Source organism: Eubalaena glacialis, chromosome 7 (genome assembly GCF_028564815.1).
Source record: "Eubalaena glacialis isolate mEubGla1 chromosome 7, mEubGla1.1.hap2.+ XY, whole genome shotgun sequence".
Classification (NCBI taxonomy): Eukaryota; Metazoa; Chordata; class Mammalia; order Artiodactyla; family Balaenidae; genus Eubalaena; species Eubalaena glacialis.
Window position 1 is genome coordinate 110,309,295 of NC_083722.1, and position 140,997 is coordinate 110,450,291.

General features: G+C 53.8%; 1 protein-coding gene across 1 annotated transcript; it reads left to right on the forward strand.

The window, feature by feature from the left end:
• The first annotated feature begins 10,709 nt into the window (after positions 1-10,709).
• On the forward strand, positions 10,710-116,187 carry NUP210 (nucleoporin 210). Its single transcript, XM_061197332.1, has 40 exons — positions 10,710-10,898; positions 27,804-27,940; positions 29,596-29,727; positions 36,431-36,527; positions 39,338-39,488; positions 42,715-42,847; positions 47,848-48,006; positions 48,569-48,637; positions 50,290-50,396; positions 51,364-51,504; positions 52,394-52,531; positions 53,495-53,650; positions 55,157-55,355; positions 65,214-65,359; positions 72,615-72,836; positions 73,701-73,874; positions 79,083-79,275; positions 79,779-79,885; positions 80,524-80,628; positions 80,714-80,815; positions 88,209-88,337; positions 89,605-89,732; positions 89,831-89,966; positions 91,264-91,326; positions 91,509-91,688; positions 94,233-94,313; positions 95,358-95,489; positions 96,648-96,806; positions 99,540-99,631; positions 101,217-101,391; positions 102,755-102,930; positions 104,881-105,101; positions 106,296-106,432; positions 108,891-109,014; positions 109,920-110,066; positions 111,692-111,942; positions 113,039-113,255; positions 113,465-113,560; positions 113,642-113,725; positions 114,908-116,187. Exons 1-40 carry the CDS (start codon positions 10,726-10,728, stop codon positions 115,006-115,008), a joined length of 5,670 nt encoding a protein of 1,889 aa, XP_061053315.1. The 5' UTR covers positions 10,710-10,725; the 3' UTR covers positions 115,009-116,187.
• The last annotated feature ends 24,810 nt before the right edge of the window (positions 116,188-140,997 follow it).

The window sequence follows — 140,997 nt, forward strand, 5'->3', positions numbered from 1 at the left end:
CAGTTCTGTGCCAGGCGAACGTCTCATCCCACCTCAGGGATGAAAATTGGCATTGGAAAACAACAGAGCACTTCGCAGCAGCTCCTTTTAAATCTCTTTTAATGACTAATATCCTTGTTTTGGGGTGTCCCTGAACTGACCTGAGCAAAATCAAACTGAGACTAATTAGTGTGGAAGAGATAACACAGATGGGTCCAGTTCCTGTTCTCATGGACACCTCACACTCAAAGTAAGAACGAAACAGGAAAAGAATTCTCAGTTTTAAAAAAACATGTCGGGACTTTCTTGGTGGTCCAGTGGTTAAGACTCCGTGCTCCCAATGCAGAGGGCCCGGGTTCAGTCCCTGGTCAGGGAACTAGATCCCACACGCCATAACTAAGAGCCCACATGCCACAGCTAAAGATCCCGCATGCCGCAATGAAGATCTCGCATGCCACAACTAAGACCCAGTGCAGCCAAAATAAATAAATAAATATTTTTCAAAAAACAACAAAAAAACCCCACATGTCATTAGAAATATCCTTAGCACTGGACTGGATGTCAGGAGAACTGGGTTTTTAGCGTTATTCTACCAACCAAGTGATCATGTGACCTTTTAGAAGCCACTGGCCTTGCTCAGTTTCCAGATCTGTGAAATGGGGTTGGTTTTACTTGCCTACTATGAAATAATAGGAAATGTGTAATTGGTCTCTGCCCCCAGTTCGTGGCATAGAGCTCCTAAAGCCTTTTTAATTTCCTAAATGATAAAAGTACTAGGAGCATCGTTTGTTCTAATATTTGATCCTTAACCCTGGATCCTTAAACAGAGCTCTTAAATCCCTTGGGATTCCCTGGCTGATAGGAGGGTCTTTTGTTCTAATGAAGTGAAGAGAAGTTGGATTTAGTGTCACAAACTTATCTTTTTTCCATGAGATAATAATGGTAGGAGAGAAAGTAAGAAATCTCAAATAAAGATGATTTCTGCTGTTGGGACCCAGGGCAGGCCACCCCCAAATATGCCTTAATGGCATAGTAACTATTTTGAATTAAAGTTACTTAAGAGATAGCTGATACAAGAGGGGCACTGTGACCCTCCTCTCTGTCTTCCTGAAAGCAGGAAATAAATCTCTCATGTGAAAGGTCCACTCTCTGCACTTGGAGGTAGAAGGACACCCTTATTGCCAGAAATAGGGAATTCAGGGCCACGAGTCTATACAAACAACCTGTTACTTCTTTAATTTTACCACCCCAAACCCAAACCCTGTTTAGAGTCTACCCTAATTAAGTACCCAAAGCCTAAGTTTCTTTTTCCTGTCAATTCCTCTCAAATTTATTGTTTCTTTGTCTAAAAAATATAAAAGCTGCTTGCTTTGGCCATTTCTTAGGTCCCTGTGAACCTAAGGGACCTAAGGTTCATGAATTTCTAGGTTTCATGAATTTCTATGAAACCTCTATGAGCACAAATTAAAATTTATTTCTTTTTCTCCTGTTCATGTGTCTTGTGTCAATTTTATTATTAGTTTCCCTCCGGACACTGCCTTTCTCAATCCTACAAGAAGCATTCAGGGCCCACAGGATAAAAATGGCAGGAAAGACACCCTTCCCCCAGTTAATTAAATCTTGAGCTCATTTAAGTTTCTTATGGGTGCAAAACCACAAAACCTAAATTATCCAGTCAAGTCAGGTTATGACTTAAGGACACTATAGTTCGTCACAGTCTAATGTGTACCTTTGTGATGCAAATGTTGTGGTATTGTCAACAGTTTAGCTAAACTTACCTGGCTGATCGGTTAAATGATTAAGTAAGCCTGCTCCGTGGGCAGGGAGACTGGAGCATCACACAGAAAGTCGCCCTCCCTCTGACAGGCGTCTCAGGTGGAGGGCAGACAATCTGAGGGCTGCTGCAAGGTTGACAGAATAACTGTGGCTCCCCCTTCAGTGAACATATGGGAAGTTATGGAAAAAACAAAATTCCTCTTGATCACTGCGTTGGCGAAGCTGTGCGTGAAATGAGTTTCCTAACGTGTATTGGTTTCTTGGGTGTGAATTTTTTTTTATGTATAATGTAAAGCTGGCTGGGGTGTACAAAAGGGAGTGGTGGGAACTGTGGCAAACAGGGGAGGTCACGAATCCTTCTTTTAAAAGTGGCTGCCACTCATCTCCAGCATGTCATTGCCATGTGGAAATATGAGCCCAGTGTTGCCAGCACTTCTGATGTTTTGAAAGAAGTTACAAATCTAGATTTTATATAAAATAGCCTGATTTTTAAATATTGGGAAACAATTCAAATTAAAGAAATCTGGGTAGTGTTTTTTGTCCGATGGTTAGTAGGGCCTCCTTGTGGAGTGAATACTTGACCACTTACTGTGCTAAGCACTGTCCTAATGCTACATGTGTTATTAATGGAATCTTTGTGCCTTAGATACCATGAGGAGCTCCATGTTATCAATGAAGGTGTAACTAACTAACTTCTCAGGGCCACGCAGCCAGTAGGGAGCAGAGCCAGCATCTGACCAGCATTTGCAAAGGCCTCAAAGCCAGCTGTGCCCAAGGTGGGCAGGGGGGCCGTCCGCAGCATGAGGGTGCATTGTCCACAGAGATTTTGAAAACAGTAACAAGATGGACTGAAGCTTGTCTGGTTTTTATGACCATCACACACAGGCAATATTAAATAATGTCAGTGATAAAATACATACTGTGTATTTATTATTTAGCACACAGGGATAAAATAACAAATCCCTGCAAACTTCTGTAGGTTTAAGTTCTAAAGAATTGCTGTGGCTACTGTTAAGGGGTTTTAAAAATTTTTTTTATTTTTTTAACTGTGGTAAAATTCACATAACATAAAGTTTACCATCTTAATCATTTTTAAGTGTTCAGTTCATTAGCATTAAGTATGTGTGTATATATATATTTAAATTGGAGTATAGTTGCTTTACAATGTTGTGTTAGTTTCTGCTGTACAGCAAAGTGAATCAGCCACACATATACATATATCCCCTCTTCCTTGGATTTCCTTCCCATTTAGGTCACCACAGAGCATTGAGTAGACTTCCCTGTCATTAGCGTTACATATCTTAACATTATTTTACAATCAATCTCCAGGCATTTCATCCTGCAAAACAGAAACCCCATACCCGTTAAATACCACCTCTCATTCCCCCTCCCCTAGCCCTTGGCAACTGTAGGGGAGGAATATTTTTCCTCTACCCTTCTAGGTTCTTTTGGCTGGTCTATTCATTAAATTGACATATGACAGGTTAACAGGAGAAAAACAAATTTATTGTCGTACTTATGGGAGCCTCACATAGACACGAGAGGTCCCAAGACAGTCAGGCAATGGAGGCTTGTGTGCCGGCTGAGCTAAGGTGAAGGGCTAGGGCTCTGGGGCTCCAGGGGGAGGACGACAGGTCACAGGAAGCTGGGAAGAGCAAGTGCTCGGTGAACACAGGTTTGTCAGGCCCTGCAGGAAGACAGGGTCAGGCCCTGCCAAACGCCCAGCTCACCACGCCAGCCCACACTCTGTGGTTATCTCTGGTGGCAGCTCTCTTCCCGGACCATGCCTTCTAGTTCTTTTAGGCAGTTAAGGGAGGTACACAGCTCTTCCTGAGTCTTTTGGGCCATGACTGTCTTCAGTTCAGAACGATCCACATGTGAGAGTGGCACGTTTTGGGGTGGCATATTCTGCTCCCCTTCCCAGCTACCGTCTGACTTTCTGTCTCTATGAATCTGACTGCTCTAGGGACCTCATATAAGTGGAATTTTTTTCCATTTGTCTTTTTGTGACTGGCTTATTTCACTGAGCATAATATCCTCAAGGTTCATGCATATCGTATCATGTGTCAGTACTCCCTTCTTCAAGGCTGAATAATATTCCATTGTGTGTATACATCACATTTTGTTTATCCATTCATCTGTTTTTTTGAGGAACCTTCATACTGTTTTCCATAGTGGCTGCACCATTTTACATTCCCACCAACAGTGCACAAGGGATCCTGTTTCTCCACATCTTCAAAACATGTTTTCTGGTTTTGCCGTTTTTTAAAAAAAAATAGTAGCCATCATGATGGGTGTGAGATGAGATGAAATCTCATGCAAAAATCATTTGTATTTCCCTAATGATTATGATGTTGAACATCTTTTCATGTACCTATTGGCCATTTGTATATCTTCTTTGGAGAAATCTATTCAAGTCCTTTGCCCATTTTTTTTTTAAAATCGGGTTATTTATATTGGTGTCGTGGAGTTGTAGGAGTTCTTTCTATATTTGGATATTAGCCCCTATCAGATATGTGACTTGCAAATGTTTTCTCCCGTTCCACAGGTGGCCTTCTAACTCTATTGATTGCATCCTTTGATGCATAGAAGTTTTGAAGTTTGATGTGGTACTATTTATCTATTTTTACTTTGGTTGCCTGGGCACTGTTGAATTTTAATAACATATAAACATTAAAATTACACACTTTAAAAATGTATGCTTTAACACACAATGTACTCTACATGGATGTTAATTCTGAAAACTCTTAGTTACACAGTCGGCCCCATACATATGGATTTGTGTTTGTTTCCAGAGTAACTTTTGGAATCCTGTGAATTTGCCTCAGACACAGTTCTTGTCTCCAGCCCCCACCACGGTACACATTTCTGTGCCTAAACAGTAGATTCGAAATGATCAATGATGGCACCGTGATTGTCAAGACAGAGAAAACAACTCGTGTTATTGTTATTCAGCCATCCTATGAACCCACTTATGATTCTTACCTGGTTTAAATTTTAAGACAGTGAAACAGAGTGCAAACTGTAAGGGGTAATATTTTTGTTGCTTAAGTGCAAATCTTACCTTCTACTTGAACTATTTTACTGAATTTTCATATTAGATTAAGAATAAAAATTTCTTTTTTGTTGCTATTCTCATTTATTAAATGGACCAGTACACTCTGATATCATTTATTATTGCAACAGGCCAATATGTCAGTATAAGTTTTTTTAAAAATACATTAATGTCATTAAAAATTATTAATCTATTACCTTTCCCTTTTTGGCTATTAAGTAATATTTATTTTATTTTTTTTATTAAAAACTTGCTTTTGCTGGCTTGCTTGTATATACAAAGCTCAATCAAACAAGTTTTAAAAAGTTATTTTTTCCCAGCCATTATTATGTTGCATTTAATGTTTTTTTTTTGTTTTTGTTTTTGTTTTTGCCACACCACATGGCTTGTGGGATCTTAGTTCCCCCACCAGGGATTGAACATTGAACCCAGGCCCATGGCAGTGAAAGCGCCCAGTCCTGACCACTGGACCGCCAGGGAACTCCCTCATTTAATGTTTATTACAGAAAATAATTTTTTCTTATAAAGGAGTATTAAAAGAAATCTTCCTCCCTAAGGGGTTTGATGAGCTAGAGGTATGAAATAGCCAGGTGTGTCCAGACTGGAGGAGAGGGCCTGGGAGGTAGAAGGAAGAGGTGATGCTGTGTGGGAAGTAGGGACACTGGGAAGGGCCTGAGGACCATGGAAGGAGTTTGGACTCTTCTGCCAAAGGCATCTGGGAGGCTCTGGAGGGTGGGCCAGGGGGGCGTGTGCTGCGTTGTGTGGACGCCTCTGGCACCAGTGTGAGCTACCTGGCGGGGAGGTGGGGGGGGCCCATTTGGGGAGCCAGGGGTAGGACGTACCCTCCTCCAGTTCTGGTGGCCTAGTGATGTCTGAGGACTCCTGTGTGTCCCTCCAGGGCTGCTGGTGTCAGGCTTAGCCGGCTGGGATAACACACGTGCCAGAACTTCTAAGGGAGCCTGACGGTATGAAGCTGCAATCAGCTTATCCTGCAGCCACCGTCCCATAGCGATGCCTTTGGGGACGAAGGGAGTAGGTGGGTGAGGATGAGGGGTTCAGTGGTCCAGAGGCAGCTAACTGGCCGAAGCAGTCCCTGACTCCGGCAGAGGATGGACGTGGCAAGTGGAAGAAAACCGTCTGAGTGAGAGTAAAAGCACAAATAGAAGCTAGATCCTGTGAGCAGGCAGCATGTCTGCGCATTGATAAAAAGCAGCGATTTTTATTATTAAATGGCGCCATTATCTTACACAAGATGAAGTTTTGGAAAGCATTCTGCCAAGGCTGAAACTGTTCCAATGCTCCCAGACTTTTTCTTATCTTTTATTTCCCCAAACGTCAAGGTTTCCAGCCCGGAGACAGTGCTGAAGGCCCACAGTGGGACCCCCTTTCCTCAGTCCCCAGGGACCGTGACCAGAAGGTAGCTGCAGCCTTGTGCAGCAGGGAAACCACTGCTGCTGGGCTGGGTCCTGCGTATGGGGGTTTGCTGGGTGTGAGTGAGGGTGCTCTAAAGAAAAACTTTTACTCCAGCAGAAAGGGGCAACACAGACAATGCCAGGAGGGAAAGAGCGCTGAAGGGGGAACCTGGACATTAAAAGCTCATTTCAAGCCATTGCAGTGTGTGAACCTTACGTGGATCCTGATTCTGAAAATACAAACTGTGAAAAAAAAGCTATGATGTTTATGAGACAGTTGGAAGTTTGAACTCTGGATATTTTATGACTGAGGAATTACTGTTCATATTTTAGATGCGATAATAGTATTGTGGTTAGAGTGTACATCTAAAACGGTCCTTATCTTTTAGAGATAGGATGTCTCAGATTTGTTGCAAAATGATACAGGTGAGGGCTGGGGTTGGCTGCAGGCGCATGGTCACGGGACTGGACGGTCATGCCTGGGGCTTCATTATACTATTCTATCAACTACTGTGAATGCTTGAGCTTCTCCACTGCACAATTTTAAAAATATATTTGTTGCAAAAAGATGGTAGATAGGTTCTAATATGACAACATGCCACTAGGAATAGTTCCTTGCCTTTGAAATTCCTTCTCAACCCTTATTCGCTCAAGAAGAAAGGCCCCTATCGTCCAGTGCTTGGTCCTCTCCCGCTGAATGGTGAGAACAGGCCTTGGGCTCTGAGCCTTTGGCAGGAAACAGTGTCTCCTTGTAACTTAATGGCATCCCTTTGTTTCGTTGTATTTATTTTATGGCTACTTCTATTTTGGCAACAGATACTGTTTTTCTACTTACCAGAGTGACAAAGTTTCCTTTTTAAATATATGTAAACACTTTGATTTAAAGACAAATAGGAAATAACAGCACAGATGGTACTCAGATACTGTAAGGTTTTTCCGAGTGGTAGGAAATGCCGAGCGTGGAAGTCACCGATAGAAGTCATTTTCCTATCTCATTTTATTTATCAGGTAGACAAATCTGGGGTCCCTTCATCCCCGAGGGTCTCTGTGCCTGGGGCAGCATGGCCTTCTCAGGCCATGCCCACTGTCTCCTTGAATCTCAGATAAAGCACTTGATACCCAGAGAAGGTGCCCAAAGGCAGGGAAGGAGGGTGCTGCATGGACCCGGGGGCCCTGACATGGTCCCTTACCAGGTTCACTGGCAAGTGAAAACGGGAGGGGGGACAGAGTTAAGGACAATATAAAGGGAAACATCTCAAATGGGAAAATGTTCTATCCATCATTTTGTTGCTTCCCATTCGTAGTTTTTTGCTAGGGAAATTTCCTGACTGCCTTAAATTAAGCATACAGGTGGTCAGCAAGCTGTGTCCACCAGGATTATTTTGTTAGGCCTGTTTGTATGTTTGCTTTTTTGTTTGTGTAATTAAACTTTTTTCTTTTTAGATAACTGTAGATTCACATGCAGTTTTAAGACATAGAGGGCTTCCCTGATGGCGCAGTGGTTGAGAATCCGCCTGCCAATGCAGGGGACACGGGTTCGAGCCCTGGTCCGGGAAGATCCCACGCAACTAAGCCCGTGCGCCACAACTACTGAGCCTGAGAAGCCCGCACACCGCAACGAAGAGTAGCCCCCGCTCTCCGCAACTAGAGAAAGCCGGTGCGCAGCAACGAAGACCTGACGCAGCCAAATACAAATAAATAAATAAAATTGATTCTTTAAAAAAAAAAAAAAAAAGACATAGAGACATATTTAAGACATACAGAGAGACTCATGCACCCTTTTCCCAGTTTCCCCCAATGGTGACTGCTTGCAAAACTATAGGACACACAGGGAACTATATTCAATATCTTGTAATAAGCTACAATGGAATAGAACCTGAAAAAATATATATATAAATGAACCACTTTGCTGGACACCTGAAATTAACACAACATTGTAAATCAACTATACTTCAATTAAACAACAAAAAAACCCATAGGACAACATTGCAACCAGGATTTACCATAGACACAGTCAAGACATAGAACATTTCCAGCTGCACAAAGATTTCACATGTTGTCCTTTTATAGCCACCCCCCACCCCTACCCCGTCTGGCCCTCACCCCCTGTCAATCACTCACCTGTTCTGCAGTTCTATAACGTTGCTTTTCAAGAACGTTGTATGAATGGAATTATGCCGTATGTAACCTTTTGCGATTGGCTTTTTTTCCACTCAGCATAATTTCCTGCAGATTTGAGTTGTCCAGTGTGTCAACAGTTCGTTCCTTTATTGCCGAGTAGCATTCCATGGTGTGGATGCACCCAGTCTGTTTAACCATCACCTGTGGAAGGACCTCTATGCTGTTTTCAGTTTTGGGTTATTATGAATAAAGCTGCTTTGAACATTTTATGTATGGGCTTTTGTGTAAACATACGTTTTCATTTTCCTGGGATAAATGGCCAAGAGTGTGGATGTTTGTTTTTAATAAATCAATTGCATTCATTTACAATTGAGCTGTTTCATCTACAAATCCACATTACTGAGTTCTTCTCAATAATCAGAAGATCTGGAATGATGGGGCCATAGGGACTCATGAGCCTAACAGGCCAGATGGGCCTAAGATCCCTGATACCCTGCCTAGTCCTTTGTATTTATTTACCTGCTGGGCAAGGCTCCTGGTTTGCCAATTTAAGTGGGCATAATTGGAACATGATAAGTTATATCATGAATTTTAACTGTATACACACAGGTATCTGCTTGTATATGCATAAAATCTGTCTGGAAGTATATACAAGCAGAAAACACTGGTTGCTCTGGGAAGGGTACTGGGTGAGGGGCAGTAAGGGGGTGTCACTTTTACTGTGAGCCCTTTTGAGCCTTTTTTAGCTTAAACCATCTGTTATTTACTTAAAAATGAATCAATAAAACATGCAAACAAGAACACTAAAAATTCCTCACAGATAACCTGCTCTGAGGCTGCTTTGTCCATACAACTCTTGTTTCTTTAGACAAGAGAACCCATTGGAATTTCCCCATCCAGGGAAGAGCCCAGGTCCAAGAGGTCTCTGGTTTGGGGCCTTTAGGCTTTGAGGGTGATCCCCAAACACCCCTGCTCACCATCCAAAAGCTGGATGACCGCTGAGGGGCACGCTCAGACCATCTGGGCCTCTCTGAAGCCTAGTGAGGTGTCTATGCCCAGCCTAGGGATCACCTCCTCCAAGAAGCCTTTCCCAGCCTGATTGAAATTCAGCTTCTCCCTCCCTCATCAGGCAGGGGCATCCATGTGCCTATCCGGTTACAATCCAGGGCACACTTCCTGGACCCTTCACACAGGCTGGGCCCCTGTGCACTTACCCCGCCTCTTCCTGACCTCCCACTAGGCTGGGCCCTCCCCGCAGCAGATTAACATCTTAAAGGCACTGGTGCACAGGGTACCTGCAGAGCTCACCCCCTCCTGTAATTCGTGACAAAGACTACTACAAACCTAGGGCACAACCTGTAAAGTGAATTTAAGATCTAAGATTTCTGCACGCACAATTCAGTGACGCTGAACGTTCTCTCTCTCTCTCTGTCTCGCTGGTGGGGGCGGTGGAGGGGTAGGATGTGCTCTGGCAGTGTTGGCGCCTTAAATCTGCCCTTTGGGTAACCTCCTCACGGCTTCCGGAAGACAGTGGGTGCAGCGCAGAGAAGAAGGGCTTTGGGATCTGAGAGCCTCAGTGTTGCCCTTCGTGGCTGCGTGGTCTTCAGGCCAACTCACCCTGTTTCCTCCTGGAGAACTGGGGATCATGATGCCTCCCTGGCAAGGCTTGGAGGAGGCTGAAGGGGGAGGGAGCACCCACAGGGCCCCCAGGGCTTCAGCAGGTCGCTTGCCCTTGCGGAACTGGGCCCCTCTTCTGGGTGCCTGGGCCAGGATGCGCTCCGCATTCCAGATTTCCTGGGGGCCTGTTCCTTTGTGTGTTGATGGTCTGAGCTCAAGGTCTCGGGAGCCTGGCGGACTTGTTTGTTGGGCCCTGGCCAGGGTCATTGGCCAGAGGCGCTGAACAGGGCCGAATGAATGGCTGCGGGACGGCTGAGAGGCTCCACATCCGCGTGCAGTGCCGCCCGAGAGTTTGAAACCAAGAGTTTGAAACCAGGGGTACGAGTGTGGAGGCCAGAAAACCGTGCAGGGCTTCCCGCGTGGTCGAGGGGCGCCACCGCCGCAGGGCGCCTCATCCCTTCTCCCCCGCCCACGGTGACTCGGGCGCGCGCCCCCATCCCACTCACCCAGGCCCGCGTGGCCCCGGGTGCGCTCCCCAGCCCCTCCCTCCGCCCCGCAGGGCCGGGGGCCGGGGGTGGGAGTCCGGCCCCCTCAGTTCCCGCGCTCAGGTCCCGCCGGGGCCCAAGAAGGGGGCCGAGGCCTCGGCCCTCGCCCCGCCCCCTCCCTCCCTCCCGCGCTTATCACCTGCCGGCCGGGCGCGAGGGGAGCGCGCGCGCGTGCGCGTGCGGCCGGGCTCCGGGTCGCGGGAGGTGAAGCGCGGCGAGGATGGCGGCACGGGGCCGGGGGCTGCGGACGCTGCTGCTCGCGCTCTCGGGGCTGCTGGCGCTGGGCCCCAGCGCGCTGGCGGCCAAGCTCAACATCCCCAAGGTGCTGCTGCCCTTCACGCGGGCCACGCGCGTGAACTTCACGCTGGAGGCCTCGGAGGGCTGCTACCGCTGGTGAGGCGCGGCCAGGCGCGGGGCCGGGGCGGGAGGCAAGCCTCGGGCGCGGGCGGCCGGGCTGGCGCGCTGCAGGTGCGCGGGCGCGGGGAGGAGGCCGCGGCCCCGTGCGGGTCCGGCGGGGCCTGCGGCGCGCGGCCTTCGGGCCAGGCCGGCGCCAGGAGGCCGGGAGCCGCGCGCCCCCAGCAGGCCCGCGCAGCAGGTGCGCCGGCGCGCGCTCCCAGGCGCCGGCTCGGCGGCCGGGCGGCCACTGGCCTGGCGGCTGGTCGCGCGTGACCCGGCGGCGTGCGCGTGGGTCGCCCCCACTGCGCATGGCGGCGCCCAGGCCTCCGCGCGCTCTGGCGGGAGGGGGCCCGCCGGGGAGGTGGTGCGGGCGGGAGCCCTGCTGTCGGCGGGACTCGCGGAGGGCGTGCGGCTGGCGCGGCGGAGGGCCCGCGAAGACCTGCCCGGCCCGGGGCTTCCGGAGGGACGTTCTGCCGGAGGGAGAGGGTCGCACCGGCGCTGCTGGTCCGGGATGCGCGTCCACGTGGTCGCACGCCTTTCTCGTCCAGGCTCCGGGAGAGGTGGTCAGGCCCCTGCAGAGCCCTAGGCTGGGGACGCCGCTTTCCGGAGCTTGGTGACCGGGGCTCATCCCTGGTGCCGGACTGGTGTGGGAATTGGGCTTGTGGAGAAGTGGGGAAGGTGTGTGTGGGAGTCGAATCAGTCGTTCCGCGTCTTCGGGAGGAACGTAAACCTTTGATGAAAGGTCTTTCGGAGGAAGCCCTAGGTGTTTAACAGATGATGCACCTGTTTTACAGATGAGAGATGCAAGGGAATGGTTGGTGGTTCACCCCAGGTTGCCCACAGAGCAGGGTTGCCTTGATCCCTAGCTTCCTGGGGTACTCAGGAGTTCTGCACCTTTTGTGGGGGATGTGATCTGGGAACCCCAGGAACTAATGAAAGTAGAGGTCCGCCCCACCTCACGGTAGCTGGGTGATGTGGTCCAGCCCTTCTTCCATCCTTCAGATGGAGAAGCAGCAGCCTGAAGCGGCCTCGGGGCTCCACCCAGAGCAGGTTCATTCCTAGCAGCCTAGCAGGGTGCAGGCGGTGCTGGGTGTGACCAAGGCCCTACCACACCTCCCCGCCACCTTGCTAGAGATGAAAAGGAACGGGTGCCCCCCCCACGCGCTACACCCTTGCTCCTCCCTTTGGTTCCCTGTTTCAAGGCTAGACAGTGTAACAGGGTGTGATCACAGTACAGAGAGTCCAACGTGTGTTAAGTCTGTTTGGATAGTCATCCGTGCACATCTGCGAGCCTGGTGCCGGAGCTCAGACTACTTTCTAGCTTATGTGCATGACTAGTACCTATTTGTGTTCTGAAGGTCACCTCCTGAAGTAAGGACAGGCCACATCAGACGAATGCATTTTGGCTTTAGCGCCTGCCTCCTCTGGAGGGTCGTATTTCTGGTTTGATATCACATCTTCTCTTTAACTTTTCTTCATCCCTGTCCAGGGCCCTGTCTGGTGTGGGGAGATCACCTGTTAGTCCACACTTTGCAGGTGATCGTGTTCCTTCTCTGGTTGAAGTTGTTCTCTTGATATGGGGGGCAAGAAAGAGGAAGCTGGCTATTAAAAACAGCTGGCTTCAAATGAATCCGTTTGGGTGTATTTGTATGCTACTTCCTCTGAGATTCTAGAGCTGTGTTTTTTGTTTCTGAAGTAACAACTTTTTTTTTTTTTCCTAACTGCATTTTCTTTTCTGAGAAGAGCTGGTGGATTTTAATTTATTTGTGTAGTTTCTGAGGAGGAAGGGAAAAAAACATTCCTGATCACTGATGCATCAGAGGGATGCTCAGTATCTTATAACTTGTTTTGAATCTGATCCATAGCTTTTATTGCAAATGTGTAACTGCTTACCTTAAGGGTCTTGGAGGTGTTTGGTGGCTGTGATTTTCCCCTTAACTTCACAGGAAAAGCTTCTGTCAGTCAAGCATTGGAAATGTTTTCCTTATTTTTAGTTTGCTCTTCCTAGTTCAGTCAGGTATTGCTTTAGTTTTTGAAGAGTCCCCTCTGGAGTTTCTTTTGTTTTTTTTTTTTAATTACTTATTTATTTTTGTCTGTGTTTGGGTCTTCGTTTCTGTGCGAGGGCTTTCTCTAGTTGCGGCAAGCGGGGGCCACTCTTCATCGCGGTGCACGGGCCTCTCACTATCGCGGCCTCTCTTGTTGCGGAGCACAGGCTCCAGACGCGCAGGCTCAGTAGTTGTGGCTCACGGGCCTAGTTGCTCCGTGGCATGTGGAATCTTCCCAGACCAGGGCTCGAACCCATGTCCCCTGCATTAGCAGGCAGATTCTCAACCACTGCGCCACCAGGGAAGCCCCCCTCTGGAGTTTTAAGAGTGGGCCTGAAGACAAGCTTTCTATCTGCATTCATCTATACCTGGGAGGAAAATAGCCCCTTCACCCAAGGAGTTCATTGTGAAGTCTGTGAGGTGAAGAACAGAGAAAATGAAAACCTTTCTGGACCTTGGGGGAATTTTTGCTCATCCTTTGACTTTTCGGCCAAGCTCCCACTTTACTGGAATCACTGCGTGCCTGAGCCCCAGGGGCTTTAAGTCTACTTTTCCTGTTCCTTGATTTTATAGCATCAAATAATCAGGCAATTTTAAGGTCAGGGGAACTGTAGAGAGCATCAGGTTAAAACTGTTCACATTTCAGTTGGAGCCTCAGAGAGGGCAGTGCTCTGGGGGACGCGTATAGGTAGTGACGGACTTGAGTTTGGGACCGTGCTCCCTGTTCCACCTCTTTCAGGGGTTTGCAGCCTCTGGCGAATTGGTCAGACCTGATTGAACCCCTCCAGTCACACCGAGGGATTGCTGGTTATGTGGCAAACTCCTGATTCTCTTTTGATGTTTCATGTTACTGAAAGGGCTCCAAAGCATCTTTCATTAGCTTCTTTTTAAGGCATCCTTTATATAAATGACACGAGAGAGAAAGTTGGGAAAAGGGAGAAAAAGAGAAGGATCCCATAATCCTTTTTCTATTTTTTTTTTTTTTGGCCGAGTGGCATGTGGGATCTTAGTTCCCCGACCAGGGATCACACCCACGCCCACTGCATTGGAAGCATAGAATCTTGGCCACTGGACCACCAGGGAAGTCTCCCATAATCCTTTGACTGTAACACAGTCAGTCACCATTTTGTTTTCCTTTTGATCACTTATTTCCCCCCTCGCCCCCGAAGCTCAAACCTGGTATTCAGGTCACTTGGGAACTTCCTTCTCTACCAACCACCAGCAAATGTTAAAGCCCCGCTGTCTTTCCACGTTGCTTCATGATCTTAAGTTTTCAGTGTCTGAGCACCATGCTGCTGGGTAGATGTTCCATCATCCGTTGATTCTTTTCCCTGCGGTTGAAGTTGGAAGTCCAGGGTGTTCTGGATTCTCCAGGGGGCTGCCCTGTCTTGGAGGAAGTCAGTGTCTTAGGTAGGCTTCCCGGAAGTAGAGCCCAAGGCAGGGTTTGGTTTACTGAGAGGGCACTCTGCTGGGAAGCGAGGTAGGGGAGGGGAGAGAGCGAGGATGTGGTCACAGGCAAAGTCCAGCCTTGTGCTGGTCCTTGTGACCCTCGAGTTGAATTGCGCTGCAGGTTGTCCTCCCTTGAGGCCAGCCGGAGACCAAGCTTTTGCATTTTTTCACCCATTGTAAGTCAGCCACTGGCTGCCCTGGGGAAGGGGGTGTGTGCAGCCTCCCAGGCCTCTGGGCAAAGCACCTATTGGCCAAGGGTGTTGGACTGAATAAGGTTGCAGGTGTAAAGTGTGAGCTGCGCAGCCCGCCTGCAGCTGGGGCGGGGGTGGGTGGACCTGCCTGGTAAAGAGCATCTGGCAGGGTGTCCACAGCGCCCACTGTACTGAGCTGGGCCCGGATGCCTCGCCCTCTCCTGAGCACCTGGGAGCTGCCTGATGTGTTGGCCAGGCTTGGTCCGAGCCAAGATGCACGCTCTCACCACGGTCCACGGCCCAGGCGCCCCTCAGCCGAGGGCGGAAGTATTCTCTGGGAGGCCAGAGGGAGCCCTCTCTGCTGCCTGGACCCCGTAGAGTGGGGCTCATCCGTGGAGCGTGCCGTGTGCCAGGCGGGTCAGGTGACCCTTGGAGAGTCAGTGGGCAGAGAGAGCCCCCAGCCGCTCTGTCCTTGCCCATCTGTGACTGTGGGAGGCCTGAGGCGGTGCACGTCCCAGGGTCTCCCCGCTCACCCCCAGCAGGAGGCAGCCGTGGGTCACCCTGCGGCCCTTTGCCGGGGCAGTCGGGGAGAGGGGTGTGGCCTCCGGAAACCCCTCTGCCCGCCCAGGGAGCCAGGTTGGAACAGCATCCAGCCCCGCTGGCTTCTGCTCAGAGCCTGCGGGGCAGAGGCGGGCAGGTGCTGGAGGCTGGGCAGGTGAGGCAGTAGCACCCGAGGGAGATTGGAGCGGCAGGCTCAGAAATGGACGTAAAAATTTTGCAGTGTGGAAGCCCTACTGAAAAAGTGGCTTTAATTTAACCAGAGGCCCATCATTTGGCCCTCCCTGACCCCGAAGCTGTCCTCTGTTCCTCTGGGTCTAGAGCGTTCGCCCTTTACAGCCTGTCTGTGGGCCCTGTGTCTCCTCACACACCAGGATCAAACCTCCCTCCTCTTTCCTCTGCGGGGGCCTTGGGACGGTAGACCTCTCAGCTGGGGCTCATATTTCTGGCGGTTTGAGGTTTGGGCAGAGATGCCAGAGCCACTGCAGTGCCCAGGACAGTGCTCACTGTGAAGGGCTGTCCCGCTGATGCCCGGGGATGAGCCCTGATCAGCAGGGGGGTGTCTCACAGGTAAGGGCTGGGGACTCACCAGCTAAGTGATGGATATCTGTGACTCTTGCGATGAGCCAGGTCCTGGGGCTTGGATGGTGAACAAGCAGGTGAGGCCCTGCTTTCATGGCATTTGTAGTTGACTGTGGGAGTTAAATAATAAACCAAGATGAAGTCAATGGCTGTGTTTTATATGATAGTAAGTCTGGGAGAATGGCCTGCTGCGATGACCTCAGGGGTGGAGTGCCTTTCTGGACAGGAGATGGAAAGGGGGTTGTAGGGTCAGGAGTTGGGCAGGGTGGCCTGGGCCTGTCTCTCCCTTCTGCACCAGACCCACGGGCTGTTGCAGCCCTGGTTCCCCCAGGGCTGGTCATGTCCCCCCACCCAGACCCACAGAGGGAGGTGACAGCAAGTGTGTTCACTCAGTGGCCCTGCTTCTGTTGGTGGTTTTCTTCCTGCTTCCCTTGTGGGCACCCCCCCCAACCCAAGCTTCCTCTGCCCCTTGAGGTGGCTTCCGCCCTGCAGGCCCTGCCTCCGTCATGGGGGGGCGGGGAAGGGTGGACCTGCTGGTGGGTGGAGGGAGGGCTGTGTCTTCCTCTGCTCCCACTCTCCCCTTCTTTGCACAACCGTCACTTCTCCTTTTTCCACTGTGGCTTTCTGGCCTGACCCTCCCTGTCCTCGGGTTCCCCTGTCCCACTAGACACCCTCAAGATAAAAATTCATTTCTGGTGCCAACATGTTGTTTCCATTTTTTCTTTTTAAAAAAAATTTGGTAAAATATACATATCATAAAATTAACCATTTTTAAGTGTCCAGTTCAGTGGCATCACGGCACTCACACTTATATAATAACCATTACCACCATCATCTCCAGAACGTTTTCAGCTTCCCAAACAAACTCTGTCCCCATTAAACGCTAACCCCTCCCCCTCCCCCGGCCCCTACATCCACCTTCTACTTTTCCTAATACCCTGTAATATCTGCCTGTTTCTTTTTTGGGGGTGACAGTGTCCCCCACCCCACCCCCCGAATGCAGTAGCATTGTTTCGATTCTTGTTTGTTTTTATGGTTACCTCAGATGGATGGCAAATGGTGTAGGCTTTCTATTTACACTAGTGATATAAAGTTTCCTTTTAAAGTATTGTTTCAGGACTTCCCTGGCGTTCAGTGGTTAAGACGGGGCACTTTCACTGCAGGGGACGCGGGTTCAATCCCTGGTCGGGGAACGAAGATCCCACATGCCACGGGGCACGGCCAATAAATAAATAAATAAATAAAGTACTTTTTCAATAAGGAAGAATCAATTTAAAAGAAAAATGTAATGGACTTCCCTGGTGGTCCAGTGGTTAAGACTTCACCTTCCAATGCAGGGGGTGCGGGTTTGATCCCTGGTCGGGGAGCTAGGATCCCACATGCCTAGGATCCCACATGCCTCGCAGCCAAAAAACCCAAACATAAAACAGAAGCAGTATTGTAACAAATTCAATAAAGACTTTAAAAAGGTCCACATAAAAAAAAAAATTAAAAAAACAAATAAAAGAAAAAAGTAAGAAAAAGATACGAGGGTTACTTGGATGTAACTGGACGGGGGGCCGGGAAGGGCGGAAGGTGCAGGTGTCCAGGCAGCTGCCCCGGTGGGTGGCCAGAGACCCAAGTCCAGAGGCAGGGACTTGGAATGTTGCAGGTGGGGATGGCAGAGGGAACCAAATAGCAGAACCAGTTTTTCTGCTAACTCCTTTGCATACTTTGCATGTTATTCCCCACTCAGTGCTAAAAACAAAACAAAACACCTGTCTGGCAAGAATGATCAGCCACTGGACAAATGGGGAACCGAGACCAGGAGCCTCAGAGCCGCTCACCGGCAGAACCACATTCAAAACCAGGTCACAGACTCAGCTCAGTCCTGGGATGCACAGGAAATGTGCCAGACCTTCTCATCAATGGCTGTTTTACCCAGTTTCAGTAGGATTTTAGGGAAGTTGATGACACATTAGGAAGCAGTATTAAGGATGCATGTGGGGTAGGGGGTGATTGAGGAGGAGATGGAGCCATTTCTCACTGAGGTCCGGCAGCCTGGGCCCTCCCACGGGCAGCCCCAGGTAGGTGGAGGCCTTTAGCTCTGATTTGAACAACCTGGGTGCATTCACCACAAGGGGTGGAGGTGGTGTCTGGACCAGGGGTCTAGAGCCAGGCCCGACTGAGGTGTTTTCCAGGAATGTAACCCTGGGCAGGTTACTTCACATCCATGCAGGGGTTTCCTTGTGTATCAAATGGGGGGTTTCAATAGGAGTGTTGGGAGGCAAATAAAACATTTGTGATATGTTTTATTCCGAGCCTGACACTTAGTAAGCACATAATAAATGACAATTTTTTTTTTTTCTTTTTTAAAAAATATAGTACCAGTAGTTTGAATGAAATAAGGCAACAAGTCTTGAAGAATTCAGTCAGGGGATTTCATTTGTCTCAACTCTCCTGACTTTCCTGCATGTGACAGGAAACTCAAACCAAAATAGTTTAAATAAAGCAGGGATGTTGTTTTGGCAGAGTTTGTTTCAGGCTGCACACAGGGCTCAGTGATGTCAGCAGGGCCTGGTCTCGGGCCTCAGCCGGGTGCCCCCTGGGGTAGCAAGAGGACGGGTCCAGCCCTGCAGCCCTTGTCAAGCCTTGCACGCTGGGTCTGAGCACCTCCATCCAGGGGGATGCACAGCCGATCGGCCAGGCCCCAGCCACCTGCCTCCCAGGGTCCAAGGAGCATGGGTGCCCTGGAGCCTCATGGTGTGAGGGTGGAGGAGAGCAGCCACCCCCAGAAAAGCTGGGTGCTGTTACTGAGGAGGGGGAATGGAGTCTGGGCAGCCAAAACCCAACACGGGTCCCCTGCAGGAATGACACCCATGTGTGCACGTTTGCCTTGCTTCCTGTTTGCCCAGCTCTGTGTGTGTGTGTGTGTGTGTGTGTGCGTGCGTGCGTGCGTGCGCGGCGCGTGGCAGTATATATACCCTGGGTTTGCTCACCTGGGGCCCTTGTCGGGAGCTGCTGTGATCTGGGAGGGGGTCTCGCTGGGATGTGGGTGAGCAATTCGAGAGGAGAGGAAGCAACATGCCCACCAGCCCTGAACCGCAGGCTCCCCACCTCCCGTGCAGGACTTGGGGAAGGGTTCCCAGGCATAGAGCCCTTGGTGCCTCTCGGTCCACTTAGGACATTTGGTAAAATTAAGTTTATAATTACAGACCTTCTCATAAAGAAAACTCCAAGCCCAGGCGGCCTCACTTGTAAATTCTATGAAACGTTTAAGGAGGAAATAGTACAAATCCTTCATAAACTCTTTCAGGAAAGGCAGGAAGAACAGTCATTTCCTAGCTCCTTTTTATGAGGCCAACATTACACTGATTGCAAACCAGGCTCAAACATTATAAGAAAAAGAAATTCACAGACGCAGAGTACAAAATTCCTTAACAAAATAGCAGCACATCAAATCCAGAAAAATATAAAAAGGGTATTGTATTATGACCAGCTGGGGTGGATCTCAGGAATGCAAGGTTGGTTTAACACGAACCAATCAATGTAATTGCTTGATCAACAATAAACAATTAATTCTTCTATCAACAAAATGAAGAAAAGCCATATAATTGTCTCAGTAGGTGCAGAGCATTCAACAGTCATTCATGATAGAAATTTGCAGCAAGTTCGGAGTAGAAGAGAATCCATAACCTGATAAGGGGCATCTACAAAAACTTGCACCAGAGTCTTAGGCTGGGTGCAGTGAGGGCAAGAAATGAGCACGCCACGGGCGCTGTCCTCACACTCAGTCTCCGAGGGGGTCGGACAGGGAGAAGGATCACGCCAGCCATGGTCTCAGGGCCTTTGCACTCGCCGATGCTTTTGCCCGAATGCACTTCTCCCAGATATGCAGGGATCCCGTGTCTGCCCCTCCTCCTCACATGCCCCCTGTGAGGGAGGCTCCCTTCACCATCCAGTTGGAAACTACAGCCTTTCCCTCCCTGCCTTCTATTTGTCCATAGCACTGTTGTCTGAGATCCCACCTTCACTCACTCATTTTGTCTGTTCTTGTTCTCCTCCCACTAAAACGTAAACTCCGTGAAGGTGGGGATTAATGTGTATTTTGTACTTTGTTGTGTCCCCAGCACCTAGAACGGTACTTGGAGTGTTGCACATCACCCAATAAATATGGATTCAATGAATGAATGAATGAATGGGTGCATTAGGGACCCCAAGGAGGACCAGCTGTGGGAGCTGAGTGGAGGTTGAGGAGGATCAGGGATGGGTCCGTGGAAGAGTTACCATTTCCCATGAGCCCTCCAGGCCGGCCGCACAAGAGCTGGTGGGAGGGACACGAGAAGTGGAGGGATGGGGGGGAAGCTGGGGGAGGGAGAACTTCGGAGCAGAGGTTAGACTTGAAGTCAGAAGCTTCAGGCTCTTGCCGGTGCTGAACCCTACTTCGGGCCTGAATCTTTGCTTGTGGCTCTGAGGATGTCTGCGGTTGGGGGTAGGGCCCCACCAGCAGGGATCAGGGTCAGGCTTCATTCAGGGAAGGGGATGGACAGGTCACACATGAATGATCACAATCTAGATTGGGCCCACGTTTTCTTACTTTCTTTAAAAAGCAAAGATCTTATGGTCAGAAGCTCGCCGAACACCTCAGGGCCAGAAGCCTTTCGTTTAGGCACCTCCTCCTGGTGCCTGAGTTTGAGAGCTTACTATGTGTGACACCCTGCAGTAAGAGCTTTACATCTGTCATCCTATCTAATCTGCCCCAACCCTTTGCAGCAGGTACCACTTTTATTGCCATTGTACAGCTGAGGAAACAGAGGCACAGAGAATTGAGGTGGAACTGTTCGCTCAGTGTCACACAGCTGGCGAGTGGCAGCACCCTGCTGCCGTAGGCCTTCACCTTCTCAGCAGAGAGTGAGGCCATGTCACCATCACTGCCTGCGCCAGGGGCCCAGGGAGGCCCCTGAAGCTCCTCCAGTGGGCCTTAGGGCGAGTCCATGAGTGGGGAGGGTGGGCAGGCGTGCTGACCACCAGCTGAGATGCACAGAATGACCAGGTGTGCAAGCTGGAGCAGCTCTCATCCTTTCTGAGCAGCGGCCGTTCGTTTAAACTGGAGACAGAGGAAGGCTCTTTCGGCAGAAAAGCCATTGAGCCCGGACCTGCTTCTTTGGCAGAACGTGATGCTGTGTCCGAGTGACCTGGCCGTCGGAGCTGGTTTCTGGGTGGGCCTCTCAACTGTGAGCTCTGCGCAGACCCCGCCTTCTCTGAGCCCTGCTCCCTGGACCCGTCCTGCCGCCTGGGCCATGAGCCCAGAGCCCGCGAGGGTTAGGCTGAGGGAGCTGATGCGGCCCACGTGCCTTCTCCCCCCTTCCCTCCTTTCCTCATGTGGGTCCTCCCCAACCAGTGTGGGCACAGACTGGTTCTGAGAGCTCCAGCTATCAGTGCGAGAGGCTGCTCTGTCCTTGTTTTATAGAAACACTGGAAAATGGCAGCTGATGGACAGACCCCGCCCCTCACAGCTGTCCTGGGAATGCTGTGTTTCCTTCCCGAACTGCAGCCGCTTCATGCTACTGTCAGAGTGCCGCCTTTTTAGCGTACCACGTATACGAAAACTTACTCTTTCCTTCAAAATGACTCCTTTTTTGAACATCGGACATTCTCTTCAGTATTAACATTTAGGAGCTCATAAGTTTGATACATTTGTTTTTCCTGAAACAATTAAAAATGAATGTGTAGTAATTAAATGACATAAAAAGTCAATTTAAAAATAGTTCATCGGTGCCTCACTGCTCTCTGGTGTTGTGTGCTCCGTACCCTGGGGAAAGCACTCGTGTAGTGGGAGGATTGTCTGATCTGGAGTCACACAGACCTGGCTGTGATCACTGGCCCTGCCACGTACAGCTGTGTGGCTTTGGGGAATTACTCAACCTCTCTGAGCCTCGGTTTGGTTTTCCCATATAGGCCTACTGGAGGATTAAGTAATCTGATGGACAGAAGTATTTAGCTCTGGGTTTAACACATGGTAGATAGTTTCTTTTGTTATCTTCTTTGCCCACCCTGTATTGGTCAGGGTTCTCCAGAGAAACAGTATGTGTGCATGTGTGTGTGTGTATACACACCTCTGAAGGCTATCAGGCAGGAGGAACTCCCTCTCATTTACAGATGGGTCAGCCTTTTTGTTCTATTCAGGCCTCAACTGATTGGGTGAGGCCCACCGACACTGGGGAGGGCAATCTCCTTTACCCAGTCTACTGGTTTAAATGTTAATCTCATCCCCAAACACCCTCAGACACACCCAGAATAATGTCTGACCCAGTAGCTGGGCACCTCATGGCCCGGCCAGGTTGACACGTAAAATTAACCACCACACTCCCCCAGCACACTTCTATATTTTAATAACAGTCTCTGGGTGTCTCTGCGTTTGCCAGACGGGACCTTCTCCTGCCTGTCATCCCTTATGTCCGGCGCTCTCTGCCTGGCTCAGGGTGCAGGGTGATTAAGCATCGCTTCTGTGAAGAATGACCCATCCTCCCTCCGTGGCGAAGGTGATCCTTCTCTTGCCAGATCCTGGAGGCAGAACATTCTAGAATTGCACATGTGGCAGCTCTTCCCTTCCCAACCCAGGGGAGAGACAGCGTCCATCTCTGGGGCTGCTCAGGCTTTCTGAGAGCTCTGAGATGCAGAGACAGTACTTCTGAGGGGCCAAGAGGTGATTCGAATGGAAGAAAACTTTCCAAATTTCCAAATAGCAGAAAACTTTCCAAATTCCACATTTGGGCTTGGAACACCTGTGTCTGACCCTGACCCTTGGAGTGGCCCTAAACCAGTCCCCTCGTCCTTTTGAGTCTCAGCTTACTCACCTGTAAAATGAGGGCAGAGCAATCCTTCTCTAAGTCACATCCAATGTTAGAGGGGAAATACTTCTATTTAGAAGTTAGAATAATACAGAAAAGAACAGAGAATAACAATGAATACCCATATTTCTACCATCAGAATTAGCTGTTGTTAACAGTTGGTGTAGTTGCCTCCAGTCTGGCTTGTTTTGGTAAGAAATACAACGTTACAGGTAAAGCTGCTGCCCCCTGTGCTGCCCGCTCCCCGTTTTCACCCCCCCCGGCCCCCCACAGTCCCCATTCTGAGTTTGAGTACCCCGTGTCCCTTTCCCTATATAATCCCTGGCAGGCGCCTTCAAATGTGCTTTTTCACCCCATGTGCCACTGGCCAGCACCATCCCTGCAGCGACGCCCGATACCAGGCCCAGGGGCAGGTCACTGCTGGGTCTCTGTCTTGTGTCTCTTAAAGGCACAGCCAAAGCACACGGGCCTCCGAATGCTCCAGAAGGTGTCAGATAACTGAAAATAACCCTCTGCTGGGCGCAGAAACACCACCCTAGACTGTCTTAAACCCTTTGTAGGTCGTCGGGATGGACCCTCCAGCTTCAGATGCGGGGTCCTGGAGCGGGGTGAGGGGCAGAGTGGGGGGCGCTTTGCAGCCTCCCAGCTACCCTGTGAGGGTGGATGCCAGCTCCCTTGCCCTGAGCTTAGCCGAGGTGGGCGGGCGTGGGCCTGCAGGCCGGTGCCACAGCAGAGCTGCACCCCCTGCGTGGGAGCCCCCCGTCTGCTGGCTGGACCTTGTTGCAGGTCTGAGGGTGGGGTGGGCAGCTGCTTTGGCTGCTCTGTCTCATGTCCAGGCTGTAGTATCTGCCCTTGTACCTGCCCTAAGTGTGAAGAGGAGGGACTTTTCTTAAGAGCTGCTGGGAGCACTCAGTCCATGGCAAGGATTAGACGTCATCCCTGGGGCCGCCTGACCGCCTGGCTCTGCACTTGAAGGCCCGACCCGGGGCCACTCACCGCACCTCACTGAGCACCTGAAGGGCAGCCGGGGCCACGTGTCGGAAAGATGATGTCTGGGCTGTGTTGGGTTAAATAATACGTGTCATTAGAATTAACTTCGACCAGGGATCGAACCTGTGCCCCCTGCAGTGAAAGCGTGGAGTCCTAACCGCTGGACCGCCAGGGAAGTCCCTCATATGGCTTTTTAATATGGACTTAAAAAAAAGGATGACTCAGCCGAGCACAGGGCAGGGAAACTACTCTGATGATACTATAGTGGTGATCACACGTCCTTATACATTTGTCCCAACCCGTGGAATGTCCAACCCCAAGAGTGAGCCCGCCTGTGAACCGTGGACCCTGGGTGATGATGATGATTCAGTGTGGGTTCATCAGCTGTGACAGAAGCGCCATCGGGGGGGATGTGGACGGCGGGGCGGCTGCGTGTGTGGAGGTAGAGGATGTATGGGAACTCTCCACACTTTCCACTGAATTTTGCCGTGAACCTGAAACTGATCTAAAAAATAAAGCCTATGAGATTGATTTCACCTGTTGCTTTTTAATAAGGCAATGAGGAAATTTTAAGTGTGATTTGCTGTGTGTTTCTATTGGATGGGGCGGCTTATCAGAGCCCTGCAGCCCTGGAGGCATCGCATGAGGGGCGCTCCCGGCCTGCGGGCATTTTGGGGCCGCCCGTGGAGGGCCTGGGCACTGGAGGAGGACTTCAGGCCTCTCCAGCTTGAACGAGGGCAGTCTGCTCTTATCTGCATTGATTTCTTTATTGGGACTGTGTCTGAGATTAATTCACTGCCCTGAGGGAGTGAGAAAAGAGCTTGTCATCCCTGTTCCATTCTTGAGGAGCCTGGGGTTCCGTGAGGGCAGATTTACAGCCCAGACGGGAGCCCAGATCCCCAGGGAACCCAGGGGCCACTGAATAAGACATGCCACACTGTTTCTCAAAGGTAGAAGCAGGAACGAACGATGAATGGTCTTATTTTTAAAAAAGACTTTATTTTTTAGAGCAGTTTTAGATTTGTTAAAAAATTGAGCCGAAATGACAGCGATTTGCTGTATAGCACACCCTCAACGTCCCCCACCATCAACATCCCCTACCAGATGATGCATTAGTTACAGTTGATGAACTTACGTGGACACATTATTATCACCCAAAGCCCATATTTCACGTTTAGGTTCATGGTTGGCATTGATTCTACGAGTGTAGACAAATGTGTAATGACTTGTATCATCGTTGGAGTATCACACAGAATGGTTTCACTGCCTTAAAAATCCTCTGTGCTCGGATTATTCATCCTTCACACACCCTGTCATTTAAAAAAAATTTTTTTTAATTTGGAATAATTTTAGATTTATAGGAAAGTTGCAAAGATAATACAGAGAGTTCCTGTGTACCCTTCACCCAGCTTCCCCTAAAGTTAGCATCCTTCAAAACCATGAATATTGAGAAAAGGAAAACATTAACACTGACTGGTACATGACTTAACTAAACTCAAGACTACTTGTATTTCATCAGTTTATCCACTGAGGTTCCTTTTCTGTTCCTGGGTCCAAGCCAGGATCCTCCATCACGTTTGTCTCCTCAGTCTGCTCTGATCTGTGTGCATTTTCTGTTTTGTTCTTGTTTCCATGTCAGTTTTGTTTGTCTGTGTGCACGTGTGTGCATGAGTGGGGAGGTCTGATGCCCTTCAAAATCATCTTGGAGCAGTCAAAGCTGCTGCCATTGAATGGTGTGGTGCCAGGGTGAGCCCGGGGACCTGTTTGCACCTCCTTGCCTAGGCGTGTGTTCCTGTCTTCTTTGTTGTCCCCCTTGGTCTCTGAAATGCTCTTTTCTCAGAGAAGGTCTCTCAGTGCAGGGACCACAAGTGCATTTCCCTGGTGGCTTAGATTTCTTTCCTCAACTGTGGGTGAGTTTATTCTCAGAGTAGAGGTGTTGGTGCACTCAGCATGTGCCCGTGGTGTCTGTGCCATCCAAGCATCCTTAGTGAGTTTGGAGAGGCTGCTGTGCCTGCCTGGCCCCGGGGATACTTGCGTCGACTTGGAGATGTCTGTCTGGGTGTGTTTCACACCGTTGCTTTTTAACACCAGGCTGTTTTCACAAGTTTCCTTCTGAATAACCGAGAACGTTGATGCTCCAGGGAGTTAAAGCAAAGGGAGGGGATGGCAGCCGTGACTCGGGAGTGCCCGCTCTGTGCTGGGCACCGCGCTGAAGGCAGCCCTAGGAACCTCGGATGCCCTTCCATGGGGCCTCCCCGCCCAGAGCTCAGTGAAGGCAGCCCTGACTCTCTGCTCTGAAAAGTGGGAATCGCCCTCAGAATAAATCTAAGCTCCTTACTGCGGCCTCCAATGTCTCCCCAGCCTCAGCACTCCATCTCCTTGACCTCAGCATTCCATCTCCTTGACCTCAGCACCCACAGTTCCTTGACCTCAGCACCCCATCTCCTTGACCTCAGCACCCCATCTCCTTGACCTCGGCACCCCATCTCCTGGACCTCGGCACCCCATCTCCTTGACCTCAGCATCCCATCTTCTTGACCTCAGCACCCCATCTCCTTGACCTCACACCCCATCTCGACCTCAGTGCCCCCATCTCCTTGACCTCAGCACCCCATCTCCTTGACCTCACACCCCATCTCCTTGACTTCAGCACCCCATCTCCTTGACCTCACACCCCATCTCCTTGACTTCAGCACCCCATCTCCTTGACCTCACACCCCATCTCCTTGACCTCAGCACCCCATCTCCTGGACCTCGACACCCCATCTCCTTGACCTCAGCACCCCATCTCCTTGACCTCAGCACCCCATCTCCTTGACCTCACACCCCATCTCCTTGACTTCAGCACCCTATCTCCTTGACCTCACACCCCATCTCCTTGACTTCAGCACCCCATCTCCTTGATCTCACACCCCATCTCCTTGACCTCAACACCCCATCTCCTTGACCTCGGCACCCCATCTCCTGGACCTCGGCACCCCATCTCCTTGACCTCAGCATTCCATCTCCTTGACCTCAGCACCCACAGTTCCTTGACCTCAGCACCCCATCTCCTTGACCTCAGCACCCCATCTCCTTGACCTCACACCCCATCTCGACCTCAGTGCCCCCATCTCCTTGACCTCAGCACCCCATCTCCTTGACCTCACACCCCATCTCCTTGACTTCAGCACTCCATCTCCTTGACCTCACACCCCATCTCCTTGACTTCAGCACCCCATCTCCTTGACCTCAGCACCCCATCTCCTTGACCTCGGCACCCCATCTCCTTGACCTCGGCACCCCATCTCCTGGATCTCGGCACCCCATCTCCTTGACCTCAGCATCCCATCTTCTTGACCTCAGCACCCCCATATCCCAGGGCCCAGATGGCACCGGCCCCTGTTCTTGGAGCTCGCCAGCTGCTCCCACCCCAGGGCCCTCCCTGAAGCTCCAGACCTCTGCATGGTGTTGAGTAGGGGCCTCCCTCAGAGACCCTCCCCAGCTCCGTCTGCAGTGACGCTAGTGGTCCGCGCTCACGCAGCAATGCAGTGTCCGCTCTGCTCCTCCCGACTTGTCCCATTTCACTCCCCCGGGAACTGCTGTTATCCCCGGTCTCAGATGAGAAACCGTGCTCTGACCCTGGGTGCCTCTCCGTCATGCTTTCCCTGCAGCTGTTTATTCCAAGGCCCGAGTGTCCGTGGGAAGTCATCTCACGGATTTTACAGCTCCGTCTCTGTGTGTGTTTACCTGCCCTTCCGCCCACCTTCCCTGTAACCTCGGCCCCGTGCGCTGGGCCGTGTGCCTGTTGCCAGGGTTCCCGTCGGTGAGCTGTTGGGGATGGAGGTGACCGTCTGGGAGGCTGCCATGTGCCAGGTCCGGCCTAGAGGTCAGCAGGTACCTGGCCTCTCCTCCTCCCCAGGGACTGTAGGCACTTTTCCCACCAATAGTTATTTCCAGTTCCGTGGAATAGTCCTGTCAGGTGACTGTTGAACATGGAGGTGTTTTCCAGTGTCCTGAGCAGTGACTCTCTGCCTGTGTGATATGTTCAGGGCTGGGGTGGGGGTGAGGTGGGAGGGGAGGTCCACACCCTCAGGATGTCCTGCTCCTACTAGAGGGGCCTCGGCTGCCTGTCTCCTCTGGGTTTGAAGCTGGTGGAGCCTGGCCCTTCTGTCCTGTGAGTCTGGGACAGATGCGGGCTGCGGCTCTGGCTTCTGGTCCCAGCCCTGCCTCTCCTCCGGTGGCTCCAGAGGGTGAATTCTCTTCTTCTCGCCGCAGGTCATCAACCCGGCCGGAGGTGGCCAGCATCGAGCCTCTGGGCCTGGGCGAGCAGCAGTGCTCCCGGAAGGCAGTGGTGCAGGCCCGCCTGTCCCAGCCTGCTCGCCTGACAAGCATCATCTTCGCGGAGGACATCAGTAAGGCCTCCCAGTGCCCTGCGTGGCCCCTGGTGGGGATGGGGGCTGAGGGCCTGGAAACGCCCCGCTGAGACCTTGGGCCACAGGGACGGAAGAGCCCATGGCCACGCTTTCCCTTCTCTTGTTGGGTCTGAGGACGCCCATGGAGCTGGGGGGACGCTGAGCAAGCAACATGAACCCTGGCCCCCCCTGCCAGCACCTTGTCCTGCTTTCCCTCCCGTGCAGGCTGGCTTTCATTTCTAAGTTATTATTTGCTACCAAAATAACTCTTAATGGGTGTTGATTCAAAATGAAGAAAGTTGTGCAATGTTTCACTTCCCCATGTTTCATTTGCCATATTATGGTCGTAAGATGCTTAGAAAACAATGAATTTTCTGTCCTGCTTTTCCCCCACCTAACATGGTATGAAAAGTTTCCCATTTTATTATAGAATTATTTTTAATGGCCGAATAATATTCTTTTTTTTTTTTTTTTTTTAAACTTTGGGTTTATTTATTTATTTATGGCTGCGTTGGGTCTTCGTTTCTGTGCGAGGGCTTTCTCTAGTTGCGGCAAGTGGGGGCCACTCTTCATCGCGGTGCGCGGGCCTCTCATTATCGCGGCCTCTCTTGGGGCGGAGCACAGGCTCCAGACGCGCAGGCTCAGCAATTGTGGCTCACGGGACTAGTTGCTCCGCGGCATGTGGGATCTTCCCAGACCAGGGCTCGAACCCGTGTGCCCTGCATTGGCAGGCAGATTCTCAACCACTGCGCCACCAGGGAAGCCCCCTGAATAATATTCTTAACCAGAGGTTGTGCTATAAGCATTCCCTTATATGAGGCATTCAGATTGTTTTCAGATGTTTGTTTCAGTGTTATATAGGAAAATAAATAGTTTTATTCAGGGAACAATTTTGGGTTCTTTCAGGTTATTTCCTGCCAAGGATAGATTCCCAGCTTTACTGGGTCACAGCCTATGAATATTTTTAAGGTTTTTGATAACTGGGGCTGAATGGCTTTCTCACAAAGTTAAGGGCGTACAAGTAGTTATATGGTGCCTGGAGAATGGTCAGAATGATTTCGTGTCACAAGCTGTTATTTTTTACATTAGAGGATTCTCCAGGTAATGCCATTTATGTGTCTTATTGATGGAGCAGGTAAAAAATCCGTGTAGACGTGCACACTTTTTTTATACTATAGTGTAGTTGATAGTCTTGTGCAAAAACTGCAGTGTAAACACAGACACACACAAACGCACAGATTCCGGGTGTAATTGCTAATCTCAGGGTAGGGACAGGCATTCAGAACAGCATCGTCCTTTTGGATGCTAACTCATTATACCAGAACCCTTGTTGTTTAGCTCAGTGGTTACACTCTGAACAAAACTAGGAATTCTAGGAAGAGTGTGTTGCACACAGCTTTAAACGCTGGCGCTCGCGGTGGAAAAGTGCAAGATGGGCAATGAAAGTGTCTGGAAGGCCCTTACTTCCTGGACGTCCGTGCTGACTCTCGGGCCTCGTGGAGCTCCTGAGGGTCGACTCGGTTCTTCCAGCCCCGTTTTTTGGGGGGGATTGTTGGTTTCCCTTGTCTTTGCCAAAGAATAAGACCACCCAACCTATGAGGCGCTGGAGGTGGGGTGGCGGCCTTCCGGCTGACCCTGTGTTCCCGCCCCTGCAGCCACCGGCCAGGTCCTGCGCTGCGACGCCATCGTGGACCTCATCCACGGCATTCAGATCGTCTCCACCACCCGCGAGCTCTACCTGGAGGACTCCCCGCTGGAGCTTAAGATCCAGGCCCTGGACTCGGAAGGTGAGGCCACTGGCCTGGCGGGCTCTGTTTCTTCCTCTCCTCGTGTGCGGCCCGCTCTCCCCCAAGTGGGGCTGCTCCGGCCAGGGGGGCAACGTGGAAGAGGTCAGGACCACCTCTAAGTGGATGCCGGGCCTGCGGTGGCAGCGAGGCCATGGCCACTTCTCCACAGGGCCTGGAGGCCAGCTCCGTGCCTGTGCACAGCTGGGAGGGGCTCACGGGGTCACTGCTGTGAACAACAGAGGCTCTGGGGTCTGGGGCTGGCTTCTTGATCCAGATTTCAGCCTACGCATGCGCGCGTGTGTGTGTGGGTGTGGAAGAGAGCACGTCTATGTCGCCGGCCCCACGTACCATCCTTCACTTCGTAAAAGAGCATTGGCTTGTTCTGGGCTGGGATTCTTTGTAGAAGGTCTGTTCTGCTGGTTGGCAGACTGTCTTGGCTGTGGCCTGACCTCTTGGTCAGGGAACGAAGGGAAAATCTGTAGGGTAAGGTTCTTGTTGAAGAAAGTAGGTCAGGCAAAAGGCATCTTCCAGACCAAGGATCTTCTAAAACTTCAAGTCCAAGCCAGGACTCACCTTGTCTTTGAAATCTCCCCTGACCACTCTAGCCCCCCTGCCCCGGCTTCTTAAAAACATTGTTATAGATCAGGGTTTCTCAGTCTAGGCAGGATTGACGTTTGGGGTAGATAATTCTTTGTGGTGGGGACTGTCCAGTACATTTTAGGGTGTTTGGCAGCATCCCTGGCCTCTATGCACTGGACGCCAGTAGCACCCGCTGAGTTGTGACAACCAAAAATCTCTCCAGCCATCGCCAAATGTCCCGTGGAGGCAGAATCAGTGTTTCGAAGCATCTGTCCGAGCCTTCCTTCCGCTCTGTATGCATTCATCGGATAAGCTGCCCAGCTTCTCTGAACTCCCCTCTGATCTGTGAAACTGCCATGATGACGCTTACCTGGTCACGAGGACCTGGTGAGTGAGTGTGAAGGGTCAGCCCCGCCTGGTGTGTGGTGGGCGCTCAGTGCGCTGGGTGGCCATGGAGTGTCTTCTGCCTTCTGGGTCTGCCAGGTCCTGGGCTACTGCTGTGGAGGGGCGGGCACACTGGGCCTCTGCCCCTAGCATCTCAGGCCGGGGTGTCCACGTGTAGATCAGGCCCCACATGCATCCCGGCAGGCGTGGTTTGTAATCATGTTGGGTGCAAAGTGTGAAGGGACCACTGGGTGGGGGAGCAACTCCAGGGGGCTTGGAGGTGGGGCGTGGAGGTCAGGGGTCAGAACAGTTTCTTAGAAGGCGGGATGTTTGACTGAGCCTCCAGGGATGTGGGGTCTGCCAGGCGGGGACCCCGTTTCATCCTTGAGACTGAAATTGGAGAGGCCAAGGGACGCAGGATGTAAAGGGGCCTTGTGTCAGGTGTGGGGTTTGTGCCTGGTCTTGAGGCAGAGGGCACCGAGGAGGGGTTTGTGCAGCGGGCTGATGGGAGCTCACCTGCCCGACGCGGTGGCGGGGGTCATATGCTGCTCACTGGAGCCAGGCGTCTCTGCGCGCCTCACCTGTCCTGACTCGTTTCACTTCCAGGAGTGGCGACTGAGAGAGAACACACGTGCACACACAGACACACAGACCAGGCACACACACATGCTAGTCCTTCGTACGCAGCAGAGCCAGAATCTGAGCTCCGGCCTGCTTGGGTCCCGAGTCCACTCTCAGCCAGGAGTCAGCACGTGTTTTCCGGGATGGGCTGGCTAGGAATTGTTTTAGGCTTTGCCGGCCAGATGGTCTCTGCAGCAACTACTCAGTTGTGTCAGCGTGGCTCTAAAACAGTCACAGACAGTGTGGAATGAATGGGTGTAGCTGTTCTAATAAAATTTTATTCACAAAAACTGGTGGGCGCTAGATCTGGCCCAAGGGCCGTAGTGTGCCAAGCCCTGCTCTTAACCTCTCTGGTCTATTTCCTGTCTTGTCACTTAAAAAAGAAAGTTTTGTTTATTTAAAAAAATTTTTATTTTATATTGGAGTATAGTTGATTTACAATGCTGTGTTAGTTTCAGGTGTACAGCAAAGTGGTTCAGTTATACATGTATCTATTCTTTTTCAAATTCTTGCCCCATATAGGTTATTAGAGAGTATTGAGCAGAATTCCCTGTGCTATACAGTAGGTCCTTGTTGATTATCTACTTTATATATAGTAGTGTGTACATGTCAATCCCAAACTCCCAATCTATCCCTCGCCACGACCCAAGTTTTGTTTATTTTTATCGAGATTTATATACCATGAAATTTACCCATCTAAAGTGTACAGTTCAGTGGTTTATTTTAAAAGTATATTCACAAAGTTGTGCAACCGTCACCACTGTCTAATTTTAGAACATTTTCATCACTACGAAATGAAACCCCACACCCATTAGCAGTCAGTTCTTGCGCTTTCCTCTTTCCGGCCCCTGGCAGCCACTCATCTACTCTCTGTGCATATAGATTTGCCTATGCTGGACATTTGATATGAATGAATCATACAGTATGTGGTCTTTGGTGTCTGCCATCTTCCACTGAGCATGTTGTCAAGGTTCACCCATGTTGTAGCCTGTGGCGGTGCTTCGTTCCTTTTCGTGGCTGAGTGATGTTGCAGCGTATGGATGGACCACATTTGTGTATCCATCCATCAGTTGATGGACAGTTGGGATGCTGCCACCTTCGGGCTGTTGTGAATAGTGCTGCTGTGAACATGGGTTCGAGTCTTTGTGTGGACATAGGCTTTCATTTCCCCTGGGTCTACACCCAGGAGTGGAATTGCTGAGTCAAAGGGCAACTCTATATGTACCTTTCTGAGGAACAGCCGGAGAGTGTTTCCACAGTGGCTGTGCCGTTTCACATCCCCACCAGCGATGCGATGCATGAGTGTTCCGGTTTCTCCAAATCCTCACCAACACTTGTTATTCTCCATCTTTTTTTTTTTTTTTTTTTTTTTAATAGTTTATTCGTTTTTAAGTCACTTTGGTTTTTCCCCTTGGGCAGCTGGTGGACGTGTCAGGCATGGAAGGTGGCTGCCCGGCCTTCCTGTGTGGGACAGGTGCCCCGTGGCCCTAGGGGATCACGTTTCACAGTCCTCCCACTCCTAAGGTTTTGGTGGTGCATGTGGCCACTTCCGGGGGGAACCCCGGCTCACCCAGGCCTGCATACACTGGCCTTTCAGGAAGAGCCCAGATCAAGGCCCACCTTTGTGGTGCCAGGTGGTTCACTCCCTGCCTCCCTGTTCACTCTGAGGGTGTCCCCACCCTGAAGCACTTGGACTATTTCCTTAGAAATCCCCTCTTCCTTTGTCCTGAGCCTGTATCCTCCCTACTGGTCAGTCTCCTTTGTAAAGATGAACTTGACCTTCATAACCTTGGAGGGCCCCACAGTCTCAGAAGGGATGTACCTTATCTAGGTTGGTGCCTGTTTGGTTTTTACCCTGCTTGTGGCTCAGCAAACATTGTTAGGTGCCCAGCCCTAAGTGCAGTCTTTTACCCCATGAGGGTGGATGGTAATTATACATCAGCCCATTGTACAGACAAGCTGAGGCCTAGAGAGCTTCAGTGACTCACCCAGGGTCATGCAGCTCGTGGGCGGCAGAGCAGGGGCTGGAACTCTTGTCCACTAGGCCATGCTGCCTGTCTCCAACTGCTGCATTTTTCCTGGGCACTGTGGTCTGCACCAGGGGCTGGAGTCTACTTTATTGGCCTGAGGCCGTCTGCAGGGTTCCTGCCTCAAGTTAATGTTTTCAGAGTTCTCTCCCAGCCTGCATGTACCTGGTGCCCGGGCAGTGCTGGGCGGCTCAGGTCCCCCAAATGCCCCGCCTCACCTCCCACTCAGAGCACCTTCCACTCCCACTTCCGGATCTCTGCTTTCCGAAGCGCAGCCCCTCTGGGCATCCCCTCTGATATTTTCTCCTCCAGGGCTCTCCCAAGGTGGAGTGTGTCCCTCCCTGAAATCCCTCAGTGATTCGCAGGCCCAGTCTTGGGACACGGGGCACTTTTTACTCTTTGTCAGGCTCCGCACTTGGGCAGAATTGGGATCACTTCATTCTTTGTTTGACCCTGGACTTTGGGCCCAGCGGGCATCCAGCAAATGTCTGTTAAGTTGAATTGCTTAATGTTTTCCGGCTGCCCTCCTGGGACCAGGACAGGGGGTGCAGCCTCCGGAGACTGGGCCCTGGGATTTCCTTGTTAATATGAGCACTTGGCACACAGTAGGTCTAATAGCTGCTTTTAAAATTTTTTTTATTTTATATTGGAGTATAATTGATTAACAATGTTGTGTTAGTTTCAGGAGTACATAATAGCTGCTTTTCAAACAGACAAGGCAAAACTCTAGGCAGAAGCTTCTTGAACCGCCCCTTCCTCCAAGCCTGCAAATTCCTGCTGAATGTGTGGGTCTTGGAGCCTCTTCTGCTGGAAGGTGCCCTTGCTCACTGTCTGCTCTGGGAAGTTGTAGTCAGGTCACATGCCATCTCCTGTGGTTTTATTTTGTCTCCCAGACGTCAGGGCCAGCTTCACACAGGGCCTCGTGCTCCAAAGGTCCCCAGGCTTGGTTTCATGCTCCACTGTTGCCGTCTTGAAATTTTAATAAATTTATTTTTGTACTCGTGTTTTGTGAGTGGGGTCTGATGGGACTTGGAGCCTCAGTGATTTGAGATCCTGCTTCCCTGCCACCTCCCTGCCTCCTGGGCTGGGTTCCTGGCCACCTGTGCCCTGTCCCCTGGTGTCCTGGGTCCTGCGTGTCCTCTCCCTCCCCATCCTTGTCCTGTGACTACGGCCACCTTCCATCCCCAGCGGGGGCCTGGGATGGGCCCGTGTTCCCAGGGTATGTCGGGGTGGAGCGTGGCAGAGGCCATCCCTGTCCCAGGGCACGTCCATTCTAGAGGCTGCATTTTGGTCGGAGTGAGCCTCTCACCCACCCTCATCTGGTTTCCTAGCATATCCATGCACAGGCTACAGAGGCTTAGCGTGGGCATCAGCAGGGCGGGAAGGAGAGATGCCTGACTCAGTTTCCACAGAGCCTGCTCAGCTAGGACACAGTGTGTTGGTCCAGTGGCTGGCAGGAGGGGACCCCTGTAACTGGCACATCCATGTGTACCCCAAATTGCAGGGCAGGGCCTCTGGGTACCTCTAAGGGTCTGCACTCACCCTAGAGTATCCCTACCTGCCCAAGGGAGCACCCCTTCAGCCAGCCCCATGCCTGGGGCTTTCTCTGTCTCCTTCCAACTCTCCCAAGTCTGACTTGCCTCCTTCTGGTGCTTTCCCTGCTTTTGGAATGAGGAGCCCCAAGTTTTCATTTGCCTAGAGCCCTGCAAATTAGGCAGCTGGTCCTGCAGGCGCACCTGCCCATGTGGGTGAAACTTCTGGAAGCCCAAGGATGCTTCTGCTCCAGGAATGATCCCACATTCATCCCTCCCCTCACATCCGAACATGACAGAGATGCAGGGATTCTGACTCTGAAAAACAGAGCTCCACGCGTAACCACTGAAATGGATGAACACAGGGTTTCCTGTCGCCATTTTCAAGGTTAAGAGACCCAAGGAGGCCTCCCCCAGCCTCGGTCTCCTCGTCCTCAGAAGGCCGTGGTGAACCGTACTTGCCCCTGAGCTGGCTGGCACCCCCCAGGCACCTCGCTGGGGGCACTTTCTCCTTTCGATCTTCTCAACAGCCCTGAGACCTCAGAGGTGGGGTGGGGCCTGACTCTAAATGCTCTGCCCTTTGCACTGAAGAAAGAGCTTTCCTAGGCCCCAGATGCTCTGTTTTGGGGGCTGGCCAGGCAGGAATGTAGATGATGGAGGTGGAGTGGTTGTGGGCGATAGGGTGTGGTGGGGAGTGGGGCAAACCAGCTGGAGAGGCTGAGCCAGCCTCTCGTCACCAGAGGAAGCAGGGTCCAGGCAGCTGGGTCTTCAGACTTTTGAACTTGGAAGTTGGATATGTAGTATACTGCATTTCTTAATTTGAAATGATGGGAGCCAGTTAAAAAATGTAAAATCAACATCACCTGGGGAAAAAGCAAACCATAGTTCCCAGAAGATCAGGCCTTTGAGCCCCCAGTTTTCATCTCCTGCCTGTTCCCGGGTGTCTGCATAGAACCAGGTGTTGCACTTACCCTGAGAAGGTGTTTACGGAGGGTTTCAGACCCACCCTGAGTCCTGCTCCTCCGGGAACGGTCGCCCAGTTACGTGCCAGGCTCCACGTGTTCTGGCGTCTGGTCCAAGGCACGCGGACGGCAGCCAGGGCTTCAGAGCCGAGGCCGGCTGTGCGAGCGTCCACCTTCTCCACCCGGGACTTGGGGTCTCAGCATCTCGGCCGAGGGACAAGGATGGGCACATGAAACCAGACGGCCTGGGTTCCTTTCCCAGCACAGGGAGGTGGTGAGGGGGAGTGAGTGACAGTCTCAGGAACCACCATCTAAACTATAAAGCACTTACCCACGTGAGGGGTGATGGGTGCGCATAGGCAGGAGATACAGCGGGAAGGACACGGTTCCCCCCGAGAGGCTGGGGCTCACGCCGGCTCAGCCCTCACGGTCACGTGACCCTGATCCTTTAAGCCTCGTTTCCCCTCCCTCCCTCCCTGCTGAATGGAGGCTGGAGGCTGCAGGCAGTGCCACCTGCTCTGCAGGGGCTGGTGCATCTCCCCTCCCCCTGGCCCCGGGGGGTCAACTCGGGTGCGCCCCTCTCCTCCTGCTCCTACAGGAAACACGTTCAGCACCCTGGCCGGGCTGGTCTTTGACTGGATGATCGTGAAGGACACAGAGGCCGACGGGTACTCAGACACCCACAACGCGCTCCGGTAAGAGGCGCCTGCCTTGGAAGGGAGGCGGGAAGGGGGTTGTCGCTCGGCTCCGTGTGGGCTGGGGGCTTCCATCATCATCATCCCCGTCCTCATCCGCCTCGGCTCACACGGTTGTGCAGGAACCTTGCTGCTTGTGCAGCCCACGGGGGTGTGTTCTGTGGGACATCGTCGAGGAGGCTGGGCTGTCCAGCTGCAGAAGAGAAAGCTTGTCCCAGACAATGGGAGCTGTCCCGGGGTGCAGGCGAGGGGTGGGGTGCGGCCCCACTGGGGGTGAGCTAACGGGGAGACAGTTCCGGCTGGGGTGACCTTCCTGCAGTGACCTCTTCCAGGCGCAGGAGGCTGCCTTCCCCAGCACGGGGGTGGAGGTGGGCCTGCAGGCGGACTCCTTGTGAGACGGACTCGTTACCCATCTTGACTCAGCCGGTCCCCCCAACAGCCGTGTGGCTTCTGTAACACTGTCCACGTGCCTTAGGTTGGTAAGGGGCGGAGCTAGAACTTGAACTCAGATCTGTATAGATTCTCACAGTGCAGTGTGGTAGCCACGAACCCTATCCTGGCTGTTTAAATTTAAACTAGGTACAGTGGAAAATTCAGATCCTTGATGAACTGGCCACGTGTCAAGGGCTCGTTAGCTGTGTGGCTGGTGTTACCACACACTGGACAGGGCAGACGTGGAGCATTTCCATCACAGAAGGTTCTGCTGGCCAGTGCTGGTGCAGACCCAAGGTCTGGGCTAATATCCCCTGCTATGCTGCATTGCCTTATGCTGTATTATAAAAATGTTAAAGAGTATAGTCCCTTTTGGGGGAGGAAGACTTATTTTTTTAAAAACTTTGCAGCAATTTTTAGCCTGCAGAAAAGTTGCAAGTGTAGTACAGAAAGTGGATTCCCCAAACCATCTGAGAGCAAGCTGCCACCCTGGTACCCGTAACCCCCAATTATTTTAATGTGCATTTACTACCTCTGAGGACGTTTTCCTGCACATCGACAAGACGGTCATCACAATTAGGGAATTAACACTGATGCCCGCAGTCACCAGACCTCGTTCAAGTTTTGCCAGTTTATCCCAATTGTATCCTTTGTAGCAGAACATGCCCCCCAGGGTCACCTGCCGCATGTTGTCCTGTCTCTCCTAGTCTCCGTCCGCGTGGAAGAGTTTCTCGGTCCTTCTCGGACTTTTGGGACGTTGCACTCGTGAAGACTGTGGTCCAGTTATTTTACAGACCCTCCCCCATTTCGGGTTTATCTGACTTCCCTCCTGATTAGACCCAGAGTTCTGCCATCTTTGCAGGAACATCACAGAGGCGAGATTCCGTATTCTCGTTGCGTCATATCGTGATTTTGTTGGTCCATCAATGATTTTGTTCGCTGTCATCACTTGGGTAGGGTGGGGTCTGCCAGGTGCCCTGCTCTGAAGTCACTTTCTTACTCCCTTGCAACTGATAAGTACTTTGTGGGGAGTTACAAGTCTGGCCTTTTGTTTACACCTTCAGAAGTCCAGCTCAGGGTTCCAGGACACATCCAGGCTCAGCTCATGGCCATTTCCACGGCGGGCACCCTCATGCCCTGATGCTGTGCAAGCCAGGTTGCCCTCTTGGGTCAGAGCTCTTTGGGCGCTGGGCTGTCAGCCTCTGTCTCTGGTTGAGCTCTGGAATTTCTGGGGTCTCAGTAAGCCGGGAATGTGGGCTTTAGGTCCAAGAAACCTGCATTCCGGTCCTGGCCTTGTGATGTCCTGCCTGTGGCCGTCATCAAAGACTGTGACCACCTGAGCACCAGCTTCCTCCTGCAGCGGATGGAGGTGTCACTGTGCCCACCTCTGAGGGTGGCAGGGTGGGCGAGCACGTTGACGGGGGTGAGGGCCCCTCTCTGGGCCCGGCACATACTAGATGTTCAGGGGATGCTGGTTGCCTGCCCCGCTTTGCGCCGCCAGGCTTGTTTCCTGCCCTGACGGCCCCCGGAGCTTCCAAGCACCCGGTATGTAAGTCGAATGCTGACCGAAGTCCAAGGTGCTAAGGGGTGCTGGAACCAGAGTGTCCTGGATTTTCATTAAATTCAGCGTGTGACACCTTGTAAAACTGGGCAAGGAAATAAATCACTGCGTAGTATAGCGCCCGGCAGATCTTGGGGAGAATGAAAGCGTGTCCGACTGACTGCTCTCATTCGGGTGGAACAGGGGGCTTATCTGTAAATCGCAGGCTGCCAGGGAGAGACTCAGGCTGGCCCCGCTTACCAGCCCGTGCTCTGGGGGTCCCACCCCATCCCGAATTCTCCCTCCCTTTTCCCCACAGCCTAACCCCAGGGAAGGTAGGATTCGATGTGATTCCCTATTCCGAACACTTGAGGGCGTGGTCATTGAACCATTTCCCAGATGCAGGAGCTGGCCAAGGAAGGGGGCTGGGACGCGTGGGGAGTCCTGGAGAGCCCTGGCTGGGCCTGTGGTCCTGGGCCTGCTGTCAGCTTCCGTGAGCCTCACCTTTCACGTCTGTGAGACCAAAACATTTCGACTAAGCGGGTGGTCTTCAAATTTCAGTGCCTGCCTTTTATCATAATCACATTGGATTTTTATAAAATGCAGATCCCCAGGCTTCGTGCAGACCAAGGGCCGGGCCGGGGCCGGGAATCTGCCTGTTTCACAGGGACGTTGGCAATTCTGATGCAGGACATTTCAGGGACAGGTTTCCAGGCAGCACCGACTAGGTCAGCACCACTTACATGGGGTCTGGCACCACGCAGAGGAGCTTCAGAGAGTGAGTGTGTGAGGTTCCTGGGTTCCACGCGTCAGGTCTGACCGCACGTTCCTTTTCCAGCATCCTGACTTTTTTGGAGTCCACGTACATCCCTCCCTCCTACATCTCAGAGATGGAGAAGGCGGCCAAGCAGGGGGACACCATCTTGGTGTCCGGGATGAAGACGGGGAGCTCCAAGCTGAAGGCACGCATCCAGGAGGCCGTGTACAAGGTGGGCGCAGGCGGGCACCTGTGCTCCGGGGCGGGATCTGGACGACTGGTTCCCTCACATATTTAGTAGCAGAGAGGAGATGCCCTACCGGGAACGGGGTCTGGTGTGAGCCACGGCTTAGGAACAGGTGGCTGGGGCACCAGAGCCGCCACCTCTACAGTCACAAGGCATCTTCTCTCCTCAATTTCCAGGGAGGTCCGGGAGCAGTGTGGTTGGCATCAACTAGCTTATCTTCAGTGAGCTCCCCTGTCCTGCTGTAGAGACACATCCGAGCATTTGGAACTCCCAGGGTCTGCCAGCCATTTCACCCTGTGCCCCACCTTGAGCCCTGACACTGGTTGCCTGGTCCCACATGTGTAGGGCTCGGACTCCGGAACCCGCCCTCCCCACGTCGTCTGGCCTCACCAGCACCTGCTTCTCCATCAAAGCCCCATTTTGGGAGTGGAGGTGGGGCAGGGGCAGAAAGGACAGCGAGAAGTGGGTTTAGCCAAGGCCTGGTTCCTTCCTGGTTCTTGTGGGCTCAGGTCTGCCCTGCCTGGGCCTCCTTTTGAGCTGCAGACCTGGGGTCTTCCTCTTGTTTGCCTGGTTCCTGGAGCCCACGCAGGAAGTTTGCGGTACATCTGCTGATTAATTTCTAAAGTGACAGATGAGAATTCGCTCTCTTCAGCAGTTTAGCCCTAGTTTGGGAATCCTGGAGGGTTTTGGAAACGTGAGGCAGCCACGTCTGGCACAGTCCTGCAGCGTGCCTGGGATTGCAGTTAGTATTTGGGGAGTTTGTCTCCTTGTGTCCTGGGCCCCATGGGGGCACAGGGCTGGGCTGGGACCGGGCCCCTGCTGAGCTGCAAAGGCGGCCTTGTCCTGCCTGTGGAAAGCACCCACCTCAGAGCCCGGCCCAAGGTGGGTGCTCTGTGTGGTTGTTCTTTCTTTTTAATGTATCAAAGATATTATTTAACTTTTTGGTTTTTTTTTATTGCGGTATAGTTGACATACAACATTATAGTAGTTTCAGGTGTACAACATAATGATTCGATATTTGTATATATTGCAAAATGATCATAATAAGTCTAGTTAACATTTGTCACTATATGTAGTTACAGAGTATATTTTTCTTGTGATAGCAACTTTTAAGATCTATGCCGTGAGCAACTTTCAAATATGCAATACAGTATTGTTAATTATAGTCCCCATGCTATACAGGACGTCCCAGGGCTTATTTATTTTATAACTGGAAGTTGGTACTTTTTGACCCTCTTCACCCATTTTGCCCACCCCCTTTTTGGCCACCACTAATCTGTTCTCTGTGTCTGTGAGCTAGGGTGTTTTGTTGTGTTTTTTAGATTCCACATGTAAGTGAGACCATATGTTATTTGTCTTTCTTTGTCCTGAAGGGGAGGATCTCAGTCAGCACCTAGATCCAGATCCAGACTGGTTAGAAGCCAGACTCTCAGACAACAGCTTTTTTTTTTTTCTAATTAATTTTTTTTTTTTAGATTTTAACTTATTATTTATTTATTTATTTTTGGGCCACGTCAGGTCTTTGTTGCGGCGCACAGGCTTCTCTCTCGTGGCGTGCGGGTTTTCTCTTCTCTAGTTGTGGCGCGCGGGTTCCAGAGCACGTGAGCTCTGTACTTTGGGCACACAGGCTCTCTAGTTGAGGCACACGGGCTTAGTTGCCCCGTGGCATGTGGGATCTTAGTTCCCTGACTAGGGATCAAACCCGCGTCCCCTGCATTGGAAGGCAGATTCTTTACCACTGGACCACCAGGGAAGTCCCCAGACAACAGCTTTTAAAGGACACACATACGTACAGTCCTCTGGGGTTGCGAGCAGAGCCTCCCTGGCCCCCAGAGCCAGGGGATCTGGAGGTGTCTTCTGGGCGGCAGTCATAAGAATCGGGGCTCCAGACAAGGGTGCAGGCTCCTTTCTGGGAGATGCCATGAGCTGTAGTGAGGCAATGGGGGGTACAAAGATAATGTCCCCAGCCTACGTTCCCTGAGAGCCCCTCTGTAGACCCTACTTGTGACAACCCTGAAGCCTGTCCTCCAGGCCAAAGCCTCTTTCCTGCAGGTAGGCCTCTTCCACCTAATGGCTGGGGGGGTGTCAGTCAGCTGTGTGTGCAATGTCGGGGGTCGTAGCCCAAGCACTGTCTCTGATTTGACGGTCCTGTGGGGCCCAAGGGCCCCCAGGGCCAGGTGATCCAGGGGCATCCCCTGGGCGGCAGCCGCAAAACCCAGGGTACCAGGTGTAAGAGCTGGGGTCCTAGACACGTATAAGAGCCCCCCTCCTAGAGATGCCGGTGCTCTGGAGTGGGGCAGAGGGAGGGCATGAAGGTATGTCCCCCCAACCCCCAAGGCCTCAGGAAGGGTTTACTGTCAGCCCTTAGATGTGTGTTTAATTAGAAGCCGCCCCTCAGGTGTAGCCGTGATGATTAGCTAATGGGCCTCTTTCCAGAAAGATCGGGTTTCTCTGCTGTGCCCTGAGGCTGGTAGCTGATTAAGAACTCTTTCTCCATTGGTTCCGGTCCTGCGGGACCCAAGAGCCCACAGCTGGGCACCAGAGATGGGCATGGAGACACGTTCTCTGGCAGCAGCTGCCAGAGTCAGGGCACCAGAGGGGGTATATACTCCTTTCTGTAAGAAACAGGCGCGCCCAAGTGAGGAGAGGGGCTGTGACGGTGCCCTCGCCGCTCCCATTCCTGAGAGCCCTCTGTGGGCCCCTCTGCGCAGGCAGATAAGCCTCTTTCTCAGAAAGCCCGGTGTGTGTCGGTCTGCTGTCTGTGCAGTGCCCTAGGGGTGGTGTCCCGCCAAGAATAGTCTCTCCAATCGTCACGGTCCTGTGGGACGCAGAAGTACGGCCCCCAGCACGGGCCTTTGGAGCTTTTGTGGGTGGAGCCCCTGGGCCCCTAGTGGCCTTTGTATCCATAGCCGTCACTCCTGGCTCCTCGCTTTTCTTTCTGTTTACTTCTTACTATTTAAAATTAAGCTACAACCTACATACTGTAAAGTGATGTGCTCCGTATACTTTGGCAATGACCTCTAAATGGCTGCCTGCTGTACCACAGGGCTCCCCTGGGGTTCTGGGGTGTCCAAAGGTGCTGCTTTGTGTTCTCACCCTAACCTCTCTGTGCCCACATGAACAGACTGAAAAGTTCTAAAGACCCTTTCTCTTGCTCACACTGACCCCTACTCCGGGCCCACCTCACCTTTTCTCTCTTCCTCATGCTAAGAACGTCCGCCCCGCGGAGGTCAGGCTGCTGATTTTGGAGAACATCCTTCTGAACCCAGCTTATGACGTCTACCTCATGGTGGGGACATCCATCCGCTACAAGGTGCAGAAGATCAGGCAAGGAAAGATTACAGGTGGGTCACCAGCTCAGCTTGGTACTCATGGCAACGGCTCCCCTTTTTAAATTTTTTTTTTTTTTTTTTTAATTTATTTATTTATGGCTGTGTTGGGTCTTCATTTCTGTGCGAGGGCTTTCTCTAGTTGCGGCAAGTGGGGGCCACTCTTCATCGCGGTGCGCGGGCCTCTCGTTATCGCGGCCTCTCTTGTTGCGGAGCACAGGCTCCAGACGCGCAGGCTCAGTAATTGTGGCTCATGGGCCTAGTTGCTCCGCGGCATGTGGGATCTTCCTGGACCAGGGCTCGAACCCGTGTCCCCTGCATTGGCAGGCAGACTCTCAACCACTGCGCCACCAGGGAAGCCCCGGCTCCCCTTTTTTATCGTGGTGAAATAGGCATAACATAAAATTGACCATTTTAACTATTTTTAAGTGTTAAGTTTAGTGACGTTGATTACATTCACATTTCGTGCAACCATCACCACCATCCATTGCCAGAATTTTCTCATGTTCCCAAACTGAAACCCTGTGCCCATAAAACACTGACTCCCCATCCCCCTTCCCCAGGCCCTGACAACCACCCTTGTACTTTCTGTTCCTATGAATCTGACTGTTCTCGGGACCTCGTATAAGTGGAATCATGTAGTATTTGTCCTTTTGTGTCTGGCTTATTTCACTGAGCATAATGTCCTCAAGGTTCATCCATGTGGTAGCAGGTGCCAGAATGTCCTTCCTTTTCATGGCCAAATAACATTCCATTGTCTGTATAGACCACGTTTTAGACACTCAGCCATTGATGGACACTTGGTTTGCTTCCACCTCTTGGCTGTTGTAAATAGTGCTACTATGAACATTGGTGTGTAAATATCTCTTCGAGACCCTGCTTTCCATCTTTTTGGGTTTATTTTAAGAATGTCCGAAGCCATGAGCTTCACGTTGGGCTGGGTTTTGCCAGTGGGTCTGCCACTGACTGCTGGGCAGCGTTGGCAAGACACCGCTCCCTTTTGGGCCTCAGTTTCTCTATTGGAGCCCTCAAGGCCTTTCTGCCTGTGCTGAGGGCAGAATGAATTAATGGATGTGGATTTTTTCTGGAAATTCTAAAGTGCCGTGTACATGTGATGCATTTTCGATGGTGAGTGTTCTTAATGCAGCACCAAGCCTCCTAAGAATTACTATCGTTATCATCTTTTTGTTTAGTTTACACACATTTCTTGGTCAGAGCACAGGTCATCTAGTATCTCGGGTACAAGAGTGTCCCATTCTAGGCCCGAGCGCTTGGACGCATGTCTGGGCAGGTGCTTCCCCCAGGTTGCTGGCTGCTCTGTCTAACACAGGGCATCAGTTAAGAAGCGTGTAGATGCTTCAGCAACTGAGCAGCCTGGGCTTGGTCTATAGTTGGGTCTGAAAGTCTGAGGGCAGTGGGTCTGGTCAGTCATTACTGTGTGGCAGGGCGCTGCAGCCCTGGGGAGGCCTCAGAGCCGAGGACAGGCCCCTCCTGCCCCGAGGCCTGGTTCTCTCCCACACGGGGTGCCCTGCTGAAGGGCAGTAGACTGGGGGTCCCAAGCGTCTCCGTGTGCTGGGCGTGCAGCGTCCGGCTCTTTTGCACCTGTCAACATGCAGGCGGGTTGTGGACGAAGCTGGGCTGGGGGTCCTGGCCAGAGCCTGGCGTGCACCACAGACTTTAGGGAAGCAGAGTCTAAAAGCAAAGGGACGGACCTGGGTGTGGCTTTCTGAGACTCTTAAAGGGGAGATGGCTCAGCGGTGGAGTTCTCAGGACCCTGTCCCTGCGTCCTCAGGGGGAATGCAGTGGAGACAAGTTGAAAGGCCAGAGGGCACCCACAGGGGCTTCTCAGAAATACCGTCTCCACCGGAGCACTGTCTCGAACACATTGTGGCCTGATGGAGACAGTCTGGAACATCTGACCGTCATGAGAGTTTCCTAGGTGTTGTGTTTTTCACATTATGACCCAACAACTCTGTGAGGTGGGTTTCATTAATACCCTGTTTTACGGACGAAGAAACCGAGGCACAGAATGCCTGATAGTCACAAAGCTGTCGGGTCCTTGGCCTTAATCACTCCTGCGGGGTCGAGTGGTCCTGGGCCCCAGAGGAGTACAAGAAGGGCTTTCTGTTCTCCCAGGGCAGGGCGGGTGGCCCCTTTGTGAGGGCAGATGAGGGCGGGGAGCTGTGCCCCCACTAGAGAGGTTAGAGGGGATTTAATAAAAAAGGATTCAGAGCTCACCCTTTGGTGCGTGGCCCAGATGGACAGCACATCCCAAGACACCCAGAGAACTGTGGGGTTTGCTCACTGACCTATGGTAGAAGTCAAAGAATGGGGCACATGAAAGATACCCCCGGGCAGGAAGTAGTTAAGCTGCCTCTCTTGCATCTGTGTGGTAATGAGATGGAAAGCGCCTCCAAAAATAAACACACCTACGTGACTGATGGTATCGGGTGCCACAGGGCTGGAGTGGATTCCAGACAGATCCTCTGGGGGCACAGATGGGGGAGGAGCCAGCAAAGGTCCACCGAGAACAAGACGTCCGGGTGGAAGTTCACTGTCCATTTGTTTTGATGGGTTGTGTTGTTTTTTTTGTTTTTTTTTAAATTGAGATACAATTCACATCACTGTCATTTTTAACTGGCTGCTAGACAGGAAAGTCAGGGGATGACATCATTGCAGGGAACATGAATTTTGGCAAGCCCCTGTCTTGCACGGCATCCCGCAGAAGGTTCAGAGAATTACAGGTGAGAGGGCAGTTACCCCAGATTAGTTTTTCATATTTTCTTTCAGTCTTTCTTCCTTAAAAATGTAATGTTTCTTCTTGCCTTCCATATTTTTATTTCCCGACGTCTGCCTGCCTTCCATTAAGTAGTGGCTTCCTTTCTCTCGGGCCCGTTTACGGAGCCCCTACTCTGTACTGCGGGCACTGCTGGGGGGCTGCAGTGGTCGGGGGCTGCCCGGGTTCCTCCCGCCTGGAGCTCCAGTGATGACCTGCAGACACCCCCGCCCCCCACAGTGGGGCAGGCGAGGGAAGAGAGGGGCCTGGAGGAGGGGTGTCTGTGAGGCCATGGGCAGCGTTCCCAGCACGGAGAGGGGGCACAGCCTTCTCCCCTTGCTCCTCGGTGCCTGGTGATGGCGTTGCAGATGCGCCCGGCCCGGTAACCAACCTATTAGACAGAACAAGATGTGGGGAGGACGAGCTGGCTGAGGGAGTCGATGTCTGAAAAGAACCCGGGTGACGGGAATGCTGGAAATTACTGGGATAAATTGTGCTGAGGTTGGAAAAAGGACGGGTGTGGGACAGGGGTTCCTGCGTCCAAGACTCAGCTGGTAAAGGACCCATCGCACCCTGAGCCGCGGCCTCCCGGAGCGAGTGCGTGCTGGGCTGCCTGATGGGCTGGGCTCAGAGGCAGGGCAGTGGGCTCCTTGTCATCTTGGGCTCGGACCCACCGCCCCTGGAGCTCCATGGTCCTCCGCGGACCCTGCATGGGGTGGGAGTGGGGGGTTCTGACAATCAGAAGCACATCTGGGGGGTCAGCCAGGGTCGGGAGGGGTCAGAGACCGGGTCTCCTAGGAGAACGTGGGCCTCCTGGCCATGGAAGGGCAGCCTATGGGATGACCCGTTACCCTCAGCGGGTGATAGCAGGGCTGGATTGGGGCCCCAAGAGCAGCCTTCCTCTGCCTTTGGACAGACGGGGACCTTTCACATCCGCAAAGACTTCCTTGTTCAGTGCCTCTGAGAAGTAGTGAGGTCCTGCAATACAAGAGGTGTTGAAGGGGTCCGCCAGACAAGCCCTCCTCTTCATCGCCTTCGGGCTTTGTAAATAGGGTTACATCATGTGGTGCAAGATCCGTCCAGAGTCGGTCTATTTATTTCCTAAAAGGGCCTTCTTCATTTGCAGAATGTTAAACAAGGGAGGACACTAGTGCCTCCTGAAGCAGCACCGAGCAATGCTGCTCTCTGAGCAGTGGCGTTACCTTACTATTTTATTTTGACGTGTATCCTTGATGCACTGCTGCTGTGTTCTGATCACTGGGTACATTGTCTACAAGAGTCTCAGCCCAGCATGGCTGGGCTTCCCCATTAGAGACCAGGAAGTGGGTTGTGTGGACTGGAGGGGCTTCTCAGTTGCAGCAAGTGTCAGAATCCCCTGCAGGACCTGTGCAAACGCAGAGCGCTGGCTGCCCCCCCGCACCCCTCCTCCCCCATCCCCCGAGTTTGGTTCAGCAGGTCTGGGATGGGGCCAGTTATTTGCAGTTTCCCAGGCGATGCTGATGGTCCAGGGAACACACTTTGAGAACCCTCTGTTCCAGGGCAAATTCTTGGGGACTTATTGGAACACACAACAGATACCCTAGGACAAGAGATGGGCAAGTTGTCCCCCCCCCTTTCAGAATTCCTGGGAGTTTTGAAGGATGTTCTAGCTGAAACTCCTCCAGGATCCTTGTCCTGGGTGCCTCCCATGGCAGCCCCTGCCTGGGACCCAGTGGTGAGCAGGGAAGCTGTCTGTGGTCCCTGCATCCTGTCCCTCTCTCCTGCAAGAGGGCTGGAACGGGGCCACATACGCAGGCACAGTGAGTGGGTTATTTGGAATCCCCCAGAGGACCCCTAGGTCCAGTGAGCCCCACCCTGGGCCCCTCGATGCAGAAGGCAGAGTTCACTTGCTTCCGTGATGAACAGAAAAGGGTCTGATGTTGGTATCCTGCCAGCAGCTGGCAGTTTGAGTCACAGGCTGTGCTTAATTTAAAAAAAAAAAGCTGCTCATGGCATCCACAAAAAAGTGATTGCCTCTGAAAATTCATGGAGAGTGTCAGCTTTGTTCACAGGCGTGGAGAATAATATTAAAATTTAAAGCACTGAAAAAAAATTAAGCAAAAAAAAAAAACCATCAAGCAGCTGTACTGACAGCAGGGTCCAGGGATTGGGGTGGGGGAGGGAGGCGACATTGACTTTTAACATTTCCTGTCTTTGCTCTCTCTCCCCGCTTTGTTCTTCTTTGTTTCTGGGTGGCCAGAACTCTCAATGCCCTCCGATCAGTACGAGCTACAGCTTCAGAACAACGTCTGGGGCCCCGAGGGAGACCCGGGCCGGCCCGTGGCGGTCTTGGCCCAGGACACATCGTTGGTCACCGCAGTGCAGCTGGGACAGAGCAACCTGGTCCTCGGCCACAGGAGTATCCTTTTCCCGGGCAGCGCGCACGCATCTGCGTGTCCTGCACAGGAGATGTGCTGTTTGGAAGTCAAGTCACTTTTCTCCCTGAAAGCTTGGCGAGGCCAAAAATAGCCCCGTTTTCCCTCAAGGTCTGAAAATCAGAAAGGACCAAAATCGCACCCCAGCTGAGCGGAATCGCTCACCTCTGGGGAGACTTGCTGGAGAGGTTTTGAGGTGAGGGGCGGTGGCCGGAGAGGAGCCCCAACCCCGCCTCTGGAACCTTCTCTGGTCTCATCTGAGGGGCCTGGCCGAGGCTGTTTCCACACCAGGGTGTGGGTTGTCATGTGTCCCCAACTTGTTCGCATGCCCCGGGTGGTCTCCAGGGTCCTTGCAGAGGGCCCGCTTTTGGAGTGGAGGAAGTGCCCTGTGGCCACTGATTCTGGAAAAGGCCCGTGCTGTGCGTGGCCTCGGGCCGCGACCTTCCCATCCCCTCTTCTCCCCACGTGGTGTTGATGATAATGAGGCCGCGGGAGCCAAGCCGACGACTGCCAGCTGGTTTATTTGTTCCTTAATTCAGAATCCAGGTATCCGCATGCAGGGCGCTTCCCGGTTACCCAATAGCACCATCTACGTGGTGGAACCCGGGTACCTGGGTGAGTGTGGGCATCCTGGGTCGTTTGTGATTACAGGAGTTAAAAAGTCAAATAAAAGTAACAGCCCCCCAGGAAATGCTTCACTCTGGCCAGCTCTGCCAGCGGGGAGGCCTGGGACATCAGTGCCACCCTGCCCTTCCCGGGGCTGCCCCCCCAGCCCTTCCCCTGTCTGTGCACAGAATAAGCAGAGGGTAGACCAAGGTCGGCTGGTGGCCAGCTCTGCAGGGAGAGAAACAGGATAGGGTAGAGTGGGGTAGAGTGTCTTCTGGTTTTATACCAGGGCTCTGCCCAGACCTCACCATGGCTATGGACGTTTGGAAGATGCCTTGGCGGAAAAGAGGGGGAGGCTTGAGGCCGAGAGAGGAGGGGAGGAGTCCACAGCCACGGAGGACCCGCACGGGCACAGCCAGGGCCCAGGAGCTGCCGTAGAGACGCCCCCTGGAAAGATGTCTGGACGCACGTGTTACCTGGGCCTGAGCCGCCTCACCTGTTGGGCGCCCTGAGGTGGTTCGGGTGAGAGAGCTGTTGGCTGATGCCCAGCGGCCCCTGGTCCTCTTGTTGGCTGCTGAGTGAGGCTGCTGTTGGGTGAGACCCACGCTGGCATGTGGTGGCCTCGGGCAGGTGGCCCTGTGTGTCTTGGGAGCTCCATCCGCTCAGAATCCTTGGTACCTCTGTCTGTCTGGCACGTGCGGGGCACTGGAGTCTGGAGGAGGGAAGTGCGGGCCGTGTGCTTGGTTTTGCAGGGAGAGACCACTGCAAACAGACGGTGACAGGACAGTGGTAAAGAGTTAGTAAACATGAGTGCAGCGGAAGGGCTTCTGGGAGATGGTACCTGAGGCGGGCGTTTTCTCAGACGGTGCTCTTGTGCGGGTTCGTTATCCTGGCAGAGGCACAGCTCAGGCGACGGTGTGGATGTGGGAAGCACGTGGCGTTGCAGGGGTCAGCCAGCAGCTGGCGGCATCGTGTGTGGGAACAGAGCTGGAGGCCTGGGAGGGCAGGGCCGGCTCACAGGGAGAGCACTCAGAGTGTAGACCTACTGTGGATTCGGGGTAGACTCTCTGTGGATTCAGAGTAGGTTCACTGTGGATTCAGGGTGTAGACTCACGGTGGATTCAGGGTATGGACTCACAGCGGATTCAGGGTGTAGACTCACGGTGGATTCAGGGTGTAGACTCACTGTGGATTCAGGGTGTAGACTCACGGTGGATTCAGGGTGTAGACCTACTGTGCACTCAGAGCGTAGACCTACCGTGGGTTCAGAGTGCAGACTCACTGTGGATTCAGAGCATAGATCTACTATAGATTCAGAACACAGACTCACAGTGGACTCAGAGTGTAGACCTACTGTGGGTTCAGAGTGTAGGCTCACTGTGGGTCAGAGCCACCGTGGATAGGGTCAAGTTTGAATGGGCCCTGGAGCAGCCAGTGGGGAATGTTTGGTCCTGGTGCATCTGAGGTCAGCTCAGGTTCTGAGGGCTCAGGACTGATATGGGCATTAGATCTCACCGTCACGCACAGCTGGTCCCTCCCCGGAGGAGTGCAGAGGAGCGGCCTTGGGGCCCCGGTGCTGACCAGGCCTGGTGCCATCCTCTCCCTCAGCCACAGGCCCCTGTGGCCTCAGCGCTGAGGCTCTGCACCTGCCTGTTTCGTAGGGTTCACAGTCTACCCTGGTGGCAGGTGGGTGCTCGAGACCGGCCGCCTGTACGAAATCACCGTCGAAGTGCTTGACAAGTCTGGCAACAAGGTCTACCTGTCGGATGTGAGTCCCGCTTCGGGCCTGATGGAGTTGGGGGGTGGGGTGCATCTCCTGGAGCAGCTGCCCAACAGCAGCCCCCAAACACAGGGGGCCCTGAGCAGGCAGGCTGAGTTGGGGTGCTTCCTAGCGGTGCTGCTGGGTCCATGGAAGACACTGTTGTGGGACCCCCTCGGGCGTCTCAAGAGCCTGTAAGCCTGTGAGTCTGCATCAGGGGCCCCGCTTCCTACAGGGCTGGAGCTGGGAGAGGAGGCCGCGGGTAGCAGGGTCACAAAGGCAGTGCCGCGGAGGTGGCTTCTGCCCGCTGCCCTCCTGCCCCTCCTCATTAGCCCGGGGACCTCACAGCACTGAGAATCCATCCTTCCCTGCCCTGCAGAGCCTCAGGGCCAGGAATACCTGCAACCTGTCCAGAAGGCCCCTTGACTGAGGCCAAGCTCAGTAGCTTCCTGGCTCTGGAAAGAGCATCACAAATGGGCAGGTGGAAAGAAGTCTCGGCCATTGTTCGGTCCTTTGTGAGAAATTCCCAGGATCATGAGAATCTCCCGACCTTCCTTGTGGGGTCTGAGGTTTCAAGGAGAGGCCGAGGTTCCCCTTCAGCCTCTCTGCAGAAGCCACTGCCTTCCTTGTGTTACTAGACAAAGACTCGGTCGATCACCATTTTGGGTGAAATTAGCTCTAAGGGCTTTTGATGTCCTTTTTTGTATTTGGTGGTTTCCTTGCTGGGACCGCAGGGTCTGAGAGCCGACAGTAGCCTTCGGGCTCGCGAGTGCCAGGTCCTCGGGTCACGAGGGGAGGGCAGCCTGGGAGGGGTCAGAGGTCAGAGGCCAGAGCACTCAGAGTTCAGATCCAGGGCTTCGTGTAGTTCATCAGCCTGGCCTGGCTGCTGTTTTGGGGCCACACGGCTTCTTTCCTGCGTGCCAACATCCCTGAGTTGTCCCGGAAGCTCCTCTCACCTTCCTGCCTCACCTTCCAGAACATCCACATCGAAACCATGCTCCCTGCGGAGTTCTTTGAGGTTCTGGCTTCTTCCCAGAACGGGTCGTACCATCATGTCAGGGCGACAAAGAGGGGCCAGACGGCCATCGAGGCCGCCCTCACCTCCGTGGTGGACCAGGCAAGTTGGCGCCTCCCTCGGCCCCCCCTCCCCCTCCCCCAGGACCTTCGCAGACGGAAATGTCAAACCAGGCTGGACATGAGCCCGGGGGAGTCGGGGCCCCAAGAGTGCACTGCTGTCGTGGGCACCACGGGGGTCCCTCCTGCTCTGGGCTCACAGTGGTGTCTGGGGGTAGGGGGTTTGGCCTTTCCCTGTCCCCTGTCCCTGTGCTGGGCCAGAGCCCCTCTTCCTCTGCCCTTTGCTGGCCCCTGTAAAAGTGAGCCTGCACCTCTGGGACTGGGGCTAGAAACCCTTGCTGGGAGCAGTGTTGTGCCCGTGTGTCCAGCCGTGCACTGACCAGGGCCCACGAGCATCTCTTTGGCTGTTTTGGCTGCTTGGATCCTTCAAAGTTTTTAAATTTCCCCCTGTATTTAAAAGGCCAGTCAATTTCGGTGGGAGCAGATTTTACTGATTGGAAGCTTGGCGTGGGTGTTCTTATCTTCCTACCCCACACAAACCTCTCCCAGACCTGGCAGCGGCAGAAATGGCCTGTGAGCCAGGCAGAGATTCCTACCAAAGTGACCACTTCTGTTCTGGGCGTTTTGGGCGAGTTGCTTTCATGCCCCATGACTAGATTTCCCCATCCGTAAAGTGGGGATAACCACATCCATCCCGTGAGGGGTGCTGTGAGGATGCAGTCAAGCAGCATTTATTTGAGTGGCAGTTACAGAGCCACCAAAAGCCGTCTCCGTGGAGATGGAGAAGGCCGCAGGGTACCCGGCATCTTCCTTCCCACTCCCCCACAACTGAAAAATCTACCCTGGGGACCAGTCCCCAGGGAGAGGCGGGGGCCTGCTTGAGTGCTGACCTGGTTGTCATGGTGGCATATGGCACCCTCACCCCCTTGCAGGACGGAGGCGTCCACACATTGCGGGTGCCTGTGTGGAACCAGCAGGAGGTGGAAATCCATGTCCCCATCACCCTCTATCCAAGCATCTTGACGTTTCCCTGGCAACCAAAGACAGGCGCCTACCAGTACACAATAAAGGTAACCATGAGACCCTGTCTGGGTGCATTCCTTTGGGTGTTTCCATGGGGTTGGGGCTTTATGTGCATTCTGTTTCTGTTATAATTACCTTCTAGTGGTCAGGAGAGAATTCAAAATCAGAGTCTTTATGCTTTCTGTATTTTCCGAGGTTTCTATCACAGCAGTGTATTTTGGTAATTACGAAAAAACCTTGAAAAATAGTAAAGAAAGCGTGATAAAAAAAGTCCTGAACACGGATTTAACTTCCACATGTGTTTCTTTTTGTAAAAAATTATTGTTTTCCGGAAGCAGTGTAAAGATCTTTAGAGAAAAATTGGAATTCGAGGGGAAGGCGTCTCCAACTCTGTCACATATAACGTGTTCTTGGTCTTTGACGTTCACGTGCCCACCTGGCGTTAGTGGCAGGGCCCGATGCTCGTCGGGGCTAGAGCCCATGTGGCCTGCCCCGTCCCATCAGTCCTTGCTGTCTCACGGCAGTGAGGACAGGTGTCCTGTGTGTGTACTGGGACCCACTGCCTCTTCACTCAGGTGTGTCACCTTCTTGGCCCCTCTAGGGTCCTGGGATGGTGGCCCCTGGTCTGGAAGCCTCTGGGCTGTCCTTGACTTCGCGGCGGATGACTCGGAGCGGGCAGGGGTCTATGTCAGGAGGGGGCAGGGAAGCCGAGTCCTGCACCCGGCTCTGGGGCGCGGGTCTTCCCATTCCAGCCTGAGCTCGGGAGGTGCCCCTGGGTCCTGGGGCCACTGTCATGAGCATATGTATACGCTTGTGTCAGCCACAAGGTCTTCAGAATATGAGGACCAGAAAGAGACAGGGTGGGGAAAGCGAGGGGCAGAGGCAGTGCCAGCCAGACGTTGGCTGATGCCACATGTCACCATGTGGTGGCGTGATGCCGACTGCGTGTGAGAGAGAGAGGGACCAAGGAACAGGCGGGTGGGCTGACCTGATGATATTTCCCTCCCCAGGCCCATGGTGGGAGTGGGAACTTCAGCTGGTCTTCCTCGAGCTCTCTGGTTGCCACGGTGACCGTCAAGGGCGTGATGACCACAGGCAGTGACACTGGACTCAGTGTGATCCAGGCACATGATGTGCAGAACCCGCTACATTTCGGTGAGATGAAGGTGAGACCTTGGGCCAGGACGGCCGCGGGGAGGCGGTCTGCAGCCACTGTCTTAACCAGCCTCAGGCTTAATTCAGAAACACCCTTTCACCCTCGGTCTTGCACTTGGCTTTGGTGGTGGTGGTGAGGGCATCGGGTGTCAGGTCCAGCCCTGCCCCTGAGCTCACGGCCAATTCAGGGAGATGGTCGTCCCATCCCACACCAGGCAGGGATGGGACCAGCCAGGTTTCTGGAAGGGAGACCAGAGGACACAGAGACACGAGGTATTCAAAGGAGTCATTCTAGAAGATTTCCCCAACCTGAAAGTTATGAATCTCCAAGTTGGAAGGGCCACTGGGCGCTGGGTTGTAAATTCACAGTGAAGGGAAAGCCCCCAGACTGCAAGAGGCTGGCCCCATTCCTTTCCTCTGACTCCTGTTCAGGTCCAAGTCGGGAGTCCCTGCACGGGGCCCCTACACCTGGTGTTCGTCCCAAGTGACGTGGGATCAACTCAGCAAAGGCCGAAGGTGGGAGTGGCCACCTGCAGCCGAGCCTCTGCCAGCCCCACCTGGTGGCCTCCGGACCCCAACTCTTTCCTGACCGCCTGACCCTGATCTCAGTCTGTTTTATTACCACATTTAGGGCTGAAATGAAAGCTCCATATGTAGTGCGTCCATCCCCAACCTTCTCCTACACTGTTTGGGACACTGACGTACAGGTTTTTCTCCTCTTTTTATTTCGATCCACACACACCTACCTAAAGATCCATCTAACTCGTGTAAGGAGGGTTGTAACTGAGACCCCTGAACTGCAGCACAATTGTCAAGTATTTGGATAATCTGTGACCGGGTTGCCCCCTCCCTTGCCCCCAAGCTTCTTTATCACAGCAAATGTGCCCCTCTCACCCGGCTGGTCAACAGAGCCTGAGGACAGTTCCTGAGCGTGTGTAGTGCTCAGAACCTGGCTTCCAGGGCCGCCTGCCTGGTCCAGACACCACCGTGCTCCAGCCAGGCAGGCTCTTAACCTCCTGTGCCAGGTTCCTCATCAGGCAGACAGGTTGGTAATAGAACCTTCTTAACAAGGAGGCTGAGAGGATGGGATGAGTTCATTCTGTTCTTGGAACAGAGCCTGGCATGTGAGAAGTTTTGTGTGGTGTAAGTATTAGTGTTGTTGTTGCTGGTGATGCCTCTCTCACCCTGCACACTCACCTTCTTTATGTCCCTCCAACGCGCTGAGCCGTATGTGCCTCAGGACCTTTGCACGGACCGTCTCGTCTTCCCAGACCTTTGTCTGGCTGCCTCTGACATGGCTCCCAGGTCTGAGCTCCTACAGCACCTTCCCAGGGAGGCCTTCCCTGACGGCTCTGTCCTGAAGGTCTCCCCGCCCCCAACACACACCATCGTGTCCCCCAAGCTCAGGCTTCTCACCGATGGGTCCTCAGTGCTCATACGCAGGGTATCAGGAAAGCTGAGCGGCGGCTGTTCCTCCTCCGAGGAGCCTGCCGACCGTGCGTGCCCCTGTCCTCCAGGTGTACGTGATCGAGCCCAGCGGCATGGAGTTCGCCCCGTGCCCAGTGGAGGCCAGCATGGGCCAGAGCCTGGAGCTGCCCCTGAGGATCCACGGCCTCATGCCCGGTGGGGCTGACGAGGTGGTCACGCTGAGCGACTGCTCCCACTTCGACTTGGCGGTGGAGATGGAGAACCAGGGCGTGTTCCAGCCGCTCCCAGGTAAAGCAGTGCTGTGAGCGGCCACCGGACGGCAGGGTCGGGGCCAACGGTCTGGGTTCTCAGCGTGGGCTGCCCCAGATTCCTAATTCAGGGGCTGAACCAGCAGCAGGGTCATAGCCTGAGAAATGGCATTTGTGCCCGTGTCCACCATCAGCAGTGGTCTGGTCTGGATCTTACTGCCACGTGACTGCATGTCACTCGGCTTTCTGAGCCTCAGTTTCCACATCTCTAAAACGGGTGTCATCCGAAGTAGGGGCACATGTCACCATGCCCGTCACAGTGCCTGGAATGTGATGGGTGCTCAGAATACACTGTCAATAGGGGTTCTGACGAGTTACAGAATTATAGCACATTAGTGACTGCACGGTCCATCGCTCCAGGGCCATCGAAGCCAGGCACCCCCTGCAGGGCTGGGCAGTGATATCGGTGGCGATGGTGGCAGCTATGCTCAGCCACCGTCTTACGGGGTGTCAACCCTGCCGGGCGTGGCGTGTGCACTTGGCATGCGTGACCTCACCAGGCGTCACAGCCACTGTGGGAGGAGGGGCTGTGCTTGGGTCACGTGTTGGACGAAGAGACTGAGGCTGCGTCCCGCTGCCCAAGGTCCCATGAGGTCCCCGGGCCGCGAGGGATATGGAGCTGGGTGTGTCTGACACTGACCCTGGAGCCTTAGTCCCCCGGGAAACAGGGCCTCCCAGGGGAGTCAACCCAGGGAGTGCCCTCCGATTGCAGATGACGAAAACCAAGGACTGATGGTGAGTACGCTCTGGGCAGGGTTAGAGTGGACGGGGAGCAGCGTTGGCGGGCACGCCCGTGGGGCGTGTGTGCACACAGTGGCCTGGCGTGGCGGAACCTGTCGAGTCCGGAATCACGGGGGGTTTGGGGGGGTGTGGACCTCAGGGGCCAGAAGTGGGGGCCACCACTGGCTTTGGAGCAGAGGAGTGACCACGTGATGCTGGCAGAGTTTAGGAAGCTTGACAGCAGAGGTGTCTGTAGGCTCGCCTGTGGGACCGAGCGACTTTCCACGCCGCCGCCATGGTTGTCGGCATTCACGGAGCTGTCTGAGCGTGAAGCTCCTCGGACGTCACAGAACGTCCCTGGACATCACCGCATTCACATCCTTCCCTGGAGGTGCTGCTGCATCCTCTCTGACTGGCCGGGAGAAACCGGGCTTTATGAACTGTGTCCCCAGTGAGGCCACCATTTAGGGTGGAAGCAAACATCAGTGTGGGAGAGAGAGGCGCACCGATGGCAGGAGAGGAGCCCGCTGCTTGCATTGCCCCCGACGCGCATCCTGGAGGGGCGTCCACAGGCTGCAGCCAGGAGGTCCCAGCAATAAAGGATAATGGACAGGGTTTGGGTTCCACAGTCTTGGGTCCCAGCTCTGCATTTGTCAGAATTCCCGGCGGGCTCTGCTCCAGATCTGTGCATTTCACCTGTGTAAATTTGACCTTAAGAGAAAAAGAACCCTAGAGAAATACTGACCTGCAAATAATTATGTGTGTGCGAAAGCGTTTAGGATGACGTGTACTGATGCCTGCGGCTCACTTTTTTGTTTTTTCTTTAAGATTTTTTTGATGTGGACCATTTTTAAAGTCTTTATTCAGTTTGCTACAATATTGCCTCTATTTTATGTGTTGGTTTTTTGGCCATGAGACATGTGGGATCTTAGCTCCCCGACCAAGGATCGAACCCGCACCCCCTGCATTGGAAGGCAAAGTCTTAACCACTGGACTGCTAGGGAAGTCCCACGGCTCACTTTTCGAGGCATAAAAAAGTGGGATGGACTGATGGATGGGAAGTGGTGGATAGATGTGCAGCAGAGAAACAGAAACAAATGTTAGCTGCGGAATCTAGGGGACAGGCTTGCGAAGCTTCACAGCATGATTTCTTTCTAAATGTTTGGAAAGAAAACTATACAATTCCACCAGAATGGCATTTTTTAAACAGGTGGAAAATACCAAGTATTGGCAGGGATGTAGTGCAGCTGTGAGGAGCAGTGTGGCTCGACACAGCCATTTTGGGAAGGCTAGTTGGCGAAAGTGACAAAAGCTGAACATAGGTGCTAAGGACCGGAGGTGAAATCCTGCACTCCTTGGGACACACCGGACAGAAATGCTGAAATACGTACCCCAAAGAAACGCCACACGTGCTCAGAGCAGCACGATGCATCCCTCATGGCCCCACGTGGTCCCAGGAGCGTCGCCAGGCTCCCGGCTTCGCGTCCTCTGCATTTAAATACAGGGAGTGCGGTCTGCCCTTCCTCGGCCTTCCAAAAGGGGTCACATTGGGCTCACTCTGCTGTGACGCTTCTTGCCCGGTAGCCTGAAACATAGATGCTTTCTGATAAAGTTCGAGAATCTCCCAGCCACCCGCTGCCGGTTCTGGCTGCCAGAGGGCGAGGCTGGGGTCCTAGCATCAAGGTGCCCAGGAGGGTCCTGCCCTGGGGGCGTGTGGTTTTCTCTGAGGCTCCAGTGTGGCAGCTGGCGCTGTGGGTGGAGGGGAGGCCCCGGGCCCCGCCGCAGGGCTGGGCTGGAGGTGGTGGTCCTCGCCTCCAGGCTGGCTGGGGGATTGGCGGGCTCTCTGGCCTCTGCCCTGACTCCTGGCCCTCCTCAGGCCGCCCACTTTCTCCCCATACAGCCGCGTGGGGACGCGAGGCTCCTCTGCCCGTGAACTCACGCTGGGGCCCAAGTCTGCAGCTGTCGTGTCCATCTCATCCTCAGAGAGGAGGTATCCTGGCTCAGGTCCCAGGCTCGATCCCCTCCTGGTGGCCGTGCTGCAGGGCAGAGACCAGCTGCCCACGTGCCCCAGGCCTCCGTCTGTCCTGTGGCCGTGGTCCTGTAAACGGTCCAACAGGTTTCCTCTGGTCAGTCACCTCGGATAACTTTATGATGCTGGGTGATTTAAAACCTTCATGCTGTGGACTTCATGGAAAAGTGCCTGGAGGCTGGAGGAGCTCTGCAGATTTTCCTTAATGACCCTGATGGCCATCTGGGCCAATGTCACCTTGGCAAAGCTACCTTGCCAGTGGTCCTGAGGAGTCTGGAATAGTCAATATCAGCCTCCTTGTCAGCAGGGAGGCCTCAGTGAGGCCCTGCACCATGGTGACCTGCTAACCACACTAACTGACGATATTATCTAACAACGCTAACTATACTTACTGTGCTAATAAATACTAACTACACTAACTATACCAACAATTCTAACGATACCAACTGTACTAAAAATACAAAAAAAAAAAAATTCAGATAAAATGAGAAAAAGAACAAAGAAAATAAAGAAAAATAAAAGAGTAGAGAAAAAAGAACAAATAAACAAAATGGGGGTAAAAAGGAAACAAGCCAACTGTGGGTCCAAGGCCATCAGGTCACCAAAGGCAGCTTCCTGGGCTATAAGGATCAAAAACCTGGGTCTATCAGGGACTTCTATAGGTTTTCTGTAAATACATCACAGTGGCACCTTATGAGATCAGAGCAAGAAACGGACCAGTCACAGATGGGGATAAACTACAGTGGTTTTCTCACTGATTGGTCTCAAGACCCCTTTACTCTTAAAATAAAAGGACGTAAAGAGTTTTTTGTTTATGTGGGTTATTAGAGATTGATATATACTTTATTCGAAATTAAAACTGTAGGATAATTCAGTGCCTTTTCATTTCTAGTTTGAAAATGTGTAATAATTTTGGCTTTTAAAGAGCTTATAATATCAACACTTGAAATGTTGAATTCCTTTTCCTTAAACTCTGGTCTCAAAATAATACTACAAGTCAACTGACATCATGACACTATAGGAAAATGCTCTGTTGCATAAGACAGGGTAAGATAAGTATCTTTATTATTTTTGTTATTATGTCAAATACATAGTATTTGAAAACCTGGGACGTTGAGGGGTGATTCCAGACTTCCCCTTGTGGAGCTCACAATCCAACTAACCCACACAGAGGAAACAATTAGAATAGCATTTAAATGGGAAGTCATTTACTATCAATTCTAAGAACTATCGGCTCCAGGAAGTAATCCATATGAAGAAACTTCATGGAAGAGGAGTAGAGACCTGGCCTGGGTGTGAAGGTACATTGTTAGCATCTGTAGAGCTGAGAGGAAGTTAGTTTTCATCTGATTTTCTCCAGTAAGATCAGGAGATTTATCATCAGAAACCTTGGAGGCCAGACGGCGTGGGCTTGATGTATTCAAAGTGTTGAAGGAAAAAAGCTGTCAACCAAGAATCCTATATCTGGCAAAACTGTCCTTCAAAACTGAGGGAGAAATTTAGACTTCCCAGATCAACCAAAGCTGAGCAACCTTTACCACCAGACCTGGCTGCAACGAGGGGCATCCTTCAGGTTGAAATGAAGGACAAAGCCCCGTGAAGAGATTAAGTAAATACACAGATGATTAGAAAAGCTGGTGCTATTGTAACTTCAGTTGGTAGCTCCACTTTTTGTTTTCTACTTGATTTAAGAGACTAATGTATTTTTAAAAAACCCAGTTAGTCTGTTTTTGGACACACGATGCATAAAGGTGTAATTCTGTGACATCAGTAACTGAAAGGGGGTGGGGTCAGAGCTGTACAGGAGCAGAGTTTTTATATGTTATTGAAGTTAAGCTGGTGTAAATTGGCATTAGACCATTATAACTTTAGGATGTTAAATGTAATCCTATGGTAACCAGAAAGAAAATAGCCATAGAATATACACAATAGGAAATGAGAAGGGCAGTAAAATGATTCACTACAAAAAATCAGCTAAGAGCAAAAGAAGATGGCCATGCAGGAAATGAGGGACAAAAGAGCCAAAAGGCATATAGAAAACAAACAGCAAAATAAAAGAAATGTCTTTAGTAATTATTTTAACTGTAAATGGATTAAATTCTCCAAACAAAAGGCAGATTGGCAGAATGGATAAAAATGTATGATCCCGCCATGCTATCTATAAGAGACTCATTTTAGTTCCAAAGACACAAAAAAGTTGGGACTTCCCTGGTGGCACAGTGGTTAGAATCCGCCTGCCAATGCAGGGGACACGGGTTCCAGCCCTGGTCCGGGAAGATCCCACATGCCGCAGAGCAACTAAGCCTGTACGCCACAACTACTGAGCCTGTGCTCTACAGCCTGCGCGCCTAGAGCCCGTGCTCCTCAACAAGAGAAGCCACCGCAATGAGAAGCCCACGCACCACAACGAAGAGTAGCCCCGCTCGCCACAGCTAGAGAAAGCCCGCACACAGCAACGAAGACCCAATGCAGCCAAAAATAAAAAATAAATTTGAAAAAAGACACAAAAATGTTGAACATGAAAGGATTGACAAAGACAGTCCATGCCATGCAAACAGTAACCATAAGAGAGCATGGTGGTTATACTAACATCAGACAAATAGACTTTAAATCAGAAATTGTGACAAGAGACAAAGAAAACACTGTATATTCAGTACAGCTGGAAGATAAGACTGTAAGCATTTTCACCCCTAATGACAGATCATCAAGATATATGAAGCAAAAATGGGCATAACTGAGGGAGAAATAGTTGGTTCTACATAAGAGTTGGAGCCTTCAATACCCCACTCTCAGGGATGGATAGAACAACCACACAGAGGATAAGTGAGGAAGTAGAGGACTTGAACAACACAGTGAACCAGATCTAAGACACACGCGACCCTACCCACCAACACAACACACAAGTGCACGTGGGGCCTTCTCCAGGACAGACCACGTGTTAGAGTACAATTTATGTCTTAGTAGATTTTAAAAGATAGATATCATACAAGGTATCGTCTCCAACCACAATGGGAGGACGTTAGAAATCAGTAACAGAGAAAAACTGGAAAATTCACAAATTTGTGGAAATTACATAACATACTCATAAAGAACAATTTTGTCAAAGAAATCAAAAGGGGAATTACAAATTACTTAGAGATGAAGGAAAACGAAACAGGACATATCAAACTTAGGGACACAGCAAAACAGTGCTAAGAGGGTAATTTAGAGCTATAAATGCTTACACTGAAAAACAAGGTCTCAAATCAATAACCTCACTTTGTGCAACTTAGAAAACTAGAAAAAGAAGAACAAGTTAAACCCAAAGCTAGCAGAAGGAAGCTGACAATAAAGATTAGAGCAGAGATAAAATATAGAGAATAGGAAAGCAATAGAGAAAATCAACAAAACCCAAAGTTGGTGCTTTGGAAAGATTAGCAAAGTTGGCAGACTGTTAGCTAGACTGACTAAGAAAAAAAGAGGAGACAAACTATTAAAATAGAAGTGAACGTGGAGACGTTATCACTGACTGTGGAGAAATAAAAAGGATTATGAACAATTGTACCCTAACGAATTGGATAACCTGGATAAAACAACAAATTCCTAGAAATACAAAACCTGCCTAGACCGAGTCACAAAGAAAAGAAAATCTGGATAGACTCATTACTAGCAAGGTGACTGGATCAGTAATCAAAAGCTTCCTGACAAAGAAAATCCTTGGACCTGATGGCTTCACAGGTGAATTAAAGAACTAACACTTATCCTTCTTCTAAAAAATTAGAGGGAACACTTCCTAACTCATTTTGTGAAGCTAGCATTATCCTGATACCAAAGCCAGACAAAGATACTACAAGAAAAGTACAGACCAATATCCCTTATGCACGTGGATGGACAAATCCTCAACAAAATACTAGCAAACTGCATTCAGCAGCATATTAAAAGGATTAAACACCATGACCAGGTGGGATCTATTCCTGGAATGCATTGTTTCAATAGTCTAAAACTGATGTGATACACCACATTAACAGAATGTAGGAAGAAAACCACATGATTATCTCAATTGATGCAGAAAAATCAGTTAACAAATCTCAAAACATTTTTATGGTAAAATCAGCCTACAAACTGGGAATAGAAGGAAACTACATGAACATAATAAAAGCCATATAAGAAAAACCCACAGCTAACATCATGCTCCATGGTGAACGGCTGAAAGCTTTTACCCTAAGATCAGGAACAAGACAAGGTTGCCTGCTATCACCACTTCAACATAGTACTGGAAGTCCTAGCCAGAGCTATTAAGCAAGAAAAGGAAATGAAAGACCCAGAATTGGAAAGGAAGATGTAAACTTATCTGTTTGCAAATAACATGATCTTATATGTGAAAACCCTAAAGATTCCACCAAAAAAACTCTTAGGTGTAAAATAAATTCAGAAAAATAGCACTCATATGGAATCTCAAAGGATCCGGAATAGCAAAAACAATGCTGAAAAAAGAACAGACTTGGAGATCTCATTCTTCCCATTTTCAGGACTTATTACAAGTTACAGTAATCAAAACCGTGGCATCTGCACAGACTTACAGACCGATGGAATAGAATAGAGAGCCCAGAAAATACTCTGTGTGATACTATAATGACGGATATATGTCCTTACACATTTGTGAAAACCCATAGTATACACAACACCAGGAGGGAGCCCTAATATGAACTGTGGACTTCCAGTGATTGTGGTGTGTCAGTGTAGGAGCATCAGTTGTAACAAGTGTACCACTTTGGGAGAGGATGTTGATAATGGGGGAGGCTATGTATATATGAAGGTAGGGAGTACATAGGACATCTCTGTGCCTTTCTCTTAATTTTTCTGTGAACCTAAAACTGCTCTAAAAAAGTCTTAAAAATAAAAGGCAACCTATGGAATGGAGAAAATATTTGCAAACCATATGTCTGATATGGGGTTCATATCTAGAATATATGGGACTTCCCTGGTGGCGCAGTGGTTAACAATCCGCCTGCCAATGCAGGGGACATCGGTTCGATCCCTGGTCCGGGAAGATCCCACATACCGCGGAGCAACTAAGCCCGTGTGCCACAACTGCTGAGCCCGTGTGCCACAACTACTGAAGCCCAGGCGTCTAGAGCCGGTGCTTCGCAACAAGAGAAGCCACCGCAAGGAGAAGCCCGCGCACCGCAACGGAGAGTAGCCGCCACTCGCCACAACTAGAGAAAGCCCGTATGCAGCAACAAAGACCCAACACAGCCAAAAATAAATAAATAAATAAATTTATAGAATATGTAAAGAGCTCCTACAAGTTGACAATAATAAAACAAATAACCAAATGGAAAGAATGGATGCAGGACTTGAATAGACATTGCTCTAAAGATGATATACAAATGGCCAACCAGTATATGAAAAGATCAGCTCTGATCATGATATAAATTCAGCATCTCTAATCATGATATAAATTCAAATTAAGACCACAGTGAGATACCACCTAAACCCCTTTAGGATGGCTCCTACCAAAAAGGCAGAAAAAAAACAAGTGTTGGTGAGGATGTGGAGATATTAAAACCCTTGTGCTCTGTTGGTGGGAATGTAAAATGGTGCAGCTACTGTGGAAAACAGTATGGAGGGTCATGAAAAAATTAAACACGGGGGACTTCCCTGGTGGTCCAGTGGTAAACAATCCGCTTTCCAATGCAGGCGACGCAAGTTCAATCCCTGGTCGGGAAACTAAGATCCCACATGCCCTGGGGCAACTAAGCCCACGTACCGCAACTACTGAGCTCGCGGGCCTCAATGAGAGAGCCCGCATGCCGCAAACTACAGAGCCCATGTGCCCTGGAGCCCGGTGCCACAACTAGAGAGAGAAAACCCACGTGCCACAACTAGAGAGAGAAGCCCGCACGCCACAACTAGAGAGAAGCCTGCATGCCGCAATGAAAGATCCCGCGTGCCTCAACGAAGATCCCGTGTGCCAAAACTAAGACCCGATGCAGCCAAAAAAATAAAGAAAAGAACAGTAAACGTGGAACCACCATATGATCCAGCAATCCCATTTCTGGGTATATACCCAAAATAATTGCAAGCAGAATCTTGATGAAATATTTGTATGTCCATGTTTATAGCAGCATTAATTCATATAGACAGACAGTAGAATGGTGGTTGCCAGGAGCTGGAGGGGGTGAGGGTTGGGAAGTTATACTTAATGGGTTCAGAGTTTCAGTTTTGCAAGATGAAGAGTGGTCTAGAGATGGGGGGTGGTGCTGGTTCACAATAGTGTGAATGTATCTAATGCCACTGAACTGGAAACATTGTTACCATGGTAAAAGTTTATGTTAATGTGTATTTTACCAGAATTTTTTTTTAATTAATAAAAGATGGAAAATATTTACCAAGGATTGGCAGGAATGTTTCACAGCCACTAGAGGCAGTGTAAGTCCATCAGCCATTTTGGGAAAGATAATTGACGATGATGAGGGAAGCTGAGCTCACACACCCATTATCTGCGCTCCCACTCCTCGGGGTGCACCCCTCCGAAGAGGTGAATACGTCCCCAAAGAAACACGCACGCACGCGCACAGCAGCGTGATGCGTCGCAGCCCCGCGTGGTCCCTGCAGCGTGGAGAAACCGCTGTCTGCACACAGCAGCGTAACGCACAAATGTGAATGGAAGATCTACAGCGTGCGAAACATAAGGTGGAATCTCACCGCCAGTGTTGAGTTGAAGAGGGCAGGTACCAAGGCGGTTCCCTTCGTATGGAGTCCAGAGCCAGCAGAATTCAGCTGTGCTCTTAGAAGTCAGTGAACAGTGGTTTTCCTCTGGGGAGGGGCTCCTGACCAGAAGGGTCCACAGGAGATTCCAGGGGTAGTGTGCAGGTCATACTGTTTCTTGATCCTGGTCCTGGAAACAGGGCGTGTTCAGCCTGTAGGGGGAAAATTGTGAGTTGTATGCTTACAATGTGTCATGTGCTTTTTGGTATGGGAATTATACTTTAAAATGGTAAGTTAAAAAGATTCATTTCAAGCCCAGAGTGGAAGAGGGCGGTCAGCCTGTCCTGTCTTTCCCGGCAGAGGCAAGGTCTCAGTGACCTCGTGGTTCTCTTCTTGCAGGGAGGCTGCGTCCGGGGCCTGAGCACTGCAGCGGTGTCACGGTGAGGGCCGAGGCCCAGGGCTATACCGCGCTCCTTGTGAGCTACAAGCACGGCCACATCCACCTGAGCGCCCGCATCACCATTGCCACCTACCTGCCCCTCAAGGTGAGCCCCAGGCCCTACCCTCCCCCCCTTCCCTGATGCAAATTATCTGTCTGCTCTGGTGAATGTGTGTTAAAACACTGATCGTTCAGAATAGCTTTGGGGACAGCTACAGAGGTGATTGTCAAGCTGAAATCAGGAGTATGTAGCAGGAGCAGGGCCTCCCTGATGGCAGACAGTGAGTGCCGACATCCCTGTGGATGAAATGATTCCCACAGGGATCGGGACAGAGGGGCTCCTGGTCCAGTAGAGAGTCACCCTGCAGGGTCTCCACAGAACCCTGGGGTGGGGACAGTGGCCCTGGCACGTGGTGCAGATTCTGGGGCCTCGGGGCCCTGGGTCAGGTCTGGACGTGCCACTCACCTGATGCCAGGTAACCATCAGCGTCTGGGTCCCCCGTGCGTATCCGTGCAGAAGGCATTTAGAGTGTTCCTACTCAGACCATGCTGTCTTTGTTTGACACCAACTCCCGAGTTTTAATCCAGGTCCAACACCAACTCTGTGACTTTGGCTGATGTAATTTCCCTGGGCCTCAGTTTCCCTGCCTGTAAATGGGGCTAATACAGCACCTGCCTCCCAGGGTTGTGGTGACGATGAGCTGAGCTAACGAACCAAGTGGGCTGAGAACCGTCCCTAGGAGGTATTGAGCACTCAGTAAGGGTTAGCTGTTACTGTGTGAACAAGGAGGACCTGGCCCTTCCTCCAGGGCGAGGCCAGGCAGCCTCACTCGGGAGGCCCGGGGAGCATGGGTCTGCCCCTCCTGTGGGGCGGGCCTCCCAGGCTGGGCCAGTCAGCACTTGCATTTCCCGGGCACCAGTCCCAGCCTCTAGGATCGCTCTGGTCCCCTTGATTTGGGATGCATTTTCTTCTCCCCCTCAACCATTAGAAGCAAGCTCAGTGACATAAGAATTCTTCATCGCTGCACCCCTAGCCCTGGGCATACTGCCTGATACAAAGCAGACGACACCCAAGGGTTGTTTTGGATTTTTTATTGAGATGTAATTGACATATAACCTTGTGTTTCCTTAGTACAACATAGTGATTCAATATTTGTATCTATTGTGAAATGATCACCACAGTAAGTCTAGTTAACATCCATCACCACAAATTGTTACAAATTTTTTGTGCATGTGATGAGAACTTTTAAGATCTACCCTCTTAGCAGCTTTCAAATATGCAGCACAGTGTTATTAGCTATAGTCACCATGCTGTACCTCACATCCCCAGGACTTACTTATTTTGTAATTGGAAGTTTGTACTTTTTGACCACTTTCACCTGTTTTGCCCCCAATTCCTGCCTCTGGCAACCACCAGTCTGTTCTCTGTTCCTATGAGTTTGTGGTTTTTGTTTTTTTGTTTCTAGATTGCATTTATAAGTGAGATCATAAGGTATTTGTCTTTCTCTGTCTTGGTTTATTTCACTTAGTGTGATACCCTCAAGGTCCATCCATGTTGTTGCAAATGGCAGAATTTCCTTCTTTTTATGGGTGAATAATATTCCATTATATCTATATCTGTATATCTACATATATATATATGTCACATATTCTTTATTCATTCATCCATTGATGGGCATTTAAGTTGTTTCCATATCTTGGCTATTGTAAATCACGCTGCTATGAACATGGGGTACAGATTTCCTTTAAAGTAAGTGTTTTTCTTTCCTTTGGATAAATGCCCATAAGTATTTATGGGAATTGCTGGGTCATGTGGTAGTTCTGTTTTTAATTTTTTGAGAAGAGTTGTTTCATTTAGAAGGAATGAGCGGGGAAACGTGTCCAGGGTTACCTAGCTAGGGCTGAGTCCAAGGTCTCCTGATCCCCCAAACCAAAATATATATGAATACCTACTCATAGGTGCCGGTCCCTGCTCTAAACCTTAAGGGTACAACAGTGCAAAAAAACCACACAGAAATCCTTTTCCTCATGAACTGACATTGCAGCAGAGACAGAGGTAAAGACAGACAGTAAATAAACTAATAAGTAATGTATTTTGTATATGCATGCCATGGAAAAAGTAAAGGGTTGAAAGGGTGATAGGGAGGGTAGAGGAAGGAAAGATGGCAGCATAAAATTGAAAGATCAAGATCCTCTCACTGATCAGGACCGTGGAGGTGAGAGGGCTCAGGGAGCAGGGCTGAGAGAAAACTAAAATCCCTAAGATGGCAGCGGTCATCCTGGGGAGGCCCTGCCGCAGCCAGCCATGTGACGGAGCCTGGGTAGGAGGTTCTTCAGGACCTCTCCTGGGTGCTTGTCCAGATGACCACATGGTCTGATTATCTGGGTGTTTGGTGGAGCATCAGGGGCCAACCCCCGAGCTCACTGTCCCAAGCTGGGATGTAAGGATGAAGATAAGGTGGACATGTCCCCAGTAAAGGTGGCTTCCTGACTGGAGAAATTATAGGGAAAAGAACAGAATATGTGTCTCTTCTCTCGTCTTTCTTGTGCCTTGATATCTATTAAGATTAGGTGTATTTGCAAGTAACAAAACCCAAAATAACAATGGCTTAATGAATACAGAGTTTATTCCTCTTTCACATGAGAGGTTTCACACAGGTCTAGTGTGACAGCTCTGTAGTCATCAGGGACCCAGGTTTCTGTCTTTCTACTTCATCATCCTAATATGTGGATTTCATCCTCAAAGTTGCCTCATGCTCTAAAGTGGCTGCTGGAGCTGCAGCTATCACATCTGCATTCCATATAGCCAGAAGGGGAAAGAGCTCATGTCTCAGCCGAGTTAGTTTCCTGTAGTAGCCTTGTCAGAAGTTTAAAAGAGCAGCTTCCACCTGCACCTCATTGGCCGGAACTTAATCTGCCGGCCACAGCTAGCTGTAAGAGACTGGGGAATCCTTTCAGCTGGGCAGTTTCCCACCCTAATAAAATGGAAGTTCTTTCTCTGAGGAAGAGAGGAGTGTGGAAACTGGAAAGGCAGCTAAGAGTTCTTTTCCAGCCTGTGCTTGCCAGTTCACTCTGCAGGCAGTCCCTGGTGCTTTGTTAGTACAAGGCTCAGGGTGGGGAGACAGACCTAGGGGAATAGCTCACCCTCTGTGCCCTGGGAGGCTGCCCATCTGTGAGGAATGCAGACGTGCAAACACAGTGAGCGTAGTAGAGGTAACGAAGAGTCCCCTGGGCACAGGTCACCTATGAACGCAGAAGCAGGAGAGTGTGAAGGCAGGAAGCTCGGCTGGTGGGGCACCAGAAGAAGTGTGTGTATCTCGGGGTGGGGCATGAGACTGTGGGGCTCCCTGGGTCAGGTCGAGTGAGGGTTTAGATGCGTTGGGAGCTGGATGTTCTCATGCAGCCGTGGGCAGCGGGTGAGGTCAGGGAAGGACAGTCACACCCATGAGACCCCTGCTGCTGGCGGGGAGGGTGAGTGGCCGTGTCTTGGAAGCACATTGTAAGGACGCCCCCCACTGGCAGAAGAAAGACCCTCCCCAGATCTTCCAGGTGCCACTCGCCAGCCCCCCACCCCACCCCCTGGCCTGACTTACCTATAACCTCTTCTGTCTAATTGGCCCGCAGACAGAGGGGGGCTGTCTTGCCGGTTCCCTAACTCCCTTCACGGCCAACACCCCACTTCCTCTTCAGCCCGGTTGGCTGCAGCAGTTTGGGGTACACTGTCACCCCACCTGCGGGTTACCCTTTGGGAGCCTGGAGTGCCGGGGTCTGGGGTCCCCGCCTGGCTCCTTCATCCCGGTGATGTCAGCGTGGGCTGTGCACCCTGGAGCCTCTGGGTCAGCCAGGTGCCGCGGCGGCGGGGGAGACCGTCACCTCCAACTGCCCCTCCCCTCCCCTCTCCTTTTCTCTGGATCCTGGACTGAGGCGGGTAAGTCCATCTCCTGGAAACGCAGACTGCTGGTGCTAAGGGCCTCTTGATGACCAGACGCCCTCCTGTTTTGCAAACCAGGAAATTGAGTCCCTGAGAGAGAAGGTCTCGACTGCGATGCGGGGCCCCTCCTCTCCTGCTTGGCCTGTTCTGGTATCTGCGTGTTGACACCCCCGGTACGATTTACCAGTGTCCTTCATTAGCCATGCTGATTATTAACTATCTCCCTGGCACAGGGTTCGGTGACACTTTTGTGCCTGGATGGGAAGAGAATTACACAGCAAGGTGATAATTGATCATTCTCCAGCTTTAATTATAGGACATGTGGTACTTTTGCACAGTCTTTCCTATTGGGCTGGTCAGGAAAAAGTCCTCCAGCAAGGTTTACAGTGACCTGCTTTGTCCACAGCAGAGCTGTTCTGGTTGTGGTGATGAGGCGGATGAGAGCAGGGCATCTGGAGTCGGAACAGACCTGGGCCCACCAGCTGGGTGAACTTGGACGAGTTGCTTCCACTTGCTGGGCTTCACTCTTTCCATCTGCAAAATGGGGGTGACAGTTGACAGTAGTGGGGGCCATTTACTGAGCATATGCTACACGTGTGTTCAGGGCTCCCATTCATGCCCCCTTGAATCTGTGATAACCCATGAGGCAGGGATTCTCATTGTACCCATTTTATAGGATGGGAGACTGAGCCTTATAGACATTAACCTGCTTAAGGTCACACAGCTGAGTGACAGCTTCATTCTAGCTGTGGGGACAGAGAAGCAAATGCACTTAAGAACACACAGGAAGTGATGGCAGGTGGTGAGAAGGGCGGTCCAGCTGGGAAGGGAGGTAACAGGTGACAGGAGGTCCTGCGTTGGACAGGGGATCCAAGAAGGCCTCCCTGAGGAGGAGGTTTGCGCAGAGGCCTGAGTGAAGCACGGAAGCAGGCCGTGCAGCTGTCTTGAGGAGGGAGGGGAGGTCCAGGGAGGAAGGGCCAAAGGCCCTCATCACGTGCAGGAAAAGGGCCCTGTTGATGGTTTCTTTGGTGGGCATGTAGCAAGGTAGAGTCTGTGGGGGGCTCCTTGGAATTGTGTGTGTGTACACACCTGTGCACACGTGTTCAGGGAGGGATGCCTAGAGAGCTAACTGACAGCAAATTCAGAAAATTATTCATAATGCAAAAAAAAAAAGTCAAAAGGACAGAATTCTCACTGACAAGTGATGCCCTTTGTTTACTAAGGGTTTAGCACCCAACCAAGGGGACCTGAGCCCCACAGGCCTCGGCAGATCATCACCTTGCCCCGACCCGCCTCCATCCTCAAGGGTATGTGACATCTTAAGGCTGTCACGCAGTGACATTCCCTCTCCATACGGAGGTGCATCTGGCTGGGGAACTGCTCCAGGTCCAGGACTGCGGTGACAGCTTAGTGGTTATCAGTCTGTACCTGCGAGGGCTTCAGGCTGTTGGCAGTTGGGGGAAGCAGCCCCCATGGGGGTGAGAGCATGGAAAGAGCTGAGCGGAGCATCAGGGTCTGATGAGCAGGTCAGCAGAGATGACCACAGCAGCGGGCTGGCAAACACAGTGGGCCAAAATGGAGGGAACAGGGGAGGCTGGCACTGGCTGGGTGGGGGAGGCTTTGGCTCAGCCCAGGCTCATGACATCCCCACAGGGTCTCCGCTGCAGAGGGTCTGAGATGGGTCATTGTGCCCTGATCTGCACGAACACTCACAGGGCTTTAAGGGGTCCAGGTGAGTAGGGCTTGGGGAAGTCGGGCCTGGAGGTAACTGTCAAGTATTCTGTGTGTTCTGGGCATTAAGCTGTCAAGGACTCACTTGATGTGGGTTCCTGGTAACCCACGTGCCTAGGACACTGGCGATTCTGAACGAGAAGTCACTCTGCCTTTGTGGACTCTGGTCTAATGCAGGCACAGCTTCTGCGTGTGCCCATCTGTGCCCACTGCAGTCATTGCTAATCAATCCTGGCTACCTTTATTGCCAAGCACTGATTCAGCCTCAGGAGCACAGATCCCCACCCCCGTAGCCATTACCAGCCAATCAGAGTTGGACCTTGGGGCTAACAGGTGTTTGCAACTCTTGGCCTAAAAGATATTGGGAATCACAAGAGGTTAAGGTCAATTAGCCTAAGAAGAGGGGATTGATGCAGGTTTGGTCTTCTCAGCATTGAGATGATCATCCTGTCACATGTAGAATCATTTGTTTCCATTTCTTCTCAGTTTTAGGGTTTGCTTTTTTTAACCTTATTTTTTGTCTAAGTTGTTTATGTGGTTCCCAAGTTAAACCTGTATTCAAAGTACACCCAGAAGCCTCACTTCCATCCCTTCCCTGCCTCTTGTCAAAAACTATTTTGATTAGTTTCCATTTTACAGTTTCAGTGTCTCTTTTTGCAAAAGTCAGCAAGAACGATTATATGTTCTTATGCCCTGCCCGTTCCTCTCTTACTCAAAGGCAGTATGCTAGATATCCTGTTCTGCACCTTGCTTCTTTGCTTGGAAAATAAAGAAAATAACTTGCAAATCTCTCCACATCCACACGGGAAGATCTTTGTTTGACATTCCATCGTATGGATAGACCACAGTTTACCTAACTAGGTCCCTGCTGATGGGTGTTTGTGCTGTTTCCAAGCTTTTACTCTTAAAGATAATACTGTAAAGCGTAGCTCTGTGCGTATATTTTATATATTCATGGAGGCATATCTTCAGAGTCCATTCCTAGAAGGAATGTTGCTTGGACAAGGGATAAATATGACTGTCATTTTAGTAGATATTGCCAAATTTCCCTCTGTTGGGGTTGTGCCATTTTCCTGTCTCCCCAGCGGGATAGAACACGTTTCTCAATAATACTGTTTTTGAAAATTGCTGAGAGAATAGATCTTAAAAGTTCTCATCACAAGAAAAAAAAATTGTAACTTTGTGTGGTGACAGATGTTAACTAGACTTATTGTGGTGATCATTTTGCAATATATACCAATATCAAAACACTATGCTGTACTAATGAAACTAATATAATGTTACATGTCAATTATATCTCAAAAAACAAGTTAATTAATTTTATAAAAGAGTGCGTGTTTCCCTACAGACTCACCAGCAATGTGTGTGCTCAGAGTTTTGGATCTTTGCTAATCAAATGGCAGAGAAATAGTATCACAGTGTAGTTGTAATTTACTCTTTTAAAAATATTTCAGTTTGTCTGTACAGTCTTTCATTTCTCATGTGGTTGAGATCACGCTGCAGATACGAGAGGAAACAGACACGCCTTTCCTTTAATGAGCCTATAGGCCAGTTGGGGAGACAGACGCCCAAACAGATCATTTCCTGGCAGGACATCGAGCACCAAGTAAAGCAAGGACCAGAGAGTGAGCCCCCCCCAGCCCTGGCAGGCTCGCCTCTCCCAGGGAAACATTGACCCTTCTCCTCTTTTCTCCCACAGGCTGTGGACCCCTCCTCTGTCGCCTTGGTGACCCTTGGCTCCTCAAAGGAGATGCTCTTCGAGGGGGGTCCCAGACCCTGGGTCCTGGAGCCTTCCAAGTTCTTCCGCAACGTCACCTCTGAGGACATGGACAGCATCAGTCTGGCTCTCTTTGGGCCCCCTGCCGCCCGGAATCACCAGCAACACTGGATCCTCGTGACCTGCCAGGTCTTGGGCGAGCAGGTGAGCGGGCGGCCACCCCCAGACCCACCTTGCCCAGAGCGAGGGATGGAAAGTCACGTCCCCCGAGTACCCCGCTGTGCCTTGCAGCATTATTTTATCTAACTCCTCGAGGCAACCCTGAGAGACAGCCGTGGCTGTTGTACCCATTTCACAGACAGGCATACTGAGGATCAGGGTGGTGGGGTGGTTGAGTGAGCACCATCTGGGCCTAGCGGGGTGCGGCAGTTGGGACCGCGCTACACGCTGGCCAGTCCTGCCTCTCTTTCCGCACCGGGGGCGATCTCCTCTTGCTCCAGGGCGTCAGCATTCCCCACTGTCAAGTCCGGGTGGGATGAGTTCGGGCTCGCAAAGTCGGAGGCCTCCAGGGTCAGGCAAGTATCAATATTATAAATGAGTGAGACTGCAGACCCAGGGTGGGCAGATCTTTTCGGTGTTTCAGGATGAGCCGAGAATCCCAATATTTTTTTCTGTGAGATCTTTTTTTTAGATTGAAATATAGTTGATTTATAATATTATATTAATTTCAGGTGTATGAAGTGTCTTGATTTTTTTTTTTTAATGCTGAAAACCAAAAAAATTAGCCTGGGTGGACTGAGCACAATGCACCTGTGATCCCTGCAGGGCCGGCATCGGCTGGATAGAGCAGCAGCTCGCCCCTCCGGTCCCCTGTGCCTGGCAGTCCCAGGCTCAGGGCTGCACACTTGTCTGGTTATAGTAGGGGTGTAACCCTTCATTCCCAGGGTGCCAGGAAACAGAAAGCAAGGGGTGAGGAGGCCAGCATGAATCAAGAAAGATAGGAGAGAGCCCATTTCTTGGCGGAAGTGAAGAACACCTTTCTGTGTTTATTTACTTCTGCTCTGCCAGGTCATCGCCCTCACGGTGGGGAACAGGCCCAGCCTCACGAACCCCTTCCCGGCGCTGGAGCCCGCCGTGGTGAAGTTCGTGTGTGCGCCGCCCTCCAGGCTCACCCTGACGCCCGTCTACGCCAGCCCGCAGCTGGACCTGTCGTGCCCGCTGCTGCAGCAGAACAAGCAGGTGGTGAGTGGCCTGGGGAGGCGACGCCCGGTGCTGCCCCCTCAGCCCGACTACCCTCGCCTTGTCCGGCGGGCACTGGTCTGCGCGTGACACGTGGGGCCCGGGACCTGGAGGGGTGGGGCCTCCCCTGCGTCACAGCTGCTGGTGGCAGCGCCCGGACTCTGCCGCCTCTCTGCGCGGGCACTTGGCCGTCTGTACAGATCTCGTCGCTTTCCTCTGCAGCTCGAGGCTGTGAAGGTGGGGTTCTTGTCTCAAGGCAGGGGTTGCAGAGGGAGTGGCTGGCCGTAGCCTCCTCCACGCTGCGGGGGATGGCCGCTGTGTTTCCAAGGTCACTGCGGGCAGAGGGAAGAAAGCCACTGGGGTCCCTGACAGCAGGGATGTGAGGTGACAGCAGTCCAGCCTCCACCCCTGAGACCCTCGAGACCGGACGGCTGGACGTGGAGGATTTGGAAGCCCCCTGGTCAGGGTCAGGCGTGCACACGCCCTGCTGGCCGGCTGCGGCCCTTCTCGGAAGGGAGCCAGGCTTCTTTCTTCTCATCCCTCAGCATACATTTGCTGGATCTCACCCCCTGTGCCGGGCACACGTCAGGCTCTGGAACGCACAGTACCCAGGGCAGGCGAGGCTCGGGCCTCGGAGCCGACAGGAGGCCCACAGCGGACGTGGTGGATGGGAGGGTGGGAAGCCCTGTGGAGACAGGGGACCTCAGACTATAGGGAAAGGCCCCTGTGAGGAGGGCACACGGGCTCACGCCCGTGCTCGGGGTGCCAGCCAAGAGAGGCCAAGCTCAGGGTGCCCCAGGCAGGTGGAACAGCAAGTGCAAAGGCCCCGGGGCCAGCCCAGGGTCTCTGCATCCCTGCTGCCCACACAGTGATCAGAACCGCCGTGTGTGCCTTGTTCCTCGTCCCTGAGGGCTGGACCCGCAGGCAGAACCTACGTCTGTCCAGCTCCAAGTCCGGTGCCTCCTCGGCAGCCCTGCAGTTGCTTCTCTCCCAGCCCCAGCCTGCAGTCAGCCCCGGGGCGTGTCCAGCTGCCTGCCTGGGGCAGCGAGATTGGGAGTCGGCTCCCGCTGCGGTTTGGTCAAGATGCATCCCTCTGAAGCTCTAGGGGAGGCGCCAGACTCCAGGGCCTGGGGCTTGGGAACAAGCTCACCATCTGGCCCGTGCCTCTGGGCCTCCTGTCCTTGCGAGCTTAGTTCAGCTTTTTCTCCCACTGCTCTGGCGATCGTGGGGGGCTTCACTGACCCCTCAGCTCTGAGGCATGTGAGCCCCTCCGCTGGTCCCGTGAGGACTGGGGCCTCGACGGCACTGGTTAAAGTGAGGAGTCTTTGTGTGCGGCTCAGGGCCCTCTCCCCTGCCCCGCGGGCCTGCAGGGAGCGTCCTCCTGCGGGCGGAGACCCGGGCTCAGAGCCCAGGGCCCCTCCGCAGGCTCGTTGCCATGGTGCCGCATCCTCCCCATCCCAGGCCTGGGTGTGCATGTCACGGAGCGGCTGACCGTCTTCCCTAAGGTGAAAATCTGTGTGTGTTCAGGAAAAGACTTTGGGGGCTGTTGAGATGAATGTCCTGAAAGTTTTACACTTTAAATCACTTTTATGTACTCAGCAAATTATCCCTTTTGGAAAGAAAGACATCGTATAAGTCTGGATGCTTGGAAGACCCGGCTTGCTGGGTCCACCGTGTGTGCGCCAGGGAGCCGGATTCAGGCCCGGCCTGAATCCCACCTGCTGTGCAGCTGCCTCCTTTGAGTGATGCCGGTGACATCCAGAGTTACTGCGGGGGATAAACGGGACTGGACATAGGGAGTCAGAGTGGGACCTGCAGGCCCTGAGACCGCCTGTCACCTTCCCCCCGCGATCAGTGCTCGGATGCTGGGACAGTCCCATGGTCTGTGTTGCTGTCCCCTGGCTGGAATTGTTTCCCTCCTGAACCCGCAGCTCTTTATTCACACGTTACCTTCTCGGGGGGGCCTTCCTCAGCCTTAGTCCTTATCTGAAGGTCCCCACTCAGCATTTCCTACGCGGTTCCCTTCTCCCCCTCCCAGCCCCCAAACACCTAACATCAACTAATGCTGTAGAATTTACGCATAGGCAGACCTCGGAGACAGCGTGGGTTCGGTTCCAGACCCTGCAGTACAGTGCGAATATCGCAGTAAAACAAGTCTCAGGAACTTTTTGGTTTCCCAGGACATATAAAAGCTACATGTATATTATCCTATAGTCTATTAACTGTGCAATAGTGTTATGGCCAAAGAAACAATGTACAGACCTTAATTAAAAAGGACTTTATAGCTAAAAAATGCTAACCGTCCTCTGAGCCTTTAGTGAGTCGTGGCAGTAACTTCAAAGGTCCCTGATCACAGGCACCCTAACAAGTACATATAATAATGATGAAAAGGTCTGAACTATTGCGAGAATTACCAGAACGTGACCCAGAGACATGAAGTGAACAAATGCTGTTGGGAAAATGGCACTGACAGAATCACTCGACACACGGTTGCCACGAACCTTCAGGTTGTAAAAACGAGGGATCTGCGAAGCGCAGCATCTCCAAGCTGTGTACTCATTTCATCCTTGTGAGTCTCTCTCTCAGGGCCCAGCTCGTGGTGGGCGCTCAGTGAGTGGTGGATGGATGAGTGATCCAGGGACCCCTCCCCAGCCCCCCCGCCCCCTGCCCTTATTCTGCAGGCTCACGGGCCTGGTGCTGAGGACAGGGCCGGGGGGGATGGTCAGGCCTGAACAGCGGGTGCCCCTCCAAAGCCCCCTCAGCTCCAGCCTGTTCAACCCCAGGCTGGCCAAACCTTCTCAATTTCAAAGGAAAAAGCAGTCAGATCCATGTGCCTCTTTCCTGTACTTAAACATTGGCTACTCGCTGAAGGAGCCGAGTCTGGCCGTCTGTCGGCTGTGACCTCGGGGTCAGCCCAGGGTTGTCTCTTGGCTGAAAGATGTCAGTCAGGCAGCGAGCGCGGCTCTGAATTGGCTCTCATGTGTCGTAGATCTTTGCTCAAACACAGAATTGCCTTGTGATCCATCCGTCCTGGGATTCCAGAGCCGCAAGCCAGTCAGGCCTGGCCCCTGAGATTTATGGTCTCACCAGGGGACCCTGAGGAAGATATATCCCTGCCACACATCCTGGTGCAAATCAGTTTCACTTTATACGTCTCCAAAGCCAGAGGCGGCCCAGGACGTGTTTGCAGAGTCGGTCACTGGCGAGGCCAGGCACTAAAATGGGGCTGACCTGTCGGAGTGACAAAGTGGGACTGCACTCCGGCGTGACCCCAGTCCTCTGAGCTGGATGTCAGCCGTGCAGCTCACTGCCAGAAGGTGACAGGCTGGGGCTTGAATGGAGCTGCCGCCTGACTCGTGTGCTGGGGAGAGGCTGCACAGCGTCTGGCGAGGCCTGTGGGCTTTAAAATCAGACCAGAGAGTTCCACCCCTAAACCTGTGTGACCTTGGGCAAGCAACTTAACATCTCTGAGCCTCAGCCTCCCCGTTTGGGTATGATGCTCTTGCCATTGGCAGGACCAGTGAACCTGCGAGCATGATTGATGCTTTGTTCACGTCCCCCCCACCCCAGACCCGCCCCGCCCCGGGGAGGAGGAGGAAGGGAAGAACGTTAGTTTTCCACCCCGGGTCGCATCTGGGGGGCAGAGTGGGGCCTCTAGAATACGCACCTTGTTCTCCCCGCCCACAGTCACAGCTCCCGACTCGCGTCCACAATGGTTGTAAACTCCTTTGCATCCCCAGGTGGTCTTGCTGACCTTTATTTAGAATTTGGGACCTGCTTTGGTCCAGAGTTCTCCGGGGGCGAGGGAGGTGGGAGTTTGCTGACTGCATCAGGCGGGCCAGGTGGGCTCGGCGGCAGTACCGACACCCCTGCACAGTAAGGGCTCACTTCTCGCTCACGCAGTGTGTGCCTCGCAGGGGGCTGGGGGCCCCGCTTCGTCGTTATCTTCCTTCCAAGACTTGGGCGGTGGAGCGTGGGCAAGTTGAACGTGGGCAGAGAAGGAGAGCTGGCAGATCATGTTCTGACCATTCAAGCTTCTGCCCCCGGAACTGTCATGAGTCACTTGTCACATTTCACTGGCCAAAGCAAGTGATGCCCTCACTCCTGAGTGCAAGGGCCAGAGAAGCCCAGTCCTTCTTCCTGGACCCGTGCCTGGTGAAGTGTGGATACTGCTGAGCTCAGGTTCCTGCCTGAGTGACACGATAGTGACACGAGCCAGGCCCCTTAAAATGCTCTCACGCGACCCTTATTTAAAACAGAGCCCTGGAAGGAGGATCTCATGCAATTCCCACTTCACGTGGAGAAACTCCAGAAAGTGGGTGGCTTGCCTGGGCGGAGGCGCGTTTGAGTCCAGGCTGTGGGACCCGGGCGTCCATTCGGGCCGGGAGGGCAGAGTGAGCCAAGGTCTGGGGGAAGGAGGCCAATCCCCCACGGGCTCTGAGGAGCAGAGCTGCTCAGGTGCGCGGCCAGAGCAGCAGGAGGTGGGCTTTTGGAATGGCATCCTAAGGGCCTGCCGCTCAGCCGCCACCGACCTCTGTCCCTTCCCTTCCCCGGGACCCGTCTTCACCCTCAGTGGGTGGATGGCAGCCCCCATCACCGGGGTGGTCAAGGCCAGGTGAGAACTCAGCTCTGAAAGCTTTGCCATCCCAGTGGCTCTGGGACGTTTTGGGGTGTAATTGGCGTTCCTGTTAAACCACAAGGGGGGGCGTCCTGGAGGGGCTGAGGTGGGGGTGGGGCGGGGGGAGGTGGCAGGATTTGGAGAGGGGAGGGCTGAGTGGAGGAGAGCAGCCTGGCTCGGGTGGGGAGGCCGAGGGCAGGGTCCCCCAGCCTCGGCACTGCTGACATTTGGGGCCAGGTCCTCCCTTCTTGGGGGGCTTCCCAGTGCACCCTGGGGTGTTCGGCAGCACCCCAACCTCTACGCACTAGATGCCAGTTGCGCCCCATGCAGTGTGACAACCAAAAATGCTTCCAGACCCCGCCAAGGCCCCCATTGAGGACCACGGACTGGAGCAGGAGGCCAGGTTGCATAGGGCTGGGGGGCACCTTGCTGGCAGGCAGTAGTGACCATCCGTTAGTGACCTGCCCCCCACTGGCTCACCGGGACCCCTACGAGCTTACAAGGCAGCCGGCAGGTCCGCTGCACCGTGTGGTCAGGGGCAGCCCCGCGCAGTCCGGGGCGCAGCCATGGCGGGTAACCTCGGCTTCTTGCAGGTCCCGGTCTCCAGCCATCGCAACCCCCTGCTGGACCTGGCCGCCTACGACCAGCAGGGCCGCAGGTTCGACAATTTCAGCTCGCTGAGCGTTCAGTGGGAGTCCACCAGGCCGTCGCTGGCCAGCGTCGAGCTGGACCCGCCCTTGCAGCTGGTGTCCCGGGACGATGGGAGCGGCCAAAAGAAGTTGCACGGTGAGCCGGGTGGTGAGCGGTGGCCCCAGACAGACGAGCCGCGTGCCAAGAGGGGCCGGCAGCTGTGGGTGGAGGGCTGGGACCCCCTCTGTCCAGGACTAAAGCTCAGGGAGCTTCAGGACCCTCCTTTAATCCTCACACGTCTGTGACGTAGGAATGGCCTCTCTGTGTGGGAGATGGGGAAACAGCTCAGGGCACACGGCAGCTGAGTCTCAAACCCCAGGTTGTACACAGACCGGCCTGGCACCGAGACCCTGTGACGCTGCCATCACAGACCCCTCGACGGCCGGGAGCTGAGCCGTCTCCTCCAGCTCCTCTGAGCTGCCCCGGGAACCTTGCTCAGGGCCCGTTAACTCTTATGGTGCACACAGTGTAAACAAAGCCCATCACCTATTTTTAGGTCTGTGGGAGATTTAAAGCTACAAATTAGAGGGAAGGAGGGGCCGCCTCACAGATACAGCAACGGGGCCCAAACCCGACGCCGGTTTCTCTCCTGCACTCAGGTTTGCAGGCCATTTCAGTTCACCAGGCCTCGGGCACCACGGCCATCTCTGCCACCGCCACTGGCTACCAGCAGTCCCACCTGGACACGGCCAGAGTGAAGCAGCCGGTACTGACTAGGGCCCTGGCGGGGCAGGAGCCCTCCTGCTTCTCCTGTGCTGTGCCCGGCGTCCCAGCGTCCTGAACCCCTCGCTGGGCTGCACCCCGGTCACCACCCCGCTCCCTGATCAGGGGTGCCTCCTCACCGGGCTCCCTGCCTCAATCTCCCCCGCTGCACACCCTGCACGCAGGCAACGGGGGGATCCAGCTGAAAGGCAGAGGGGCCTCGCCACGTGCCGTCTCTGGCGCACGCCTCGGGGGCCCTCAGGCCTTCCCCGCTGCGGCCCAACTTACAGCCCCAGCTGAGTGTGCCCAGATGCTTCAGCCCCATCCCCTGAGCCCGCAGCTCCCACTGCCTGCAACGCCATCCCGCTTTCCTGGGGTGTGTGTGAGTCGTCCACCCCGGGAGCCTGGCAGATGGGATGGGGCGCCCACCTGGGCAGGACTCCGGGAGGCCTCGCAGGGCTGTGGTCTCAAAGCGCGATGGGTGTTACTGGGCTCGTGTCCCCGACATAACGAGGTCCCGGGGGTGGGGGGCGGGCGCCAGCCCCTGGGGCCACTCGTCCTGCTCTTCCGGGGGAGGCCGTGGGCTGGCCTGAGGTGGCCCCCAGCCCCCCGGATCTGACAGTGCTGGCTTTGCCCCTTCAGCACCATCCCCTCGTGCCAGTGTCGGCCTCCATCGAACTCATGCTGGTGGAAGACGTGAGGGTCAGTCCAGAAGAGGTGGCCATCTACAACCACCCTGGCGTGCAGGTACAGCCTCTCCCCGGCTCCACTGCCTGGGCGTGACCCCTGGGGGACCCCAGGCCTCTGACGCCAGCCTGGCCCCTCCTCACAGGCAGAGCTGCACATCCGAGAAGGCTCTGGCTACTTCTTCCTCAACACCAGCAGCGCAGATGTGGTCAGCGTGGCCTATCAGGAAGCCCGGGGCATAGCCACGGTGAGTGTGGGCCCTGCCCCCGCCTTCCTCTTCGTTTTAGTGAACAGACTGTTGCAGAAGCTGGCACTTAATCTCGGCTGGTGTGTTGAGCAGAGTCTTCAGATTCTCTGATTCACTGTTTGTGAAACTCACGAGCTACCTTTGTGGTTTGTATTCCTTCTCCACAAACTACCCACACTGTAGTTACCTAATGGTTTCCTTTCAATTCAGATGAAAATATTATTACGTAAGTGCCACTATAAGAACCATAAGGAAATTGCCGTAAAAGACATAGCAGCCTTTTCTGCTTCTCCGTGTTCCTTTCCTGACCCTCCCCCTAGCTGTGCCCATGGTGTGGAAGAATCGAGCATTCTGCTCTTTTCAGTGCTTTTATTCTAAGGTTTTTTTTCTCCGTGTTGCTATGTAGGCTGGCTGATTATTTTCTCACAGTCATTTGTACTCAGCCATTCTCTCCTTGTAGAGCATTTAGGTTGTTTAATTTTTTTTATTTTTAAAGAATCGCCCTGTAATTATGACAAAGAGTAAAGGCAAACAGACACCAACGTCCTAAACGTCTGCATATTGGCACAGTGAGTTATTATGCTGTCGTGAAAACTGAACTTTCTTTAAAAGGAAACTCTGACCTCTGAGTGTGTCAAACCACTGCTGAGAGTCGCAATTGCAGGCAGCCAAGAACCGAGAGACCGTGACACCCATGCAGTGTCCTGAAATTGCAGCTCTGCTGTGGCCTTTGGGTTGCTCAGAGCCTAAGACCTGCTTTCCCCTGGTGAAGGCTGGTTGCCAGGTGTTGGAGGAGTTTTCCAGTCATCCCAGCACCGAGCGAGACTTTGTCCCGGACTCGAGAGAGGCTGGGGCACTCCGTGCTTGACGCATGGTGGGGGTTCCTGTGGTGCAGCCAGGGAAGCCAGGGGAGAGCCATCCTGGTATCCTGCCGCCCGCACTTGCTCTCAGCACTGCCCGTCCGTGCGGGGGAGCCCTCACCACTGGCGAGAGCACAAAACGCACATTCCAGGGACCTAGCCTTCACAGAGACCTGGTCCCACAGTCTCCTTTCAGAAATACAGCCCGGCTGCCTTGCCCATGGTTGTGCAGTAAATGTGTGTTCTAGCCGGGAATCAGGAGTATGTCACCTCACTCTCTGCAGGGTTTCCAGCCATAACTCCCCACTGGTCCCTTTCTCTGACTTTTTTTTTGCATCTGTTGACTGTCTTGATACAGTGGCCACAACACGAGTTGTCTCTGAAGTGGGACAGGTGTAGAGTAAGTGAGGCAAATGAGCAGGGTGTGAGAAACATACTGGGAAGAGCTGGGCTAACCGGCACCAGATGCTTAGCTTCAGTGTCGAAGGCTGATAGGGCGTGGTGGGGACTGCGGTAAACTAGACGGCAGAGACTGTGGCTAAGGGACAGCTGCCCCACACCCTCGCCAACTTTTATTATTTTTAATATCAGTTTTATTGAGGTATCTTTCACTATCTTTCCATTTAATGTCACAATTCAGTGGTTTTTAGTGTATTCATAGATACATGCAACCATCACCACAGTTAGTTTTAGGTTTTTTACCGCCTCAAAAAACCCCCAAATACCTTAGTAATCACCTCCTTATTCTTAGACACACACACACAGGAAAGGGTATTGGATTTTGTCAAATGCTTTTCCTGTGTCTCTTAAAATAATCTTTTTGTTTGTTTGTTTTTTATTCTGTTGATATGATGTGTTACATTAATTGGCTTTCAGATATTAAACCAACCTTGCATTCTGGGATAAACGCTACTTGCTCATGATATATAATTCTTTTTAGGTGTAACTGGTTAAAGTTTGCTGGTATTTTATTGAGTTTATGTTCATATTCCTGAGAGATTTTGGTTTGTGATTTTCTTTTTTGTGATGTCTTTGTCTGGTTTGGGTTATCAGGGTGATATCACCCTCATAGAATGACTTAGAAATGTTCCCTCTTCTAATTTTTGGAAGAATCTGAGTAGAATTGGTAACAATAACTCTTGAATGTTTGGTAGAATTAACCAGTGAAGCCATCTGGTCACGGGCTTTCCTCATGGGTAGTTTTTGATATGAATTCAGACTCTTCACTTCTTACATGTCTATCCAGATTGCTTATTTCTTTTTGAGTCACTTTTGGTAGCATGTGTCTTTCTAGGATGATTAGTTTTTTTTTTATTTTGTTTTCCTAACATTTTCTTACCTTCCTCCAGTGGGCGACTTTGGTCATTAGCTGTCTTGTTGGAAGGATGCTTTCTCACAGTGCAGCCCTTCGGTGAAGGGCGAGGAAGCATGTCATAACATTCCTGTTTTTCTCAGAGGCAGAATTACAGATGTTGGGACCTCTTGGGTTTATCGCCATAGATCAGAGCAAGAAAAAGCCATCTCTCGGCACCTGTGGACAAATGTGTGTCTTTAGAGGGAGCTTGGGGGCAGCTGGATGCCTGAGATGGTAGGAAGCTCTCCCCCAGGCACTTGTATTCCCTCTGTAAAAGAAAGAATAATTCCCTGGCCGTTCCTCTTCCATGTAAGTAAGTGTTCACTGTCAAATCCTTAACATTAAAGGGAAAACCTCAAATTGTAAATGATTCCAACTGCTTGAAATATGCCTTTTTTTGCTTTATCTCTGGAGATTAAAAATAACTCCCCTGTTATATAAAAGAGGGAAATTTCAAGTTCAGAAAAATGTGTGCAGTGCCAACAAAACTTGGGCACCTTTTTACTCACATTTACCTTGCACCACACATTTTGAGTAAGCCCTGAGGGCAGCCCTGTGGCCAGAGAGAGACCCTTCTTCCAAGAACAAGAGGTTCTGAGAGTCTGTGATGGACCAGGCTGCCACTTCAGATAGTGAGCTCCCCATCTCTGGAGGCATTCAAACAGAGGCTGGCATGCTTGTCTGACTCAAGATGGGATTCCAGCGTCAGAGTCAGGTTTCCTTAAACCTACGAACCCCTGCTTAGTCTAGCAATGTCCTACAATGCACAGTCCCTGTCAGCAACAGACTCTAGGCTTCTCCTGGCCAAGACAAGCCTGACATCCCCAGTTTACAGGTGGTCCCAAAGAGCTAAAGCAGTTCTCTCTCCAGGTTGTAAGACTGGCCTTCGCCCTCATGTGTCATCCTCCGTGGCTCTTGTTGAGTGGGGCTAAGTGCCCCACTGCAGACACGACCCCAGGATGTGTCTGGCACCGAGTTCAGGACGTGCCAGCTGTGCCTGACGTTCAGTGCCCGATCCAGCAGGGTCGCGTTTGCCCAGAAGGTATCCTGGAGGCGCCTTGGCCGCCAGGGTCTCTGCTTGCCGCCACCTCAGGCCCGTGCAGAGACCACTGCGGCTCCAGGTGGAATCGGGTTCTGGTTCCCTTTGCCTCTTCTGTAAAGTGCAGGAGGGATTTTTCACGGAGTGTTGACAGCCGATGACAGCTCCTCGCAGCTTCTCGGAGGGCTGTTTCTGAAGGACGTTTACACATTTCTGTGGCATTTTCCAGCTGCTAATTAGCAGCATTCTCATTTCCCTTAATCACAGAGACAAGGAAGCCCACAACATTTCTTCAATTAGCTCAGAGAGAATTGTTTCTTTCTTTCCTATTGATACCCATTTGGAGGCAAGAATGGCTGGTGGGTGTGTGTCGGCTTCCAAGCGTCTCTGGAAGGGAGTCTGGCGCTCACGCACCGGGGCTGTGGTGCGGTGATTATGCCCACACCATGCACCCAGGGCTGTGCAGGCTCCCACAGACCCAAACCCTCTGCAATGCACCTCTCTTTCCTTCTTGGCTAGTTTACACATGGGAGTGTTTACCTGATTTAAACTCAGGGTTTCTTTCTTCTCACCAGTTCTTTACATTTCAAAATAAGCCCTCCACGCAGAAGCTGTTTGATTATAAGAGCGGCGGCTGGGGAGCAACCTAGTGTGTGCTGAGCCCTCACGCCTTTCATTAACGCATTCACCCTGCAAAGGTGGGTGCCCATCGTGTGCCAGGCCTGGTCCAGGCTCCAGGGATTCAGTGGGGAGCAGTCAGACAGGGCCTCTCTGGGTCCTGGGATGTGGGGCTGGTCACGGTGATGTTGTACCTCTGAGGAGGTGCATCAGAAGGGGGTCCTTCCTTGGGTTGGGGCAGGTGGTAAGTGGTAGCCGTGGGGCGTGAACTCGGGTGTGTCCCGCCTGCGGTGTGTTCGCCTGCGGGAAGCCTCCGGGCTGGCTGGGGCCCTTGGATGAAGTTTCTCATCTCAGTGTGATCCTGGTCATCCCCCACCAGCCTCAAGGGCGTCCATGTCTGCCGGGGGCATGGATCCCCACCCTCTCGCATGGCACGGCCTGGCCACCACGAGACATCGACGGGCACGCATGGGAGACGGAAGTGGATGGTCCCAGCGATGTTTGGAAATATCCTCAGGGTCCTTGCTCTTCTATAGATGCCACCTGTCAAGGAACAAGTGTGAAGTGTGATGGGCCCTGGGAAGCGAGGGGCCGTGATGACGCGGCGGCCCCTCGGGGCCTGGCGGGCGCAGGTGGACGGCGCGAGCAGAGCAGCCCCTGGCTCCACACATGGCATCTTAATGCACAATAACGCGTTCCGGTCTCCAAAGAGATGACAGGACTTCTCCTGGGCTCTCAGTGGGCACCTTTACCCCTTGGGAACGAGAATTCATGCTGGGCGTGGGTTTACCCACCTCCCCTCCTGCACATGCGTCCCCCACACGTCCGTCAGGAAGCAAGTGGGTCTGGAGCCTGGAGAAGGGGGTGGTGACACATACATGGTCGGGGGGGGGGACAGGATCCCTCCCCCGCCACCCCCACCCCTGTGCCATCTGCTGGCCGGCACGTCCCCTCGCTTCCTCCAGTGGTTTGTCTCGAGTGACGGGTGGGCACGCCCTTAAAGCGCTGTTCATTGCCCAGTGGGCTGGCAGGAGCTGATGTGAGGATGGGCCACGCGGCCCTTTGGTGGGTGGCAGCCTGACGCCATCTTCCGCTCCATCATCCGGAAGGCGCCTGGACGTCCAGCTGCTGGGAAATCAAGTGGAAAAGGAATCAATTTCCCCACTGTCATTTATGTCTGTTTAAAATGCGCAAAGTGGCTCTTTCGAAGGAGAGAAAAAGAAGAAGAGAAAACGCCTCCGTGCACCCCCCGCGCGGGTCTGGCCCCGTCGGTACAGCGAGCGCGTCATTTCTCTGCGTCATGAAGGACGTGCCGCTCCTGACAGCGGCAACTTTTGCAGGAGGATCAGATTAGAGCTCTCGCTTCTCCCTGTGATTTTTAAATGGGTTCTCTCTGGGGGATGTGCAATAAGCCAAGTGAATCGTCCTCCGCAAAACTGGAGCCCTGTGGCCTCCAGCCCCCAGTCCTCGGCGTATTTGATACCAGGCTGGCGTGGCCCTGGGTCAAACTACACAGCCGTTGTTCGGAGCGCCAGCGTGATATCCACTCTGGAATCTTTATTAAGCGACTTGGGTCCTTGTGTGAAGTACCCTGGGCGCCCTTCGTCTGTGGATGTGCCTGTGAGCCCAGTGCTGCTGGCAGGGTTCTCAAGCTGCCAGCCCCTGCTGCCTCCCCTGCCCGACGGTTCCTTTCTGGCTGCTGGTGGCATCCAGCTCTGGGAAGTGGCTGAGTGTGGGAGAAGAAGCCCTAAACTGGGGGCTCGGGCACCGTGTTCCCAGTGCCGCCCCTTCAAGGCTGGGTTCCCACCCTGGGTGGGCCTGTCTCCCCATGTGTTCACTGAAGGATGTGGACCAGAATGAGCACTTCCGAAATAGATGACGGTACCTGGGGTTTGCAGACCCCTTTTTCCAAAAATTCCCAAGCCTTGACAAAGCCAGGACTGAAGCTGAGCTGGTGGAAGTGCAGGTCTCCTTACGTTAACCAGCGACTTGGAGCTGTGACCCTGGATCTCAGTGTACTCGACACGCTGGGCGGGGGCCGAGTCTCGGCCAGGTGTGAGGCTCGGTCCTGAGGCTGCATTGGGGGAGAAGACAGCCTGGGGGGAGGATGCACAGGGAGGTCTGCATCCAGTTGGAGTGAAGAGTGGTACAGCTGCAGCAGGAGAAGAGAGCAGAAGGGCGAAGGTCCCGACCTCCCGGATCAGGGGAGACTTTACCGAGGAGGGACACTTGAATGGGACTGAGGGTGAGTGGGAGCCAGCAGGTGGACACAGGGGGAGGACAAGCCCCCAGATCTCAAAGGTGGACTGTGCAGCCCTGAGGCGGGTAGACAGGCGCCAGCTGGCTGGAGTGTGATGGCCATGGGGGAGGGTGTTTTTTGGTGAAACCAGAGCCCTGGGCAGGGGCCAGATCGTGCCAGGTTCTTATAGGATGTGTTAACGATGTGGGCTCACTTTGGGCAGCCTTTGAAGGCTTCTAACCTGGGTACAGTGGGATAGTATTTGGTTGTCTCCTGACGTTTTTCCCCCACAGGTTCTTGATATTGAAACTGTACCTTTGCCAACACTGAGCAGTTCACTGTACCCACTGCCCATCTCCCACCCCCAGTGAATATAAGACCACAAATCTCAGGCAGCAAAGCCAGGGCCAGGTAGAGATGGGAGGCAGCTGTGAGGCCCACCCACTAGCTCCATGACATGCCTCCACCTGCCCAGCCCCCAAGACCACTCAGTTGAGATGCACGCCTAAGCAATATGACAAATTACTGCGAGTCCATCCCCAACATGAGAGAGTGGTGATGATGCGGTTTGTCTGGGGAGAGACTCTTCTGAAGGTGGGATCCCTGGAAGGAGGTAGAGAGAGAAGAAGACTTAAAGGGGGTCTTTGGCAGTGAAAGCGTGGAAAACAGGAGCTTAGATGAATTCCTGCACTCCGAACATTTTATGAGGGCTCTACTGCAAACACAGCAGGGGCAGAGGTGAATGTGGGGATGGGCAAGGTTCAGAGAGCTCGCACTGAAGACTTGGTGGCCTCCTCGGCCCGTTCCCAGGTTCTGAGAGTCTGTGGGTTCAGATTAGGATTTCTCAGTGAGAGCTTCATTTGGAAAGCAGTGGTCTCACACTCTACCAGCCCCTGACTTGCAGTTTCACAGGAGACCCCATGGGATGCTCTTCTCTTATGGGAGCTGCAGGGGCAGGTGGCCTGGACAGGAGATATGGAATCCTGGGTGTGAGTCCTCACTCCGCCAAGCTCTGACCACCCCCACCTTGAAGCAGCTTCCATTTTCTTCTCTGTAAATTGTGCAAAGTTGAAATAAAGGCTCTCTGAAATCTATCCTGGCACTAACATTTAACATCCCAAGCCCCTCCCCTGGCTGGCAGTGGGTGCTCATGATGAGGGGTGGGCAGGGCAACATTAGGGTTTTCCAAGCCCTGGTCCGCGGTCTCTGGGAGACAGTGTCCCACGGGCAATAGGCTGCTGCCGTGAGCAGCTGTGTAACCACACCCACCTCCGACCTTGCAGGTGCACCCTTTGCTCCCAGGCACCTCAACCATCATGATCCACGACTTGTGCTTAGCCTTCCCGGCCCCGGCCAAGGCTGACGTTTATGTCTCGGACATTCAGGAGCTGTACATCCGCGTGGTGGACAAGGTCAGTGTCAACTTCCCGATATGGCTCCCTCCCTGCGGAAGCCTGGAGAACGATGGGGGTTCAGGGGGTGTTTTCCTCGTGTCCACCTGCAGCTCGCAGTGCTGTTTCACCCAGCATTCTGGGCTCAGTGCAGAGCGGCCTCCGAGGGTATCCGTCTTCATCTCAGTTGACACCTGTAAAACCTGGCTGTAAATCCCGCTGGAAGTTGTTCCCACGTTAGCTCCAGCTTGGGAATTCCTGTCCTCTGACTGGTGCAAGTTACTAACCAGCCCGGTACATGCATTGCTGAATGTGAATTTTCTCCCCAGTATGTACGTCTTGGATTCTCAGAAATTTCAGTGGCAAATGAATAAGATGTACTAATGCCAAGTGCTTTTGCAAAATGAATACATAATAGATCTAGGTTTTTCTTTAATGTAAAGAGGGATTTTATATTACTCCAAATACCTGAAGTAACTGCAGTGAGGCTTAAAGAGGGATGCTGTCAGAGTCCTATCTTCCTGGGGGTAGAGAATAGTTGGTAATTAAAGGGGGACATTCAAGCAACTTGGACTCCTTAAAAGTCAGTATTCTCTAGCCTCAGGTAGTCCTCTGATCTCATTTCCTCTGGTGATTTGCTTCCAGACTTGAGTTCTTTCACTAAGCATTTCTGACTCATGTTTCCCAAAGTTTTCACTATGTGTATTATGTGCCAGGTATGAACTCTTGGGTCAATGAACACTTATTAAACCCCCACTGTATGCCTGTTGCTCTTCTAAGCTATGGATTATCTCTCTAACTAGATTGTTAGTTCTTTCTTTTTATTGGAGTATAGTTGATTTACAATGTTGTGTTAGTTTCTGGTGTACAGCAAAGTGATTCAGTTATACATATATATATTCTTTTTCAGATTCTTTTCCACTATAGGTTATTATAAGATATTGAATATAGCCTCTGTGCTATACAGTAAATCCAGTTGTTTATCTACTTTATACACAGTAGTGTGTATCTGTTAATCCCATACTTCTAATTTATCCACACCCCCCCCAAGATTGTTAGTTCTCTCAGAGTGGGATGTGTCATTTATTCATCGAAGTATCCCCGAGGCCTCTTGAATACAGAAAGCATGTAACCGATTTTCGTTTGTTGATGGGCTGGTAGTCTGAAGGTCAACTTGGGTCTGTGGGTTTGAGGTTGTTGATGCTTTTGCCGAGAGCCGTAGGGTACCACAGGTGGTGGCATTGGTCATTCGGAGGCCACCCCTGAGTCTCTGTCCCCCTTGATGTAGGTGGAGATTGGGAAGACGGTCAAGGCATATGTTCGCGTGCTGGACTTCCACAAGAAGCCTTTCCTGGCCAAGTACTTGGCCTTCATGGACCTGAAGCTCCGGGCAGCCTCCCAGATCGTCACGCTGGCGTGAGTCCTTGCAGGATCAGGGGTCAGAGGAGGGCATCTCAGGGCATTGCCGACAGGTCTGTCGGGGGGAGAAGTCCCAGCCCCTCCCTCTGTTCCAGGGCCCTCGACGAGGCCCCAGACGACTACACCGCCGTGTTCCGCGTCCACGGCGTGGCCATTGGCCAGACCAGTCTCACCGCAACCGTGACCGATAAGGCCGGACAGAGAATCAACTCAGCCCCACAGCAGATTGAGGTAAAGCTGTTCCTCTTCATGCTTCATGGCCTCGGCCCAGCCCCTGTTGCATGTTGGGGCTTTTTTGTGATAGGCTGGGTGTTTTAGGGGCAGCCCAGGAAGCCACGTGGAGGGGCCGTACTAAACTGCCCTACTGTGTCCTCTGATGAAAAGAGGGCCTTCACTGCTCCCGGGGACCTGGGGCCACAGGAGGGAAGGTGCTGGGTTACTTCACTCTCTCTGGGACAGAGGGGGCGTGGCGTGGCTCAGGGGAGGGGAGCGACTGCCGCACAGCAAGGGGGTGGCTGGGGAGGAGTGCGGACGGGTCTGCGCTCGTGTGCAGAGGGGCCCGTTGACAGTCGGGGCCTTAGAGGCGGTGCGCTCCTCGAGGGAACTCTGGGAGCAGCAGTTCCGGGTGAGGGAGCTCCAGGGCCCTGGCACCGTCTCAGCTGTGACGGGAGCCACACAGCCGCCAGGGCCAGGAAGTCGTGTCCAAGTTTATTCTTCGGCAGCACTAAACTGGTCCTGCCCCCTCCTCCACCGTCTCGGCCACATGGGGCCGATGGGCTTGGTGTTGGCGGATGTGATTGGTGCTTCTAGATGGCAGTGCACCTTTCTTCTCCTGCTGAGAAGAAAGTCCTGTCTGCCTATAAATGGCGCAGCCCTACAGAGACGACTCCTCACGCACAAGGCAGCCCCGGGCCGACTGGCACACCTTAGGGCAGAGCAGGGGTTGTAGGGGTACAGGAGGAGGACATGGGGGCTTTGCCCTGCTGCTGAGACGGGGGCATCCTCGTCCCTGCCCCTCGAGTCCCGCTTTCCTCCTCTGGAAAATGTTGAGGCCATCGAAGTAGAGAGCTCTTCTAAGGCAATTAGTCAGTAGAAATCTGGAGACATTTAGTGGAAGAGGCAACCTTCCAAGGAGGAGTTGGGGAAATCTCGAAAGCAGTGGGTTGGAAGCTTGGACATGTGTCAGATCTCGTGGGGACTTGTTGAAACACATCGCAGGACCCCACCTCTGACTGGCAGGTCCGGGGCAGGCCGGGGAGTGGGCATTTCTACGGTTCCCAGGTGGCTTCCACAGGAGCAGGTCACGGCCCTGAGAACTGCAGATCCTCGGGCCCAGGGGTGGGATGAGGTCTCGTGGGGACTGCTCGGGCTCCCCCAGGGTTGTCCGGGACCCCAGGCGCTCGCCGGCGCCCCCTTCAGAGGAGTGATGTCTGTGCACCGTGCTTCTCTGGAATTGAATGTGACTGTGTCCGGCTACAGGAGCTTGGAACACAATGGGCCCCTTTCTCCCTTGTGTCTCCACACCCAGGTCTTTCCCCCGTTTAGGTTGATACCCAGGAAGGTGACGCTGATTATCGGGGCCACGATGCAGGTAGGAACCAAAGGCCACGCCCCTGCCCCACCCCCACCCGCGGCCGGACTCTGGCCGTGTCCCCTGCCTGGGGCTTCAGAACGGGCTGTGGAGAGTGCTGGGGTGTTGGCACCCTTGCCCCCGAGGGTGAGGTGTGGGCCGGCCGGGGGACGGGCTGACGGGCGCTGCTCTTCTCCCTCCAGATCACCTCCGAGGGCGGCCCCCAGCCTCAGTCCAACATCCTCTTCTCCATCAGCAATGAGAGCGTGGCGCTGGTGGGCGGCGCTGGGCTGGTGCGAGGCCTCGCCGTGGGCCACGGCGCCGTGTCGGGGGTCGTGCAGGCCGTGGATGCCGAGAGCGGCAGGCTCGTCGTCGTGTCACAGGTAAGGGCATGGGCTGCACCGCGGCGGGCACCTTCCGAAGCCGCCCTGGACACAGCATCTGGGGTGAGGCTCACCGCTCCCCAGGCAGCTGGCGGGGTTGGTGACCTGGGCTGGGAGGAAGCCCTGCCTGCTGGGCTGGGGCTCTTGCCAAGGGCCACCCTCTCCCAGGGTCTTGCTTCTGCCCTCTGAGCCCAAGCCCCTGCCTGTCACCTACCCCCACCAGGGCCAGCCCTGCACTCGCACCCCCGAGGTTGCCCTCCTCCAGACTGAGGCTCCCCGGCTGCTCCTTAAGGGGCAGGGTCCCCAAGCCCCACGCCCTGGGGACATTCCAGTGCAGGCTGACAGTAGCCTTTGTGACAGCAGATTCTGCTTTACGTGCCTCCCCGAGTCCTCTCCGGACCCTCTGCTCTGCCCGTGTGCAGGTGATGGGCCCGAGGGATGGGCTAGCGACCCACGGCTGCCACACGGCTGCTCTAGGACCTGACCTCGTATTGCCAGCATCAGAGCCCTCCCGCCTTCAGGTCTTCTTTTCCAGCTGGGCTTGGAGATGTTCTCCTAGCAGAGTTAGGAGAACTTGCTGGGTTATGTTGTATGTTTTTGGAGGCATGTGCTGACTTGGCTGATGTACACAAAGGTAACTGGACACCAGTAGTGTTTCAGACCTGGATTTATATTTCCAGGAGAGAAAGAAAGCCTGAGTCATCCGCCAGTATCTTTGCTCAGCTAGAAGTAAAGTCATCTCCCCCGCCTCCTCGCTGGAGTGGGGGACATTTCCTGACCAATTTCCTGGGTCAGCAGAGATGCTGGAGGCCGACTCAGGGGAAGCCTCCCCCAGGAGGGTCCCCCTGCCCCATATCAGTGGCACTGACTCCAAGCAGGTGAAAGCAGGTGTCTCTAAGTCTGATCGTTTCTGTCTTTCCCAGGGGCAGGCACTTCCGTGGGCCTCTGGGAAGGACAGGGCAGAGCATGTCCCCCTTCTGAGAAGAGCTCAGGGTGCTTGGATTCTGCCCCGTGTCCTTGGCCTGCTGTGACTTGCAGGAGCATCGGCTTGGTGGTCAGGCCATGCTGGAACCCCGGCTCGAAGAGGGCGTTTTGTCCTGGGTGGTGTGACTGGGGACGGGAACTGGGCCCCTGACAGTGGTCCAGGAGCACCGCCGAGTTAGGAGCACCTGAACACACAGCTCTGGGCGCTGGGACCCCCTGGAGGGGGTGGGGCTGACTTTGACCCGACACTGAGTGCATCGATTTACTCCTTTCCCAGCAGTTCCACTCTCTCTCCAAGTATCCTGCTTACGCCACAAAGTCCTTTTGAATCACTGGGTGGATACTCCAAGTTTACCTATCTATTTTATAAAGACAAGAAAGCACTGGGCATGTGAGAGTAAAATTAAGGACCAAGGAGGCCCTGCTTTGTTTCTCTCTAAAGAAAGGGTTGCAGCCTCAGCAACGGGCTTGTTTTTCTCCTCCTGGGGGCCCGCGTGGCTGACACAGCAACTGGCTGGAGATTGGTCCAGAGGACACAAGGCCATGCAGTCCCTCCCGGCCACCCTCCTCTCTAGGCGGGCCTCACTGGGCCACCTCTCTGCGTCTCCCATCTGGCAGGCTGGGGGAGGGGCCGGGGGAAGGCCCCGGTGCCCCTTGGTAGATGGAAAGGCTGCACCGCCAGCTCCATCTGAAAGGCGTCTCCTTGAGCCCAGGCAGGCGGGGGCTCAGCCTGAGGCCCTGAGGTCCGCGTGTCCCAGAAGGGTATGCAACTCTGGTCAGAAGCTCACGGTTCCATCTGTGCAATTCAGGTCACCCTGAGAATCAGTTCCTGAAGCTGAGGAATAGTCCAGGACTAGCAAGAGAAGACAGCAGTGAGAAGGATGAAGGGAAGGAAGGGAAGGGATGCTAGTTGGGCACCTACTATGTGCCAGGAGTTAGCCCAGGTCACAAGGCACAGGAGATGGGCTCACATGAGTGTACGTAAAAAGGGCTTAAGGGTTTTAGTAGCCTAGGTTCAGCATGTGTCAGCAGCACTGCAAAGAAGCCAGTAAAGTTAGTCTTTGGCCAAATTAACAGGAGTATAGAATTCAGAATGAAGGAGGATATAAAGTCTATTCTAATCACACTCTCCCTGGCTCCTGCATTTGTCCCGGTACTCTGCTCAGAGACAGACAGGCTGGATTTGGGGTTGGGAGGTCTGGAGACCTGTCCTGTGAGGGCTGCCTGGCCTAGAGAGGAACAGTCCCTGGTCAGTGTCCCCAGGTCTCTGCAGTGCTGACCTGGAGCATCTGGATCGGACAGGTCTGTAGGCTCCGAGGACCAGGCTGGCACCCCCAGGGGCAGGGAAGGGGCAGCAGCCGGGTCCACGTGGGGCGAGCCACCCACAAAGCCAGGCCTCCTAGGGAAGAGGAACATCATGGGTGCCTTCTGGCCACGTGACTCTGAGCTGGCCTTGGCAGGAGCCTCCTTCCTTGGGGAGGGGTGTCCCTTCCCGAAACTCCCGTCACTAGCGCATAGCCCCTACCCACAGTCAGCCTGAGCCCCAAGCCCTTTTCCTAGGATATCGTGGAGGTGGAGGTGTTGCTGCTGCGGGCTGTGAGGATCCGCGCCCCCATCACTCGGATGAGGACGGGGACCCAGGTGAGGCGGGAACCTCTCCAGGCCCTCCTGGCTGAGCTCTCGGAGCAGCCTCTTGGTAGGGGTCAGGCCCTGAGTTCTGCTTCAGGATGAGCTTGGGGCTGCTGGCTGGACGCTCTTCCCTCTGCTGGGACAATTCTCCATGCCCTTCACCTGCCGGACCCTGTTTACCCGGGGGTCCAGCTTCACTCCCCTGCCTTTCCTGCTGCAGCCCAAAGGCTCCCTGCCATCCTCCCCAACGGCGCCATCTCCTCTTACGCACGGCGCTTACGCCTGTCGCCCCGTGTGGGTGCCGTCAGCAGGTGATGCCTGTGTCTCCACCAGTCTGTCGCCTTCCCGCACCTAGAATAGCACCTGGCACCTCGCAGGAGCCAGTGTTTGGACGGTGCGTACCTTTCTCGGTGCTTTCTGTGTATTAGTCCACACGGTGCACATAACAGCCCCGAGAGGTAGCTCCGGGGTCATGTCCGTGTCACAGAAGAGGAGGTGCGCACGTGGCAGGCTTAGGGCGTCTGCACAGCTAGTAAGCGGCGGACGGGGCGCCGACCCGCCGCCTGGCTCAGGTCCGTCCCTGCCTTTCGCTGCATCACCTCCACGTGCTCCCTCTGGTCGGCACTCGGTCGATTCAGATTGGAGGAGACTGAGTCCACCCCTCGTGAGCCGGGACCCCCGCTAGACTGAGAAAGAGGGGAGCAGGGTAAGCTGTGCGGCGGGGGCTGGGGGCGCTGCAGGTGTCCCAGAGCTCGAGGCGGTCATTTAGGAATGGGGCCTCCCGGCCGAGCTGCGGCAGCCCGCGGCCCAAGAAGGACGGGAGGGGCGGGGCTGGCGCTGTGTTCCGCTCGGTCCTTTGCTGTTTCCTCAGGCCTCCCGGGACCTGTGCTGCGCCTTCCGCTGGTTAGGGAGGAATTGGGTGCGGCTCCCGTTGCCCCGCGGGGACGGGGAAGCACCCAGCGGTGGGCGGCAGCTCAGGCAGTGCCCCGGAGCGTCCGGGGGGTGGGGCTCCGGCCGCTGGACCCCGGCGGTCACGGGCCTGGCTTCTCCCCGCAGATGCCTGTCTACGTCACCGGGATCACCAACAACCAGAACCCTTTCTCCTTCGGCAATGCCGTGCCGGGCCTGACCTTCCACTGGTCTGTCACCAAGCGAGACATCCTGGACGTCCGGGGGCGGCACCACGAGGTACCCACCCTCCCGGCGTCCCCCGACTCCATACCAGACGGTGTTGGGGTGGGAGGGTTCTCACCACGTGTCTGCGCTTCACGCTGTCTCGCGGGTCCCCGACTCCTTCTCCCAAGGCTGCAGCCACACTCTCCCTCCCTGGTGTCCCTTCCGGCCTCTCAGTCTTGCTCGTGTCCAGGAACCCGGCCGCCCAGCTCCCCCCTCGCGGTTCCCAGGACAGTCCGCAGCCTTTTCATTTTGAGCACATTCTTGCCGACCAGCCGCGCTGCACAGGGGCTTAGTGACCCGCTAGCGGAAGGCAGCAAAAACGACAGCCTGGTGGGGACGTCACAGAAGTTCCAGAACGTCTCGGGGTCTTGGTCGGGGTCCCCAGTCTGTAGCTTCTGACCCCCTTTCCGAGATGACGCCTGGCAGCCCTGGGGTTTTCTCCAGGTTTATCCCAGGACCCCACCCCTCTCCCCTTAGGCCTCCCTAGGGAGTCCCCGCCCCCTCCCTAAGGCTCAGCTGGAGAGAACGTGCTGCCCCCGTTTGTATGAGCTGGAGCCCATGCGTGAGGAGGGGGGACGCGCCCAGGGTCGCCCAGCCAGTGGGCTATGGGCCGGGTGCCGGCCCTGGTGACTACAGGATGCCACCCTGGGTGGGCCTTGGTCACCCAGGACCCGAGTGGGGTTGGTGCTGGGGGTTTCTTCTTGTCTTATCCGTGGACAGGGGTGGAGGGGGCCGGGCATGGGATGGGGGTCTCCTGGAGGCTGCCTGAAGCTCATCTAGTGCAGGACGAGGGCCTCCCCCCGACCCTTTGGGAACAGAGTCCTGTCCCCAGACTGTTCCCGTGGTACCGGGACGTGTGACTTTTTCACAGATAGCCCACGATGGGGGCTCTGGGGGGGAACACCCCAAGTCCAACATCTTCTTGGTGCTTCGCCTGACCCCCCGCACAGTCAAGGCTCTGAGAAGTCCTGTGTGAGAACGCTGGTTGGCCTAGCCTCTTCCACAGGCCCCTGTGAACAACGTGAATCGCAGCACTCGTGCTGGGGTGGCCACGGGCTGCAGCCCCCAATTAGCAGGCCCTGACGGGGCGGGAAGACAGCAGGGTGAGAGCAGGCAGGCAGTGCAGGGAGTCTGGGGCTCCTTTGGGGACACTTTTGACATCTGTCGCAGGCATCGCTCCGGCTGCCGTCGCAGTACAACTTTGCCATGAACGTGCACGGCCGGGTGAAGGGCCGCACCGGGCTGAGGGTGGTGGTCAAGGCCCTGGACCCCACAGCCGGGCAGCTGCTGGGCCTCGCCAAAGAGCTCTCTGACGAGATCCAAATCCAGGTAAAGGACAGGTGGGCAGAAGCCACCGTTAGCGGGAGAGCAAAGGCCAACCCAGCAGCCCTGCTCCTCCCAGGGGCCGTGTGGGCACATGTCAGGGGGCTGGGGCTGGGGGTATGAGGTGTTGTGGGAGCCCGAGATGGGGTGACCCAGGGCTTCACGGAGGTGGGGACGTTTCAGGATGGAGGGGCCTGGCATGTGCACAGGGCTGAAGGTCTGAAGTAGCTTGATGTGCTCCCAGAATAGCAGATAGTTCTGAGCTCAGAGTCTGGGGTGCCTTCTGGGGGGAAAAGGCTGGAAAATTGTCTGAGCCGGGCATTCGTTTAGTTGTCTGTATATTTCACAAACACGAGGCGCACTTAGCAGAAGCAGACACACTCCCCCCACTTCCCAGGCCGGCTCCCCCAAAGCCTGCGGGGCAGGAGCTGCAGGCGTGGCTGCCCTACATGAGCCCGCAGCCCCGGGGGTGAAGTGCCCCTGCGGGTCCCAGGGAGCGGGCAGCAGAGCGTCCTGAAAGGCCTCGAGGGATGTGCCCTGGAAGACAGAGGGTGCGACCCATCGTTCACTGATGGAAACCGAGCCTCAGGACGGGAGGCGGCCTGCTCAGAGCCCCTCGAGGGGGCACCCAGCAGGACTCGGACCAGGCAGGACCAGAGCCCAGCCACCCCTGTCCAGCCCAGGGCTCGACCCACGTCTCTCTCTACCACCCCTGCCCACTCTGGGCCCCTCTGTAAAAACAACGAAGAGCATTTTTGGCTTCAGGGACCCCATTCTGCTAATGTGGGACTCAGTAATATCTGGGTTCCCCTAAATTGCAAAGAAAAACTGATAGCAGTCCCTAAGTATCATGAGAAAAGAAATGGGTTCAAGCTCCCTCTTCAGGAAGGAGCAAACCATTTCTAAACCAGGCACATACCTCATTAGGGGCAAAGAAGCAGATTTCAAAGAGAGAAACACCTGTCTGCCAACCCCTTTCACCCCTGCCTGCACATGCACACACACATACACACAGACACGCACACAGACACACACACAAACCACACACACACATACACACAAACATGCACGCATGCATACATACACAGACACGCACACATACAAACACACACACACATAGACACACACACACAAATACACACATACAAACACACAAATACATGCTCTTCCTAGCTGAAAACAAAACGAAGCAAGTTCTGACACCTATCCTGAAATTAAAGACAGGGCTTTGCAGCTGCCAAATTCTGTGACCTCAGTCAGGTCATCTAACATCTCTGCGCCTCGGTGTCCCTGGCTGACAGCAGATGGGTTTTGAGTACATCGGAAGCTTAGAGACGCTGGATCCAGCCCACAGAGGTGTTTCATTTGGCTCATTCAGTGCTTTGAAACAATTCTTATTTGCTGTCAACATTTAAAAATAGGAAGATTTTGTCTAAAAGCCCAGTATGAATACATGGCATGATGCCACATGGCAAAACCAGCAAGAGATAAGGGCCAGCCTCCCATTGATAGAGAGGTACCCCCCAGTATCATAGACCCCCCAGCCCCCGTCGTCTCCCTGGCACCGAGGCCGTTCACCATGGTGCTGGCAATGGTGCTGTTCTGCCGGTCACATAACAGGAGAGGAAGGTCCCCCTTGTGCCTTCATCTCCATCTCAAGAGGGACCACAGAGGTCCATGCCTAAGAAAAGTGGGAGGGGACCTGTCTGTGCGTGTATTTCCTGTGAGATACGGAATCAGTGAGGCAGCTTCACTCTGGATGCCGCCTGCCTGGCAGGAGTGCTCACGTGACTCCAGAACCCGGTCTAGCTCCCAAGGCCGTGCCCTGTGCCCTGTTAGGAAGCACTGCCACTCCGTGGTGTCGCACGCATCCCCCAGCTCTGTGAGACAAGCGTGGCAAGGATGATTACTTCTAGACCCTTTTTACAGATGAGGAAATCGAGGTTGAGTGTATGGTCAGAACATGGCGGTGCTCGGAGAGAGGGGAGTCAGGCCAGTTTCCTCTTGGAAAATCATCCGTCAGTTCAGATGATTTTAGACACAGGCCCTTAGGAGCGTCCAGCTGGTCTGATCGGATCAGAAGCCAGCGGGGAGCCAAAGCTGTGCTTGGCATCTAGGCTCGGATGCCAAGGATGCCAGCAGCCCTGAGGGTCCCTGGAGATAGGTACCTGAAGGGTGCTGGGCGCGTCAGGTTGCGTGCCGAGAGGGGTCTGGAGCCCCAGGGAAGGGCTGCCTCCGTGGCAGGATCAGTCCATCCGACATCATCGGGTTTATCGGCTGCTGGCCTGAGGTCACCAGGCACCCGCGTACCAGTTCTGTGCGGATCCTGCCGGAGCCTGGCAGGATAGAGGGTGAGAGGCAGGGCTGAGCGGGTGGATCTGGGAGGGGCACGTAAGGAGCAGCATGTCTCGCTGAGAGGCAAATTTAGAGCTTTCTCCAGGCTCAGTCCTGGCAGCATCGCCGAGCAGGACCCTGGGCCCTGTCACTCTGCCGCCTTCCACACACATATGTCCCGAGAGCTCGGGGGCGGCCCGTGCTTGCGTGAAGCAGCCCCAGGGGCTTCACCAGCGCACCTGCTCCTCCTCATCGTGCCTTCGGCCTCTTAAAGCTCAGCCCTCGCCACCGCATCACCAGCTGCGTAACAGGTGCTGGCACCGGGCTCTCTCACCCCTGGGAGACAAGCAGACCCTGGACGTGGTTCCAGGGATCACAGGAAACAAAACTCACCCTCTCTTCCAGGTATTTGAAAAGCTGCGGCTGCTGAACCCTGAAATAGAAGCAGAACACGTGTTAATGTCACCCAACTCATTTGTCAAGCTCCAGACAAACAGGTACGTGACTCGACGCGGCTTCATCCAGGTTGCGAAGCTGTGCTCACATCCGACGGCTCATTTGCCAAAGTCGTCAGGAGCCTTGGGTGCCTCAGGCGAGCTGCACCTCCCTCCTGGTGTCGCGCTGGAAGCGGATGCCACCTCTGCCCTCCTCCCCGTCACTGTGGACGTCCCCTGCTCGTCTGCAGCATCTCCCCGTGGGTCCCTCTTCTCCCTGTGGCCCAGAACCTCTCATGCTTTCTGCGGACATCCACTGCTTCAAAGGGGGAAAAGTGCCAGCTTGGAGGTGTTCAATTTCTCAAATGCCCCTGTGTCTTCAAGACTTGCTGTTCGGTGTAGTCTAGGAGCCGGGGCGTCACCTGGGGGCTCGTGAAAATGTGGATCTCAGCCCCTGCTGGGTGGTGGGGACAAGCTTGAACGCAGAGAAGCGGGGTTTTGAAGCCTGCCTGCAAACCTGCCTCCTGCCCGGCATTCTAAGACGATGCTTTGGGTAGTGATGCCTTGTGTGTGAACTGTGGGTGCAAAGTTGGGCATTGTAAGGACCACTGGAGAAACACACACACGTGGGGGACACGCAGCCAAAAGTGTCACCTCCCGGCTCCGTGCAGGGCTCTAGGTCAGAGGTGGGTGACAGCCGTGCCCTTGAGGAGTCCAGTGGGGAAGAGGGCAGTGTAGAGAGAAGGGCTGTAATGAAATGAGGTACAATGTTGAAGCCACAGCCCAAAGGAAGGCCTTCCATGCGAGGATTCAGGGAGGCACACCCCCAGTGGAGATGCTGGAGCTGGGACTTAAAGGATGCATAGGAGGTTAAGAGGCTGGGGTTGATGAGGGGGGAGAAATTTGAGGCAGAAGCAATGACATATGCTTAAAGTCATCTGCAGAGGGTTTGTGGGGCGGCGGCACAGAGAGAGGGTGAGAGGGGGCCAGGCCTGGGAGGCTTTTCCTTCCTTTCTTTCCTTATAACATCAATGAATATGTAAAAGAGCATAAAATACTGCATAATTTGTCTCCTCCCCAGTGCATATTATCAGTAGTTTTCCAAACCACATTCTTAGCAAGTGGCCCGTTTTTATCCAGTTACTGGCCCTTGGAAATAGGACAGGGCAGGGCCATAACTCCCATTTCACAGTTGAGGAAGCCGAGGCCGAGAGAGGGGACACACGTGCCTAAAGATGCACAGTTGTTAGCGGGCTGTTGGGTCTGCCTTTGGGCTCCATCCGGCTCTGAGCCCCATCCTCTTCCCGCTGCACCGGGCTGCCTCATTTCAGCAAACTGAAGACAGTTTACCGTGGAAGGGTCTTTGACAGCAAGTATCTGTGCTGCTGATGGGACCCTCAGCTCCCGCATCCTTCCCTCCCACTGACCAGCTCGTGGAAGGTGCCGCTCTCCTTGGAACCCTTGGTTTTCCAAATTAGGTTTCCTGTTGGCAACTGATGAGCTGCAGCAGGCTGTGCACGGGGTCCTGGTGCACGGCGGGGCTGAGATCGGGCCTCTTCTCCCGGGAGCAGCGGGTCTCCCAAACCCCGGGCCCCTTGCTGTGACACTCCTGCTGTCTGTGAACACGGGTCTGGTTTGTTTTCCGAAGGGATGGCGCCGCCTCTCTGAGCTATCATGTCCTGGACGGACCTGAGAAGGTTCCCATCGTGCACGTTGATGAGAAAGGCTTCCTGGTGTCGGGGTCCACAATCGGGACATCCATGGTTGAAGTGACTGCCCAAGAGGCTTTTGGGGCCAACCAGACCATCATCGTGGCTGTCAAGGTAGGATCACGTCCGCCTCCTTTTTGGAGTAATAAAATCAGCAGTACTGTTTCCCCCTCGCAGGTGTATAAGTGAATATACCTACCTTCCAGCCAAGAAATTGTCTGGAAGAGTTTATTAAAGGTCCTAGGTGAGAAGCTGCAGCATCTTCTGGGTGTTGGAGCCGAAGATCCTTGGAGATGATTGATGGCAATGACCTCGTCTCATAGATGGGGAAACTGAGGCCCAGAGAGGTCCATGGTTTGCTGGGACTGACACTCCGGTGTCCTGACCAGTCAGCATTGAATGTGTGTGCTGGCTCTTGACCCAGAAACCATTACGTTACAGACGGCACCTCATAGGATGAGGTGACCCGCCTTACAGGCAAGGAGACCAAGACTCAGAGTGTCACACGGTAATTGAGAGTCAGGCTCTGGGTTCTATCCCACGTCGGCCTGGCCCGGGTTGGTGTCCTCCAGTCCCAGCCAGCACTCCCGTGTCCCCTTGCCGTTCTGTGCTCCTCAGAGACGGGACTTTCTCCTTGGGCGTCCCTGGGTCGGGTCCTGGGGTTTATCCTGAGCAGAGTTTTCTTTGCACAACTGATCCTCAATGACAGAGAAAACACACGACCACTGTAATATTTAGATTTTGCTTGGGTCGTGGGCCTATTTCCTTATTAACATCTTTTTGTTTCAAGATGGGTGTCTAACAGGGAACCCTCCACCCTAGTTTTCGAGTAAGTGAAAGTGACTGACCACCCATCCCGTGTCAGCAAATAGTATTGAGCACCAGCTGTGTGCCGGTCACTGCACCACTGACCTTCATCAAAGAAATCGGGTGTTTTGGGGGCTGGCTTTTCGGCCAGGATGGATTTTACCTGGAGTCAGAGAACCAAGTCTGCTCTCTAAAGAGCTTGCGTTCTAGGGCTCCCGAAACCCATCATCCCCTCCTTTTCCCGTCTCCCCTTTAACTGGGACACCTGCTCCTGGCAGCTCTGTAGCGTACGGAGGCCCCCAGGCAACGCTGCCCCTGCAGTCCGAGCGGGCATCGTTTCTACTTTAAATGCCTGGAGAGCCAGGTCCTCCAAAGAAGCTGAGCAGTCAAAGCCCAGAGGATATTTTTGCAACATGAATAATAATCTAATTTTTCACAGTCATGGCTTTTGACTCTTGTGGGTTGGGTTTCCTGAGAGCGAGGCCAGCCGCTGAGCAGGGAGGGGGCCAACGTCACGGGCTGGGCCGCTCTTTCCATGACCCCAAGTCAGTCCAGCCCCCATGCCTCCTGAGATGGGGACTGGCCAGGGGCAGGCGTCCGTCCTCGGGAGGGGGCTCTTCAGGGAGGTGTTCCTGGCACAGTTGTCACTGCACCTGCTCCCTGTCCCCAGGTGTCCCCTGTTTCCTACCTGAGGATCTCCATGAGCCCCGCCCTGCACACCCAGAACAAGGAGGCTCTGGCGGCCCTGCCCCTGGGAGTGACCGTGACTTTCACCGTCCACTTCCACGACAACTCCGGAGACATCTTCCATGCTCACAACTCTGTCCTCAACTTTGCAACTAACAGGTAGAGGGTGGGCCCCCCTTGTTCCCCACATGAAATCATGTCTCGATCAGACCCAGATCTGATTCACGCAGGTGACTGATGACCACGCGGAGAGGCCAGCGCTACTGAGAGGAGAGTTTGTTACTCACGGTTCCCAAGAGCAGGGTGTGCGCCTTGCTCGCAGGGCCACGGGGGAAGCACCAGGCTCAGCCAGGCATCAGGAGCAAGGGGAGGCGTGGCCGAGAGTCTTTATTACCAGAAGGCACGAAATCATTCAGCAGAGGTGTCCCCAGTGGGCAGGAAGCAAAACCCAGATGTTGGGGTTTGTGGTTGGAAGGTTTGTAATAAGATTTTGTGCAGCCGTGAAGGCTGGGCTGCAGGGGAGATGCATACAGCCCTGGCCGCTGGCCTGGCCCTGTGGTCAGTGGATGCAGAGCACCGGTTATACCCGTTACAAAAGCTGGTCAGAGAAGTCACACACCTTCCAACGCTCAGGCCCTTCTGCGTGCCGTCTCGCCGACTCCTCGCTGTCACCCATTTGTAGAGGCCCAGAGAGGTCAAGCCACTTGTCCAGGGCCACACAGCCAGGAAGTGGGGTTTGAATACCAGGTCCCATTGGGCTCCAAGGGCAGTTCTTTTTGGCTGACGCTTCTGAAATACAAATGCAGCCTCAGGCCTAATGTGAGGAGAGGGGGGGTGGTCTCCAGGAAAGAGAGCTGTGGCCTCAGGCTAGACCTGCCCACATGTCTGAGTCCACTGGAACAGCGGTTCTCAAAGTGTGGTCCCCAGACCAGCATCATTACCACCGCCTGGGACACTTAGAAATGCACATTCTCAGGGCCCAACAATCTGGGCTGTAACAGTGCCTTCAGGTGATTCTAAAGGTTAGGAACGATTGTCCTGGGGGACGCAGACCAAGCTAAGAGCAGGAGAGAGGAGCCTCAGACCTAGGAGGAAGGAGTAGCGCTCCAGAGGGTCCTCTTTGGGCGCAGAAGTTCATGTCCCGGTGTTGGTGACCATTGCAGCTTGGGCTTCCCATGGGCCCTGGAGCAGATGTGTCCCCTGTGGCTGAACACCCCAGGGCTGGGCCCTGGGAGAGTGGGGTTTGGAGTTGGGCCCTGTTCAAGCCGGGCTCGGCCCTTTATGGGGCCCGTGAGCTTGGGCGGGTCACCCTTCCAGGCCGCTGTGTCCACACTGTCATGTGGAGAACGTGGCCTAGTCCCCGGGGCCACCAACTGAGGCTGTGGTCGCCAGGGCCTCTGGCATGCCATGGTGCTCTGTGCACACAGCAGGGCATCTGCCGGTCTGGGGCGCAGGCTGCCCTGGAGGGAACGGAGCCCCATGTCCAGCTCCCCTGCTCCCCTGCAGAAGTCACACGGGCCTTCTGTGGCGGGGAGCATCCATCTCCAAGAGAGCGGTCAGGGCTTGGGGGTGTGGGGAGGGAGGCAATGGAGCAGAGACCCTGACCCTCCCCCTGCCCAGCCCAGCCGTCCCTCCGGCCCCGCGGGGGCTGCCGTCACTGAGTGCCCCCCGTGTGCCCTTGTGCCGGGTGCTGGCCTAAGCCCTCTCCAGCTGCTGACTGGGTTTGCTGCTCACGTCAAGCCTGTGACGTGGGTACATTGTTAGCCCCACTTGGCAGATGAGGAAGCGGGCAGGGGCGATGTCACTGGTCCCAGTAACGTGGCAGAAGGCAGCCTGTGCCTCCCCAAGTGTCCTGGTTCCCTGCTGGGAAGGGATGGGAGCACGGGGTACCTCACTTTCCTCTGGGGGGATGGTGACGCTGGCCATCCTGTCTGGGCTGTGGGTCCCCCCGCCCCACCCGGGTGGTGGGTGAATCCGGTCGGTGTGGCCTGCGGGTCCCTCACCCGGGTGACATCAGGGCGCAGTGGGCAGGTGCGGGGGCCCTTCGCTGGCTCCTCCCTCAGAGCTGGGGCCTCTCCCGAGACTGAGAGCCACGTCTCCCGTGCCCAGGGACGAGTTTGTGCAGATCGGGAAGGGCGCCACCAACAACACCTGCGTGGTCCGCGCAGTCAGCGTGGGCCTGACACTGCTCAGAGCGTGGGACGCGGCGCACGGCGGCCTCTCTGACTTCGTCCCGCTGCCTGTCCTGCAGGCCATCTCCCCCGAGCTGTCCGGAGCAGTGGTGGTGGGGGACGTCCTCTGTCTGGCCACGGTTCTGGTCAGCCTGGAAGGTATGAGAGATTCTGGCCGAGGGAACCATCTCTGTGGTTGGGAGGTGGGATGGGGCTCTCAGCCCGCTGTGACAGGTGTGCACGTGGAGCTTGGTGATGTTCTAGAGTGGGCATCGGAAAACTGCTGCCCCGGCCAGAGCCTCCTGCCGTCTCTTTCTGCAACAGGCTGTTACTGGTGCTCGGCCACACCCCTTCATTTCTGTGTCATCAGTGGCCGTTTTCACGCTGCATCTGCTGGGCCGAGTGGTGGCATCAGAGACCCTCGGGCCCACACAGCCCCAAAGACTTACAATCTGGCGCTCTACAGAGAAGCTTGCCCACCCTGCCCTAAGGGTTTTCCATCCTTGTGGAAACCGTCTACCCCCATAGCCACGAGCCACGGGACCCTGGAAACGTGGCTGGGCGGCTGAGGAACTGACTGTTCGGTGTTTTGTTTGGTTGTGGTTTTGGCCGCGCCGCACGGCACGTGGGATCATAGTTGCCCTGGTCCCGCGCCCCCTGCTCTGGAAGTGCGGTGTCTTAACTGCTGGACCACCAGGGAAGTCCCTGACTGTTGGGTGTTGATGAGCTTCTTGGCAGGGCTGCTGCATTGGCAGGTGCCTCTAGGAGGGAACCTCAGCCAAGGAAGCCGCTAGGTGGTGGGGCGACTGTCCGCACCACCCATGCATCCACGAGCCACACGTGCAATCATTTACCTGATTTTTTTCCTAATTGGCTCCCTTGTTTTAAACCTAATTAAACTCATTGTAAAAGGAAGTTACACGCTGCCTTTAAAGAAAAGCACATATTATTTGCCACAAATAGAAGGTGGTTGTTGAATCCTTTCATTGCGTTTATCATGTGATGAGATTGGCTCTTCCCTGAGGACCGCTGTCTAGTGACAGCTCAGTGTCTGCCACCCGCCTTGTTTGTTCAAAGGCGAGTGCTGAGCAGGGTGGGCGGGTGGGGGCGGTGCAGTGGGGAGGCATGCAGTGGGCCGGCCCTGGGGGGCCAGCGCCCGGGTCATCCCAGGGCGGGAAACGACCAAGAGATTCCCAGCAGGGAGGCATTGTGGTCGCAGACAGGAGCCGAGCGGTGGGCAGTGGAGCGTGGGGCTGGGGGCGGGGAGGACACTGCCCAGGTGACTCAGGTGAGACGGGGCGGCTGGAGTGTCAGTCATGGGAAAGAGGGGTCACGTGCAGCTTCCCCTCCCAGGCGTCCCCGGGACCTGGAGCTCATCAGCCCGCAGCATCCTCCATGTCGACCCCAAGACGGGCGTGGCCGTGGCCCGGGAAGCGGGATCTGTGACCATTTACTACGAGCTCGCCGGGCACCTGAAGACCTACAAGGAGGTGGGGCTTTGGGGCCCACGTGGCCGAGCCTCTCGGGGTGGAACCCTCAGATTCCGTACTGACTGATTCCCGTTTGTTTAAGAAGGAAGCTCCAGCACCTCAGGAGGCAGGCGGACGGGGAGTCGTGAGCCTGGTGGGGGCAGGTTCCCCCTCCCAGGCTGCCGGCTCCCTTGTCCACAGTGGTGGGAGGACGGAGGCGGCCTCCTGGGGGTGATCCCCGCGCCCATGCCCTTCGGCTGAGCCCTGGGGGCAGGATTGTCTGAGTGGGCGTCCCCCGGGAGTCGCGGCCATAGGTGGTCCCGCTTAGCGATTTGGCGTCACCGGCAAAGTTAAACTCCCCCAGCAAGTCACCTTTTGAGTCTTTCTGGAGGTGAACAGAACCGCTCTCTCTTCTGTTTATCTCCAGCCGAGAATGAATCAATGAGCAGAGTCTGGCTGCGTTCCACGCGTCTCATTTTTAGAGCAGCGTGTGCCCTGTGGAATCCAGCAGTTTAACCTAATAGCGGGTGTGTTTAGTGCTGTGACCCTGCGGTGCGGGCGAGCCCAGTGCAGATAGAGGCACCTTGAGATACATAAAGCAGTGCCCCCCTGACAAGGAGCCCCGGAGGGTGGTCAGGCAGGGCTGGGGGAACTGGCAGAGGAGGGCACCGCATGGGAAAGGTGGGCAGGGTTCGAGAGCCGGCCCTGGGGCTGGAACCCGGGGTGTGTGGGAGCAGAGGCTAGCTTTGCGATCAGATCACGACAGTGGTTAAGCTCTGGGGCCAGGCTGCCTGGGTTCAAATCCCAGCTGGGCCACTGAGAGGCTGTGTGACCTTGGGTAAGTTACTTGACCTCTCTGTGCCTCAGTTTTCTTACTGGTAAAATGGGGCTAACATTGTTGTGTGGATTAAATGAGTCACTAATGTGTGCGAAGCCCTTAGAATGGTACTCGGCACAGAGCGTGTGCTCCGCGGGTATGAGCTGCTGCTGCTGCTGTCCGGGGTAAAGATGTTGAAACTGACGCCAGACACAGTAGGGATTCATCAGAGATTTTTTTAAGGCAAAGAGTGATATAGATCAGAAGTATGTTTGGAAAGATTGCCTGGTGCCTGGCTGAATCTAAGAGCCTGAGGGAGGGGGCATAGCTGCAGGGTGGCAGCTGGGAGACAGAGGATGGGCCCTCACTGGCACCCCTGGGGAGACCGAAACTAAGGGTAGGTTTGGAGAGACTCAGGAGGGAGGGTCATCAGAGCTTGGTGACCGTTTGGAAGCGGGGCTTGGGAAGGGGAGGCCTTAGGGATGAGTCTCCAGGTCTGGCTGGGGCGACGAGGGGGAGGATGGCCCTTAGCAGAGAGGGGAGCACAGAAGGAGGTGCCAGTGTGGGGGGAGGATGATGGGGAGTTTGAGGTGGTTGTAACTCCTCCAGGTGGGGCTGGTGGTGACGCAGCTGGGCCGGCGTGTCTGGAGCTCCAGGGCCCAAAGCTGGAGACCGCGGAGGGTGGGGGAGGGTGGGGGAGGGCAGGGTGCCTGCAGCACAGACAAGGGTCTGAAGCCCTGGGGGTGGCGGGAACACGCAGGGCCTACCGGAGCAGGAGGGAGCGGGGCCAGGCCTGGGGCCCTCTGCCAGGTGTGGAGGAGGACGGGGCAGGAGACTGCAGAGCAGAAGTCAGGAGCAGAGAAGACGGGGGCAGCGGGAAGGACCCGGGCAGGGGCGCAGGTGACTGCGGTCAGTCTGGAGGGTGATGGGCCGGCCCTCCAGCTCAGCGTCGGCCACGGCTGCGGGGTCTGCGGGAGCTTGGGGAGGAGTGAGACCCCGTCCCTGCTCTTGAGAGGCTGACGTGCTGGTGGAAGCAGGCCCATGGGGGGCAGGAAGTGCTCGGCGCCTGCCCAGAGCCGGAGACGGCCTTCCACCGGGAGGCGGTGGCCCGCAACTGGGCCTGCAGGGCGGAGTGTTGGCCCTGCAGGAGGATGGAAGGGGTACCCGGCCTAGGAAGGCTCGTCCTGCCTCAGGAAGGTGCTCAGTGGTTAGATGGGAGGGGTGAGCCGGGAGATAACTTGGGGGAGATGAGCCTCGGCCGCCACCACCGGGCCGTGTGGGTCTGCCTTTTGGTCAGGCTGATTTATTCTGAATAAATGGCAGTGAAGTAAAATGGATCCTTCTCTCTTTGCTGAAAGATTTAGTAACCCAGTTGATGTACAGAGACGCAATCATAACTGTCAGGGGAGCCAAAGTCTGCAGCCCGCCCCGACTGCTGCTTGCATTCAGGCCTGGTGTCGCCCTGCCCCGCTGCTGGGGCAGCCGGCTCCGGGGAGAGTCAGGCCAGCCTGGGGTCTAGTCCAGCTCTGCCCCGTCCAAGCAGGTCATGTAGCCCTGGAGCCTCAGTCCTGTCTCCTGTACCGCGGGAAGGGCAGTACCTGCGTCCCAGGCACTGGGCCTGCACGGTCAGCGCTCAAGGGCCTGCCTCGGCTTCCCCCCCAGATAGTGGTCAACGTCCCTCAGAGGATCGTGGCCCGGTACGCCCGCCCCATCCAGACCGGCTTCCAGGAGGTTGCGGCCTCCAAAGTGATGGTCACCGTGGGAGACCGGAGCGCTAACCTGAGAGGTAAGGAGTGAGGGGTCGGGTGTCCCGCGTGGGCCCTTCTGATGGGCTTTTGCTGCTCTTCCTACTCGAACTCGCTGACTCCGAGGAGGGCATTTAACCCCCGCTGGCCCGCCCCTTCCAGCTGTTTAGAAATTCGAGTCCTCCACAGGCAGAAGCGGTGAAGGGATCTTCCTGAAAGCCCAGCGCCGCAAAACTGCCTGTTTCTGGGCTGGAGATGCAACGTCAGCCCGAGGGCACCCAAGTAGATACAGCTACCATTCATCCCAGAAAAATGTGGCTTAGCAGGCCTCGCCGCTGATTTTGATTTTCATAATTACCTCTCCCAAGTCATGCACAGAACGTTCGACCTCATCCCCTGCCCGTGACAGCCCTGGACAGCAGCTGCAGGAAATAAATGCATCAATACAGGCTGTTTTTTAAAAACCACTTAACTGGTAGAATTCAATACCAGTCGTCATTCTGATGCACCTCTACTGCCTCGTGGTCATCTCTCTCCCTGCTCCAGTGCAAGTGGACCGTACTGTGCCATTGCCCAAACGATGCTCAGGGCATTAGTGGGCAACTAGTGCCCTCCTGATGTCCAGGGATAAATTGCCCGTTTTCCCTGCTGACAGGAGCAGACGACGTGCACTAGCGGGCTTGACCCGCTGCCATGCCCCTGGATGCGGGCTCTGAAAAAATGCTGAAATTGCCCATGCTTCAGGATGCCCCCGTTCCCGCATAATGAGTAATTTGTCCTCAGCTTTTATAAGCTGTGGCATCATCAGGAGCAATGTGGGCACAGGCCCGGTTCTCGGGCCGGCCAGCCTCCACGTGGCCTGCTCGCATGTCCTCGTGCTGGGGCTCCGCAGGTGGGGGCCTCGGGGGCCTGGGTGCGCGGCCTTCTCACCCCTTCCCGTCCGCAGGTGAGTGCTCCCCCGGCCAGGTGGAAAGCATCGCAGCCCTGCACCCAGAATCCCTCCTCGGCTGCCAGCTACAGTTCAAGCAAGACATCTTCGACTTCCCAGCCCGTGAGGTTTTCACCGTAGAACCGGAGTTTGACGCTGCCCTGGGTGAGTCTGCGGGGTTTGGAAGTGAACACTGACCTGCATGGCGGGTTTGCCTGCGGTTCATTTGGCTCACGATGGCCGTCTGTCCAGGGGGCGGTATCTGTCAGGAGCCCAGCCTGGGGACCGATGCCGTCACCCCGGCCTCTGGTTCCCTGCGGCCGCCGGGAGGGGTTGGCATTCCCAGCTGCTCTCAGCAGCCACCTACACCTGGCGGAAAGGACTCGGTTCAGAGTTGGGAACCTGGTTGCAGGCCTTTCCTGCTCTTCTTGGCTCAGAGCCTGCAGGCGAGGGGGCTGCGTCCCTCGTGAAATGGGAAGGGCGGTGCCCTGCTCTGCTGGCATGACGGGGCTCTGAGAGGGATGGAAGGGCCTTTATTCAACCGGCAGTCGAGGGCGTGGGCATCTCTGGAGTGTAACCGCTCCACAGAACTGGTAACCAGAGCCGTGGAACTGGCAGCTGGTGCCACGGGCTGGAGCGACGTGCTGGCCGAGTGGAGTGACCTGAGGTCACTCCACCTGTCGCCAGGTCACTCTAAGAGGAGGGCCACCCCTCACAGGGTGCCGTGAGAGCTCAGGACAGTCCCTGGGATGGGCTTGCACGGTGCCCAGCTCACGCACGTGCCGAGACGCCGAGTCCCGTGCTCGTGCAACGAGGCTGTCAGTGGTGTCGTGAGAGGGTCTGGGGATGACCATTTGGCATGTTGCTCAGTTCTTTCTAAGAATCCGCTGCCACCAGCCTGCACCTCCCAGGGGCCAGGCGAGGCCCTCCTCTCCCGGGTTCACTCTGCGTCTCTGTCCCTCCGGCAGCAGCACAAAAGCATCCTCAGCACCCAGGCTGCCGTGTGGGATACAGGCGGTGTATCCTGAGGGCACACTGTGTGCAAGACCAGAGCTCGGGGCTTAGCACAGAGTAGGCACTTGGTGGTCCCGGGCTCCGTGGATTCACCAGCACAGCCCCACAAGGGCTGCGATGTTACCCCCACTTGACAAGGGAAACAGAGTCAGCAAGGAAGCCGACTCACCTGGGGGCTCCTGGCTGGTGGTGGGGAGAGAGAAGGAATGGAAGGGACTCACCTAGAGGCGCCTGGCTGGTGGGAGCACAGGAGGGACCCCAACCCAGGTATCCTGATCCCTGGATCTGGAGCTTTCCAAGGCACCACTCAACAGTGTTCATTCAGCTCTTTTACCTACTGTGGGTCAGGCATGGACCCTGAATAGTCCCAACCAGGCCTCCACAGAACTTCCTGCCGCACCTGGGGCGTCAGCGGTACTGGGGCTCAGCCCCACTCCTGTACGGCCAGTGTTGGGTCGTGGTATCTGTTCACCATTCCCTCACCCCTGTTCTGAGCCAGGCTGGCCGGGCCCTGAAATGCAGAGCTGGACCAGGCACTCCTGCCCCGGGGGAATCCATGAACAGAGGATTCTGAGACAGAGAGGGGGAGAGCTGGTCACAGAAAGGGTGTCCAAGGTGGGCGGGGGCACTGAAGAGGGACTTCCCAGGAGGCCCCTGGAGGAGGGCGTGCCTCACCCGGGCTCTGCAGGATGAGTAGGAGTCCTCCAGGGAGCAGGATTAGCATCAGGGCCTAGGTGGAGAGGAGACGAGGTGGAATAACGCCCTTGTCTCCACAGGCCGGTACCTCTGCTCGGTGACGATGCTCAGGCTTACAGACAAGCAGCTGAGGCACCTGAGCCTGAAGAGGACAGCACTGCTGGTCACTCCCTCTCTCCCAGGCAGCCGCTTCTCCGGAGAGCAGGTCGGGGCCGAGGTGCCCTTCAGCCCAGGGCTTTACACCGACCAGGCTGAAATCCTTTTGAGCAACCACTACACCAGCTCCGAGGTCAAGGTCTTCGGTGCCATGGAAGTTCTGGAGAACCTGGAGGTGAGTGGTGACCAGGCAGGAGCCAAGGCCTCAGAGGGGACCAAGAGGCAGGGTGGACCAGCTGGGGTGTGGAAATCCTGGACCACCTCTCTTTCAAATTAAAATTTTTAAGGGAATTCCCTGGTGGTCCAGTGGTTAGGACTCCGCACTTTCACTGCTGAGGGCACTCGTTCAGTCCCTGGTCAGGGAACTGAGATCCTGCAAGATGCATGGCGCAAAATTAAAAAACTAACAATTTTTAAAAATTAAGTCCCTTTACCCTTTTCCCCGTAGCACTGCTGCTGTCTGTCGGCCCGTATAATCGTGTGAATGGTCGTGATTGCTCCCGGTCTTCCCCAGCTGGAAGTGACGTATGGGGGGAGGCGCTGAGTGCAGGGCCCACCTGACACATGGCATCTGCTCAGCGAACGTGTCACGTGTCCATGAATGAATTCAGGGCAGGAGGGCACGCTGACAAGGGGCAGGAAGAAAAGCTCTAACCTCTAACCTATCACCGATCCACTGATCCCACACACCTGGGGACGATGGTGTCCCCATCTCTGGGCCTGGGTTTCCCTGTCCGTTGAGTGGCGGTGCAGCACACCGGGCCTGCGGCCCGGCAGGCTGAGAGGAGGTCGGGGTGATGTGCGAAGGGCTCGCTGGTGTCTCCGCCAGCTCCTTCTCTGGTCTCGCTGCGGCAAATGTAGCTGAATGTCGTCACAGTGACACAGGGATGAAGTCACTATTGGTGGTGGAGCACCTGCTGGGCCCCAGGCTGCGCTGCTGGCCACGGGCCATGGACAGAGCTCCTGGCTGCTCCCTTGGGAAGCTGGCGTTTGGTGATCGCTCACGCAGTGCAGCATTTTTTTTAAGGAGCTCTTGATTAGAATTCCATGATATTGATTCGTCCTTCCCCTGAAAATGCCCCAGCATAGACAGCGTGCTCCCCTGAGTTTGCGGATTGCACGCCTGTCAGTTAGAAGTGCCCAGGCCTCCTCACCTGCCTGGGAAGCGGGAACTGGCAGGGTCCCCGCCATCGGCCCGCGGGCCCAGGAGGGCAGCTCACGTGTGTCAGGCAGACGTGGGGTGTGCCCCTCAGCCCTGACGTCTCTCCCAGGTGAAGTCAGGGTCCCCAGCCGTGCTGGCCTTCGTGAAGGAGAAGTCTCTGGGGCTGCCCAGCTTCGTCACCTACACAGTCGGCATCTCGGACCCCACGGCCGGCAGCCAGGGGCCTCTGTCCACCACCCTGACCTTCTCCAGCCCCACCACTAACCAGGCCATCACCATCCCCGTCACCGTGGCCTTCGTGATGGATCGCCGGGGACCTGGTGCTCGTGAGTTACGGGACGGGACACCCGCTGGGAGGGACCTGGCAGAAGGGACGGGCGGAGTGGTCCAGCTGGGCGTGGAACCGGGAGTCTGAAGGCTGCAGGAGCAGAAATGCAGAATGTGTCTCTCACCCGGGGCCCCTCACCCTCTGAGCACGCACACGACATGAGGGGCTCTGCGGACGGTTTGGTAACTCTCTTTTCTTGGACCACAGATGGCGCCGGCCTCTTCCAGCACATCCTGGACTCCTACCAGGTCATGTTCTTCACGCTGTTTGCCCTGCTGGCCGGGACCGCGGTCACGATCATAGGTGAGGCGGGCGTGCCGTGTCCCCATCCCCCGATTGCTCCCCCGTCCCCACCCCCACTGTAACCACCCGTGCGTCTCGCAGCCTACCACGCGGTCTGCACACCCCGGGAGCCCGCCACGCCACCGGCCCTCTCGCCGCGAGCCAGCCCTCGGCACAGCCCACACTGTGAGTAGCCACCCTGTGGAGCGGGCGGAGGGGGAGGATCCCCAGGTCTCAGAAGGCCTGGCCCTGGGCATGAGCTGCAGCTGGGGTGTTAGGCCCAGAGGGCAGGCCTGGGAGCTGGTGGGGGAACGGGAGCCGGCGGATGCAGGTCCCGGAGGGGCTGGTGCCAGGGAGCCCTGTCTCTGCGGGTGTGCGTGGGGGGCCAGGGTCCCACCCGCTGGGGCTACCGCGAAGGGCTCTCAGCTGGGGCTGGACGGGCTGACTCAGAGATGAGGGTTCTGGGAGGTCCCGGCGAGGTGTTTCTCAGATGGAGAAGCATCGCTGGACTCATTGCTGTTAACGGTCCCCCTGCCTCTGGTGGTCCTGAAGCCCTGGTGACCCTGCAAACCCCAGGGGGCTCCTCTCTCTGTGAGTGGTGTCCCCTGAGGCTGTGCAGTGCCCAACCTGCACAGCTGTACATGGCAGCCCTGGGTCTCCGGATTCCCATTCAAGGGTTCTCTCCCCTCCACAAGGAATCCTTGAGGGAGTGTGTACTGCCCTATGGGGGCATGGCCTGGCTTCAAGGGCTCTGTGAGTTTTTTGAAAGAGGACACAACTGTGTACATAGACTGGTGTTCCTGGGGTAACAAGATCCTACATGCATCCTGGACCCCTAGAATCACAGCCTTCTCTCAGGCCTGCGACGCCCAGGGAAAGCCGTGGACTGCTCGGCAGCTCGCTTCCCCATGTCGACTCCGATTCATCATCCAGCTGTCCTTGCAGTGGGCGCTCGCCTTGCTAACTGCGTCCCCCAGCACACCCCTCCCTGGTTTGTTGGAGCCACGCCGGGGGCTTCGCGTTGCCTCCTGAGCACTCCAGACCCTTCGCACACGTTGGAGTCTGTTTGTGCAGCTTTCTCTGCCCAGATGGACAGGCCAGCTCCCCGTGTGCCCCGTGGACGGGACGCGGCCGTGGGATCCTGGGACCTGGCAGGCCATGCGCGCCGGGAGGTCAGGGCCACGGTCCAGGCCGCTGCGTGCGCAGCTCAGCGGGCCCCTGTGGGCCTCGTGCGCTGGCCCGGGAGCCGGGGGCGTAGCTAGGCAGCAGCCCCTCGGAACCGTTGTCTGGCGTAGGCCCTGCGGGGTGTGAGGAACGTAGAGGTCTCCCTTTGGCTCCTTGCTCACCGGGGCTCTCTTCCCGCCCTAGATGTTCCTGCCTCATCGCCAACGCCTTTCAACGCGCTGCTTCCTGCTCGCAGAGCCAGCCCTCCCTCGGGGCTGTGGAGCCGGGTGTACCCCTCCCACTAGTCAGCAGGGCCAGGACCCCCGTGCCTCCACCACCCCGGGGCCGGGCCTGCTGGGTCCAGCCTGGAGCAAGCCCGACCGCCGCCGCCCCTCTTCCTGTAACTGTAGTTTAGGCCATGCTCACGAGCTTGTTCTTATAAGTAGGAGTTTAAATTTGTTGTCTGGGGGTTTTTGTTGTTGTTGTCTTGTTCTACTGAGAGTCTTGCAAAGGCAAAGACCTTGGCTCATTCCTCAACCTGGTTGTCTGGGGTTTCGGGACGATGTACGCTTCGGCTTTTAGTTTCTTGGTCTCTAAAATCGCTCCCTTCTCAGGACCTGGAGCTGGTGGGAGTCTGTGGAGAAGGGGTCTGTAGATGCTGTGATAGCAGTGGTCTCAGGGAAAGGACTTTTTATTGGATTTTTTACTTGTGTGGGTTCTTCTCTCTGTGGAAACTGGACTTTTCCCCTCTTCGGGCTGCTGCTGGGAAATGATTGCAGCGAACAGACACGAGTGACCGGGGCCGCCCCGTCCCTGCACAAGGAGCCTCAGGACTGGGGCCAGGGCGCCCGGCTCAGCCTCAGGGGCACCTGAGACGCCGGGGAGCTGGGAGCTGGGCCTCCTGCCCCCCTCGGGCCACTGTGAGTGGATGGCCATCCTCTGTGGTGCTTTGTTTCCCGAGCGGTGTACTTGGCCTCGGCCCCGGGGGGTCCGGCTCATCCTCTCTGTCTTGGCTTCGCTATCAGCACAGGGACTTCGGAATCGGAGCTGGGAAATGTCCTTGGCCTGGAGACAGGGACTTTCCTTGTGTTCCACTGTTCCACCCACGCACAGACCCGTGTTCTCTGTCCCTCCCTCTGTACAAAGCACATCGCGGATCTGAGCCTCTGCCACCCCTCGGGACGGCCTCCCTCCAGGCAGCTCCCAGGACGGGCCGGGGAGGGGGCGACTCGGAAAACGCCCTCCTTCCCAGCCCTCGTCCACACAGCAGCTGAGACCTCCAGGACGCGGCCCCTCCTGAGGCCGGGGTGCCGTGCCGCCCCCAGGAAGGCCCGGAGCCCGGCAGGTGTGGACCCCGAGCTGCACACGTGAATCTGCCTCAGCCCTTTGGGACTGGGCCACGCGATTTATTTTTTTAAAGCTGGAGACAGGAAGAATTGTGCCTTGCATATTACTTGAGCTCAAACTGGCAACTTGGATGTAAATAGGCGCATTTCTACTTGGTTTATTTAATAAAACTCTATATAATTTCTTAAGATGAGTGTGATTGTTGCCGGAATCACAGGCGTCCTGCCCAGAAGTGACCCAGGCCTGGTGACATTGCTTGCCGTTGTGTGCATTTGGGGAGCAGGTCTGTGTCCTGCCAGCCGCTCTTCTCTGGCTGGACAGCCCAGCCTCCCTCCCACCCCTGAGGGACCGGCAGGCAACCAGGGCGGGTGGCCGTGGTGTCTGCCCACAGCTGCCTGCTCAAGGCCCCCAGACAGGCCTTCCCTGTCGGAGGACGTGGCAGCCCTGCCCACACATCCCTGGGGTCACCTAGACGGCCTCTCGGCTCCCCTCCCTCTCCAGCCATCCCCTTCTCTCTGCAGCTCTGGCTCCACCACCGCACCCCCGAGACCATGTCCCCAGGTCACCAGCGCTCTGCCCGGCCTCTACAGCCGGACACCAGCCCCATTAGTTAACTGGCCCTGCCTTGCTGGCAGCCCCTCCTCTGCGACCCCCGGCCCCTCACCCTGTGCCCCTCAGGGCTGGCCCGCCCAGCCCCAGGCCCTGCCTGTGGCCTTCACGGGGCACTCATGCGGGGTCATCCTGAGTGCCCCGTGGGGCAGGGCCTGGCATCACGTGTCACGGGTGGGAACGGAGGCTTAGAGACAGGTAGCCACCCAAGGTCGCAGGCCACCCAGAGGTGCTGCTGGTGGAGACCAGTTGTCCCCGACGTCACTTGCCGGCCTCCTCAGAGTCTGAGCCCCTGACTAGGAGCTGGGCAAAGAGCAGCCAGAATTTCAATGCAAATTTTGCACTTCCCAGCCCCTTGTGCTGCTGGAAGCCAACATGTGGCTACATTTGGGGGCCAGAACAGAGCGGCTGTGGCCCAGGCAGCTGGTGAAACGGTGCTCTGAAGGGAGGGGTGCCCTGTTCACCTCCCGTCCCATCATCGCCAGCTCAGCAGACCCGGTGGGGTTCTGCCTGGCAAGGACGGTCGGGCCACCAGAGTCGCTGGGCCGTCATCGTGACCAGCCTGCACCCCAACCCGGGAAGGCCTCCCCTGACGCCCAGGCATACGGGCAAGAGTTCTGGGCTGTCTTCTCCCCAGACGTCACCGTCATCTTAAAGCATGTGCTGCTAGAAACAACCAGACCCGGCCAGAGGCGAGGGCGTTCACAAAATCCAGGGACGTGCTTCAGCTTTCTGTTCCCAAACTAACCAAGCAACTTTCACTCTCTAAAGGGTGCCAAAAAATGCTTTTAGCACCATTTAGCGCTAAAGTTATAGTATTGCATATAGATTTTTTTTTTCCTCCAGAATTCCTAAGTTTGGCCAAAAAATAACTCTGTGTCTCTCTCTCTGTCTCCCCCTGTTTTTATGTGTGTGTGTTGGTCGGGGGGGGGCATACTGGAAATGTTACATCTCGAGGTCTGAAATACCAGCTACGAGACAGCCCAGAACCTGGGCATCCAGGTGGGTGGGAAAGGCATGGAGTTTAGAGATGAGGTGGCCAGGGGTGCAGGCCCACCGTCTGGGGCTAGAGCGGAAGCGTGTTCCCTCCCTGTGCTGCAGTGTTCCCCCGTCTGCATCTGGCCTGCCTGCCACCCCGAGTGGCTCTGGGGGAAGAGGCGGTAGGTGGGCTGCATGCTCATCCCAGCCCTCAGCCTCCCAGTGCCTCCCCCAGAGGCTGATTGCATTCCCCCCATGGAGGGGGCGCCATGGTCACGTGACTTGCTTTGGCCAACGGAAAGTGGGTGGAAGTGACCGCATGTCAGTTCAGAGCCTGGGCTTAAAGAGGCCTCACCAGTCTCTGCTCACCCTCCTTGTGCTTCTGTCGTTGACAGAATAACAAGGAAACCCAGGTAGCTGCTGGCCCCAGGAGGAGGAGAGACATCTAAGAGGGACCTGAGACAAATCTGCCCATCCCAGACCAAATGACATACAGACTTGTGACCTTGAGAGTAAATGATGATAGTTAACAAACCACTGACTTTGGGGACAGTTTGTTAGGCAGTGTTGTTGCAGCAGTAGGTGACTGATACAAAGCGTGGCATGGATTCCCTTCTGGCTGAGCCCGTCAGGGCAGGTTTCTGCCACTTGTCACAGAGTCTGATTGACATGGCTGCAGCCTCGTGGCCCCTTCCCTTCAGTCTGTTCTCTCCTGGGCCCTGCCCGGGGTTGCCCCTTTGGCCCATCCCGCTGGACAGGGCTTTCCGGTGGCCCTGGCAGAGGCTGGAAGGGCGCCTGGTGCTCAGAGCCTGGGCCAGGCACTCAGGCAGGCACCTCAGAGGCCCCGGTTTCCTCCCTCTTGGGAGGGGCCCAGTCAACCTCACCCTCGGGCTGCTGCTGTCATCCTGTTGTCACCCCAATGGGCTGGGTGAGGCACGTCCTGCTCATGGTGACAGCCAGGAGCGAGAGAGCAGGAGGGAACACACAGCCCCCCAGGGGCTGGGCTGGGACGGGCGTGCTAGCCTGTGCTCTCCAGTCCCTTGAACAAAACAAGTCACGAGTCTGAATCTAGAATCAAGGCTCAGGAATAGTCTACCTTGGCTGGGAGGAGCTGCAAAGCCACAGATGTGAACGGAGGGGTCAAGAGTCAAGGTCATTAAATAAATAAATTTATTTTAAAAAAGAGTCAAGGTCATTAACACAAAGCAATCATGGGTTGTCTTTTTTCTTATTGTTCAACTCCCTCATCATGCATCATACAGACGGGAAAACTGAGGCCCAGAGACAGGAAGGGACTAGCAGGGGCCACCCCTGAGTAGCACACCAGGCCCCGGCCCTGAAGGTCAAGGTCGTCCCCCCCCCACCGCCCCTGCCTCCCCGGAGCAGTGACACAGGTCATGAGGACGCATTAGTCAATGGCGTGGGCCTTTCACCCTATGATTAATTCTCAAGGATCCTGTCTAGATCCACAATTTCAACATCACATAAAGTGAGCAGTCTCAGAGAGAAAGGAAGAAAACAAAGCCCGGGACCGTGGGTTTGGTGATTGTCTATTATTTTGTTAAGTTTTATGTTGTGTGTAATTAGCACATAAACTTCCGTGGAAGATTTCATTAGCAGACTCATCAGGTGACCACTTTCATGTGGGGAGTATTTACTGAAGGCAAATAAAGACAATTTATAAGAACCAGGAAAGTGGAATCCCATTTTCCCATCGCTCCACAGCTGCAAGGTGTAATGGCTCCAGCGCAGTGGTGGCTCCCTCTCTGGGTCCTTCTCCATAGAAGGCTACATCGGGAGGCCACGGGCAGCAGCCCAGAGCCTGGTGGACAAGGCCCAGGCACCGGGTAGATCTCCTGCCTCTGCCACTATCCAGCCAGGGGACCTTGACCTTGAGTACTTCCTGTCACCTCTCTGAGCCTCAGTTTCCCCGTCTGCAGAGTGGTAATTATCACACTACCTCCTCCGTAGGTGTGCCGTGTGGACTGAATGAGCTCCTGTATTAAAACCCCCAGCATGGTGGTGAGCAAACATTTGGTGCTCAGTAAATATGAACTTTTCTGCCTTCTTCTCCCTGGTGATTGGAGACAGTTGTCCTCACTCTCTTGGGGGCCATGACACATTCCCCAGGAGTCCCTGTCACTGCTCACCCGGCCAACTGAAGCAAATCAACAATCAGGTCCAGGCTCACAAACGTGGATGATGGGCCAGGCAGGCGGCCCCCGAATGCGAGGGGCTGGGGGTGGACGCTGGCGACCTGAGTGCATGGCCTCACCCACTGAGCTCCAGCTGCCAGGTGGGAACAAAGCCCAGTGAGGCCCATTCTTCTAGTTTTCTAGAGACTCCAAAAATCCTTTGGGGGGCAGTAAAACCTTCCACCTTATAAATAATGGTAATAAAATTAAAGTTTAAAAAATATTAAAAAAAAAAAAAAAGCTTGTGTGGGCCGAAGAAACCTGCCCTCAGGCCACCAGTTTTCAATATCTGAATTTCTTCATAACTGGTAAAATTCTGGCTCGTGTGTTTCCCTAGTCCCTTCCTATGGCCCTGGCAGACATTGCTAATCGCTCCTAGCACTCTTTCCTGCTCAAGCAGGACTCTGCCTCAGATTCCCTACAATCCAGCATCCGGGCAGCCACAGCCAGTCAGCTGGTGTTGACAGAGGAGAGGAGTCCCATCGTCCTCCCTAATCTACTCCAAGCCCCTCATTTTAGAGGCAGGAAAGGACTAGTTTTAGCTCACGTATAACCAAAGATGTGAATGTATCATCTTTTCTCTGGCAACCGGACACAGAGGGAGTGGCTAAAAGATGCTGTGTATATTAGAATGTATCTTTTTTTTTCCTTCAGAAGTATAGATTTGGGACTGAAGCATCTTAAAATGAAGAAGAAGTAGGCAAATGTTGCAGCCCCAGCTACCTGCCCCTACTGCCCACAGGGTCCAGGGGTCCAGGGTGAGGAGATTGATGGGCAAAGGTAGGAAGTTTAAGTGTGTAACTGTAATCAGTTTGTTAAGTTTTCAGGAACCACTGAAATGACATTCACCATCCATGTGGGGAGGGGAATGGGCGCTCATGGTCTAAATCAAAGGAAAATGATCAAGGGCTGTTTCTTGGGCACCCCAGTCGGAGACAGATTCGTGTCGGCTGTCAAGTTGGTAATTTTGTTCCCTACGCCAGGAAGGTTGAGATGCTGTTACCACCTCCAGGGGCTGTTGGCAGCCTTTATCAACGCCTTGCTTCCCCAGGAGCTGGCAGGGTGGAAGGCAGAGTGATGAGTCAGATGGGGCTTCTCTGTGGAGGGGCAGAGAGACAGACAAGGCTCAGAGCACCTTCTACAGGTGGGGAAAGGGACCTTGGTGTGTTGGAGGGTTGGAGGAGGCTCCCGGGAGGAGGTGAGTCAGAACCAGGGCGGGAACAATGGGCGTCTAGGCAGAGGGGCCAGTTTGAGCCTAAGGTCAGACACTTCTAGCCTCCTGTGGGGAGGAACAGATAGTGGCCTGGATTCCAGTCCTCACCCATTTGTGATAGCGTTATGGCATGTTGTTCTGGGTATAAAAAGCTCTTGGCTCCCAAGCTAGGGGATGTGGGGAAATACTGATTTGGTGTGACCGGGGTCGGTACATTCAAACCAGGCTTCCTGTCCTCCACCACCCCCACCCCCCACCCCCGGTCCTGTAACATTCCCCAGGGGCACACGTGACTGGGTTGAGATGTTCTGAGTTCAGGACACCCAGAGAGGAGAAGTCAGCAAAGTTAATTCTTCCCAATCTAACTGGACTTTCTTTTAGGTTTCTCACTTTTCGAACTACATTAAAACCCATTTTCAGTAAAATTTCACATAATTTCAGATTCGGAGTAGGTTATTTAATTTGATAATTAAAACCTATTTTATCAAGTCCTGTCATAAAATATTCTAATTATGGTTAATCCTCATTGTATTTCACCCTGTAAATTGTTTCATATGTTCTACTTCCTACTGATAAAAGTATACAACAGATGTCAACTTAGAAAGGGTGGTGGGGGATAGAGTTTTTCCCAAATTCTATGAGGGAGCACACGAAAAGCTGTGAAACTTCCCCTGTAGGCAATGGGGAGCCATGGAGGGTGCCAGAGCAGGAGTGTGCCATGACCAGAGACTGGCTCAGAGGGTCACTCTAGCGGTAGGTGTCTGTGTGAGTGGAATCCCTTCAGGGCAGCCAATAGGATGACTGCTCCGTCCAAGGCCAAGGCGAGCTGATGGGCTCTATTTGGGGAAAACACGTGCACTCACCTCACCTCTGCCCCTTGGTCCTTTAACCAGGCTCCCCCAGGCCCTCCCCTCTCTGGGCCTCAGCTTCCCCTCGGTTCTGATCAGGTGCCCCAGCTCCAAAAGGCTGCGGGTCCAGGAGGGGAGCAGACCCAACACCCGGCCCCGCCTACCCGCCCGCTGGATCCACAGCCTCAGGGAGCACAGCTGCCGCCCCCGGGGGCTGCCCTGCTCTTGGCAGGAGAGAGACTAAACCTCAGAGGCCACAGCTGAGTGGGGCTGGGCGGCCCGATTTAAGCAGCGCGCTGCTGCGAGGCTCTGAAGGGAGGGACACTCAGGCCCGGCTTTCCTGACTGATTCGGAACATCTGAGCCTCATTGGGTCCGCTGGGGCCTTGGGGATGCTCCCGTCAGCCCCGGGCCGGTCTGCCGTTCTGTTTGTCTCTTCTCCCTTCTCCCCCTGCCTGGCTCCCGCCTCAGGGCAGAAGTCTCACCTCTATTTCTCTTCTTCCTCTTCGCCCCCTGCACCCCTCCCCCTCCTCCTTTCACTCCCCCCCTCCCCCTCCAACTCCCTCTCCTTATCCTCCTCCTCCCCCTCCTTCTCCCTACAACACCCTACAGCCGCGCTACTCAAACTCTGGTCCTCCTCGGATCAACAGTGTGGGCGCCACCCGGAGCCTGTTAGAAATGCAGACTCTCAGGCCCCGCCCCAGACCTGCTGGATCAGGACCTGCATTTCAGCAAGACCCCCAGGTGACTTGTGTGCACTTTTCTAATTACAGAGTAATCGGAGTTAATTGAAGTAGAAAATATGGACGAGAAAAGAAACATCACCTGTAGCCCCTCTGCTGATTGCCAACTCCGTTTTCAATTTGCTGTTCTTTCTTCCCAAGATTTTTTTCTTAATTTTTATTTTATATTGGAGTATAGTTGATTTACAATGTTGTATAAGTTTCAGGTGTACAGCAAAGTGATTCAGTTATACATATCTATTCTTCTTCAGATCCTTTTCCCATATAGGTTATTGCAGAATGTTGAGTGGAGTTCCCTGTGCTGTACGGTAGGTCCTTGTTGGTATTCTATTTTATATATAGTAGTGTGTGTATGTTAATCCCAACCTCCTAATTTATCCCTCCCTCCCCATACTTCCCCTTTGGTAACCACAAGTTTGCTTTCTAACCCTGTGAGTCTGTTTTTGTTTTGTAAATAAGTTCATTTGTCTCATTTTTTTTAGATTCCACAGAAGTGATATCATATGATGTCTGTCTTTCTCAATCTGACTTACTTCACTTAGTATGATGATTTCTAGATCCACCCATGTTGCTGCAAATGGCATTATGTGCTTTTCTCTGGGTGGGTTGTAAGAGTTGTTGAGCGAAAATCCCAACCGGGTTTTAATTTCTGGAAACCCCTCCCTGAACCAGCCGCCCTGACTGTGGCCGTCTCTGTCCCAGTGGAGTCCACTCCAGTCGGCCTGGCACAGCCAGGGATGGGGACCAAAGTCCTGCTGAGGACAGAAATGACAAAAGCAGTTGAGGTTCCCTGCTGATGGGAGGGATGGTGCTCACAATCCTGAACTTCACTCACCCTCTAAGCCCAGGCTGCACTGGCCGCAGGGCCCCGGGAGGCTTCCGACCCCTCCCTGCACTCCCAGACCTCATGTCCCATGCGGAGACAGCCCAGGCTTAGACCAGGGCCAGAGCGGGAGCAGTCCTGAGGGAGCTCGGAGGAGGCCCAGCCAAGTGTAGGGGAGGGGATGGTCAGGGAGGGCTGCCTGGAAGAGGGGACACTTGCTCAGGCATCCTGGTGGAATAGTAACAGCTTTTTCTGGTGGACAAGAGAAAGAGGGAAGGGTTCCCAAGAAGAGGGAACAGCACTTGCAAAGATGACCAGGGAGAGGACAGGGAGTTGTGTGTGTGTGTGTGTGTGTGTGTGTGTGTGTGTGTGTGTGTGTGTTTGCTGGGCAGGCAGTGGCGGTAGCAGGGAAGTGTGTAGCAGAGGTCAGGAGAATGTTGAGGTTATGTGTCTGGGGCAGGGTTTCTGCAGGTCTGTTGTAAACACTTAAGCAAGTGAAGTTAAGGGCTGGACCAGGCCACTGTTTTCTATGTGCAGGCTCTGGAGCCAGGAGGCCTGGGTTCAAATTCTGACTCTGCTTCTCATGTGCTGTGTGACCGTGAGTTAGTTGATGAACCTCTCTGTGCCTCCGTTTCCTTACCTGGGAAATGGAGGCAATGAAGGTGCTTCCATCATTTGGGCTGATGTGAGATTAAATGACTTAATTAATGGAAAGTACTGGGAAGAGTTCTTGGCATATAAAGGGCCAGCCAGAGACCAAGGATGGGTGGTCCACTGCTCCCATCCTCAACTTCCTCAGTTGCACTGTGGGCAGTGTGAAACCTCTCCTGCAGGGGCGTTTGTAAATATTCAGCAACATCCAACAGACATGCATGTGCCTGGCCTTCTGCCTGGCAGGCTCGGCTTCTCTCATGGAGTTGGCACTGTAGTGGGGGACACGGAAAAAGTATAAATAGATAACCCGGTTGCAGAGATAGTGCTAAGTGCCATGAGAAGCAAGATGGTAGGAGAGAGGATGATGGCATGGTGGAGGGGACCCTGAATCAGTTTGGTGGTCAGGGAAGACGTTTCTGCAGTGATATTTGAGTTGAGATCTCAGAGCCAAGGAATCAGCAAAGATGGGGCAGTAGGAGCATGCCAGGCCAAAGGAACAGCGTGTGCAAAGGCCCTGAGGTGGGAGTGCTTTGGGTCTGACTGTGGAACAGCACGGGGGCAATGTGGCTGGAGAAGGGTGGCCAGGTTTTAGCAAATAAAAATAATAGGGCACCCAGTTAAATGTCTGCAATTAGAATTTCAAGTAAACAGCAGAGGATTTTTTAGTATAAGTATGTCCCAAATGATGCATGGGACATACTTATACTAAAAAAAATCATTTGTTGTTTATTTGAAATTCCAGTTTAACTGGGAACCTCTATTTTACCTGGCAATCCTAGGCTGGAGGGGGGAAGTTGGGGGAGATGAGTCAGCAAGCAGGCGGGACTTGGCCGGCCTGGGGAGGCGGCTGGATTTCATTCTCAGGGTCATGGTTAACAGGGCCGTGGCCTCCAGCTTCCATCCTGCTCCAGGTGCTAAATGGGTGGGCGTTTTAGCTTAATGGGGGAAGTGTCTGTCAGGGACCCCGGAACAAGCGGTTCAAGCCACCCACGTCATGGAGAATTCTCCAAAAGATGACTCATCCCAAGTAACAGACAAGAGAGCTGGGGCTGCATCGCGCTCCCAGGAGGTGAAAACCTCCCTCACAGGAATGACAGGGAGGGGAGGTGGTCGAGGTAGTAGGGAGTGATGTTAAAATTAGAACAATCATGTTCTCCTAATCAGAGGTGCAGCCAGTGCCCCACGAATCTGTAATGGGCTTCCTTGCAGACTTCTGGAAGGGGGAGGCCAGGGTCAGCTGTGTAAATATTCATGGGGAGCCGGGAGAGGGTCCAGGGGGATGCGGGCCTGCCTGCTCCCCGCAGAGGCCCAGCGGGAGGTCTGGGTGCTTATCCTGCCCTGCGGCTAACTGGGTGAATTGTGACATCAGGCCTGCCCTGCTCCCTTCGAGCCTCGGGGGGACAGATGGAGAATTAAGTTCAGGACAGGATCCCAGAGGGAGAATCAGGGCCCCTCACTTGGCCTCTGCTGGCCCCACAGACTCAGTGCTTGCTGAAAGAATGAATGAATGAATGAATGAACGAATGAGGGCTCTTTGGCAACCCCCTCCTTTTCCTGGCAGGGCTATTTTAAGCCTCCTGCTAGGCCCTGTGTGGGCACATCCACACCGTGTCACAGCAGACAGATTAAAAAGCACCCACATGCCTCATTAAATAGAATTTATATATAACTATATGGCGCTGAGTCAAGATGCAGTTGACTAGTTGACTGATGTTCTGTTCTGTGGACATCTAATTAAACATTTATTCGTTTTGACGTGTCAGTGTGTCTTTTTCCTCCCTCCTCTACCCCATCTCAAACACATTCCTGGGCCCCTGACAGGCTCCTGGCTGCCGAAGCTCTGCCCCAGCAGCTAAAGGGGCGGCCTTGTCTCAGGGCCTCAGGTGCCCCGTCTGTAAAAGGGGAAGGTTGGATGAGGTGACCCCCACTGGGCATGCTCCTCCCACGAGGAGGACTGTTAGAGCCCCCCCACCCCCGTTCCTACAGAGACCGCGGAGTGATAATAACTGCAGTCCCTCAGAGGGACGTTGAATTCCACGGCATCCAACATCAGCAGATGTTCTTATCCCCATTTTACAGATGAAAAGGCAGAGGCTGGGACGTTAGGACAACACTGTGGGGACAAAGTCCCCAAGGCTGTTTGAGGAGATGTGGGCCAAAGAGCATTAAACATCATGGGATGACAGGGCAGAGAGGTCCATTTCCCTTCAATCCTGATTATAGGAAGGAGAAGCACTTGGCCACCTGCTCATGGGTCTTCAACGCCCCTCTAGCACTTGCTAATCGAGAAGGAACAGGCCCCACACTCACAGTGTAGAATGGCAACAATTTCTAGCTAGAAATTCACATTTTTTTCCATTCTATTTTACTTTATGGATGACCTTATAATTATGGCAAGTGATACAAAGTTTCATTTCAGTCTAAATATATTTGATAAGAAAACTTAAACTAAAAATATTTTTGTTTAACAAAGTAAAGAAAAAATCAAATACATGTTTAGCGTGTACTCAGTAAGGGCAAAATTCATGAAGGCAGCATTTTTAGTTGATTCACAGTGTTATGTTAATTTCTGCTGTACAGCAAAGTGATTCAGTTATACATATACATATACATATTATTTTTCATATTCTTTTCCACAGGATATAGTTGAATGTAGTTCCCTGTGCTACACAGTAGGACCCTGTTGTTTATCCATTCTATATATAATAGTTTGCATCTGCTAATCCCAAACTCCCAATCCTTCCCTCCCCTCCCCACCTTGGCAACCGTAAGTTTGTTCTTTATGTCTGTGAGTCTGTTTCTGTTTCTTAGATGTGTTCATTTGTGTTGTATTTTAGATTCCATATATAAGTGATATCATATAGTATTTGTCTTTCTTTTTCTGATTTACTTTGCTTAGTATGATAATCTCTAGGTCCATCTGTGTTGCTGCAGATGGCATTATTTCATTCTTTTTTATGGCTGAGTAATATTCCATTGTATATATGTACCAAATCTTCTTTATCCACTCATCTGTTGCTGGACACTATTGTGAATAGTGCTGCTATGAAATAGGGGTGCATGTATATTTTTGAATTATAGTTTTGTCTGGATATATGCCCAGGAGTGGGATTGCTAGATCATATGGCAACTCTATTTTTAGTTTTTTGAAGAACCATCATACTGTTTTCCATTGTGGCTGCACCAATTTACATTCCCACAAACAGTGTAAGAGGGTTCCCTTTTCTCCACACCCTCTCCAGCATTTATCATTTGTAGACTTTTTAATGATGGCCATCATGAAGGCAGCATTTGAATGACCAAACTTGGGGTTCCATTGGGGTGGACTGCAATTAACATGCTGTGCATCCTCAGACAAATCAGTCCCCCTCTCTGGGCCTTCCCATTTGTAATAAGGATTGCTAACCTAGACAAGCTCCAGTGCTAAGGATCTAACTCTGAAGATTCCTTATTCTGATAGCCTTCTGCTTCTTTCAAGGGCAGGTCAACGTCTTCCCTATAGGTCCAGCAGACAGTGGACCAAAGGCACTTAGAACAGGCCTGAATCCTGATATTATGTTCTGTGCACATAGGCTCCAGGAGCCTGGCACTGCAGATGAGAGACGTGGTGAGCGCTTCAGTTCTGTGGTGGGTTGTGTGCAGCTGCTCTGAGAGTCACTGAAAGCAGCAATGTTGTAGGACCAGTTTAGGACCAGTTACCTGCTCCTAAAACGTGGGACAATTGAGGAATGAGGACCTTCCTGATTTGCAGAAACAAGGTGATTGATAAGGTAACTGCAATCACCAACCAGCCTTGGCTAGCGTGACCACAAAGTGCTCCTCAGCCATCCAGAGAGAGAAGGGCCTGATGGCCAGCTCTGAGGTTTAGCAGTGTGGAGCATCAGGACAGGTGAGGTGGGTGGGAGGTGGCCAGCAGGGACTCCAACCCCCAGGGAGCTCTTGAGATTCCTTAACTCTCCTAAACACACGCCTCTCGGCATTATGAGAATCCTGTCTGAGTCTCTGCCTTTTGATAGGAGAGTGGAAGACATTAACTTTTATTGTACTGTTGATCTGTTTAGACTTACTTGGCCATCTTATTTTAATTTTAATTCATCATGATTTCATTGTGTTTCATTTTTAAATTGATCAAATTATCTTTATTCCATTTCCCCCCCTCTACTGCTTTGAAAACTATACCTTCTATCTCTGTTTTTCTAGTGACTGATTTTATATTTTTAACACACATAGTTCATTTTCTAATAATGTTTATTGTTTAACAGTGTCTGTGTTCCAACTTGGTCTTTGTGAATGCTGATAAATCCCTGAGGCAGGGATCAGGGAGTCGGGGAAAGGTAGGATGAGGTCATGTACACCTACCCCGTGCCAGGCACTTTCTCCATGTTTCCATATATGACCTTAATTTATCCTTAGAGCAGCCTGGAAAGGAGGATTAGTGAAGCTCAAGAGCTGAAGATGGTGGTCCAGGGCTTATTAGCAAGTTGGTGGCCAAGCAGGATTTCTAAGTCCTGGCTCTTTCCACCATTTTTTGTCTGTCTTTCTGAACTTTCCACCACTTGTCTGCACTTCCTCAACAAAGATCTGGGTGAGCTGGAGCGTGAAGACAGAGGTAGAGGTGAGCATGTGCAGGGGGAGGGGAGAGCCCCCCATTGTCGTCTGGCCCCTGCTTCCTACCAGTGAGGGTTCAGGATGCCTGGGAGCCCCACAGAGCCCTGGGTGGGCACCTTCCTGCCCACAGGCTCTGGGGAGGACAGCTGTGCTGATTCTGGGGGTGGGGGGCTGCCCCACTCAGTCACTCATTCCTCAGATGCTTCCTGAGCCCTTCCTGGTGGCAGTTCATGGGAGTGGAGGTTCAGGGATCAATCAGAATCCGGGTGAGGTGAGAGGGAGACGTGCAAAGAGAATAGGATACCTGGAGATTATTTGTTCCCTTTCAATGCACTTATTATTATGGCTCTATTTTGAAAAGGTAATACATACATGAAAAGGAAAACAATATCTGAACTTTATAAAAGGCTATAGAGTCAGTCTTCTTTCCACCCCTAGGATACTGTTATTATATAAAAGGTAAAACATACATGAGGAAGTATAAAAAATCCAGAGGCACCCACCTTTAGCATTATCTGGAGCACATCCTTCTGGAAATAGTCTGTACAAATTCAAGTGCACAATTCTACATGTTCCTTCATATTTTCACACTGCTAGGAGCAGCCCACAGCTTCTGTTCTGTGCCTGACTTTCATCACTTCCTTTTTCCTGAAGATCACCCTTGTCGGTCCATAGAGGCCAACCTCTGCTAAGGCTGCAGATATTCCACAGGATGGATTTTCCACGATTCCTTTGAGCCAGTGAGTGGGTTTATTGTGGAATAAATTCCTAAGCTTGGAATTGTCGGGTCAAAGGGTGTGTGCATGTGAGACAGTTCAATTCCCCACTTGTCTTCTGAGGAGCATGTGCCATTGTCACCCCAGCTGTGACTGAGAGTTAGTGCTTGTTTTTCCACAGCCCCACCAAACTGAAGACCATCTTTTTTTTTTTTTTTTTTTAATTAATTTATTTATTTTATTTATGGCTGTGTTGGGTCTTCGTTTCTGTGCGAGGGCTTTCTCCAGCTGTGGCAAGCGGGGGCCACTCTTCATCGCGGTGCGCGGGCCTCTCGCTATCGCGGCCTCTCTTGTTGCGGAGCACAGGCTCCAGACGCGCAGGCTCAGTAATTGTGGCTCACGGGCCCAGTTGCTCCGCAGCATGTGGGATCTTCCCAGACCAGGGCTCGAACCCATGTCCCCTGCATTGGCAGGCAGATTCTCAACCACTGCGCCACCAGGGAAGCCTGAAGACCATCTTTTAAACATAGCAGGAAGAAGAGCCTCGGGAGCTAAAAGGAGCCCCCACATGGGCTGAGGGAGTCAGGGAGGGCTCCTGGAGGGAGGTGCCACTTGGATTGGGTTTTGAAGGATGCATAGGAGTTTGTCAGTCTGGGGAATGTGGGGAAGGAGTGTCTGGAAGAAGGAACAGCGTGTACAAAAGTGCAGAGGTGTGGGAGCATGTGGTGTGTCCAAGGCAAGAAAGTACAGAGAGGGGTGGAGTGGAGAGGCGGGGACCCAGATGCCCAGGATGAGGGGCCATGCGGCTGTGCCTTCACCCCTTTCTCCTCTGCACCCTCTCTGATAGGGTATGAAAGCAGCCTTCACTTCAGGGTGAGGCTTTGTGGAATAATCAGTAAACCATGGGAAGTGGGGCAGGGTGGGGAGGAGCCACACACAGAGCCTGGAATTCAAGGTCACGGTTACTCCTTCAACAAGACCACAGGGATCTTGACTTCTCTGGGCCAGGCCTTTGGCTGGAGGTTACAGACAGGAGCACTGAAGTGAGAGGCAGGCAAGGCTTCCCCGGCAGTTATGTGGAGGCCCCAGCCAGTCAGGAGCTCCTGGGTGGGCTGCATGCTTAGCCTGAAGAAGCTGGTTACCCAACTCCTCGCCTCCTACCCGCTTCAGATGAGCCCCAATGGAGACATGGGAAGAATGGTCAGACTCCTTAATTGAAGCCATTCTAGCAGATATGGTGTGTGTATTTTCTTTCTTTGAATAGCTTCAGTGAGATATAATTAACATACTACACAATTCTCCCTTTAAAAGTGTACGATTCAATGATTTTCGGTACATTCACAGTGTTTTACAATCAGTTTCAGAACATTTTCATTACCCCATAATGAAATCTTCACCTACCTACTACTCACCCACCCCCGGCCCTAGGCTACCACTAATCTACCTTCTGTCTCTATAGATTTGCCTATTCTGGCCATTTCATGTAAATGGAATCCTACAATATGTGGTCTTTTGTGACTGATTTATTCCGCTTAGCATGTTCTCAAGTTTCATCCATGTTGTGGCAGGTGGCAGCATTTTATTCTTTTTTATTACCAAAGAATATTTATTGTGTGCATAGACCACATTGTATCTATCCATTGATCAATTGATGGACATTGGGTTGTTTCCTCTTTTTAGCTCTTATAAATAATGCTGTTACGACATTTGTGTACAAGTTTTTGTGAGGCTGTATGTTTTCAGTTCTCTTGGCTATATACCAGGGGTGGAATTTCTGGGTCATATGGTATAAATGCTTAAATGTTTGAGGTACTGCCAGACTATTTTCCAAAGCAGCTGCACCACTTTAGATTCCCACCAGCAATGTATGAGGGTCCCATTTCTCTACATCCTCGTCAACACTTATTATTTTCTGTATTTCAAATTTTAGCTAACCTAGTGGGTGTAAAGTGGTATCTCATTTTGGTTTTGATTTGTATTTCCCTGATCACTAATGGTGTCAAGCATCTTTTCATGTACTTATTATATTTTTGAGAAATGTCTATTCACATCCTTTGCCCATTTTACATTGGGTTGTCATTTTAAATTATTGAGTTGTAAAAGTTCTTTATGTATTCTAGAAACAAGGATCTCATCAAATGTATGATTCAGAAAAATTTTCTCCTGTTCTGAGGGTTGTCATTTCAGTTTCTTGATTGATGTCCTTTGAAGCACAAAAATTTTTCATTTCACCAATGTCCAGTTTATCTCGTTTTTCTTTTGTTCCTTATGGTTTTGGTTTCATGTGTAAATCATTGTGATTTTGATTTGCATTTCCCTAATGACTAATGATGTTGAGCATCTTTTTGTGTGCTTATTTGCCATTTATATATCTTCTTTGGTAAAATGTCTGTTCAAATCTTTTGCCCATTTTTTTTTTTAAATTAATTTATTTATTTATTTTTGGCTGTGTTGGGTCGTCATTTCTGTGCGAGGGCTTTCTCCAGTTGCGGCGAGCGGGGGCCACTCTTCATCGCGGTGCGCGGGCCTCTCACTGTCGCGGCCTCTCCCGTTGCGGAGCACAGGCTCCAGACGCGCAGGCTCAGCAGTTGTGGCTCACGGGCCTAGCTGCTCCGTGGCATGTGGGATCTTCCCAGACCAGGGCTCGAACCCGTGTCCCCTGCATTGGCAGGCAGATTCTCAACCACTGCACCACCAGGGAAGCCCCTTGCCCATTTTTAATTGGGTTGTTTGTCTTGTTATTATTAAGTCATAAGAGTTCTTTATATAGTCTATACACAAGTTCTTTGTTGAGTGTACATATTGCAAATATTTGCTCCCATACTGTGGCTTGTCTTTTCTTTTTCTTAACAGTGACATTTGAAGAGCAAGGTTTTTTGTTATTGTTGTGATGAAGTCCAGTTTATTGATTTCTTTTTCTTTCAGAGTTCGTGCTTTTGGTGTCATACTTAAGAAATCTTTGCCAAACTCAAGGCCATTAAGATTTTCTCCTGTGGTTTTTTTCCCTAGAAGTTTTATATATTTAGTTCTCACATTTAGGTATACACTGTATTCCAAGTTAATTTTTGTAGATGCCGACAGGTATGAGTTTTCATTCTTTCACATTGTGCCAGCAATGTTTGTTGAAAGACTATCCCTTCTCCCATTAGGCTGCCTTGGCATCTTTGTTAAAATCAATTGACCATGTACGTGTGGGTCTATCTCTGCACTCTCTTCTAGTGACCTTTTTGTGTAGCTTTACACCAGGACCACTTGCTTTGATTACTCCTGCTTTATAATAAGTCTTGAAATCATGTAGTGTGAGCCCTCCAACTTTGTTCTTCTTTTTGGCAATTTGAGCAGGGCAGCTTTTGTTAGATGGGACTTCCCTGCATTAAATACCAGGCCCCTGCCCATTGAATACCACACTGTCCCCAGTCATTGTGATGATCAAAAATGCCCCCCACCATATTTCCAAAAGTCCTGACTGGATGCAGTACCCCCCACCCCCACCAAGAGAATCTCTTCCTCAGAGGAACAAGAATCAGATTAGCATCAGCAGCACTAGATGATAGAGGAAAATGGTGCAAACCCATCCAGGTTCTGAGGAAATTGATTTTTAACCTAGAATTCTATACCCAGCAAAACTGTCCGTTGAGTGTAAGGGCAAAATAAATCACTTCAAACACACAAGCCCTCAAAGACCTTCCCCCGGGCCGTCTCTGGGAGAATTGCTAGAGGATGTACACAGCAAAATAGAAAATGAATCCAAGAAAGAGAATACGTAAGATCCAAGACAGCATGGACCCATTCCAGAAGAGTAATGCCAGGAAATCGCCGATAACAGCCGCATAGCAGGCCAAGGAAGCGCCAGGCCAAATTACAACAGTGAGTCAGAGAGCTCTCAGAGGAAGGTTTTTAAGGAGAAAAATGAATGTTCTTCAATAAATGGTAATATTAAAAAGATAGATGGTCTTACTGAGCAGCTGAATGTGGATAATAATAGTAAAAATTAATAGATGATCATAATATGCCTCCCCTTCCCCTCTCTCCTCCTCGACATTTTTGTTACCTTTATTTTCTTTAGAGTACATAGTTACATCTTTTTTCCTGCAGTGCAATGTAAACTCCTTGGCCTTGTATTCATGTAATGATAATATTGGAAAAGCCTATTACTGGTTTTTCAGGTTTAAGATCTCTCTCCATACAAAGCACAGAGATTTTCACTAGAGTTGCTGGACAGCATATAAATCATCACAAGGTCCAAGTAGTGGGTGGCACATTCGGGAGAGGAGGGGAAAGGAGGTTTGGTGCAGGAGGCTTGCTGGCGGAGCTCTCAGGACCAGCACCAGAGCGGGCGTGAAGGAGCACTGCTGGGCAGGGGTAGGGCTGGCCTGGGTCTGATCCCACAGAGGCCTCAGAGGGTCCTATCAGGGGCTCTGGAGCTGGGATGACCCTGCATGGTTGCCCAAGTTTGGACAGGGCACCAAGCTCTTGTACCCCTGCATGGACCAGTCACTGCCTGGCCTCAGGGAAGTGGGGACATAACCTTGGGTGAGGCAGATTCCATGGGCACAGGGCAATTTCCCAAGAGGGACGTGGCTGTGAGCCGTTAGATGCCAACACGTCTGGCTGGTGGGGAATGAGAGCCTCGTCCTGAAATGGGGGTCTGGTTGGCCACCACAGTGTCCATTGCACAGTTCTCCTTTGTTGTACCCTGTGGGAATTAGGATGAGAGGCAGTGTCTAAACTGGACAGCCTGCATGTGTTTTCACTGCTTCGTTTTGCAGGTGTGTTAAAGCACCCCGGATTATCCCTCCTTGTCCACTTCTGCCACCTTGCCCATCAATGCTCTTATGTCATGGGCTTACGTGGGGAGACTGTAAGGGACTTCTGGGTGGCTTAGAGTCCAGAGTCTAGTCTTTCATTCGGGGGGGTGGTCAATCAGCTCACTGCATCTGGGGCCTTGGGGGAGAGGCAGCATGGAGATGGAAATGTGAGGTCAGCTTCAACCCGGAACTGCTGGAAGCGGGTAGCAGGTTGAGGGTGGGGGACAGGCAAATGGGGTTGGGGTGGAGGGAGGGGGAAGCTGCTCCTCCCCCCAATCGTCTTCTCCCCCAACAATCTTCACTCACATGCCCCAGGATTTAGATCTGAATTTCCTTCATTCCCAAACTGGCAGAGACCCCATGTGTGACTCCAGGGTCAGGTCTCCCATATAAGTCAAGAGAAGCCGAGGCCATATCCCTTTTGGTAAGGCTCCTGGTATCTTTATAAAATGAGAAAATATTAAAACAGGATTGCAAAGATTTTGGTATATTTTCAATGTATAAACTGAAATGATAAACACAGTTTACACACACAAGCAGGATGTAATATAATTGTGCCCTTCACAAAATAATTACAGGATTTATACAAATAATATTACTTTCTAGAACATCACAAGTAGCCTAGTAAAAGTGCTTGGTGAATTTGAGGACCTCTAAATAGCCCCACTGCCATTCTCTCCCTCTCCAAAGGCCATGCCCAGGGGCCACCCAAGGAGGCCTTAGGGCCCTGGAGGGTCCAGGGTCTCTCCATGCAGGGCTCATCCTCTCCTGGAGATAAAGGGGTATCAACAAACATGGGGATAGGATACTAAGTTTTATCAAAGCCAGTGTGATGCTAGCCTTAACAAAGAGACACTGTACCATCAAAATGTACATTATTACAAAGTTTTAGAAACTTATGAGATGTAGCTAAAGCTTTACCCAGAGGTAAATTTATAGCCTTAAATGCATTTGCTATAAAACATGGAAATAACCGAACCCTTCAGGAAGATAGAAAAACAATAAGTTTAGCCCTAAGGAAATTTAGACTATGAAAATGATAAAGGTTTTAAAAAGTCAAGAAATAGAAAATACTATTGCTGGGGAACCTGAGGCTCAGGGGCAAAATAAACTGCTTAAAGTCTCCGTGCCATTTTTGAGGTGGGTCTTTGGCCTACAGGCCCATCACACCAGACCCTGGGTGTGAGTGGAAGGTGCCTGCCTGGGCCTTGGTGGCTGGTCCACATTCACATCGTGGAGGCCTCAGTGCCACCAACCGCCTGGAACAGTCTAGGAAAGGAACAGTCTAGGAAAGGAACAGTCTAGGAAACTTGTCTTGCTTGTGCAGCAAAATGAACCGCGCGTTTTATCAGACTTAGAAAAAATGTCAAAGTGCTTATGAATTCCTTATCTTCCTATTCACAGCTCAGTCGTCGGCTGACAGTACGTAGTAGGAAGGTCTGTTTTGCCGAATTCCTACTTTGTGAAATTTGTACATCAGAGCGGCCCAGGCGGCTGTGCGGAGGCGCGAGTCGCACCCCAGCGGCAGGAGCGGGCGCGGGGCGTGGGGCGTGGGGCGCGGGGCCGGCAGGCGGCGCCCTCCCTCCGCCGCCGCCTGCTCCTCCCGCCCGCTCCTCCCGCGCCGGCCGCAAGGTTCCGGCTCCCGCTCCCCTAGCGCCGCAGCCGGCACTTTGCAAACTCCTCGCCCGCCCGCGGCGGCCGCAGCTCCACGCACTGTCCGGCCCGGCGCGTCCGCGGGGCCGCGGGCGGCGCGGAGGCGCCGGGGGCGGGCGCGGGCGGAGGCGGGAGCAGGGCGCCAAGGCGGGGCCGCGTCGGCCCCGCGCGCCGCGCCCCCCGGGCCGAGCCCCGCGCCGCGCCGCGCGGAGCCGCCGTCACCGCCGCGCAGCCATGGCCGCGCCGCCGCCGCGCCGCCGCCCGCGCGCCTGAGGCGGGGACCATGGCGAGCGCCGCCGAGCCCCCTGGCCAGGCGGCCGAGTACCTGCAGGAGCTGACCCGGATCGTCGCGGCGCAGCAGGAGCTGCTGGCGCGGCGGCGGCGGCGCATCGAGGAGCTGGAGCGCCAAGTGGCGCGGCTGAGCCGCGAGAACGCCGGCCTGCTGGAGCGGCACCGGCGGCACCTGGCCGCGTGCGCCCGCCGTCTCGACTCCGGCCCCGGCCCGCAGCCGCTCGGCGCCATCCCGGAGCTCGGAGGCCGCCGCGACAAGTAAGTGGGGACCGGGGGCGGCGAGCGTGTCGGGGGCGCGCGAACTTCTTGGGGGGCCCCGCTCCCCTCGGGGCCGGGCGTGGAGGGTGTCGGCCGGGGGGGGCCGGGGTATCCCCGGCGGGGTCGCGGCCCGACCTGGGGCTCGGGCTCGGCGGGACCGAGCTCCTAGGGAAAGGGGCTCCGGGGCGCTGCCCGGCGCTCCCGCCCGCCCGGCTCTCCGCGGCCGGCCGGCTCGGGACTCGGGCTCCAGCGACCCAGGAGCTCGGGAGCTTGAATGCGGGGTCGCCCTCGCCACAGGGGGCCGTCCGGGCGCAGCCGCGGGGCTCTGGGTGGCGGGACCAGAACTCCTGACTCGGAGACTCTAGACCCGGAGGGCAGGGGGCGCGTCAGGCGCAGATCCCGCCCTCGAGCGGGCCTGGGTCACTTGCGGGTCGCACCCCTCCGGAAGGGACTCTGTGCTGCCTCCATCCCGGGACGCGCCGAGCCCTCCTCCCTCTGGACGCCTCCGTCTCTTCCTTCGCCGCTCCGGGTTAATACCCCGCCCGCCTCGCCCCGGGATTACCCGGGGTTATGTCGGAGCGAGGATTAAGCGGGGGACGGGATGGGGCGGGACTGCCCGGCCGCGCTGGACACAGCGTCCTGGCCGCGCGTTTGCCTCCCGTAGGGTCCGAAGTCGCGTGCGCGGCCCGGCTCCGCAGAAGTCCCGGCGCCCATCTCGGCGAGGCGGAGGGGAGAGAGAGAGAGAGAGAGTGTGTGTGTGTGAGTGTGTGTGTGTGTGTGTGTGTTGGGGGGATGGAGTGGTGAGGAGAAACCGTGTTTGTGTGTGTGCCTGAGTGTGTGCGTGTGTGTGTGTGTGTTGGGGGGATGGAGTGGTGAGGAGAAACCGTGTTTGTGTGAGTGTGTGTGTGTGCCTGAGTGTGTGTGTGAGTGTGTGTGTTGGGGGGGTGGAGTGGTGAGGAGAGACCGTGTGTGTGTGTGTGCCTGAGTGTGTGTGTGAGTGTGTGTGTGTTGGGGGGATGGAGTGGTGAGGAGAAACCGTGTTTGTGTGAGAGAGTGTGTGTGTGTGTGTGTGTGTGTGTGTTGGGAGGGTGGAGTGGTGGTGGTCCGCAGCTTCAGGACAGGTTTCGGGGAGGCTGGGGGTGGGCAGAAGTGATGGGGGAGGAGTTAATCCTGACTCCAAAATCCTGCGGGGGAGGGGCTCCTGATTCCCAGGACTCCAGGTGTGGTTATCTGGTCCTCTGGTCACCGGAGACCCCGTGTCCCCCCTGCCCCAGGCCGGGCTGTGCAGGCTGTGTGTGCAGGGCTACCGCCCTGCTTCCTGCATGGTTCTGGGCGGTGCTCCTGGGCTCTGGGGGGCCCTGGAAGAGGAGCGTTGTAGGGTGGGGTCAGGGCGTGGGTGAGCCTGGTGGCTCTGTGGTGGCAGGCCAGTGGCACACTTCAGCACTCTGTTTATGCTGGAAGGGAGGAGGGAGGCATGGAATCGCTCCTAGCTGGCGGCACTGAGAGAAAGAACAGACCCCCACTGCCTCTGTAGCTCTGCCCCCGGCTCTCTGGTGTCTCCAAGACCCCCTTTGTCACTCGGTCTCTTCTGCGGTCACCTGGTGCTAGTTGCAGGGCCTGAGCCCTCACCCCCCAGGCAAGGACTTAAGGAAGAGCCAGGGGCCCAGTGAAGTCATCAGTCGCTCGGGGAGGCAACGCACCAGGGCTGGGACACGCGCCCCGCTTTCCTAGGGAACGGGGGCACACACTGTCGCCAGGTGCCTCACAGCACCGTCCTGGGGGTGGATTCCTTCTTTCCCTTCGAAGTCGCCTCTGGTGACCAGGTAGGGGTGGGAAGATGCCGAGAGGTCTGCGTGGGGACTCCCCCAGTGCTGGTCTGGGTGGCAGCCTTGGAGGGAGCTCGGGGTGCTGAGGCAGGACTTGTGTCGTGAGTCCCCAGCTCTGTCAGCCTGGCTTCAGAGCCTATGATGGTATCCCTTTCCAGAGAAACGGTGGCAACATGGGCCTTGGCCCACGTTCTAGGTGGAGGGGAGCTTCTCAAACTTGAATGTGCACACAGGTGCCTGGGGATCGTGCTGAAACGCAGATTCTGATCAGTGGGTCTGGGGCGGGCTGGAGGGCCTGTGTTTCTAACAAGCTCCTGGAAGTGGAGATGCTGCGGCTTTGGGGCCACATGCGAGGAGTGAGGAGTGGGGCTGGGAGGCTCCAGTGTATTGAACAGAACTGGGGGTCCCCTCAAGACAGCACTCCAGGCCCACTTTCCCCCATCTGCGTCTTTGCCCAGTCTTTGGGCAGGGAGGGTGCTGGAGCCACCCGCCTTCCACAGGGCCCCTGCGTGGGGCTGGTGGCTCACATCCGTGGGTTTCCGGCCCCTGCAGTGTGAGGGGAGTGAGCTGGATTTGGGGGGCCCCTGCCCATCCATGGAGAAAATGATTTATGCCTAAGGAGCATGGGGTAACCAACCCCCTGAGAGCAACCAGCTTTTATTAAGCACCTACTGTATGCGGAGCCATTAATGATGTGCTGGAGACCCAAAAGGGAGAGTGGGGAAGCCAGGCAGGGAACACACAGCCCCACACGGGGAAGGGGATGTGGGCAGGTGGACGGGCCCCAGGGCCGGCTCTGCACTGGCCCCGGGGGCTGTGGGACAAGTCACCTCTCTTAGCCTCGGGACGTCTAATGCACAGAAATGGGGATGAGCATAGCTGTCTCCCATGCTCTTTCTGAGGATTAAGTGAAGATAAAGGGCGTGGAGGAAACAGTACACAGTAGGTGCTTAATGCACATTCTTGTCTTGTCAGGCAGGTTCTCCTTTTGGGGCGGGGGCCAACTGAGCACAGGTAGGAGGCGAGTGCACTTCCTGAGAAGCTGGGTGAGACCTCTGGGGGCCCAGCGTCCACGCAGAGGATGTGGAGTTGGGGGCGTGACAGCCTGGAGGAGACGGCCCAGAAGCTGGGCTGGGGCAGGGGTTGGCCCCCTGCAGTCGAGACTAGAACCTCTGTGTGTGGGCGTCCCGAGGCGACAGACAGTTGGAGCCGCAGCCGTCACCATTGGGATTACTTCCTGCTGGGGGACTCCGCTCCACTTTCCCCAGTGCTGGTGCGCCCACCATCTCCCAGGCCCCCCCGCCTGCAGACAGGGGCCCCTGTGGGTGAGGGTCTGGTGAGCATGCAGGCTAGGCCAGGCCTGGCTTCCCCTTTCCTAAACAGCCTCCTGCTGCTCCAGCTTGAGTCAGGAGCCCCTGGCCCCCTGGCCACTGGGCAGGGTGCCCCTGCATGCCCGGCAGGTACAGTGTCCTGCTGGGGGAGGTACAGATAGATGCCATGGGACAGGCTCGCATTGGGACTGCAGCAGTCTCTGTACCACCTCCCCCAGGCAGTCCTCAGGAGGGTTCCTGGGCGTGGGGGAAACCCTTAAGCCCAGAGACCTTTAAACCCTTTCTCAGGAAGTCCTCTTTCGACCACAGCTGAAGGATGTCATCATGAGTTTCTCAGCTCTGGGGAAAACAGGGTTATAACAAGGAAAGAAATAGGATGCCTTTGGTTACGCTGGGTATTTAACTTTTTTTTCTGACATCAGAATTCACATCCAGTGTTTAGTTAGCTACATTCTAATGATGTTTCTAGAACTGCCCCCTCCCATCCCTCTAGAGATTCGGGCACACAATAGGTGCTCAGTAGATATTGTTGAGTGGATGAAGGCACAGGGGATTGATTAGGATCCCTGTGTTTTCCATTAGAAAGTCAGCTTGGGCTTTAGCAGATACAGCTGGTACCCGTGAGCACCCAGAGCCAGATGCACAGGAGGCAGGTGCGTGCGTTCCGGCTCCATCCACGAGGGCGCCCTGTGTGCCCAGCACTGCTCCAGGTCTTTGCATTTACCAGCTCGTTTCGTGGTCCCAGCCCTCCCACGAGGCAGGAACGGTTGCCTCTCCCATTTTACGGATGTGGAGACTGAATGTCAGAGAGGTCCTGCGACCGGCTCCGGCCCTCTCACCTGGCCAGTGGTGGAGCCGGGGCTGGGGCTCGGGTGTCTGGTCCCAGGCCCCCCGCTCTCACCCGTCTCCCACCTGCCCTTCGTGCTGCCCAGTGATCAGACCTCCTGGGACCCTGCGGGACTCCCAGCCTCCAGTGCTGGAGGAAGCCCAGCACGTGTGGTCCCTGTCCTGCCTCGTGGGCCCTTGTCACCGAGGCCGGGTCCTCGGCATCACCTGAGATTGCCGTGCAGGGGGGACCAGGATGGAAAGAGGCGCTCGCTCCCAGTCTCTGCTCCTCCAGGGTTTCCCGGCAGAAGTAAACATCGGCCCGAAGAGGTTGGAGAGGCCTGTGGAGCTGTCTCCCTCGTGCTCTCGTCCCCTCCAGCCCTTGAGTGCTGTCACATCACTGGAGAGGACGTTTTTCTGAAGCTCCGAGCTGGTGACTCACTCTGGGGGAGGTTTCCAGTGGCATTCAGTCTCTGTTGACTTTCCAAACAAGCGCTCCTCTGGTCTGTGCTGACATTAACCATGACGGGGGTGCATCAGCTGGCGGGGAAGCTCGAGGGTGGCCAGTG

Excerpts from the sequence above, each read along its gene's own strand:
- NUP210 (XM_061197332.1), top strand. The coding sequence starts at position 10,726 with ATGGCGGCACGGGGCCGGGGGCTGCGGACGCTGCTGCTCGCGCTCTCG. Across the intron at positions 10,899-27,803 it reads TCGGAGGGCTGCTACCGCTG|GTCATCAACCCGGCCGGAGG; the intron begins GTGAGGCGCGGC and ends TTCTCGCCGCAG. Across the intron at positions 113,726-114,907 it reads CCCTCGGCACAGCCCACACT|ATGTTCCTGCCTCATCGCCA; the intron begins GTGAGTAGCCAC and ends TTCCCGCCCTAG.